At 43.2% G+C, this 144179-nt stretch overlaps 1 non-coding gene across 1 annotated transcript; it reads right to left on the bottom strand.

The window, feature by feature from the left end:
- Positions 1–32634: 32634 nt before the first annotated feature.
- TRNAA-UGC (transfer RNA alanine (anticodon UGC)) lies at positions 32635–32711 on the bottom strand. The gene has a single exon. It is a non-coding gene; the product is annotated as a tRNA-Ala (tRNA).
- Between the last annotated feature and the right edge of the window lie 111468 nt (positions 32712–144179).

Here is a 144179-nt window from a genome sequence, read left to right as displayed (position 1 = left end):
AAAAGCTTATTTTAAAAATAATTATATAGGCCAAAGATGGACAGACTACAAGCCCTGTTCTTCAACTTTGTGAGCCCAGATGTTCTTGGACTACATGATCCTCAGCCAGCTTAGCCACTGGTCAAGGGATCATGGGACGTCCAACGACATTTAGCGATACAAAGCTGAAGAACATAGGATGTTTTTTACTGGAGCCTCTAGATCTACCAACTGACAACTGGTGTAAAAGACACATTAACAATTAAAGAATTCTGAACCTAGGGATTAGTTTTGAGCACCAGAGTTGAATTGAACTCATTGCCCTTCCATGCAAAAAGCCCCACTCCTGGTTACCTCTCCCCCCAAAAATCTTTTCTTCATTTCAGTAATATAAGTGGGAAATGTTTTGTTGTTGCCATTGTTAAACAATTGGGATTCAGGAATCCTGGTGATCCACTTAAAATCTGTCACCTTACAAAGCTCTGCTGTCGGATGGGCCGTCGGAGGCTCACCCCTCCCTCGCCCCACGCAAGGAGGCATGAGAAGAGAGACTTCCAGAGGGTGAAACTCCGTTGGAGCCGTTGTTTACACACGAAGACCTTCCCTACTTAAGCAGGTGCCTTCCCAGACTCTAGTGCTGAGTCAACTCTCCCCACACGTCGCAGAGACTATTTAAGTAGAATAGTTAGGGAAAGTAGTGAGTCAGGGTAGTCAGGTTTATGAAGTGTACCACTTTGGATGTGATCATCATATTAATAAAACGAGAAACAGAACAAACCTTGCTTCAGTTTGGTTCCTTCATCTCTGGGCAGAACACCACCCCCTGATCTTGCTGGTTTGAACTAACAGCAATCAAGATAAGGATCAATATGTGTGGCTTTCAGTTTCAGAATCACTAAGGGTTCATTTTTTACTTCATATATGTAGCCCAGTTGTCACCAGGAGCATAAACCATGTGGGAAGCCTGTGTGGAGGAGTTCCCCACATGGTTTGGAGAATCTTAATCCATTTAGCAAAGCCTTTCTCACAAAGATAGCTGTTTAAAGGAATGCTTGAAATCTCTCCTTGTACTGATTCTATTCTGGGACTACCAAGAGCTGCTTTTCAACCTATGAACCAGGAGTGTAGAACCTGTGGCCCACAGAATGCACAACTGGCCCTCAACCTAATTTCATGTTGGAGGGACCCAGAGGGAGAGCAGGACTGCGGGGGGGGGGGACCAAGGAAAAATGCAAAACCGGTGGAGCAGTGGAAAGCGGAGGGTGGAATGCCCTTGGTAAATATCAGTTCAAATCATTGACAAGAGAAATCTGCCCCTACCTTGGCAGCCTTCTGGAGGAGTAAGAAGACGGACAGATAATGGAAAGGAGGTGGTAGAGAGGGAGAGAAAAAGGTGGCCTTGTTCACTTTTGGCTCTGTCCCTAACTAACACTGGCTCCAGCTCCAACCCCACCTGCCACCTGACAGATTATCCCCGAGGGAATGTGGCCATGGGCATCCACATGACCTTTTCTGGGGGGAGGGGACAAAGTCAGGCCATATTTGCACCTTATATTAAAAGCAGTATCATACCACTTTAAACAGTCATGGCTTCCCCCACAGGATCCTGGGAACTGTAGTTTGTTAAGGGTGCTCAGAGCTGTTGGGAGACTCCTGCTCTCCTCATATAGTGACAGTTTCCAGACTGGTTTAACAATCATTTCCTCTTCCCAAGAGACCCTGGAAATTGTCTGTGAGGAGAATAGTGGTCTCCTAACAACTCTCAGCACCCAGCCTAGAGCTTCCAGGATTCTTTGGAGGAATCCAAGACTGTTAAAGTGATATAATACTGCTTTAAATCTAAGGTGCAGATGTAGCCTAAAACACTGAAAGGAGGGAGCGGGCTGCTTTCTCAACAAGAGTGAGAAGAATAGTCCCTGTACAATTTGTCTTATATGTCTGTTTCTACAAGTCCTAGAAACTTAGTTTTTAAAAAAATGAAAGCTTTCATCTCCCCCTTAGGCATCCGTGAAAGTACTGCTCAACAGAAAAAAGCTTCCGTACCCCTACTACAAACCAACAAATGTCCCCAAAAGCTACTGCAGACACATCCAGGATTGTGCGACTATGGGAAGTAGACTCACTTTCTGTTAAAAATCCTGCTGCCTCATATTTTCTTAATGTGTTTCATGCGATTCTTTTTCTTCGTGTATAAAGAGATTGGTGCGTGCAGTTGATGATCTAAGGAGTGCAAGAGGGGTGGGTATGATTTGTTTATTGCTCTGTATTTGATGTCATACAATTAATAAAAATTTAAAAATATATTTAAAAATCCTGTTGTTAGCCACAATATGTTGATGGAATGCCACCACAAGCTCTGTTGCAATTATGGTAGGAACCAAAGTGCTCCACTTGTGGATGCATAGAGGGAAGCATTTCTGGGGAGCACCAGGAAAAAGTTGAAAATTAGGGCATGAGTTACACAATGTTACATAGAGTTTGTTTGTTCTATACTTCATCTCCCCATGGCATCATTTTACAAACTTTGTAGCAGCAGAAGCAGCAGTGGCAAACATTACATGGTGTCTGAAGAGAATCTAAAAATAAATCAGGGAAGCAATAAATGAATAATGGACCTGCTAAAGCCTCCAGGAGACTTGGCGTTTGAAGGAAATGATGTGGGGAACTGGGCAAAGTGGAACGAAGGATTTGTGTGTGTTTGTAGTGCTTTCCTAATGGAGCTGACTACAAAGATGAGAGAGGAATTAAGTGATCACATCATGATGGACTCATGTTTTAAACTATTATTGTAATGTGCTTTGCATGAGGCTGCCTTTGTCTGAACACAATTTGGAAACTGCAGCTACTTTAGAACACGGTGGCTGAGGTTACTAACAGGGACTGGATGAAGAAATTAGCGTGCCTGTATGTCTATAGACTTCCAAGTAAGTTTCTGAGCTCAATTCAAAGTGCTGGCATTAACATACATGGGTAGTTTGAAGTGTGATGGGTGGTGACTGGAGAGAGTGTCTTCTCTGTGATGGCTCCTCACCTTTGGAATGCCCTTCCCAAGGAGGCCCACCTGGAGACCGTTGTTTAGGCACTTGAGGAAAATATTTCCAATGCTTCAAAGAGGTCCTAATGCAAGTTTTTTAAAGTTAGAGCAGTTTGATTTAACTGTCTTGGGCTGCTGTTATTGCTTTAGGCTGCAGTCCTAGCCCCACCTATCTGGGAATAAACCCCATTGAATTCAACAGAATTTTCTAGGATTTTCTGGGTAGGCATAGTTAGGATTGCACTGTTAGTATGTTTTAATTTGCTTTATTTATTTGTATATGTTGTTGATGTTAGTCTATTGTACTTTGTTTCTAATATTCTGTTAGCCACCCTGGAAACATAAATGTATGTACAAAGTGTGGGATATAAATTATATAAGCAAATGAATAAAAGTTTCACAAAAATCTGAGGAAAGAAATACTGAACATCATAAACAAGAGCCATCTGTAAATTGAGGTATGCAAATAAAGGACCCTAGAAGCTATTTACTGACCAAGCATGTGCGCTCAAATTGAAGACTTGATGCAGTCATGTCCCAGAGGTCAAAGCGTCAGAAATTAAACCTAGGAAAAAAGAGTTACCATCTGGTCTTTCAATGGAGCATGGAGACCCACAGAACTGGCTAACATACATAACACAAGATCCTATTTGGTTCAGACTGATGACACAGCTGTCTACAGTAGGAACAGAAAGCTCTGCAGAACACTGAAACTCTTGAGTCAGTGTCATATGAAGCAACTGAGAATGCAGATATACCTTCATCAGACACAGACCAGTTATTTTATTTACTATGACATTAGAGTCTCAAGGCAGAACAAATAGAACTTGTTAAAGCATAAAGCATCAGTAGAGTTTTAGAGGAGGTTGTGGAATCTGAGATTCCTGAAGTGACATCAGAGGCAGAGATAAAAGAAATCCTATTAGAAACCAAGAATAAGACTTGATCTATAAAAGAAAAGGACCCATGGGTAAAGCTGTTACCAATGTAAGTGTTCAGTGTGTGCAGTTAGATTTAAATGCATTTATCATGTATGATGACCCATTCATATGTAGCATTTTGCTGGCATGCTAAAATTAGATGTGACTAGGGGCTCATCCAGATGACTGCAAAATGTGTGACACGCCCGCTATGTGTGTTCATTTTTTTTCGGTCGTCCAAATGACGTCTTGCGCTGTTATGCATTTTCGCTCCGTGCAATACCGGCAAAAATGCGATTTGCTGTTTAAAATCGGGAATCATCCGCTGTGCCTTCAGGAGTTAGGACGCAATACCGTGGACTTTGCAGCTGATGGGCGGTTCTTGGGTGTTTCCCCTTGCCCCTTCTCCTCATTCCAGCCAATCACGTATCTGCACTTTTGCGCATGTGCGAGAATAAGCCCGGGAAAATTGAACCAATCATCGCAATGGTGGGGTGTTGAGGGGGGGGGTCCTGCAACTACTGTGCAGATGCATTTTATTTTTTGCCAGCCTGCAAACTGGGCGGCCACTCTGGGTGAGATCTGCAATGCACAGCAAGTGAGAAAGGGGGGATGGTCGGTGTCAGCCTGCCTCTGGAAAGCTTTGTCAATTTCATTCTACTTGCTGGGGTTTTTGCTTCAAATCAGAAAAGCATACATTTGTTTAAGTGTAATATCACAAATACAAACAAGAAAAGGGCTTCTGGTCAGTTTCATGCCTGCTCCAGAAAGCTTTGTCAATTTCATTCTCCCTGGGAAGAAAAGGGAGAAGGAGGGGGGGTGACACCTTTCTTGCTTTTTTGAGAAATAAGTGCAATTGCCAGCATGTGTATCTCCTTAAATATCAATAAAGGCAGAAAAGCATACATTCATTTAAGCATAATATCGCAAATACAAACAAGGCAGGCGTGAAACCGACCAGCACCCTTTCCTTCCCAGGCATGAATTCCTTTACAGCCATATTGTGTTTCGTTGCAAAGGAGGAGAGGAGCATACGTAATTCTTTTGCTGACCAATTGGTTGATAGGGGGAGGTTTTAGAGGCGGAGCTTGGAAAAAGCGAAAAGAATGTAGGGGTCTTACCGCTGCGTGTGCGTGTGCAAAAAAGTGTTTTGTTTAATTGGGAAAGAGCGAACTAAAAGGCAAAGTGAGGACTATCAGATGACAAACCGAATATGGAAACCGTGGATTATCCTGCTCCGTTTGGATAAGCCCTAGGTCAGTGAATAGTACTCATGTGGAATACTTCCAAAGTTAAAAAAAGACTTTACCTGTGGCCTGCATCCTGTATAAACCCTGCTTAATACTTTCTTTTTTAAAAAGGTGGCAGTGGTGATGTAAGACATGTCTGGCAGAGACATGGTTTGTGTGTGTGTGTGTGCAGACATGTCTGACAGAGACCAAATAAGAATAAATTGTCCATAGCATTCCATGAGTGGATGCATAGAAGAAAGCAGTTGTGAGGAAAAGCAGCACAGAATTGAAACCAAGGGTGATTATAGAAAAAACTAGTTTGGGAGAGCTGAATGATGATGAAGACTATTGTTAAGGGAGCAAGGATTTTGCTGTATGGATACTTTATCAAATGAAGCAGAATGATGTTAATAAGGCTGTCTTGTTGAAGCTAAGCAGGTCTGGGTGTGGTCAGTGCCTGGAGGGGAGACCACCTAGAAACCTCATGTATGTGTCCTTGAGTCCTTTGGTGCAGGAAAAATGGGATATAAATGTAATAAATAAATTATATATATATATATATATTATTTCCTAATAAAGCTGGATATACCAGTTTGTTTGTTTGAAACTTTATTGTTTGGACCCATAGGCTACTACAATTCAGTACATGTAAAAGGAGAAAAAATACAAAATACATATGGAAATACAAGTCATGTTTCATGAAACATATTTCATCAACATACAGAAAGGAGCAACAGTCACCAAGTTAGAATGAATTTTCCTCTCCAGGACAAAAGATACACTGACCCTCCCCATAACATGCACCCCACTAGGTTTTTTGATGTCTGACTCTTAATTTTCTAGCAGCTAGGGCAACTTTTGTCACCTGGATGTAAATACGTTATTGCCTGCTAGCAATATCCGCACCAGGAGAGGTCATTTGATAAGGAGCAAAGGATGTAGGAGAGAAATTTATATCATGGGGACTCATATTGGAGGCAGCTTAATATATAATGTATAATGTCCTCAAGTTCACCAGACTCACAGATACAAACTCTTTGACAAGTTGGAAAACCTCCCATCCAAAAAAGCAGAGGGCATAGATTGAAATAATCGAGCTGTGAATGATTTTCTTAGAGGAGTCACTGTCAGAATTGTCAAGTATTGCTCCATGCCAAATGTTGTCATATATAATGGATACCAAATAGAATATGACATTTGTGTAACTGACTAGAGGTCCCACTGTTTAGAATAAAGGTGGATTCTTTCTTTGAAACAACTGTTTAACTCTAATGGAAGAAAAGGTAGGTAAAACTTCCATGTTGATCCCATAGGTGTACAGAATAGATTTAACAGAATTTACTTAGGAGCTTTGGGGCTGCAGCTTGCAATTGTTCTAGAAAGCATTTTTTTTTTTGGCAGGCGCACATTATTCATATAAACCTCCTTCAGCCAGTACAAGGCAAGTGCAGCATGAGTGCAGAATTCTATAGATAACAATCCTGCTTCTGCCCTTAAAGAGCTGCAGGTGTACTTTGAAGGACAGTTAACAGGGATCTCTTGAAATAATTCTGCATTACCTCAAGAGTAGGAGCATTAGTGTACCCCCAAAACTCTGTGCCATACGACATTGACATAGACATTGTGGTCAAAGATAGCATGACAGTCCCATGTTTCATCCTGTTGTTGTGAGACCCAACAAATCTGTCTACAGTTCTTGTCAGATCAAGAGACTTTGACATTTTTTTTCAATACCCATGATGGCCCCCTTAAGGTAATCATTAGTCTGTTGAAGGCAAGAGAATGCTCTTTCAAATGCAGCACACTACATAGGAACACTCACACCAATTGCACATAATTTATGGAGCTCATGGAATTTTTATTTATTTATTTATTAAAAAGCAGCTATAGCACATTCAGCCTTGGATTTCTGTTCATCTTCATAGTGTTTAATTGCTTTTGTTCATCTCCGTCTCCTTCTGTCCACGTCATGTCCATAATGTTCTTCATTATAATTTGAAAAAGTAAAGACAATTCTCACACTTTGGCTTACAGCAATCGACACAAACTAGAATGAAATTATTTTCAAGCTCTCCAGTTATTCTAAAAAGCACTAGCAAAAAAGAGCATGTTTTCTGAAGCCTTCTTTATCTAAAAGGCACTGTATCTTCACTTGATGATGCTCCTTTAGTCAAAATGTAAAGTTTTTAAATGAAATTTTGAGCATACAGTAGAGACCTCTCCATTGCCCTTTATAGGTGAAGGTATACATCTATGTGAAAAACACCATTTTTAATCCCTTTCCAAAATCACTGTGAGTAGCTTGGGAAAATAATTCATTGTGGTTAAAAGCTAGACCTGTCTGTCAAAACAAAAGGTCCCCGCCCCACCTCTCCGCCCATTTCCTTCTAGAGCTCTGGAAGTTTTCCCAGTCAGTTTGGTTTTGTTTTATGGGGGAGGGTGTCCATTTTTGGATAATTGAGACAATAGAGCTACTTGAGGCACCTTTTTAATGGTGCAATACAACTCAGAAACATGAGAACCTTCCCCAAATCACCTCAATTTGCCTCATAATTTGAGGTACACACAGAGCTCATGCACATCTCTAGCATTTTCTTCCTAAGATTAGTGAAAAGGGTTACTCAGATTTCCCCCTGACTGCTGCAGAGGGCTTAAAAACGCTATGCAGTTTCTGAATTGTTTTCTTGATGATTTGCAATCAGACATGCTTTTGGAATGTAAAGAAAACTGTTATATAACATGCTATATCACACTGGGTAAAATTAGACATTATGATTGAAGAGAGCATGACAGCTAATCCATGTATCTTGTACATATCAGTGCGGTTTATTAAAAGGGATTATTAAAAACTGGTCCATGGAATGATGTACAACGTCCGATCTGTTAAATGTGCAGAGATACACATTGTAAGATGGAGCTTGCAAAATCAGGATTTTTAGGGTTCTGGGATGGGGCTTTGGAAGAGAACAGAAACAGTTTCAGGGTCTTGTGAGTTACGTGATGTGGTCAATATGATACTTCAAAGCAAACTATGGTTTTAATTAATAAATCGTATTTGGCCTCAGGTGTCTCCATTCACCCATAGCCAGTGGTTCATCTGCATTTCCCTTTCTTACAATAGCTGGCATGTGTCTTCAACCTGGCAGAACTGGCAGCTTGCACTTAATGTTATGTTTCTCTGCCCTTGCCTGTCAGGTTTTAAAAACAAGCCTTTACTGGATTTGTGCTATGACTGAGGTCTTGTGAGTGTTTGCAAAGTGCCAAAAGAGTTTGCAAATTGAGTAATTTTGTGCTTTCATATAGAATATCACTGCATAGTGCAATCCACCAGTAATCCATCTGCTTATGGGTGAACTTTGTACTAGATTTGTCAGGAAGCAGAATGCATGCATGACCCAAGAAGGCAAAATGCCATACTTTTATTGCTCTTGTGATGCTGGAAATGTTTGTTTTTGCTTTAGTGCCTGTTGAATTTAATTCTTTGAAGGGTGACAGATGTGTCTCCTTATTAATGATAGAATCATAGTGTTGGAAGCTCAGAGGGGCCTACAATGATGAAAGACTACCAGCCACAAAGGCATGCAGTACAACCGTCATGCTGCAGCTAAGGCTACATACACCCTACATTTAAAGCACATGGCTTCCCCCAAAGAATCCTGGGCACTATTGTTTGTTAGGGGTACTGGGAATTGTAGCTCTGAGTGGGATAAACTATAGTCCCTAGGATTCTTTGAAGGGAGTCATGTACTTTTGAATATGCTTTAAATGTATGGTGTGCATGCAGCCTAAGTTGGCCTGAGTGATCAGTGGTAGGATGGGGGGTATCTCTGGGCACCAGATGTCTGCTGCCCAGAGTTCCATTGTGCCAGAAAGTTTGGATATAGGTATTTTCATTATTACTGATTTCTCTCATTACTCCTGTACTACTGTGTCGAGCCCCAGGTGACCCAGAGGGGCCTGGATGAGGAGGTGGGGGAGCCCCAGGGCCCCTTCCCAGCACAGAGTGACTCTGGGGGGGAACTGTTCGAGGTCGCACCCCCAGCTCTGCAGATGGGAGAGATATCAGATGTGGAGGATGCTCCTGAAGATCTGGGGGGAGGAGACATGACCAACCACTCTCTGATTCCCACAGGAACTTTGCCCGCTCATGTGGAGATCCCTCCCTTGCCAAGCGCCCCAGGAGACTCGTTGGAGCAAGAACTCGCATGTGTTCCAACTCCACCCCCCCAGGATTCCTTGTCTGGCCCTTCGAATGCTTCCCCGCCAGAAACGTCTCTGCCCCCTTCAATGGAGCCAGCACCTGAAGAGTCTAGACTGTCCGATGAGCAGATGTGTGCACGCCCTCTGTTGTAAGCCTGAGTAGTTTAGTTAGGGATTACAGTGAGCTAGTTAGCGAAATCTGTGAGACGCCTTGCCTTCGATGTTACTCTAATAAAACAGCAATTAATTCCAGTCCCGCCTCCGTTTCATGATTCTCACTCTGGGCAAGACATACTGTTAATGCTATATGTTGGCATAATTTTGATTAGGTCTGAGTAAGCCACTAGATATGGGCCATCTACTACAAGGCTGGTTCCTCTGACTAGGAGCAGTTCTCCAAGGGGTCAGGCAGGGTCATTCTACTTGAGACTCATTTAAACTGGAGACATTGAGGACTGAACATGGGAACTTCTGCATACAAACTGTATACTCTACCATTAGGTTATAGTCATTCCTCTATAAAGAAAATCCCCTAATCATGGGAGGGGCCTATGGGAGGAGGAGACGCCACAATTACAATACCTTCTTATATGTCTGCAGAACTATAAAAGGGACAAGTAGAATCTCTAGGTTGCAATTATAGTTATTGTAGTTTCAAGATGGACAAATCTCTCAGTTTGGGTTTCTTTCCATTTTTCATTTTTCCCATCTTAAGTTCAATTTGCCGCATTTTAGTGTGCATTTCTCCTCATATACACATTTTTTGCATGCAATGTTGCCTAATACAAACATTGCTGCAAATGATTTTCCCTAATATAAGACATTTTGTATGTTATTTCCCCAAATATATGTATTTTATAACACTTTCTCCTAATATGCACATGTTTGTATACATTGATTGGAGAACTGTGTTACAAAATCGGGAGGAATGTGAATTTCTAAGGATGGTTGCATTTCAGTTCACATTCCATTTTGGGAAGTGTGAATTAGATAGCTTCACATTAAAATGCAAAGTGAACGGAGTTCTTCCTGCATCCCTATTATAATTATTTCATATCCTTCCCTACTCCTTCACCCCAGCAATTTACCTTTTAAGGAAGCATTTGGACTTTTAAAAAAATCCGAGGACTCTATCTTGACTACATGTTCTTGAATACTTGGTTTGGATCCAGACTTAATCACGCTTAGAGCAGATCCATTGAGATCAGTGGAACTTACATCGTTCATGGCTAGCTTACATCCCACAGATTTATATAGTTTTGCTCTAAGCATGACTAAGTCTGCATACAGCCAATTATTAAGGCAGGTCCAGAAGCGGTTTGCCAGATGGAGTGGAGTGACTACGCTAGCTTCCCAGCAGGTAGGTCACCACTGTTGCTACAAGAAGGGGCAAATCAGCAGGGAGGTCGACACAGTGCAGTTCCACCAGTGCATTTGCACCATGCCAGCCTCCCTGCTGCCTCACTCCTCTCCCTCCTGATAAGCAGCAGTGACCCACCTGCTTGGAAGCTAGGATAGTGGCTCCACCCCACCCAGCAAACTGCTTCTGGATGGACCTCACCCTTAAGTCAAACATGCTGGTCCAGATGTCCAGTTATATGATGTAAATTAGTCAAATTTACACTGATTATTCAAGCTACCTCTTCAAATTGTAGTTTTTCCCCAGTGACTAAAAGTGGGAAGGGTCGGGCAGGGCAGTGTCTTAGGAAAACGATACCAACTAACATGGGGTTAAGGTGCTACCATCGCTATTTTTATGCTAAGGTTGCTCAGTCATGCTTACTGATACTGACAATCTCTATGTGTGGACTGAATACGAAAACCACTAGTCCACAGCAGAAACGGCTTGCCAGTTAGGGTAGAGCTGCTATATAGGCTTCCAGGCAGGTGAGCCTCTTTGGCTACTGTGGGGGGGGGCAAGGTGGTGGGAAGACAGTGCAATGCACATGCACCCAGGAGCACTGGATTGGCTCAGCTGGTGCATTTGCAGTGCACCAACCTGCCTGCCGTTACCTCCCCCTCTCCCTTCTGATAAGCAACAGTGATCTTCCTGCTTGGAAGCACACATTCTGAGTAGGACTAACACTGAATATCACCCATTGGGTTTGTTCTAGCACATGAAAAGTAGCACATGAAAAGGAATAAAAATAGCAGTAATGATATTGTGAATAACATTTCAAGAACCTTTTCAAAAAGCAAAACAAAAACAAAATTCTACATGCTTATACATTTTAAATCCATGAAGAGGGGGGCAGGAGGATTCTGTGCTTTTCCTGTCCTTGAGGTTTCTAAAATGAAGCATCCAGTTGCATCAGAGCTCTTGCCTTATGCAACATCATGCAAAGCAACACAGTTCATTCAGGTTGATGTAATAAGAATGAGTACATATAAAGCAATACAGTTCATGTGGGCTGATGCAATAAGAATGAGCACTCCAGAACTGTGGATGAAAGGAAGCATATATTTGTGACAGCATAAAGAAATCATATTCACATTTCACTTCTTTTCCCCCCAGGACTGCTTCTAGAAATAGTAAAACTGTATAGATATGGCAATAGCTGAGTCTTCTGAGCTCAGGCATTTGAAACTGGAGAAGACAAAATGGGCAGTCAAAGAACACCCAGAAGGAAATTCCACTGACAGTGCTGAAAAGTTGCTAATGTGCCTATCAGTTTTATCATGGGACAGGTGATCAGGAGACTATACAACTTAACTTTTTTAAAAAAGCCATAGATGTATGTGAACATTGAGCCCAGGTGACTAGCACTAACTGTTTCAGTCTCACATATCCACCAGTGTTGTGTGTACATACTCAACAATGTACCCTTACTATACTATTTTGTTCATGTTTGCTAAAGATGTTTACCATTTCTAGATTGTGTAGAATGCAGGAGTGGCTTGACCAGTGGGGTAGAGCCTCAGTAATAGCCTCCCAGCAGTGGAGTTGCTTATGCTTCCTGGAAGAGGGGAAGCATGAAGTTGGGGTTACATGTTCACACTTGTGGGAGTGCTGGATCGGCTCCATCAGTGCATCTACATAGCCCCAACCTCACCACCACCTCCTCCTTCCTCCTCCTGGTAAGCAGCAGCAACTCGACTGCCGGGAAGGTATTGCTAAGGCTCTGGCCCACTGGGCAACCTGCTCCTCCCAACCCATCAGGAGACTGGGATTGCATGGAGTTACTGACTACACAGGTTCTAGTTTTGCATTTTTTGCGCTGCTGCACAAATCATGGTATCTGTTTGCTCATCTCTCTCCTGTGGGAGCAGGTTCATACAGTTGGCACTTTCACATGATCCATGTTATAGCTTTGCCGGTATACAGCTATGCACTCCCAGGCCATTGTAGAGGTTATTATTTTTTCCTCATACCTTGTGTGAAAATCCATTAAAGGGTCACAAGATTTTGGAGTGCTAATGAACTGGGAGATACCGTATGCAATGTATACTTGCAGAAAAACTCAAATGGGTGATTATGGAAGTGGCAAGCTCACTGAGTGACTGTCATTGGTGAAAGGGATGAGGTACAGTCAGGGCAGGAGCATAAAGCTTACCCGTGTTATGGGAACATTGTGATAAGCTATAAACATGAAAGTTTCACATTTGTTTTGCCTTTGTTGCTGTGATTGTGACTAAGAACATAAGAATAGCGTGCTGGATCAGGCCAATGGCCCATCTAGTCCAGCATCCTGTTCTCACAGTGGCCAACCAGATGCCTATGGGTTGTTGCTATGACTGTTGTTGCTTTCTTTTGTTGTTGTTAAATATGTATCTCAGATTTCCACCAAATGATGCTCAAGTCAACTAACAGCAATATAATACAAGGTCAAATACAAAATGTCAGTCAAAAACATAATACCAAGCCATGTAAAAATCCTCATCAATAAAAGCAATCAGAAGCAATGAGCAAGCTATTGGCAAATTTGGCCACAACCATTCAACATATAGGTCAAAGAGTTGTTAGGAGATACCCTGTTTCCCTCACAGAGCTTCAGTCAGAGTGGCTGACTGTTAAACCACTCTGGCCACTGGAGCTCTGTCAGGGGAAGAGGAGTCTCCTCTCAGCACCCTTCACAAACTACACTTCCCAGGATTCTTTGTGTGAAAGCCATGACTGTGTAAAGTGAAATAAAGGTCTGGTGCGGGTCCCTGATAAACCAAGCCAATAGGCTGTGAGTCTGGCTTTTAGAACACTGACAGTTGGTTCTTGCTGAGCATGCCTGAGCTTATCAGTGACTCCAATGTTAAATTTCTTAAATTAATTAAAAACCAGCCAGGCATTTTTTAAACTTTTAAACTGAAGGTCAGAGTATAGAGCAAGGTCAGTAATAGGATTACAGGGAAGGGGCAAGAGGGAGGCAAGAGGAAGGGAGGAGGAGGAGGGAGGAGGGGGAGGGGAGGGCAGGTTTGATCATTTGCATGCTTTTTGAGTTCAGTGGGATTTACTGTGCAATCATGCTTAGGATAGGTGAAACTGACCTGAGGGAGGGGTGGGGGGAGGAGAGGAGGTTGGGTGAGTGGACACTGGGCCGAGAGGAAGCCCCTTTCCTTTCCAAAAGGAAAACATTGTGAACAGTATCATTCTTTTTCAGGGTTTCCCCCACCTTTTTATTCTACACCCAAATTTAAACCAAAGCTGTCCCTGGCCTTTATTTCATGTAAGGAAGTCATGGCTTCTCCGAAAGAATCCTGGGAAGTGTAGTTAGTGAAGCAGGGGCATAACTACCGCGGTGCAGCAGGTGTGGGCCGCACCAGGTGTCACCACGAGACGGGGGTGACACCACGAGCCGCCTCCCCGCCCTAGGCACCGCGGACGGGAAGTGGCAGGCGCGGCCAAGGAAGAGAGAGAGAGAGAGAGGAGCGAGCGCGGCAACTGCCCTCTTCACTCAGCACCCACCCTGCCGCCTCACAGGCTGGCAGAATGGTGCGATCTCTCTCCCTCTCCGCAGTTCCAGCAGCCTGAGGCTGGGCATGCCGCAAAGCAACCCAGAAAATCCCTCCTGGCTTTAGGCTGTGTGCGGCGGCTGCTGCTGCTGCTGAGGGCTGGTTGGCTGGATGCCGGCCTCTTGGCGGGCCAGCCAGCATTCAGCCGCCCACGTGGGGCCCAGCTGTGGAGAGGCGGGAGTGATGCAGTTCTCTCCTTCCCCGGCGCAATCGTCGGCCGGGTGGCCCCACCTGCCCTGCTGGAAGGAAGGAGGGGGGGTGATGGGAAGTGTGAGAAGGATGCGCTGGCCTTGGGCACTACCGGTTAGGGACAGCCCCAAGCAAGCAGCCGGCCAGCTCGGGTAAGTCATGATTCTCCAAGGCTGCTGCTTGCCTAGTCTCACTTTCCCTGGTGGGGAGCCCCATTGAGCTCCGCGGGGGCTTACACTTAGTGGAGGGGTTCGTAGCAGCTCTACTCAGAGTAGAGGCATTGAAATAAATGGTTTGAAAAGAGCCCAGGGCGGCAAGCGTGTCAGCAATAAAGCACTGGGTTGTGTTTTATTTAGCCAATTCACTTCTACTCAAAGTAGGGCCATTGAACTGAATGGATCAAGTCATGCCCCATATTTTCAATGGGTCTACTGCTCAGGCTGCAAACCTAGGTACACTTACATGGGAGCAGTGCTGGAAATTTTGGAGGGGGAGTGCCATAATGGAATCTCAAAGCCCTCCCCCCCATTTTAGCCAAATCCTTCTTCCAAACAAGATTCTAAACATGCTTTTAGTTGTTTCAATTGTTTTAAATGTTTTATTTTGTTTTTAATTGTATTGGGTGGTATTCAGTGCTAGTCTTTACTCAGTGCAGACCCATTGAACTTAATGGACATGACTAAGGCTGCAATCCAGTACACACTTGTTGTTGTTGTTGTTATGTGCCTCCAAGTCGACTGCGACTTATGGTGACCCTATGAATCAGTGACCTCCAAGAGCATCTGTCATGAGCCACCCTGTTCAGATCTTGTAAGTTCAGGTCTGTGGCTTCCTTTATGGAATCAATCCATCTCTTGTTTGGCCTTCCTCTTTTTCTACTCCCTGCTGTTTTTCCCAGCATTATTATCTTCTCTAATAAATCATGTCTTCTCATGATGTGTTCAAAGTATGATAACCTCAGTTTCATCATTTTAGCTTCTAGTGACAGTTCTGGTTTAATTTGTTCTAACACCCAATTATTTGTCTTTTTTGCAGTCCATGGTATGCGCAAAGCTCTCCTCCAGCACCACATTTCAAATGAGTTGATTTTTCTCTTATCCACACTTACATAGGAGTAAGTCCCATTGAACCTAATGGAGCTTACTTCTGAGTAGACATATATTGGATTGCACTGTAACTTAGGTCCATTAATTTCAGTGGGCCTCCTCTGAGTAGGACTGAGTTGAATACCACCCATAGAAGGCTGCCTTATGTCATCTGGTCCATCTAGCTCAGGATTGTCTACACTGACTGGCAGCGGCTCTCCATGGTTTCAGACCGGAGTCCTTCCCAGCCCTACCGGTTACATGAGGTTCAGGTTGCGTTATCAGTGTCCAGGAAAGCTCTAAACCTTTCTAAAGTCTTCCTAGGAAGGGAGCAATTAAGGGATAAAATAAGCCTGGCTCTTTCACCTCTATAAAAATTACACAACAGTAAAAGTTCCTAAATCTGCACTACTGCAGGGTGTGTGTGTGGAACCATGATTCTCATATGGAATGCAATTAACTCCCAAAATAACTGAGGGGACGACACTGAAGTTCCACTGGAGGCTGATTCATTAATTAGGGCAAGTAGGGCACCACCCCACCAAGCTAAGTCTGCCCTCAGCCAACCCCCATCTGCCAGTCTGGCCTGCCTACCTCCTTACTTACAACCAGTCTAGGGGCGGCCCTGCTTGCCATATTCCTTCTGCTCCCTAATCTCAGTGGTGAATTTTCACTTTAACCACATGAAACTATGTATAAATGTAAATACATTTAGGCTGTGCGTATGATATTGTAATTTAAAGGTGTAATTTTAATTTTGCTAGTTGTTTATGTCACTACTATTGCTATTACATTCAGTGATATACGGGAATTACGATTTAGGAGTAACATTAGTACAAAAAACATTACTAAGATTTCTGTATGGTCTGGTATGAGAGGTGGTCCATGGGAGTGACACTATGAGTTACCGCACCGGGTGACACCAACCCTAGTGATGGCACTGTAGTGAAGGGTGCTGAGAGTTGCTAGGAGATGCCCTGTTCCCTTCACAGAGCTTCAATCAGAGTGGCTGACTCTTAAACCACTCTAGTCACTGGTGCTCTGTCAGGGGAATAGGAGTCTCCTCTCAGCACCCTTCACAAACTACACTTCCCAGGATTCTTTGGGGGAAGCCATGACTGTCTCAAGTGAGATCAAAGTCTGGTGTGGGTGTGGCCCCCTGATTAGGCAAGTCCAGCAGCTGTGAGTCTGGCTTTTAGAACACTGACACTTGGTTCTTACTGAGCATTCCAGACATTATCATTGAGTTCAAGGCAAAATTTCTTAAATTAATTAAAACTCAGCCAGGCATTTTCTAAACCTTTAAACTGCAGAAGATGAAGGTCAGGGTATGGGGCAAGGTCAGTAATAGGATTACAGGTACTCTGTGAACATGACTGGTTTTTAATTAATTTCAACAGATTATGAGAACTCTGACAAAAAAGTGCAAAAAGGGTCTGGTTTCTCTCTCTCTTTTTACACTTTGAACTCTCGATTCTCTCTGACTGTTTTGTGTATCGCCATGAAAATTTACAGGGTTTTTAAGCAAGCATTTCTGAGTTCAGGACTATGAGTTTTGTAAGGTTTTGTTTTTAAATGAGCTTATGGGAAGCATCAGAATGGCATGGGAGGTATTTTCAATTTAACATTGTGGAATGCAAAAAATCCATGCTGGCTATAGTGTACAGCCACTCTTGTGGCTGTATAATTATTCTGACATTCATTTCTCATTTCTATAATGATGGTGCAAGGGCAAAGTAGGAAGGATACATGCATGGCCAAAGGTGTGTGTGTGTGTGCGGATACAAGATGAAGATCCCTCCACTTACTTTTATTATACTATGTGGCTTTGTGCCAGATTCTCTCAATGCCAATATTAACTTACAGCCCCAAGACTCTTTCTATGGAGATCTTAAAATATTGTGGTTAGTATTGCCAATAATGAATCTCACAACCATTTCAGGAGGCTAGCCAAAGTTCAAACTCTATATTTAGCCTCCTATCTATGGGAAATACCACTTTTTCCAGGACTGCATAAAATATAAAATCAGCAGATTACTCTCCCTGCATAATAGCGTATTGATTATGGCTGCCAAAAGACACATGCTGACTCAGGAATCCTTTCAGAAATAAAATCTACAGCATGAGGGTTTTTTTAAAGAAAAATCAGGCAACATTACACACCACTCCAGATTCAAGAAAATTGTAATTATTGGGCTGTATGATCTGCAACATCTGCTCACTTGGAGGAAACTCTTATGGGTTGGAGACTGGGGGGACATCTAACAAGCTATTGTGGATACAGAAAAATACCAGGGCTGTGCACTGGATCTGGCTGAATCCAGGATCCTGAATCAAATTGGACTGATTTGGGTGGACTGGGATTTAGCCAGATCAGGTCTACTTGTTCCAGTACAGGTCTGTCAAAAAGGGTAGTGGTCTGGAAGGGGAGGAGAGAAGGAGCCATGCAGGCAGCCTGTGTGTGTCCCCATCTCTTCCCTCCCCCATGTTTAATTAGCATTTTAAACTCTGTTAAACACTGTGCAAGGGCCCAAATCAGTTCAAGACCCAGATCCAGGTCGGTTCAGCTCTGGATTGTCTTGGGACAGGTTGAGGCTGCTCTGAAGCACCGGATTGGGCTCCAAATTGGATTCCCCCCCCATGCACAGCTCTACAAAATACCCATTCTACAGAAGAAAAACAGGCAAAACACCTATGCATACCCTAGAACAAATAAAAAAACAGACAAAAAAAAATCCCAGAAAAAAATGGTCAACCCTCCCCCAACCATTTTTTTAAAATGAGGTGCTGGAAATCTTGGCAACAACGTGTGTGTGTGTGATCTAATGGTGTCAAGTTGGGAATCTCAAGGTTAAGCAGAGAGGCAACAGGCATATAGAATACAGAAGAATCAGAAGTAACACCTTATAATTAATCCATCTTACCTCCCCCCCTCTTTCTCTCTCTCTGTCATCACTCTTCATGGCACTTTACATAGTATAAGAAGTCAGTCCCTGCCCCAAGGAGCTTACAATCTAAAATTAGACAGGGGAAACAACAGAGGAAGAGGAGAGGAGAGGCAAGGATAAATAGGGCAGCAATATGCAATGGTTTCAGTTACAGAGAAGCTTCTTGGAAAAGCCAGAGGCAGTGGTCCTACAACTAGTGACCCTAACCTTGAGATGCATTTCAAGAAAACAGAGCAGAAAACCCTAAGAGATTGCTGAGCATAGTATTCTTCTGGAATCAGTTCTCGAGACTTGTACCTCCTTACCCCAGTAGCAGTTGGCTGGTGGGGCAACATTGCTCATCTGGCAGTAATGGGGGGGAGAGGGCAGAGAGGTCAGCATAGCGTGAGCCAATCTAATGTGCCCACACAACACCAATCTTCCTGCCCTCTCACTCCTCCCCTTCTTAGTTATTGGCAGTAGGGTTGCCAGGTGTCCAGTTTTTGCCTGGAGACTCCAGAGTTTTGGGGTCCTCTCCGGGTCTCCAGATAAGTTACCTTAATCTCCAGACTCTCAGTTTTCATTTTTTTAAAAAAAGTTTCTAGGTGGTCCAGTTCTCGAGATGTATACCAAAACGTCCGCTGTCTGCTCACAACTTCTGTTAAACGAGCTCGTAGCTGGCTGCTCTAACCCAGTCCGTTTAGGTTTGTAGCCGATAAGTGTTGACCTCCAGGCAGTACCAAGACCACAACTGCAAGGCCTGAAAACTGTTGTTTTGTAAATTGAGTAAATATATAACTTTCAGTCTTTTTCTCTCATGTGTGCAGAAGTTGAACAAGTTTATATTTTCCTGGGCTGTTGAAGAGGACAGGGTTTTGGAAACCTTCCCAACATGAAACTTAATCCAGTGCTCACTTTTCTGGGAGTAAAGCTGCAGTGATAATCCCACATACCTGGAGTAAACCCCAGTGAATTGAATAGGACTTACTTTTGAGTAGACATGGCTAGGATTCTGCTGCATATTAATGGGACTTTTGAGTGAACATAGCAAAGAATTGTCTTTGTGTTGTAAATCTGTCTCTCCCCCTCCAATCCTATTTTTAAAGCAGTTAGCAGGGCTTACATAGGAATTGCTGCTTTTACTATGTAGGAAAGTAATGCTGATTTTTTTTTTAATTTCTGCAATGACCAACTGGTTTTGACAATAAAATATTACATGGGGTGTATGTATTTTTACATCTCCAGTGTGTGTGTGTGTATGGCATCTTCCCAACAACCATGTGAGGAAGAGTTGGTGATTAGAAACCAAGGCATCTCACAACAAGAAATAAATCAGTTTAAAATCCAATAACCATAAAAACAAGTTTAAATAATTGCAAAACAGCTTAAGGTGGCATGATTCTGAATTTTGGGATGGGTGAGTCTTGAGACTGCAGTTCTGTGCATGCTTCACTGTTTGAGTAAGCCCCATTGAATACGTTGGGACATGGTTCTGAGTAAACAAACATAGGATAGCACTGCAAATATCTTTACAGGTTGTGTAAATAATAAACATCTTTGACAGTCATGCTTATATAAATATTTCTTCATTTAAAGCACATGATTTCCCCTAAAGAATCCTGGGAAGTGTAGTTTCCTCTTCACCGTTATGGTTCCCACCACCCTTAACAAACTACAGTTCCCATGATTCTGTGGTGTGATTCATGTGCTTCAAATGTGTGGTGAATGTGCTTTAAATGAGTGGTGTGGATCTGCCCTAGGTATGATGTTCATTCATTAATGAATTGAAAAGAATTATTTTAAAAGATACTTTTTTAAAATAGGGGAAGGGCTGTAGCTCAATGATAGGGCATATGCTTTGCATACAAAGGTCCAAAATTCAATTTCTGGAAAAGACAATTGCCTGGAATCAGGGAGAGCCAATACTAGTTCATGTCATCATTACTGAACTAGATGGTGACAAATGGCCTGAGTCAGTATAATTCAGATTCCTTTGTTTCTAAAAGTGGAAAGAGACTTAAGGGCCACAGTGACTCCAAAATTTATTTATGTATTTTATTTACAACATTTATGTACCAATTTACTGTAAAAAATCTCAAAGCAGTTTATAGAAGGAATTACAATAAATTACTTATTTATTTATTATTTGATTTATATCCCACTGTTCCTCCCAGCAGGAACCCAGGGAGGCAAACAGAAGCTCTAAAAACACATCAAAACATCATAAAAACAGATCCTAAAATAGAAAATTAATGACAAAAACAGTTAAAAACAAGTATTTAAAAGCATTCAATATAATAAAATCAGCAATGAGTTAAAAACTGGTAAAACACACAATATCTTCAACATGTCTGAGTAGACTTGCCTAAACAAAAATGTTTTTTCCAGGTGCTGAAAAGAGCACAATGAAGGCATCTGCCTAATGTCATTAGGCAGGGAGTTCCAAAGCATAGGTGCTGCCACACTAAAGGACTGATTTCTTACAAGAGCAGAACAAGTACTATGTGGAACCTGTAACATGGAAAGCACACCTTGAACTTGGCCTGGCAGCAAATCAGCAACCAGTGCTGATTTCAGAGCAGAGGTATTATGTGTTGACAGGGTCTCAGTCATGTCAGCAATCGTGCCACAGCTTTCTGCACTAACTGCAGCCCCCGGATTAGGTTGTGCTGCATGGGGATTTCTGTGACCTTGGTTGACTGGCAGCCAGGATTTTTTTAGTTTTGGTTTTTGGTTAGGAATCCTGACTGCTTGTAGGATGCTGAGTTTCTGTAGAAGCAACAACAGTGGTTCCATGCGCTCACCTCAACTCCCTTAAGCCCACTGATAATGCACCTTGTTGGTTGCATGACAGTTTGTTTCTTGCCCAACAGTGGTAAAAGAGAATTCATGTACTGGGAAGTGTGGCTGCAACTGTTGCTGTTCCCAAGCTGCTGCCTGTGAAGGTAGACCAAACCATGTATGGTTTCTCTCTGTCAATTATTACTCACTGGAATTGAGTTGGCTGTCAAAGTGTGTTTATAACAGCCCGCAGGGTAGACAGAAAATAGTAGAGAATATTCTTACTCTTACTCATTTCTCAAACTGTTTCTGAAGTGAAGGGTCAAGTCTGTAAAGATGTTTGGAACAGCCATGTTAAAAGCTAAGGGCAGGGCATTCCAGGCAGGAGATTGCCAACCCTGCGTGGATATTTATTTGTTTATTTATTAATTATTTAATTTGTATCCCACCCTTCCTCCCAGCAGGAGCCCAGGGCGGCAAACAAACAAAGCCTGCCTAATATTCAAAGGGAGGGAATTCCACAGGGTAGGTGCTGCTACACGAAAGGTCCATTTCCTATATTGTGCAGAAGGAACCTCCTGATAAGATGATATCTGCAGGAGGCCCTCATCTGCAGAGTGCAGTGATCGAAAGATGGTCTTTCAGGTATCCTGGTCCTGAGCTGTACACTAAAACTAGAACCTTGAACTTGGCCCGGTAGCAAATGGGCAGCCAGTGCAATTCTTTCAGCAGTAGGGTGACATGTTGGCGATACCCTACCCTAGTGTGAAGTCTCGCCACTGCATTCTGCACCAGCTGCAGCTTCCAACCAACCAACCTCAAGGGCAGCCCCACATAGAGTGCACTACAGTAATCAACCTGGAGGTTACCAGTGCGTGGACAACAGTGGTCAGGCTATCCCGGTCTCACCAGCTGAAGTTGGTAAAAGGCACTCCTAGCCATGGAGGTCACCTGGGCCTCTAGTGACAAAGATGGATCCAGGAGCACCCCCAGGCTATGGGGGGGCCCTTCTTCGCTGCCCTCACTGCCACACAGTAGGCACGTGCCCGATCAGCCTCACAGCATGTCTTTCGCCACTTGTGCTTTAGCCGTCATCCAGCCTGTTTCATTGCCCTTAGCTCACTGGTGTACCAAGATGCAAGCCGGGCTCCACAGTGCCGGAGGGGGCACTCGGGGGCAACCGTGTCGAAAGCCCGACGCTCCTCGCTGTTCCACAGCATGACAAGGGCTTCAACAGGGTCACATGTTCTATCTACTGGGAACTCCCCCAGGGCATTCAGGAATCCAGTGGATTCCATTAGGCTCCTGGGGCAGACCATCTTAATCTGTCCACCACCCCTGCAGGGAAGGATTGGAGCCATAAGTCTAAAAGTATGGATATCTTTGGAGAGGATCCCTGGTTAAGCTTTACCAACATCACAATCCAAACCATACCTACTCAGAAGTAAGTCCTATTGAGTTCTATGGGGTTTCATAAGTGTGTTTAGAATTGCAGCCTTCGGGGTATCCATCTTTACTCTTTGAGTGCTCCCATCTAACACCTCCATGACACTAGGCTCCTTTCTTCCTACAGTGGCCTTCTGGTGACTGGCCTGGCCCGAGGGCAATTAAACCCTTCTTGCCAGAAGCAAGTAGGCTAGATTAAATGTTCCCTACACAGGCTCGATCTTTTAGCTAAGATTTCTTAATTTCCAATGAGATAAATGATTTTGTTTTAATTGTATGCTCCAAGCAATTGTGATCGATGCTTAACGTATCATGTTTAATGACATCACTTGGGCCCACTCCTGTGACATCACTCAGGCCTGCCCCTGAAATCTCAGAGTTTGGAATATTTCTGACCTGGCAACCCTAATTGGCAGCAATCTCTGCATTGTGAAGTGTCTTGGAGTAGAGACACACTCACTGTCCAACATATTCCAATGCATCTCTACCACTCTTTTCTGAAAATGGGGGCACACGATGCTAGTCAAATCCTGCCCCTTTTTTCTATAAAACCTGAGATCAGCTTGAGTGCATTTTAAAAAAAAAGGCTTCAAAGAGATTTCGCAACTGATTGGCAAAACAACCTGTTTCCCCCTCTAGGTGAGGGCAGTGGAAATGTTGCTGTAGGCAACTAGTGTGCCCAAAGCCCTATTCTCACCAGGTTTCTCAGGAGACAGGAGACTTCCCAGTACTAATACACTTGAGGGCAACACCAAGGCCATTCCAAAGTCAGAGTCCCAACAGAGCCCACAACAACAAAGGGGTCAGGCCGTAAGAAAAGTCAGAGCAGTCGAAGGTCAGAAGCCAAGCAGTGTGTCGGCAATGTAGGTCAAGGTGAAGGCAAGAGGCAGGTCCAGAATAGTCAGAGGTCAGGTTTGGGCTGTGAACACACTAGTTGCCTACAGCAAATCATTAAATGAATACTTGGAAGTTTACACTATATTATGCCAAAGAAGTCACAACTGATTAGCTTGTCCAGAGTGAACTATAGTTTGATTTGGATGAAGTCAAATTTTAAAATGAGAAATTCATTTGGATGCAAGCTTTTCTTGCAGGATGATGTATGATACAGTATCAGTTGCAAAGTCTGGAACAGATCACCTCATGATCAGTCATGTGCTCTATGTCAAGAGGAACAGCAATACATTTGCCCTTGTGTGCTGCTGTTCAAAGATCATATACCTTTTTCAGTGCTGCAAAAAAGAGTAAAGTCCAGCACATGACTTAATACTGAGTAATGTCAATCTCTTCTATTTGCCACACAATGAAAAGGAAGATCCAGTTTCCTTAACAAGTGGGCAAATGCTAGTTTGGAATGACACCTGGCTGCAAACACTTGCATCTCTCCACCCACCCCACCCCCACACCTTTTAGCCATCTCCGGTTGGCTTGACATGGGAAAAAATATCACCATATATTTAATTCTCTTCGCATTTGGGGGGGGGGAATCTTTTTACATTTTGTGTTTATGTTGGAGTGGGACAGCCAACCCAGCATGAAATGTTTGCATGCCTGAGGCAGGAAAACCCAGTAAAATCTGCCACCTAGAATTTGCCACCTGAGGCAGTTGTTTCTTTTTGTCTAGGGCAAGTTTGCTCTTTTTTAAAAAAAATGGAGGGGGGGGACAAATTATTGGACTTGAGCAGCATTCATACATAAAAAGGGAATGATGGATTGCTACATAATGGCGATGCTAAAATTACAAGGGGCAGGCGGCAGCCCATACCCTTTTGAGTCACCCTGCCTTAGATGTCGGAGGCAACATGGCTCTGAAGACCAGATGGTGGGGAGAGCGTGGTTGCATTCAGGTTCTGCTTGCCGGCTTCCCATAGGCATCTGGTTGGCCATTGTGAGAACAGCGGACTAGAGGGGTCTTTGGCCTGATCCAGCAGGGTTCTTCTTCTGTTCTTATGGGAGAAGTGAGAGCGTGGCGCTTGTGGGTTTCATACAGGGCTCTCCTACCTCCTTCTCCTATCATTTGAGTACTGCATGCTAGAATATTTCCATGGGATAAGGGTCAGCATTCACTCTTTTACAATAAGTAGCAAGGAAATGTCCACTCGCAGAACAAAGGGAAACCATTTAAAACAGAAAAAGAGAAGTTGGTATTCAATGCTAGTCCTACTCAGAGTAGACCTATTGAAGTTAGTGGACACAACTAATTCTGGTTCATTAATTTGTTAATTTCTTAGTAGGACTTAGCTGAATGCAACCCAGAGCAGTCAGAGTTGGGAGGATGTGTGTGTATAGATGAAACATCTCACATATTAAGGTAGTGTGAGGGGATTGTGGGGTCACGTGGGCGAGTCCTGCCTTCTCCATACCCAGTGGCCACACACCAGCCATGAGTTCAGTGAGAATGGGAAGCAGCCACATGGTCCCCTCTTGTGTACTTTTAACATGTGAGAAATGTTTTAACTATAGGGATGGATGAATAATTTTTCCAGTCTTAAGTTCAATTTGCCTCATTTCCACATCACTTTGTGATTTTTTTTAAAAAGTCCTCATAAAAATTCTTAAGCATTTTAGTGAACATTTCTCCTAATATACACATTTGTGTGTGCAGTTTAACCTGATATACAGGTTTTGCAGGCAGTTTTCCCTAACAATGCATTTTTGCATGTTATTTTCACAAATACATGTATTTTTATGCACAGTTTCCCCAAAGTACACATTTTTGTACACATTTTTCGGGGTGGAGAACGGCATCACAAAATTTGAGGAACTGCACATTTTGAAGGATAGCTGCATATCTGTTCCTACATTGCTTGGGAAGTGTAGATTAGGTAGGTTCTCATTAAAATGCAAACCAAACCAAATTTCTCCTCCATGCCTACTTCCCTATACTTAATGGTGTCACGTGCACAACCAATTGCTGACAGTTGTCTCAGCCATAGGCATCTGGTTGGCCATTGTGAGAACAGTGGATTAGTAGGGCCTTTGGCCTAATTCTTCTTCTGTCCTTCTGGTCATGCCATTTCAGAAGTGACAGAGGAGCCAGAAGATTGGGGTCAAGCAAACGACTGCTAATGGTGGTTTGACTGCAAGGCTCCTCCACAGTGGAGGCACCATACTGAAAGAGATGACCCATTGCTTTATTTTAAAAATATCATTTATACAAACACTGAAGCAGCTTATGAAGCCTCCCTCCTCTGTTAGTCACTTAGAGATTCTGCACAAAAATTAATAAAACCCCAACAGGTATGCAAAAGTCTTAGATGCTAACCCAGCCAAATTTGACTCATCTGTTACTTAACTGGGACAGAAATGGCAACTCCAGTGTTGCTGTACTAGAGAAAGCCAACAAATGTAATGACTATTTTTGGAAAGTTTTGTGAAGAAATCACATACCTTGATAACTAGTCCAAATTTTAGCTCAAAGGAGACAGAAGCAAGGGGGGGGTGAGGAGAGAGAATCAACACCCTCTGCAGTATATTTAGCAATGATGTGGGGTTGTCGCTTCAAGCTGTTGCCACAACAAAGTGCTGTTGATCAACAGCAGATCTCAGCCTGAAACCGCGCCAAGGCAGCACTCTGGTGCTTGCCTGGATTTGGAATTGCTTCATTACTCAGATACAATTCTTAAATGGAGTGCAAAGTAAAATATTTTCAAAGCACGTAACAAGGGCTGCCTCAGAGGGTTCTCATTGATTTTAAGTAGTTATTTGTCACAGCTGGCTGATGGGTGTCCTCACGCAACCCTCCTATGTTGTCAGGATAATTCATCTCCAGGCCCTACAGTCTGATTTCTTTCAGATGTTGTGCCAGAGGTTCATGTACATCTCCATATTGCAAATAGCAATAGGCTTCAAACATTTGAGACAGATTGGAAATGCATGTGCACCCATTCGCCACCAAGAAAGCAAACAGATGTCTTTTGGTCGCAAGGGGACTGCAACATGTGCGTGCACACACAGTCACACAATAATGCCAGCATTGATTTGGTTGTGTTTTCAGTATGTGGAAGCGACAGCAGTTAATGGCTTTCAAACATATGTATTTTGGCAAACTAGAAATGGAAATGGACTGCCTTCAAGTTGATCCCGACTTATGGTGACCCTATGAATAGGTTTTTCATTGTAAGCAGTATTCAGAGGTGGTTTACCATTGCCTTCCTCTGAGGCTGAGAGGTGGTGACTGGCCCAAAGTCACCCAGTGAGCTTCATGGCTATGTGGGGATTTGAACCCTGGTCTCCCAGGTCATAGTCCAACACTCTAACCCAGCCTTTCCCAACCAGTGTGCCTCCAGTTGTTGTTGTACCACAACTCCCATCTTTCCTGACCATTGGCAATGCTGGCTGAGGCTGATGGGAGTTGTGGTCCAACAACATCTGAAGGCACACTGGTTGGGAAAGGCTGCTCTAACCACTACACCACACTGGCAAACTAGAGAATCCTGGAATTTTGTCACACAGTTTATGTAAATGAGCAGCCATGCTAGGATTATACCCTAATACATTGATTAGAATATAATTATCCTTTTGATTTCATACTTCTCTGATGCAGTTCTTGGCTCAAAAAATGTACCAAAATGTGTTTTAAGATAAAATACATTTAGAAATGTGCACATTGAGATAAAATACATGCTTAAATAAGATGTTTTGTATAGGTTTTTTAACAAATCACATAATGTGGAATGGGAGAGAACCGCCTTATAACTGAACACATGCAAAATAGACACATACCAGAAACAGGCTCATCTGTTCATCCCTAACTGCTGCACATTAGTACTAATACAGCTCCCATGTCCAAATGAAAGTTTCAGTCCTTCTGGGAAGCTATATTAACCACTCGACGTTTCTATTCAGGATAGGAAGTAGAAGCTTTTGGAACATTTTGACTAATGGAATCCACTGGATTTCTGAATGCCCTGGGGGATTCCCAGTAGGTAGAGAAGGTGACCCTGTTGCCCTTATCACACTGGAACACTGAGGCATGTCAGGCTTTTGACATGGTTGCCCCTAAGTGCCCTCTCCTATCTCCAAGGTCATTTTCAGAGAATAGCATTGGTGATTGTCTTTTGGCCCTCGGGCAATTGTGCTGTGGGGTGCCACAGGGCACCATCTTGTCCCCCGTGCTGTTTAACATCTATTTGAAGCCCCTGGGAGCTGTCATCAGATTTGGGGTGAGGTGTCAGCAGTATGCTGCTGATGATTCCCAGCTCTATTTCTCTGTAACATCTGAATCGAGAGAGGCCGTGCAAACCCTGGACCGCTGCTTGGACTCAGTGGTGGGCTGGATGAGGACCAATAAACTGAGTCTGAATCCTAGCAAGACGGAGGATCTGTGGGTTGGTGGCTCCTGAGTTCAGATAATTGGTCAGTTGCCTGCTTTGGATGGGGTCGTACTCTCTTTGAAAGAGCAGGTCCGTAGTGTGGGGGTGCTCCTGGATCTATCTTTGTTGCTAGAGGCCCAGGTGACCTCCGTGGCTAGGAGTGACTTTTACCAGCTTCGGCTGTGGCCGTTTCTGGACTGGGATAGCCTGACCACTGTTGTCCATTCACTGGTAATCTCCAGGCTGGATTACTGTAATGCGTTCTATGTGGGGCTGCCCTTGAGGTTGGTCCAGAAGCTGCAGCTGGTGCAAAATGCGGTGATGAGACTGCTCACTGGGGCAGAGTATCACCAATATGTCACTCTGCTGCTGAAAGAATTGCACTGGCTGCCCATTTGTTGCCAGGCCAAGTTCAAAGTTCTAGTTTTGGTGTACAAAGCCCTACACAGCTTGGGACCAGGATACGTCTTATCTCTTATATACTCAGTTGATCACTGCGCTCTGCAGGTGAGGGCCTCCCTCAGATACCATCTTATCAGGAGGTCCATTCTGTACAACATAGGAAATGGACCTTTAGTGTGGCGGCACCTTCCCTGTAGAATTCCCTCCCCTTAAATATTAGACAGGCACCATCTCTGTTATCTTTTCGGCGCCTACTGAAGACTTTCCTCTTTCAATAAGCCTTTTAAACTGAGACCTTATCCCAGTCTGTTTCTGTGTTGTAACTGCTTTTTAATATGCCTTTAAACCTTATTTTTTTAGATGTCATGAGAGCTTTTTAAAAAATAGTTTTAAAGATGTTTTGTTTTAATGTATTTTAAAGTCTGTTTTTATGATGTTTTAAAGTGTTTTTAGTGATTTTGTTTGCCGCCCTGGGCTCCTGCTGGGAGAAAGGGCAGGATATAAATCAAATAATAAATAAATGAATAATAAATAAACATTTTGCCAGTACCCATCAAGAAATTTCAGACCGTAACAGGAAGGCTCGCCAGGTCAGGATAAGTCAGACAGTTTGGACTTGCTTGTTCATTTGTAATCCAGATCTCAACTCTTTTTGTGGTGGCCTCCTGTGTCTCCAGCCATCCACAAAATGTTTCTCATAGGTCAGACCTTACTGAGCTCTATTTATTTAATTTTAAAAATCAGTTCAAATGAATTGAATGAAGCTAGCAATTCCCTTTCTTAAGCTTTCAATAAACTGATGCCAGAAGTCAACACGTCGCACTGGCTTTGCTTGGAGCCCCTGATACATTTGTGCATCTTTTTGAAGAGACGGATTCTTGGTTCAGTTAAGCCAAAGCTCCCCCCTCCCCCGAAATCTGTCTGTGATGCTTTAAATTAATGACATGGTTAAAAAAAAGTAATGAATTTCAGCAATAGGATTTCAGTGTGTGTGTTCTTACCATAGTTTGTGTTGGGAACTGAGTGCATTTGGGGCCCAGTCTTCTAAGAATCTTGTCAACACAGTTTCTAGCTGATTCTTGCTTTCAGCAGCTCTATAACAGGGGTGGGGAGCCTGTGTCCCTGCAGATGTTTTTCAACGATGACTCTCATCCCCCTGACCATTGGCCATGTCAGCTGGGGTTGATGGGATTTGGAGTCTAGCAACACCTGGAGGGCAACACGTCCCCCCCCGACTCTACACCCTAATGCTTAAACTGAATAAATTCTTTGAATTTCCTGTTGTTACCGTATCTAACGAGTTAAATAAATTAGAAGTAGAAGTTGATTTTTGGATGATTTTTGGCAGCAGTTTCTGGAAATTCAGGAGGGAACAGAAGGCGTGTTTGTAACTTCATAGTTGCCTCCTTGCAAATTTCAGAATAATTACCATGTTAGAACACTCAGTGGTAAACCTAATTGTGTCAATGCAGTCACAGGGTCTGTATTCACTTGGCTGTTATTCAAATCCACAGGTAACTTGTACGCAGCTCCTGCTTGCCACTTAAATTCTCAGAAAAAGACTGTTTTTCTAACGTGCTCCTGGGATGAACAACGTATGAAATGAAGAGCCCACAAGCTTTTCCATGTGCTGAGATCTGCCTTCCGCATGGTATAGCAGGTGCTCCAGATTTCCAGGTCAAATGAGATAAGATTAGAAGGGAAGGTGCACAGCAAACACACAGCTTGCAACATGCATCCACCTTCCCTCGGCTTCCTTATTATTACAGATTACCTCTCTGAAGGTGCAGTGCACTTCCCGTGGAATCCACAGACTAAGTTGTCATTGATTGTCATGAAACTGATCGCTGCAATATCATTGCAAACCTTTATTGGAAACAACAAAGGCAGAAAAGCCCAGCGTGAAGTATCTTGATGAGGCTCAAATGTGTGACTGTTTAAGAGGCAAAAGAGACATTTGGAGCAGCAAGTGAGGGAAAAAAACTGATTTCTCTAAAAGCTATTTGGAGAGTGCGTGTTATTTGAAATGGCACAATACAATCTGGAGATTTAGGATGTGATCAGCTCATCTCATTGTTGCTAGCTGAGTCAACTGGGTGGAGATTCTGAGTTTTGAGGGTATAAATTCATTCTGATAGGTATCTCCCCTATTTTTAATTTTTAGTTTTGTTTTAGTAAAGGCCTACTACAAAATTCTGCCTTATGTATACTTTTATGTAGAATTTTAAATGCATTTTATTTTGTTCTCCTACTGGGAGGAATGGCAGAACATAAATCAATCAAACAAACAAACAAGCAAACAAAGAAACAAATAAATAAGGTCTAACTCAATAAATTCTGTTCTCATTCTTGCTGAGGACTAGGACCACAGTAAATTCTCCTGTTCAGAACTGGGCCCTGCATAGTGGACTTTGCTTTTTCCCCCTGCCACTGCTCTCCCCAGCATTGCAGGGCAGAAGATTTGTCCTAGCAGTTTGGAGATGCTAGTTTTCCTAAATCCAGAGATAACCCTTCTCTCTCTTTTATGTGCAATCCTTTCTCTCCCACTGCATGCAGAGAAGATACTACCCTGGAGGTCAGGACAAGGGTCTGGAAGTCCCTTGGGGAAGATGCCTTCAGTGAGCTCACCTCTGATTCACCACTGTTGCTGTGGCTCATTCACGTACTCTCTTCAGGTGTTTGGTTTTAAACACCTGAAAAAGCTAGCAGGAACGTGTGGGGGTAGACCTGCTCCTCAATGCCACCACATGTGCAAGCCATAGCTTCTCAGGTGATACATGAACAGAAACATGGGAAGCTGATTTATACCTAGTCAAGCATTGGTCCATCTAGCTCAATATCGCCCATAGTGACTAGCAGCAGCTCTCCAGGGTTTCAGCAAGAAGCCTTTCTCAGTCCTACCTGAATGTTGGAAGATTTAGGACAGACAAGAGAAAGTACTTCTTCAGACAGTATGATGTGAAATGATGGAATTCGCTTCCACAAGAGGTAGCAATGTCCACCAATTTGGATGGCTTTAAAAGAGGATTAGACACATGCATGGAGGATAAGGCTATCAGTGGCTACTAAGCCTGACAGCCATCTTCTACCTCTACTGTTGAAGTCAGCATGCTTCTGAATTCCATTTGTTGGAAAATGCAGGAGGGGAGAGCGTTGCCGTGTTCAGGTCCTGCTTGCATTCTTCCCGTAGGCATATGGTTGGCCATTGTGAAAGCAGGGTGCTGGACTAGATGGGCCACTGGCCTAATCAGCAGGCTCTTTTTATATTCTTACCTGGAGATGCTAAGGATTGAATCTGGGATCTTCTGCATGCAAAGCAGATGGTCTACCACTGAGCCAAGGTCCTTTGTTAGGCTGAAAAGGGGCACTTCTGGGTGCTTAGGACTTCATGGGACAGAACCCTTAACTGACCACTTTGCAACATAATCAGAGCAAAAACATTCTAGCATTGGGGCTGCTCAAATGCCTAGGGGGTGGGGGACAACTTTGCCTGGAGTCGAAACGATGGTCACGGTTGTGCCAGGCAGGCGTTCCTTGGGAGAGCATTCCATAGATGGGAAGCTTCTACAGAAAAAGGCCTGTTCTCTCATCACCACCCTCCAGACCTCCCAGAATGGCCTCAGTGGTAATCTCAGGGTCTGGGTGGGTTCACATGAGGAAAGGTCACACTTTGGGGTATGGCCAGCAGGTGTCAAGGAGGTGAAGCTAGAGCCATGCATTCTCGCTGGCCTCTTCACACATTCAGTACTCATGGGTACCAAATGCCTGAGTAGGTTTTTTCTCTGGACCCAGTCTGCATGGTCACTCAAGGTAGACAGCAAGGTTAGTCTTGGCTGCTGCTCATCTCCTTGCTCTGGCCACTATTTGTATACTCATAAAGGGCAGGCAAAGAAGCAGCAACAGCCAAGGAGGTGGAACCACAGGCCTAGGGGGCCCCATGGGTTGAAAGTGGGCCTTCAGCAGGCATGGCTGTCAGCAGGTGCCTGATGATGCTTCCTCCGGATGCTGGTCTTGCTGGAGATATGTACATGATAGCTGTTCTGCGTAGGAGACTATCTACAAACATAGGAACGTATACCTTATACCAAGTCAGACCAAGAGTCTAAGTAGCTCAGTATGGTCCACACTGACTGGCAGCTGCTCTCCAGGCTTTCAGGCAGGATTTTCTCCCAGTCCTACCTGGAGATGCCAGGGATTGAACCTGGGGCCTTCTGCATGCAAGGCAGATGCTCTGCCACTGAGCTATGCCTCATCCCCAAAGAGAATAGGGAGTATATGTAGGAACAGGTTTATTTATCATTTATTAATTAGATGTATATCCTGCCTGTTCTCCCAGTAGGAGCCCAGGGTTTGAAGCCATGCCTGCAAAGGGAGAAAGGAAAGAATTGGGAGTGTGCTTAGAGTGTGTGCTCCCAATGGGCAGCCCATCCACATTTTAAAATTGCCCACGTGGAGCTGGGGAGGTCAGGATCTAGCCCACTTGTTGGATCCTGTTCCCTACCCTTGCTGTAATCAGTTGCACCCACCCTCTTCATTGTGCAGAGTGCTTCTGGGTCTAGAATCCCGGTTCTCTGAGAGGTGAAAATGGTGAGCCTGACTGTCTTGAGTGTTTTTGCTCCCCCCAGCACTGAATCCATTTTCTCTAAAGCAAGGGTAGGAAACTGGATCCAGCTAGTGGGCTTGATCCTTATCTCATCTACCTCCAGCAGGCCAAGTTTGACCTGTCAGTCACATGTTTTTACCTGCATAGGCAATCAGCTGATTGCTGAGGCTTGCAAAGCACTGCAGACGGAGCTAAGTAAGTTCTGATAGCTGTTTGTGGGTGCTTGTAAGACCCCTTTGGCTCAGCCACATCTTTACCTACCCCATATAAGATGTCATGTATATGACAGGTGGGTGTGGCTTAGCTAAAATGGCCTTGCAGGCCAAATGGGGAAGCTGGTGGGCCTTATTAGGCCTGCAGGCTGAAGGTTCCCCACACCTGGTATAAAGTAAAAAGACAGAAGAAAAGAAAGATGATATGATACTGTCATTTGAGTGTGTGTGTAAAGGGCCCCATGGTCCACCACTGGTGGCACAACTGGGTTAGCAAAATGAGCTTGGCTTTTCCACATTCATGAATAAGGGCTCGTGACAATTGTGAAGTTTCATAGGCATCTTTGGAAAGAGAAGTGCAACTTAATTAGTAATGAAGCATAATGAAATAAGCAAGATGATCTAGTTTTACCATGCAGAAAGGGCTTTCTTAAAAAGTCTCTAACACTGCTTGTAGTTGTCCAAGTTGTGAACCAGAATTTAAAGTATTTTGTTCAAAAGACTGCCAGTGATGATTGCCAGAACTCATTCATTCATTCATTCATTCATTGGCGTGCACTCGTGGCCAAGTAAGATTGTCTTCCAAGATAAGGTCTTTAACAGTGGGTCCATAAGTGACTGTGGAGGCCAAGTCTGGATCCACAAGCCTCCCACAGTGAGGACATAGGTTTACAGATGGAAGATAGTCGCTATGAGAATTTGTTTGACATGCCTTCTGCTTAGCTTGTTTGTCCCGTTCACCCTGTATTTGTGCTTCTTCAAAGTCCACAGCACCTTTGATAAATAGCCAACCTCCATTTGGGACGTTCATGGGCCAAGACTTCCCAGTTGTCGATGTTCATGTTACATTTTTTTAGATTCACTTTAAGAACATCTTTAAACCTTTTTTGCTGTCCACCGATGTTCCATTTTCCATCCTTAAGTTGGGAGTAAAGTAGCTGCTTTGGTAGACAGTAATCAGGCATTCGAACAACATGGCCAGTCCAGTGAAGTTGATGTTGAAGGATCATTGTTTCAACACTGGTAGTCTTTGCTTCTTCCAAAACGCTAACATTAGTCCATCTGTCTTCCCAAGTAATTTGCAGAATTTTCCAGAGGCAGCGTTAGTGGAATCTTTCAAGAAGTTGGGAGTGGCATTTATAAATGGTCCATTTTTCACAGGCATACAGTAAGGTCGGTAGTACAATGGCTTTGTAAATAAGCAGTTTGGTCTCCCTGCGAATATCCCTATCCTCGAACACTCTATGCTTCATTCAGGAGAATGCAGCACTCTCAGAGCTCAGACGATGTTGAATTTCAGCATCAATGTCAGCTTTTACAGAGAGATGGCTGCCAAGATAGGGGAAGTGATCAACATTCTCCAACGTCACACCATTAAGCTGGATTGATGGAGCTACAGAGGGACTAGTTTGCACCTGTTGATGAAGCACTTTTTTTTTTAATATTAAGTGAGAGCCCAAGCTTTCCATATGCTTCTGCAAAGACATTTAGGATAGTTTGAAGATCTTTCTCTGAATGTGCAGAGACAACATTATCATCGGCATATTAAGGTTCTACAACAGAGGTTGACATTACCTTTCTTTCTGCTTTCAGCCTACTGAGATTAAAAGCTTTCCATCTGTTCACTATATGATTTCCACACCAGTAGGAAGTTTCCCCTCAATAAGGTATAGAATCATAGCAGTGAAGATAGCAAATAAGGTAGGAGCAATGACACATCCCTGTTTTACACCTGATCCGACTCTGAATGGATTGCTCTGAAAGCCATTGTTATCCAAAATTGTTGTTGTCATGTTGTCATGAAGGAGTTGCAAAATATTCACAAATTTATCAGGGCATCCAGTTTTCAGAAGGATGGCCCAGAGAGCGGTTTGATTCACAATGTCAAAGGCTTTCGTCAGATCAATAAATGCCATATATAAAGGTTGATTCTGCCCCCTGCATTTTTCTTGAAGCTGTTGTGCAGTGAAGATCATGTCCACTGTCCCCCTGGAAGGGGGAACCCATTTTGAGATTCGGGGAGGACATCCTCTGAGATCTGCAGGAGGCGATTTGCGAGGATCCTTGCCATAACTACATGAAGACCATTAGAACTGGAGTGTTCTGAAAGTAAAGCTATTTGTTTAATAATGTATACTTTGCTGTTTTTGTGATTTTATTGTATTTTATCCATGTTGTGCACCGCCCTGAGAGCCCTTGGGCTGTGGGCGGTATAGAAATCGAATGAAATAAATCGAATAAATAAATAAATAAATAAATAAATAAATAAAGCATGCTCATTATATCCTATAAAGCTGTTAAGCCCCTAAGTGAGGATTGTTCATTATGTTCTCTTGGGTTGCCAAGTTCAGAACAACATATTAAAACAATGTCCCTTAAATGGTCTGGTGACTCTACTGCTACAAAGTATGAAAATATTCAGTGGGGTGACTTTATTTTGATCTTCCATGTATTAAAAATCACTAAATGTCTACAAATCAAATGTATTAAACTTTAATGTCTTAGAATTCTTCAGTTGTCTATGCTTTGGTAACCTCTAGGTTGGATTCCTGCAATGTGTTATATGTGGGGTTGCCTTTGAAGATGGTTCAGAAACTGCAGCTGGTGCAGAATTCAGCAGCCAGATTGTTGACTGGGGCAGGATGGTCAAAACATATTACACCAGTACTGGCATGACTGCACCAGGTACCAGTTAGTTTCCCGGCTCAGTGCAAAGTCCTGTGTGTGTGTGTGTTATGTGCTTTCAAGTCGATTACAACTTATGGCGACCCTATGAATTAGCGACCTCCAGTAGTATCTGTTGTAAACCACTCTGTTCAGATCTTGTAAGTTCAGATCTGTGGCTTCCTTTATGGAATTAATCCATCTCTTGTTTGGTCTTCCTCTTTTTCTACTCCTGTTTTTCCCAGCATTATTGTCTTTTCTAGGGAATCAGGTCTTCTCATGATGTGTCCAAAGTATGATAACCTCAGTTTCATCATTTTAGCTTCTAGTGATAGTTCTGGTTTAATTTGTTCCAACACCCAATTATTTGTCTTTTTTGCGGTCCATGGTATCCGCAAAACTCTCATCTAACATCACATTTCAGATGAGCTGATTTTTCTCTTATCCCCTTTTTTCACTGTCCAAACTTTCACATCCATACATAGAGATCGGGAATACCATGGTCTGAATGATCCTGACTTTGGTGTTCAGTGATACATCTTTGCATTTGAGGATCTTTTCTAGTTCTCTCATAGCTGCCCTTGACAGTCCTAGCCTTCTGATTTCTTGACTATTGTCTCCATTTTGGTTAATGACTGCACCAAAGTATTGATAATCCTTGACAAGTTCAATATCCTCATTATCAACTTTGAAGTTACATATAACTTCTGTTGTCATTACCTTAGTCTTATTGACATTCAGCTATAGTCCTGCTTTTGTGCTTTCCTTTTTAAATTTTATCAGCATTTGTTTCAGGTCATTACTGGTTTCTGCTAGTAGTATGGTATTGTCTGCATATTTTAAATTATTGATATTTCTCCCTCCAGTTTTCATACCTCCTTCATCTTGGCCCAATCCCACTTTCCCTATGATATGTTCTGCATATAGATTATACAACTAGGGCAGCCTTTCCCAACCGATGTGCCTCCAGATGTTGTTGGACCACAACTCCCATCAGCCTCAGCCATTGGCAATGCTGGATGAGGCTGATGGGAGTTGTGATCCAACAACATCTGAAGGCACACTGGTTGGGAAAGGCTGAACTAGGGCGATAAAATACACCCCTCTCTCACACCCTTTCCGATGGGGAACCAGTCAGTTTCTCCATATACTGTCCTTACAGTAGCCTCTTGTTCAGAGTATAGGCTGCACATTAGAACAATCAGATGGTGTGGTACCCCCTTTTCCTTTAAAGCATTCCATAGTTTTTCATGATCTACGCAATCAACGGCTTTGCTGTAATCTATAAAACACAGGGTGACTTTCTTCTGAAATTCCTTGATCTGTTCCATTATTCAATGTATGTTTGCAATATGATCTCTGGTGCCTCTTCCCTTTCAAAATCCAGCTTGGACATCTGGCAATTCTCGGTCCATATATGGTAAGAACCTTTATTGTAGAATCTTGAGCATTACTTCACTTGCTTGGGATTTTAAGGCAATAGTTCGATAATTACTGCATTCCTTGGGATCCCCTTTCTTTGGAATTGGGATGCATATTGAATGCTTCTAGTCATTGTTTAGTTTTCCATATTTCTTGACAAATTTTTGTCAAAATTTGGACAGATTCAGTCTCAGTATCTTGTAGCAACTCAACTGCTACATCTATTCCTGGTGATTTGTTTCTTCCAAGTATTTTAAGTGCGGCTTTCACCGCACATTCTAAAATTTCTGGTTCTTCTTCATATGGTTCCTCCAGCAATGAATCTGTCATCCTTGCAACTCTTTTATATAATTCTTCAGTGTATTGCTTCCATCTTCCTTTTATTTTATCTTGGTCAGTCAGTGTGTTTCCCTGTTGATTATGCAACATCCCTACTCTTAGTTTGAATTTCCCTTTGATTTCTCTAATCTTTTGGAATAGTGCTCTTGTTCTACCTTTTTTATTATCCTCTTCTATTTCTGTGAGAGCCAGTGTGGCATAGTGGTTAGAGTGTTGGACTACAACCTGGGAGACCAGGGTTGGAATTCCCACACAGCCATGAAGCTCACTGGGTGACCTTGGGCCAGTCACTGCCTCTCAGCCTCAGAGGAAGGCAATGGTAAACCACCTCTGAATACTGCTTACCATGAAAACCCTATTCATAGTGTCATCATAAATCAGAATCGACTTGAAGGCAGTCCGTTTCCATTTTTTCTATTTCTGTACATTAATTATTGTAGTAGTTCTCTTGGTTCCTATGTACTAGTTGCTGTATTATTGCATTTAGGGTTTAACTATGTTTCTCTCTCCTTTTAGTTTTGCTTTCCTTCTATTTTTAACCATTTTAAGAGTTTCATCAGTCATCCATTGAGGTCTTTTTTAACTAGTGGTATTGTCGTTTTGCATTCTTTCCTGATGATGTCTCCAAGGAATGACATTATGGAGATAATGTTACTCCATAGTTCTTCTGGTTCTCTATCAGGTTTAAAGCCTCAAATTGCTTTGTTATTTGATCTTTATATTCTTCTGGGATGTTATTTAAATGGTAATTTTGCATTATGATTGCTTTTCTGTTCTTCTTTAGCTTTACTCTGATTTTCGATATGACCAGTTCATGATCTGTACTGCGGTCTGCTTCTGGTCTTCTTTTCGCAGAAAGTATGGAACTTCTCCATGTTCTGCTGCCAGTTATTTAATTCATTTGATTCCTGTATTGACCATTTGGTGATGTCCATGTATACAGTTGTCTTTTCGGTTGCTTGAAAAATGTGTTTGGAAGAAATAAATTATTGGCTTCACAGAATTCAATAAGTCTGTCTCCTGCTTCATTTCTATTTCCTAAGCCCCATTTCCCCACAATTTCTAGTTCTTCTCTGTTCCCTGTTTTTGCATTCCAGTCCCCCATGATTATCAGAGCATCCTGTTTTGGTGTGTGATCAATTTCTTCCTGTACTTCTGCATAAAATCTCTCCATTTCCTCTTCTGTGTTGCCGTTGGAGCATAGACTTGGATGATGGTTATGTTGATAGGTTTCCCATTAGTCTCATTGATATTACTCGCTCAGTCCTTGCATTATAGCTCCTAATTGCTTTTGCTACATCACTTCTCACTATTAGAGCAACCCTATTTCTTCTTAATTTCTCATTTACTGCATAAAATATTTTGTAGTTGCCTGATTGAAAGTCCCATTCCCATCCATTTTAATTCACTCATGCCAAGTATTGTAATATTGATATGTTCCATTTCTTTCTTGACAATTTCTAGCTTTCCCTGGTTTATGCCTCTCACATTCCATGTTCCTATTTTATACATTGTACAACTCCGGACTTTCCTTTTGTATCTGTGTGCTTCAGCCTCTGGGCTTCCTTTCGGCTTTGACCCAGTGGTGTCATTAGTCACAGCGCTGTTATAAACAATACGCCCTGGCCCCTTTTAGGGGTCCTAGTGGCTGGATTCGCTCCCAGATACTCACCCAATAGAGCTCAAGAACGAACGAAACAAGATGGAGGATGGAGTATATTTATTACTAGCACGTGCACATGGAGAAGTAGCAAGCTAGTTCTGACTCAACTAGGCACAGTCAGAGCTTGGAAAAGTTACTTTTTTGAACTACAACTCCCATCAGCCCCAGCCAGCATGGCGCTGGCTGGGGCTGATGGGAGTTGTAGTTCAAAAAAGTAACTTTTCCAAGCTCTGGGCACAGTCAAGTCTTTTATCAATTTTGTTTTACTAATTATTCATGCATCATTATGATCATAATTACATCACTTTAATCCCTGCCCATCTCCTTCTGGTAACATCCCCTTTTCCTAAGTCCATATTTGGAACTTGTTTTTCACAACTTGTTATGTCCAGTTTAACCTTGTATCTGCAACAAAGTTTGATACTTTTCTACAGCACAGCTGAACATTGAAACAAAAAGCCTGAGACCTTAGTTTTGCAAATGCAGCTTTAAACAAACAATGATAATGCAAGTCAGCAAATTAGCCTTTCTCTTAACACTCACACAAGTAAATTAACTGTCAGCAAATTAACACACAAGCAAGTTATACTGTCAGTTTGCCTATGCTATAATTTTAAACAGGCCTAGCACTTTTTACTTTAAAGCAACATGAGGGAAACTATATTTTTCATTTAAACACATGAAGTTCAGTGTCACAATTCCCCCCTTAGAAGCTTTTTGATATTTATATCATATAGCTTCTTCATTTTGAATTATTTGTTGATACATAATTTTACCATACATCTGCATACTATTCTTAGCTGCATTATCTGCTATACTACGAATACCATTCATAATTATGGGCATCAAACAAGGCAAAATCATACATCCCATTAGAATCAGAGCAACCAATACAATCATTGTCTTCATTCCTCCAAACCAATTGAACCAACTTCCCCAGTTTCCAAGATTTATTCCTTTCCAGGTTTGCACTGGAGTATAAGCAAGCTTTTTGATTTTGTTAGCTATGTCTTTTATTATTTTGCCATTGTCATCAATTCTCAAACAACACTCTGTCAAATTTAGGAGTCCACAGACCCCTCCTTCTTTGGCTAACAAATAATCCAAGGCCAGTCTGTTTTGGAGTATAGCCTCTCTCATTTGTGTTGATTGATCAGCAAGCAATGTTAGGGCTTTAGCTGTTTGATTGGTTATTATCTCTAATACTGCCTGGAGTCTAATGAGGCGATTCAAAATATATATTGGACCACGGTATCCCGCTGTGCCATCATGTGCCCATGAGGAAGGATCGTAAGTTGCAATAATACGTTCTGGAGGCCAAGTATCTTCCCAATCATTCCCTTGGCCCTTTGTCAAAGAAAGATCAAGTGCCCTTTTCTTTCTTTCAGACTGTTCTTCATCAAACACTGGGATTAAGGGATTCAAACCTCCACTTTTTATTGCATATTGGGGTTGTATAATCCCAATATAACATATGCCTGTCCAGTTAATTGGTAAAATTGAGTAGGCTACAGATCCACAAATCCAATAATGACCTTTTAATGCCGGAAGTGCTTCTTTGTTAAACATGGGTTTATTAATTTGATATGGGATGTAGTATGATTCATTTCCAAGAGGGCTTAAACTAGCCTGGGTTACTGTACATCTCCATAACCTTGTTTCATTTTTCCATTTGCAGACACACCCTGGTTTTGTATGGTTAGAGACTGCCCAATAGTTTTGGAATCCACTCACTACTGTCCCATTTAAATGGTGCCAAATCCATTCTTTTCTATTGAGGGACTGATTCTTGTTACTTTTGAACCAGGCACATAACTGTCCCTCTTGAGTTAAATTATTCCAATGGGTACGACATGAATATGAATCATTTGTCCCATCCTTTTTCATCTGAATACATGGTGCCCAAGTACCATTCTTTAATGCCACATGTGTTCCATTACTCCACAAGGCACAAGGAGTGGTGGTCTCTCCAGGTCCTGGATAATATCGAGTAGCATATTGGAGAGTCCAATTACACTTACTATTTCCGAGCCAATGTATTGCCTTAGTAGAGTTCTGTGAAATACAATACTGGCCGGTAGGAATCCAATTTAAATACCACCAGTGACTCGTTTTCCAAACTCCCATTCCATTGTGTACCTCACTAAGGTTACTTAATAACCACTTGGGGTTGAGAGGTATTGCCATCCATGGCCACTGGGGAAACCCTCTTGGATTGCCACAGACCCAACAATTGCTAAGGTTAAATCCTTTGGCTACCTCTTGAGCGAGTTCAACAAACACATTTTCCCTTTTTTCCTTCTGGAATGAGCGCCTTTGACCTCTGCGTATTCTCGTTTCTTGCGTGGAAAAAGAAGTTGGGAAGCAGATATATACCACAGATAAAGAAATGAGACACAAAATAGTACCAAACATAAGCTTAAAGCCCAGAGAGTTGATACCTGCAGAGTTTCTTCCCATCTTGACATAAGGTATAACTTAGATCTTTACCTAATATTACTATTCGGAATTCTGTGATTTACCCAAGTCCTCCGAACTACTGTATGCCACTGATATGGTCTATCAAGGCATGAACCAGTTAAAGGTGGCCATTGCTGGATCACTACTACAGGAACCCGAAGGTACGTTCCTCGGTTTCTTTCATCTCTTTCAGCTATAATTGCAATTAATGGGAGAGGTGGAACACTTCCTCCCATTGGCTTAAGGGCCTTGATCAAGGATGTATCGATCCGCCCATCTACGCCACACACGTCGTCGATGGGTGAGATTTGTTTGTAAAATAAGGTTATAATCTTGAAAAGGACTTTTATGTGTATCCACAATTCTAGGGACACGAGGCAAAATAACAGTTACTGTAACACGACCCCAGGTGTCTCCCCTCCAATCACTGGGAAACACTGCTGGCGGTGGTGTCGGGGGACACCCTCCCATACAATCTCAATCTCTCTGTCTCTTCAACTTGAGCTTCAGGTTGAAACCCGGCACGGTTTCCGACAACCACTTTTCTTCAGGCGCTTGATCCTTTACCCCTCCAGGTGGGGAGTCCTTGGCTACTCCCTTCTCTGGTTCCTCAGTAATGACAGGCTCTGCTCTCTTTATCCGGCTAGCGTGGACCCATCGCTTATGACCTACGAGTTTTACTGCCGATTCGGTAATCAGGATAATCTGCTCAGGCGGTCCCCACGTGGGCTGCAAGGGCTCTTGCTTCCACTTCCGGACTCGTACCCAATCACCGGGTTGATATTGATAGATCGCCACATCCAAGGGTAACCTCTGAAACTCACGATTGTGCCTGTGAATAGAGGACAAAACACCCTGCAAGGCAGTAACATACTCTAATAACTGTCTGTTCCCCAATTCCCCACTAATCTCTGTCTGGGGCCCAGGCTCAATGGGATGTCTGCCAAACAGTGACTCAAAAGGAGTCAATTTCGTTTTTCCCCTTGGAGTATTTCTCATAATGGTCAAAGCCAATGGCAATGCTGTTACCCAATTCAATTTGGTTTCTTGACATAACTTAGTCAACAAAGTCTTAACCGTCCGGTTAGCGCGTTCAACTTGACCGGATGATTGTGGTCTCCATGGAGTATGAAGGTTCCACTTGAACCCCAAGGCCCCACTTACAGCACAAATTATCTTGCTTACAAAATGCGGTCCTTGATCTGACTCAAATGTCTCTGGCATGTTTTTGTGTGTGTGTGTGTGTGTGTGTAGAAGATGGCGGCAGAGACAGACGCTCGGCAGGGAGCTCCGCGTTTCAGCTCTTAAAAAACCTTCAGATGCCATTATTCCACCTACTACATTGCCATCTATCTGCCTGTTTACCTGTCTGCATGTCATCACGGACTGGCTATTGTTGTCTACCTCCATGGCTGGGGACCTTGGCTCTGCCGCTGCTCGCTGTTGTCGCTGATGTCGTTGCGGGGCGTGCTGCCTGGGCCGGCCTCGTTTTTGCTGTTGGTGCCGCCTGTGTGCGTTGTTGCTGCTGTTGGGCTGTGCTGTGCTGTGCTGCTGCCGGCCCGTTGTCGCCGTCGCTACCGTGGCTTTGCTGCCTGGTTGCGGTTGTGCCGCCCTTGGGACGCCATTGCTGCAGCCGGATCCGCCGCGTCATCGCCGTCGCTGCCCGCCCGTGTGTCGCCGCTTCTGTCGCTGCGGACTGTGCTGCTGCCCGTCGCTGGCTCGCCCGGTTGTGCTGCCACCCAGAACATCGTTGTCCGTGCTGTTGCTGCCGCCGTTCCCGCTACCGCTTTTTCGTTGCGGCCTATCACGCCGGGGCCTCTGGTGCTGTTGTTGCCGTTGCAACCTCTCTCGCCAGGCTTGGTGCTGCCATCTGCTGGTCGTTCTTGGTGTGGCGGGACGCGGCTTCTGTGACTGTTGCTGCTGCTCTGCCATTGTTGGATCGCTTCGGGTCTGTTCTGTCGCTGCTGGGCTACCATCGCAGTGGCTCTTGCTGCTGCTGCCCGCTATTACTGTGGAGCGGGGCTTGGACACTGGTGTGGAAGGATATTGTGCTGGGTTGACTGGAGTGTGTATGGATACATGGATGTGTGGATGTGCGACTGAGATGTAATTTTTAATTATATTGATTTTAACTGTATTTTATTTTGTTTTATTTTTGTTATTTATCACTTGGGGGTGGGTTTATGGTCTATTATTGTTTTAGACTGGGTGGCCTGTTGATTGGCGGGCAGGGATAGAGTATGTGCAAGTCAGGAGGGGATGTGACAGGGGAGGTGAGGGGCCAAGTCATTGAAAGACTGGGCGGCAGGCACTGGAAAGGTGCTGTAGGCAGACCACGCCAGCATAGGGGAACAGGGGGTAGATGCATTATACCCATCCCCTGTTCCGGGTCTGCCCAAAACCAGACGATAACTGGGGGACGCAAGGTTCCTACCGACCTTCGTCTGCTGTTGTGCAATGCCAGGTCTGTGGTACAAAAAACTTCACTCATCCATGACATGATCTTGGATGAGTGTGCAGACCTGTCATGTATTACGGAGACTTGGCTGAATGAGGCCTCTGCACCCATTCTCGAGGCCATGTGTCCGCCAGGTTTCCGCTGTGCACAGCAGCCGAGGGTGGGCAGGCGGGGAGGGGGTGTGGCAGTCATTTACCGGGAGTCCTTGGTTTTTGCCAGATCTCCTCTCTATAGGACCAAGTTTGTTGACTGCATGTACTGGAGGTTGGGCCCGAAGGGCAGTTTGGGGATCCTGCTGGTGTACCGCCCACCCCGCTGCACAGCAGACTCCCTGGCCGAGGTGCTGGAGGTGGTCTCGGCTGTACGGGCGTTGTCCCCAGAATTGTTAGTGCTGGGTGACTTCAACGTGCATGCTGGGACCACTCTCACTGGAGCCCCTTGGGATTTCCTGGAAACCATGGCTTCCTGGGAACTGCACCTCAGTAATACTGGGCCCACCCATGTAGCTGGTCATGCTCTCGACCTTGTATTTGTCCTGGGAGAGGAGAAAAGTGCTCTGAAGTTGGGAGTGGTTCTTTCCACTCCTGTGTCATGGTCAGATCACCATCTGGTAAACATGGACTTCACGCTGCCACACCCTCTCCGCAGGGGTGATGGACCTATTAGAATGGTCCGCCCCAGGCGCCTGATGGATCCTGATGGATTCCTGACTGCGCTAGGGGAACTGGAACCTGCTGAAGGTTGCCCGGTTGACAACCTGGTGATGGAGTGGAATGGAAAGATCACCGGGGCGTTAGACCGGGTGGCTCCAAAATGTCCTCTCCCCCTGAATAGAACTCAGTTAGCACCGTGGTATACACCACGGCTGTGTATTCTGAGACAGGAGGTGAGACGACTAGAACGCCGGTGGCGGAAATCCCGCTCCGAAGGTGTCCGGACACAAGTTAGAGCAGCAGTAACTGCCTACCAAGTGGCAATAAGGACAGAAAAGAAGGCTTTCTTTACTGCCTCTATTGCGTCTGCAGAGTGCTGTCCCAGGAGGTTGTTCCAAGTGGTCCGAAGCCTGGTCGGTCCAGTTGCTCAGGAACCCTTGGAACAGTCAAAAGCCTCCTGTGACACTTTGGCTAAGCACTTTGCTGATAAAATCGAACACATACAGAGCTCGATCCCGTGCGCCGTGGATACAGTGAATGAATCGGAGTTGACCGGTTGCATGCCGGTATGCTGGGATCATTTTCAGCCTCTCTCTTCTGAGGATGTGGACAAGGTGCTCTCGACTGTAAGGCCTACCACCTGTCTAACTGACCCTTGCCCATCATGGCTCATCATGAGATGCAGAGAGAAGTTGGGTGAGGGGATCAAGGCGGTGGTAAATGCATCTTTGAAAGAGGGTGTGATGCCATCAGCCCTCAAGGAGGCAATTGTAAAGCCCATCTTAAAGAAGCCCTCCTTGGATCCCCAAGTTTTTAATAACTTTTGCCCAATTTCGAATTTACCATCCTTGGGCAAGGTCATTGAGCGAGTGGTGGCCAATCAGTTGTCGACACACTTGGATGAAACGGATTACTTAGATCCATACCAATCGGGCTTCAGGACTGGTCATGGAACTGAAACAGCCTTGGTCGCTCTGGTAGATGATATGAGGAGGGCATTAGATAGGGGAGAATTTACCTTCCTTGTCCTCTCTCAGCGGCTTTTGATACTGTCAACCACAGTATCCTTTTATATCGCCTAGAGGGATTGGGAATAGGAGGCACTGTATTACGGTGGTTCCGCTCCTTTCTCTCTGATAGGTACCAACAGGTGGCATTGGGGGAGGAGGTTTCAGACCCTTGGCCTCTCAATTGTGGTGTGCCACAGGGTTCTATCCTCTCTCCCATGCTATTTAACATTTATATGAAGCCGCTGGGGGCAATCATCAGGAGATTTGGGCTGCAGTGTCACCAATATGCGGATGACACTCAGCTCTATCTCTCATTTAAATCTTCACCAGAGTTGGCTGTGGAGACCGTGTCCAAGTGCCTGGAGTCCGTGAGCGGATGGATGGGAAGGAATAGGCTGAAACTGAACCCCGACAAGACCGAGGTACTGCTCGTGGGGGACAAGAGAAGGTTGGGAACCGTTGACCTGAAGTTCAATGAGGTGAGTTTACCCCTAAAGGACCAGGTCCGCAGCCTCGGGGTTGTACTTGATTCCAAGCTGTCCATGGAGGCTCAGATTTTGGCTGTGAGCCGGGCAGCTTGGTACTAACTACACCTTATACGTAGGCTGCAACCCTACCTTCCTGTTCATCAGCTCCCACTGGTAGTACATGCCCTGGTCACCTCTCGATTAGATTACTGTAATGCGCTCTACGTGGGGTTACCCTTGAAAACGGTCCGGAAACTACGACTTATTCAAAATGCGGCGGCTCGATTGCTCACAAACAGTCGTCGCCGGGACCACATCACACCAGTGTTGTTCGATCTATACTGGCTTCCAGTCGTTTTCCGGGCCCAATTCAAGGTGTTGGTTTTAACCTTTAAATCCCTACACGGTCTCGGCCCAGTTTATCTAAAGGAGCGCCTACAACGCCACCAATCATGCTGCCTGACAAGATCGGCCACACAAGGCCTTCTCTCAGTCCCGCCAACTAAAGCAGCTAGGTTGGCGGGCACTAGAGAGAAGGCCTTTTCAGTGGCGGCCCCCACCCTCTGGAACTCCCTCCCACAAGATCTTCGGCACATTTCTTCCCTGAATATGTTCCACAAGGCCTTAAAGACCTGGCTTTTTCAGCAGGTTTTCGGGACTTCTGGGGAGGCTTAATATTCTTCTGTTTTAAATGCCTCCTATTATGTATTGTTTGCTCTTATAATTTATATATTTCACTGTATTTTTATATTGTATTGTGCCATATTTATTGTATGTACGTCACCTAGAGTGGCCATTGGCCAGATAGGCGACACATAAATTAAATTTATTATTATTATTATTATTAGTATCTTGGAAAAATTTCCTTTAACAAAGGCTTTGCAACCACCGTAGCTGTTGCGTTTCGAGTTGGAAATGCCTCCACCCATCCAGTCAACTGATCAATAATTACTAACAAGTATTTGTATCCTTGACACCTAGCTAACTCTGCAAAGTCAATTTGTAGTCTCTGGAAAGGATAGTAGGCCCATGTTCTTCCTCCCATAGCTGGTGGTGGCTTTGGAGCAGGATTAGTCGCTGCACAAATAGTACATCCATATACTGCTCGCTTTGTCTCTTCATATAGTCCTGGTGCAACTACTTGTCTGATTAGAAGGTCCCCTAAAGCGTTGCCTCCAAGGTGAGTCTGTCTATGTATCTCCGTTACAAGGGCTCGAAGCACTGTTCTTGGGACGAAAATTAATCCTGTGGATAACTGCCACCAACCATTAGGTAACTTCTGAGCCCCATACTGTACTGCAGCATCTTCCTCCTTCTTAGAATATTGAGGAATCAATTCTCTCCATGGGATCATGATGTTCATTAAATTCTTCTCCAACGGCTGTCCACTCAGCGCTGCTTCCTTTGCTGCCTCATCCGCTTGGTGATTTCCTTTCCACCTAGCTGGATCTGTTTCTTTCCCATGGGCCTTCATATGGATAATAGCTACTTTCTTTGGTAGTTGAACACAGTCCAAAAATTCCTTTATCATCTGTTGATGCTCAATTCTGTGCCCATCACTTTTAATAAAACCTCTTTCTTTCCATAACATAGCAAAGGCATGTGCCGTTTGGAATACATACTTGGAATCAGTATATATATTCCCTTCCTGCTGGTCCAATTCCCTTAAAGCATCTATGGCTGCAGCCAATTCGGCCATTTGTGCTGAATAGATGGCTGGTAACTTGACACTCTTTATGGCCTTCAGATCTTCACACACAGCGTAGCCGGCATACCGTTGTCCATCTATCACCTTCGAACTTCCATCTATATATATGTGTCGCCCAGTTATTGGCTGATCCGTCAAATCTACTCGAGGTTTCAATTAGCATTCCAGTGCCTGGATGCAATCATGCACCAATTCTCCTGGTTGAGGCAGTAGTGTCGCTGGATTCAGAGTATTACAAGCTTTCAAACGTAAGCCTTGTCGTCCCAGCAACTGTTGTTCATACTGGGTAAGCCTACTTGGACTGAGAACCTTAGCTGCTTTCTCTCCCAGGATTCTTCTCAAATCATGTGGTCCCAGCATTTCCACAGGGGCTCCCATCATGATCTTCTCAGCTTTCTTCAAAAGGATTCCTGTGGCTGCCACAATACGTAGGCATGCTGGCCATCCTTTTGCTACAGGATCCAGTTGAGATGAGTAGTAGCCCACAGGTAGATGGTCAGGGCCCCACTGCTGTGTCAAAACTCCACTCGCAGTTCCCTTGTTTTCTGAAACATAAAGTCTGTATGGTTTGAGCCCATCTGGTAAGGCTAAGGCTGGTGATTTCTGCAAAGCTCGTTTGATGTTTTCAAAAGCTTGGTTACATTCTTTAGTCCATTTCCAATCTATTTCCTTCTTCAGTAACTCATACAAGGGAGTGGCATAACTGCTGTAATTTGGTATCCATTGTCGGCAAAAGCCAGCCAAACCCAAAAATGATCGTAGTTCTCTGACATTCGTCGGTGCTGGTAAACCACAGATCGCCGTCCGCCTTTCAGTTGACAACATTCGTCCCTCCTGTGATAGCTGGTATCCTAGGTACGTCACTTGCTTCTGGTTCCATTGTACCTTATCCTTGGACACTTGATATCCACAGGCATGTAAATGATTCAATAGGCTCACAGCATCCTGCTCATTGCTCCTCTTATCTGGGCTACAGATCAAAAGATCATCCACGTAGACCAGCAATGCTGACTTTGGTTGTTGTTTATACCATGGTCCTAAATCTTTCTGCAAAGCCTTTGTAAATTCAGATGGGGAACTGATAAATCCTTGAGGCAATACAGACCATGTTAGCTGACACTGCCAATGGTCAACTGGATCTTCCCATTGAAACGCAAAAAGGTCTTGGCTGTCCTCATGAAGGGGTATTGAAAAGAATGCATCTTTCAAGTCGATGACAGTAAATCGGGTGGTATTGCCAGGTACATGAGCCAACAAAGTATGTGGATTTGGTACTACTGGGACGTCTTCTAGGACTTTTTCGTTGATAATTCGCAAATCTTGCACCATCCTATACTGTCCTGGGCGGCCTTCTTTGGAAACTCCAAATATGGGGGTATTGTGTGGACTAGTAGTTTGATGTAACCATTGGTATCGGATGAAGTCTGTCACTAATTCCTTCAGGCTCAAGCGTACTTCTAGTTTCAAAGGAAATGGATGTACTGGAGTTGGGCCTACCCCAGGCTTCAACCTGACCTTCACTGGTTCAGCGTTAACCGCACGAGCAGGATTATTCTTCCTGGCCCAAACATCAGGGTGGATTCCTTCTGGGGCCTCCCACTGTTGTTTCTCTTTGGCCTCTGGCTCCCCCCTTAAGATCATTTGAAAAGCGCATTCTTGCTGCTTTGGTATCACTACTTCCAAGGTGTTTCCTCTAAAAGTGATCTGGGCCTGAAGTTTTGCTAGAAGATCTCTTCCAAATATTGCAATGGGACAACCATCCAAAACCAAAAACTGATGTGTAAAATACTGTTGTTTATCTTCTATCCCTGGAAGGTGTACCTGTATGGGTTGGGACAAAGGGACTTGACGACGCTGTCCTTCTATTCCCATTACATCTTTAGTTTCTTTAGTGAGGGTCAAGGGTAGACGGGACATTGCTCGTGGAATCATAGAGAAGGCCGCTCCTGTATCCACTAATCCTTGGACCACCGAATTATTCAGGGTAAGGAACACATATGGTTCTTCCCACGAGCCGCCCTCATATCCTGTCCACCTTCACTCTGATTCCTCCTGTTGCCCTCTGGCAGCCGCCATCCGGATGTAAGGTGGATTTGGATCAGAACTTGAGACTGTCCTGGGTTCCCTGTAGTCGTCCCTAGAGCCAGGGACCTCTCTATAGCCGTACGGGCCTCTTCTCTCATCCTGGCGGGCCCTAGGAACCCTCTCATTTCTGCAGTCTTTCGCCCAATGACCTTTTTTCAAGCACTTGGCACACTGGTCCTTCTCTAGTCTCATCCTTGGCCCTCTTTCCTTGCCTCTTTGGTTTACACCAACCACTGCCACAATCAAGTCACATTGCTTCTCAAGCATGCTGCATTGCTTTTTCATCAACTTTCCTTCTTCCTTCTTACTTGTTTCATCCCTATTTACATAGACCTTAAACGCAATGTCTATTATTTGCCCAAGTCCCATCCCCATAACTCCTTCCACCTTCTGTAGTTTCTTTCGAATGTCTGAAGAACTTTGGCCAATAAACAAGGAAATTAGAAGCCATTGATTTTCAGCTGCCTCGGGATTAAGGGTAGTAAATCTCCGCATAGCTGTAGTAAGGCGGTTAAGGAAGGAAGAGGGAGTTTCCTCTTTCTCCTGATGAATTTCATATAATTTTGCCACATTCATTGGCTTGGGGATGGCATGCTTAAGTCCATATAAAATCAGTCTTTTATACCTAGTAATCTCAGGGGCTCCTACTCCTGGAGTTTGAATCCACCTACGAGGGTCCACAGTTGGTAAAACATGTACTGGGGCTAGACCAGGTGCGTTGCCACCTTGTCTTTGCTCTTCCAATGCAAGAGCCGTGGCTTGGGAGAGTACTAATGACTTTTCCTCTGAACTAAGAAGGGTATTCATCAATGTCTGTATATCCGCCCAAGTAGGGTGGTGGCTAGCAAAAATAGTCTCCCACAATTGGCAATGTTTATCTTGGTCTTCTCTCAGGCCTGGCATCTGATTTTTCCAATTATATAAATCAGAAGTAGTAAAGGGCACATGTACATAGGCAATTTGTCCCTGGCCATCTAGCATCTCTCGCATTGGTGCCATAAAGTGAGAGGCATCAGCCAAAATATCCTGTGGTACAGGGTTATTTCTGTCTGCGTCTCTACTTATGGGAGTGGAACTATATGTCCGCCCACTCCGCAAGATGTGTCCATCCACTTCTTGATTCTCCCTCCTAACTTCCTCAATCATCTGGAGACGTGGGTTAATCATTTGGGGCGAAGCTCCTAAACCCTGGCTTTGTAGCACAGAATAGGCATAACGATCCAAAATATCATATTCTTGTCTTATCCGTCCTAAAGATTGACTTAAATCCTGGAACGTTACTGCAGTTCCAGACGAAGTTCCAGCAATGGGTGATTGGCTTAAGTCTTGTAACGTTGCTGTATTTCCAGAAAGGGTTCCAAAACTAGTGGACTGGGTCTGCGAAAAATAGACTGTTGATACGTTGGGGGCTGTACTTGAGCTGATGGCACAGCCTGAACTGATGGTCCAGCCTGAGCTTGGATGAGTGGCACAACTTGGGCTGATGGCGGTTGGACCACCTGTGGTGGCTGAACTGCCTGCAGTGGCACTGGTGGTACTGGTGGTGCTGGCAAAGGAATGGCCGGAGGTGGGGCCGTAGGCGAAACCAGCCATTCCTCTTCTTCTGCCTGGAGGACTGGGGGCTTTATTTCCAATTTCTTTCCTTTATTAATTTGGCATTGAGCCAAGGCCATCTCCAGCGCACACTCTTGTGGGGGGTCTAGGCAGATGATTCTCCACCCCCTAGCATACCACCATGAGGTTGTCTCGTCTGGCAGCATATCATAGAGGGTGGCTTCCAACTGCCGAGCCCTTGTAATGTTAAACGTCCCTCCCAGTGGCCAATCAATACCCAACTGCACCCACTCTTCATTACAAAATGTTAACAATTGCTCTTCATTCGGGACCAGCCCTCCAGAAGAAACAACACTTTTCTTGAACCTAGAGAAATTTTGCAAAATACATTCAAGGGGGGTCATTTTCCAATCGCCCTTTTTCTTCTGACTCTTTCTGGACCCTTTCTTGACTGTCCCCTCTGTCCCCTCCTGTTTCGAAGCACCATTCCCCATCTCTCCCGTGCCCAGTCCCCACTGCCCTTTGCAGATGACTTGTGACACTCGGGTAGCCCTTCCTATCTACCAGGGGAAGTGTCTAAGACGAAACAACAGACAGATGACTTACAACACCCGCTTCCCTCTGTTCGTGGCCCAGCCTCTCGCGAGGATGTGGGAAACGCACTACTGGAGGTCCACTCTCCCTTCAGGGTAAACCGCTGCGGATAAGCCCTGTCTCATACACACACTCTCACACACCACTCTCTTCACATTTAAGCCCACTGGGCTCCTTACCACTGCCAACCAGGAACGTTGGAATGTTCAATCCCCTGCTCCGCTCCAACCTTGTTTCGATTTAAAAGGGAGTCATCTCAGCAATACCTCGTCGCCCCGATCCACTCCCACAGGCTTGGGCAGGCTGAAGATAGCCTGGAGCGCTCTTCCCAACCCCCTGCAGAGACCACGTCCGAGACAAAGAGGAATGCCAGCAAGATGATGTCCCGGCGGAATGTCGCCAAATTGTTATAAACAATACGCCCTGGCCCCTTTTAGGGGTCCTAGTGGCTGGATTCGCTCCCAGATACTCACCCAATAGAGCTCAAGAACGAACGAAACAAGATGGAGGATGGAGTATATTTATTACTAGCACGTGCACATGGAGAAGTAGCAAGCTAGTTCTGACTCAACTAGGCACAGTCAAGTCTTCTATCAACTTTGTTTTACTAATTATTCATGCATCATTATGATCATAATTACATCACTTTAATCCCTGCCCATCTCCTTCTGGTAACATCCCCTTTTCCTAAGTCCGTATTTGGAACTTGTTTTTCACAACTTGTTATGTTCAGTTTAGCCTTGTATCTGCAACAAAGTTTGATACTTTTCTACAGCACAGCTGAACATTGAAACAAAAAGCCTGAGACCTTAGTTTTGCAAATGCAGCTTTAAACAAACAATGATAATGCAAGTCAGCAAATTAGCCTTTCTCTTAACACTCACACAAGTAAATTAACTGTCAGCAATTTAACACACAAGCAGGTTATACTGTCAGTTTGCCTATGCTATAATTTCAAACAGGCCTAGCACTTTTTACTTTAAAGCAACATGAGGGAAACTATATTTTTCATTTAAACACATGAAGTTCAGTGTCACAGCGCTACTTGTACTTGTCAGTTGTCTTTCCCTAGTAACTTGATGAGTGCCATCTGATCTGGGGTTCTCATCTTCCAGCACTATCTCATGTTGCATTTTGGAAAGTCTATTCATAGGGTTTTCCTGGTAAAAGGTATTCAGAGGTAGTTTACCGTTACCTTCCTCTGAGTCTGGATGCATCTTGGTCTGGTGTCTCAGCTTTGATAATTCCGCCTTGGGTGCCCCTACTAGGAGTCTAGCCTCTTGGTCTAGACTCCTGACGGCATTACTCTCAGCTTCTTTGATACTCTCAAGCACTCTCACCATGTTAAGGTGTGTATCCTAGAGGGGGCAAAGTGCTGGTTTTCACATAAAAAGCCTTATACAACTCAGGATCCCAATAAAGCAAAGACTGCATCTCCCCACATGAACCAACCTGGACCCTATGTTCTTCATCTAAAGCCCTTCTCGGTGTGTCCCCTCTGAGGGAGGTCCAGAGGGTGGTGACATGAGAACAGGCCTTTTCAGTGGCTCCCCACTTGTGCAATGCTCTCCCCCCCAGGGAGGTACACCTGGCACCATCATTATCTATATTTAGGCATCAGGCAAAAGCCTTCATTTTCACCTGGGCTTTTGGCCCTTAATTTGAAGAGCTTCAGGTATTAGTGGCCTCTTTTAATAAGTCAGGTCTTCCCAGACCTGTCTTTATCTGTACTGTGTTTTCAGGTTTTTGTGCTTGTTGTTTTTAACAGGTTTGTTTGTTATAATTGGTTTTAATGTTTAATTGTTGTAAGTCACTTTAGGTTGCTTTGTGAGGAAATGTACTTATAAATAATAATAATAATAATAATAATAATAATAATAATAATAATAATAATAATATGTGGAGGCTCAAAATATATACAGGGCACAACAACCATATGGCTTGGTGGGCTTTGAGTCAGTTGACAATCCATCTGAAATGAAATCTCGTCTCCATTTGAACACTGAATAAACATAGGTGTTTGAATTTTAAAACCATTAATCCAAAATTGCATCAATTGCTGTGCCCAACATTTAGTTTGTACATTGCAATTTGAATCCTGTCACTCATATCTTGTAAGATTTGTCCTATAACTGAGGCTCAACTTTTGCTCCTCAGTTTTTAGCCTGGATTCTCCATTTAAGAACTGAACATTCAAGATGAGCCACCTAGAAACATAAACATTCCAGCTGAATGGTTCAATGTAATTGTGATTCACATTGGCCATCAAGAGCACATGCCACATTTCACTTCTGCAGGAAATATGACCTAACAAGGACCCCAGATTCTTGGATGTCACCTTGTTCTGTCATATGCAAGAACAGCCCAGAGCACTCTGATATATTAAAGTGCTGGAAAAAAATCTTCACTGATTGAAGTGAAGTAAATGAGGACATGATCTGGTTGTACATGTTCAGATTATTCAATGAAAGAAAGTGCTTTTTAGTATTACTTGGAATGACAGCAAGGAGATGGATTTTGATGGGTTACTCCTCTTGTCTCTCAGGCATGCTGAGGAGTGTTCCTTGAGCATTTAAGCACTGGTCTCTAAATTTGCATGTACGTTCTTTGAATGTGTTTGCTGCAGAGTCTTGTTATGTTAAAGGTCAAGAGCTAAAAGGTTTTGGCTAAAGCCCACAAAAGCAGTTGCTTTGCAAGTTAAGGTGACAGAATGAAGCTTCCCTGGAGGTTTCCTTTGCAGGAGCTCCCATTCTGAGAGAGGCAAAACCTGCAGCTCACCTCTTCAGCAGTGGAATCTGATGGTGTATACACAGTGCCCCTACCCATGCAGAACATAACGTCTTTGAATACTGCCTTTGAAACAGCCATCCTGATTCAGCAAGGGCAGAAAAGAGGTTTTAGTCCAATTGGATAGAATAGACCTTGCATGATGGAAAGGGAACTATACGAGTGGCATGTGTAGACCATCTGTTCAATGGGTGTATGTGATCAGATACTGGCTGTGTGTGTGCACGTGTCTAAAGAATGAATGAATAAATACAGAAGGTTCACACAACTCCCCCCCTTACACATTAAAAGCATGTGTCATGGAATCACACTACCTAGCCCTGCCCTGATGATGATGCACACACTGGTGGTGCCTCCCACCAGCCATATGTTTGGTTGTCATGTGAAAAGGCCCTATGTGCATACTGACCCATGTGTTTAGGACTAATCAGGATTCCCCCTCACATAGAGTCCTATGTGCATAGTTTGCTATGCTTGTGGGACCCTTCATGTGGTGACTGAACACATGACTTCAGAGGTGCTGTGACTTACTTTCAGCGCATGAGGTGGGTTATCCCCGGGAATCTTAAATATCAAGCTATAAAAGTAATATAGCAGTTTCAGCACAATAAAGGTATTAAACTGAGTTGAATTGCTTTGCTATGTATGTTAATTAATATATGTATGTAATCACTGCTCCAACAAGTATGCCTCAACAATGTGCCTAAATAGGAAAGAAGAGTAAGCTAAGTCACAGCCATGATGTTAACTTCAGATGATCATGACAGCATATACCTAACAGTTCAGTCTGTAGAGCATAGCAACAACTGGGACATAAACCTTAAGCATACAAAGAGAAAAGATATGCTGAAGATGTTTGTATGATTTTGTAAGTGGATAGGAAGGCTACTTGTTCCTTTACTTCTTGGAAATTGTAAGTGTTTTCATTGTTTTCTGTTTACAGCACAGTGTGTGAATAATCTTAGGACCATAGAACAGGAATAAATTTACTAGACCCAGCTTGCACACCACTGGATTCTAGGGTTGCCAGGTCTCTGGTTTGCACCTGGAGATTCTAGATTTTTGGGGTCCTCTCTAGATCTCCTGGTGACTCACCTTAATTCCTGGACTCTCAGCTTTCATTTTTTTAAAAATTAAGTTTCTAGGTGGTTTGGTTCACGATATATACACCAAAACTTCAGCAGCCCCCCCACCCGCAACTTCAGTTAAATGAGCTTGTAGCTGGCTGCTCTAACCCACCCTTTCAGGTTTGTAGCCAATAAGTGAAGTCAAGATTTTTATTAACAAGGCAGTAAATAGACTCCATTGCAAGTTGAGAAAACTGTTGTTTTTTCCTGCTTATCTGAAAATCTCATAAATTGAGTAAGGATATAGCTTTCAGTCTTTTTCTCTCTTGGGTGCAGGAATCAAACAAGTTTAAATTTTCCTGTGTTCAAGAGGACAGTGTTTTGAAAAGCTTCCCAATATGAAGCTTTAATCCTATACTCACTTTTCTGGGATTAAAGCTGCAATGCTAGTCCCACATACATGGAGTAAACCCCATTGAATTCAATAGGACTTACTTTTCAGTAGACATAGTTAGGATTGTACTGTAAATTAGTGCGACTTTTGAGTGAACACACCAAAGAATTGTCTTTGTCTTGTAAAGCTTTCTCTCTCTGTTCTATCCTATTTTTTTAAAGCAATTAGGCAGGGATTACTTAGGTATCACTATTCTGAAGGAGACTAATACTGATTTTATTTTTTTAAAAAACATGTTCTGCAATGACCAACTGGTTTTGACAATAAACAATTATATGGGGTGTATGTATTTTTACATATCCAGTGTGTGTGTGTGTGTGTGTGTGTGTGTGTGTGTGTGTGTGTGTGTGTATGGAATATTTCCAACAACCCTGTGAGGTAGGGTTGCTGACTGGAAACTAAGGCAGCTCACAATAAGAAATAAATCCCTTTAAAATCCAATAACCATAAAAAACAAGTATAAACAATTGCAAAACAGCTTAAAGTGGCATGATTCTGAATTTTGGGTTGGGTGAGTGAAGTTCCTTATCATTTGAGGTTACAGTTCTGTGCATGCTTCCTGTTTGAGTAAACCCCATTGAATACATTGAGACTTGCTTCTAAGTAAACAAACATAGGATTGCACTATAAATATCTTTACCAGTTGTGTAAATAATAAACATCTTTGACACTCATGCCTATATAAATATTTCTTCATACTATGTCCCGATAAGTATATGATTTCACACTATGGTTGTACATCATTATTTCCTCTACATGTTAAGTGTGCCCTTCTTCCTTGGGGTGGTCATGGTTCCCCTCTGTTGTTTTCATCCAGAGGGGCAGATTAGGCTGAGAGATGGTGTGTAGCCCATGGTTACCCAGTAAACTTTATAGCTCATTTCCATTTAAAAAAATTAATTAAAATGATTTACATGCAGGCAAAGTTTAAGTAGATCCACATAATATGTTTAAAGCACATCCAACTCACATTTAAAGCACATGACTTCCCCTAAAGAATCCTGGGAAGTGTAGTTTACCCCTCACAATTATAGTTCCCACCACCCTTAACAAATGACAGTTCCCATGATTCTGTGGTGTGATTCATGTACTTCTAATATGTGGTGAATGTGCTTTAAATAAATGGTGTAGATCTGCCCTAGGTATGATGTGCATTCATTCGTGAACTGAAAAGAACAATTTTAAAATATACTCTTTTAAACAGGGGAAGGGGTGTAGCTCAGTGGCAGGGCATATGTTTTGCATGCAAAGGTCCAAAATTCAATTTCTGGAAAAGGCTATTGCCTGGAATCCTGGAGAGCCAATGCTAGTCCATGTCATCAGAACTGAGCTAGACGGTACCAAATGGCTTGAGTTGGCATTAGCCAGATTCATTTGTTCCTAAAAATGGAAAGAGACCCAAAGGCCACAGTGACTCTAAAATTTATTTATGTATTTTATGTCCAACAGTTATATACTGCTTTATTGTAAAAAATCTCAAAGCTGTTTACAGAAGGAGTTGAAACAATAAAATTATTGGCTAAAACACCTCAACTCTCTTAAATGCACTGTTGATGCACTTTGTTGGTTGCATGATGGTTTGTTTCTTGCCCAATAGTGATAAAAAGAGAATTCACATATTGGAAGTGTGGCTGCAATTGTTGTTCCCAATCTACTGCCTGTGTAGTTAGACCAAACCATGTGTGTTTTCTCTCTGTCAATTATTATTCACTGGAATTTGGTTGGCTGTCAGTGTGAGTTTATAGCAGCTCACAGGGTAGACAGAAAAGGGTAGAGAATATTTTACTCATTTCTCAGACCTCTTTCTGAAGTGAAGGGTTAAATTTAAAGAAATTTGGAGCATTCCAGGCAGGGGTTGCCAACCCTTTTTGTCAGGTACTCCCTGAGCCACCATGTCCAGAGTGCCTCAGTATGATGAAGAACCCCCTTAGTTCTTCTTCAGAATGAGGCAGGAAGGAGGAGATGGAGGGGGTGGTGGAGGCCCTCACCTTTCCAGAAAGGCAGCCAGGTGGCTGGTGGTGCTGGCAGCAGCAGCAGGTCTAGCAGCCAATGATGAGGTGAATGGTGTATACAGGAGCATGTCAGCTCACTGCTCCCCTGAACTCTTCAGCTGAGACAATTGTCTCATTCCACCTCATGATTGGCCCTGTACCACTAACATCCATATTCATAGCTTCCATGTATGTGCATCCACTGATCACCTGGCTAGTGCAGTGACACACGGAAGTATCTTTTCCCACTGCCTCCCATTTCCCACCTGATGGGTGTGCAGACATAAGACAACTTAGATTACTCCACTGGAAAACTCCTCTGCCTTCTAAGAGAGAATCCCGCCGGAAATCCTGGAGAGCTGCTGCTAGACAAGGTAGAAAATAGTGGGCTAGATGCAGGGCCAGCACTAGAAGGCAGTCAGGTTGGGCCCTGGCTGAGGCCCACTGCGGCCCAGAGGGCCCCCTGAAGAGCCACTCATTAGGGTGGGAGGGTGGCACTCCTGTTTCACAATCTGCAGCAGTGTCGGGTCCTGCTACCCGACCCTGCTGCAGATCGCAGAAAGGGACTCCCAGGCACCCCCCCCAATACAGACACTGAAGACTTTAATAAGCCCACCTGCACGTCCCACTTACCTCTTGTGTCAGGTGAATTCTGTGCATGCCTACCATCACCTATGATGGTGGCAGGGGCTTCCCTAAGGGGCTGAAGGCTCCACTGCCATCTTGGTTAATGGCAGGCATGAGCACTATGCATGCATGTCATTCACACAACACAAGAGGTAGGTGGGCTGTGCAGGCAAGCTTTTTAAACCCCACACTGTCTGTTTTGGGGGGGCCTGGGAGCTCCCTCTCTGCAATCTGTGGGAGGGTTAGCCATGCACCACCTTGGTGTGTGTGTGTTGAGCTATGGAGCCAGGGGCCCGGGGCAGTCTGGTGCTGGCCCTGGGTAGATGGACCAATGGTCTGACTCAATGGTCTGACTATAAGACAGCATCCTATGTTCCTAGACCTTGTGTAGGGGACTGCAAATTTTTATTTATTTATTTATTTATTACATTTATATCCCACCCGTCCTCCCAGAGGGAGCCCAGATCCCTCAGCTCCTCTTGTTTTCGCTTGTTTAGATTTTGTTTATACATATATACTGCAAAACTCTGGCCAAGATTCTGGCTTCACAGTTTGCAAACTGCGACTCCCTGCTTGCAGCACTTGGCATAAGCAATTTGTTTTTGCTGATGTATACCTAGCCTTACATTATTTTTACCCCAGGTTGGCTTCCACCTCCACTTCCACTTCATCCTGCTTTAGGTTAGATAAAACTGTTAGATAAGCCACTGGTAGATTCTTGCCAGCTCAAGTGATTTATACCTACTCTGAAATAAATGCTACATTTATTTCTTGATGGGGTGTGTGTGCATGTGTATGTGTGCACACACAGAGTTTTAAAAATACCCTGTTCTTGACAAGTTTGGATCTGGAGGACCAGGTCTAAATCTCCCCGATGGAGGAAACTTAGCTTAGCAGCAGAGCTCACTTAGTACAGAGAAGGTCTCAGGTGTAATACCTAGCATCTATTTGTTTGTGTGTGTGTTTTTAAAAGGACCAGGTATCAGGCGACAAAAAGCAAACCTTTTGTCTGTGATCCAGTGAACTGCTGCCAGCAGAATAAACAGTACTGGGCTAGATAGACAAATAGCACATGAAGCAACTTGCGAGGTTCTGCCATCCACCCATGAAGCTCATTGGATGTCTTTAGGCAAGACTTACCTGTCTGTCTCAGAGCAGTTATGAGGCTAAAATGTGAAGTATGTGGCCATTCTGTACAGATTCTGAGTTCACTTGGGCTCTACCTGGAAATTCATTGTTCTGAGGATTTAAAGTAATTTGTCATTGCAATGTTCCATGCTGGTTTCCAAAATGTGGGGTTCACATTTTCCACGACCCTCTGCCATGGGTGTGTGAGGGAAATTCTTTTGAATCACAACAAAGTCAGTGTTTTGTCCTTCTGTGTTGGGGGGGGACACAACTTGTGGCCGTCCATTTCCAACCCCACTACAATTCTCTGACTATTGGCCATGCTGGCAGCGGCTGATCAGAGTTGGAGTCCAACAACATGTGGAGTCCCTTAGGTTCCCATCTCTGTTCTACAGGGAGGATTTCCTCAAAGCCCCTTTCTTGGGACTGTTTCTCCAAATGAACAGAATATCTGGAGGGACAAGTTCCTCTGACCAAACCTGGCAATGATTTAACAGTTTCAAAAATTTAACTGATTGTAATGATACTGTAGACTTCAAAGCTCATACATGCTCAAAACAAATGGAAGTTCATACTCCTCCTGCCCCCAATGCTAATAAGAAATATACAAAATCTACTATTGATGTAAAATTACTAGGCTTTCTTGGTGGAGCTAATTGGACTACTTCACATGATTAAAGCACAACCCTAAACATGTTTACTGAGAAGTAAGTCCCACTGAGTTCAACAAGACTTGCTCCCAGATTATGTGTGCTCAGGATTACAGCCTGTCGTAATGTGCATGTAGTTCAGATGGGGGGAACCTTTGGCCCTCCAAATGTTCCTGAGCTACAATTCCCATCATCCCCAACAAGCATGGCCAATAGCCAGGGATGATGTGAGCTGTGGTGTAGAAACATATGGAAGACCACAAGTTCCCCACACCTGATGATCCTGTGACTGCAATGCACAAGTAGCCCTTGGACCACAGATTGCCAACCCATACAACAGTTACTTCAGGATAAGCAGGCAAATGAACATGATAACAGTGGGGAGGCTAACTTTGACACTCCTTTTAGTGGAAACTCTATGCAAGGACACAGTGTTTGCAAAATATATTGGGGGCTTCCATGGCAATTCCATTTTTGAAAGCTTTTATTTCATTTAGGGTTGCTAACTTTTTAGCTGGCAGCTGCAACTGTGCCTTTAATGGTAACGTCACATGCAGACATTAGCAGATGATGGTGCTTATTTGAGAGTCAATGTGGTATAGTGCTTAGAGCAACCTTTCTCAACCAGTGTGCCTCCAGATGTTGTTGGACCACAATTCTCATCTTTCCTGACCATTGGAAATGCTGGCTGAGACTGATGGGAGTTGTGGTCCAACAACATCTGGAGGCACACTGGTTGGGAAAGGTTGGCTTAGAGTATCAGACTGGAATTTGGTGTTTGTTAGTTTAGAAAAAGGCAACTAGAAAAACCTTAGAGGCAAATCCCTACTCAAACATGAAACTCACTGGGCGATCTAGGGCCAGTCACTATCTTCCAGCCTGTTCTACTTCACAGGGTTGTTGTGAGTATAAAATTGGTAGGCAGGGAAGAACCATGTATACCACCTTAAGCTGATTGGAGAAAAGGTGGGATAAACATTTAATCAACCTCTCATGCTGTGAAAAGCTTCATCAGATGATTTCTGCATCCCAAGCTGTCATTCAAGGACCATGAGCAGTCCAAACCATTTTTTCTGGTCAGTTAGCAACCTTAATCTCACTTTACCTCATTATATAATGTTAGCTTCAACCTTGCTTGGGACTCTAATAACCTTTTCTAAACAGTGAGTTTCTTCAGTGAAAGGTGTGCCTAGTGAGAACTTTGGGCACCAAAGCTTCTCACTCACTGTGTCTCTATGTGATGTCTTTGTTCCAAACATACTGTCTGGAGCTGATGTGTACTGCTTCAAAGGAGTACTTCACAGAAAAAGGAGAGGGGGAAAAACCTTTTCAGCAAAGTTCTGGTGGGTGGAACAGCCAAGACCCCACCTTACTCTTGGCTTGCTGCCATTCCAGTGTTTTTATTATGACACACTGTGCAGGATTTGTTTGTTGCCTGGGGCACATGTACATGTCACAGTGCTGAAACTCAAAATTTAACGTTCTGTCAGCTCTTGAGTAATTACAACTCCTTGGCTTCCATGTACTTCTTTCACCTGCAATAAGAAATGCTTTGAAGTCACCCCTGCATGGTTTTTTACCTATTACTGGCCACTTAGACGCATGGTCACCATTCGGAAATTACCAGTACGTCAGTAATTTGCTCATTTCATTAGTTATTGTGCGTGACTGAACTCTCCCAATCTGTACCTACCAGATTTCTCTCAAAACAATGTAACCTTGCCTGAACAATGTTCCTCAAACAAGTGTACATATTATGACAGTCCCATCGATTGCACCTGTTTATACTGGCTATTAACAGCAGACTGATAGGCTGAAATGTAGCAGGTGAAACTTTGAAACATTCCCCATAATTATCTCCATGCTAGGCAAAGTTTCACCTGTGTCAGGTATTGGAGAGAAATATGGTTCGGTTAGGGTTGCCAGGTTCCTGGCCTGAGACTGATCCTGTATCTTTAGGAGAAGAGAAAGTCAGCCAAGTGCAGGTGTTCTTGCAACACTGTAATGAGAAAAACCACAAGGTGGAATTCTCCCTTCCCCCTGCACAACTTTTAAAGATAAAAAAGACCTCTTGGAGGCTGGGCCTGGCAACCAAGAGGTCTTCTGTATCTGGTTTTTGGGTGGTTCTTCTGACTGGACGGTGGATGTTCAACCTGTCCTGGATGGGGTTGCACTCCCCCTGAAGGAGCAGGTTTGTAGTTTGGGCATTCTCCTAGAACCATCTCTGTCACTTGAAGCTCAGGTAGCCTCGGTGGCACGGAATTCCTTCTACCAACTTCGGTAGGTGGCCCAGCTATGCCCCTATCTGGACAGGGATAACCTGGCTTCAGTTGTCCATGCTCTGGTAACCTCCAAATAGATTACTGCAATGGGCTATACATGGGGTCTACCTTTGAAGACGGTTTGGAAACTGTAGCTTGTGCAAAATGCAGTGGCCAGATTGGTAACAGGGACCAGATGGTCCGAACATATAAAACCAATTCTGGCCTGCTTGCATTGGCTGCCTGTATGTTTCCGAGCTCGATTCAAGGTGCTGGTTTTAACCTATAAAGCCTTACATGGCTTGGGACCACAATACCTGATGGAACGCCTCTCCTGACACAAACCCACACGTACACTACAATCAACATCCAAGGCCCTCTTCCGGGTGCCTACTTGGAGGAAAGCTGGGAGTCTGGCAACAAGGGAGAGGGCCTTCTCAGTGGTGGCCCCCAAATTATGGAATGATCTCCCTGATGAGGTGCGCCTGGCACCAACACTGTTATCTTTTCGTAACCATGTCAAGACTTTTCTTTTCTTCCAGGCATTTTAGCATGTGTTTTTAAATTGTTTTTTTTTTAAAGTGTTTTTAAATTTGTATATTTGTTTTTAATGTTTTTAATTGTTATAAACCGCCCAGAGACCTTCAGCTATGGGGCAGTATATAAATGTAATAAATAAATAAATAAGACTAGGTAAAATAAGAAAAGCTACTTTATTTATAGAAATGCATAGTAGATAGGAAAGGCATGCCTAGTTCTAACTAACTCAGTTGGAGGCGCAATGCTCAGACTCGGGTATTGCACTCATGGCTCAGGAGAGAAAGCAAAGACAGAGATGTCTCTTCTCTCCTCAGACAGTCAAAGAAGAGAACAAAGGAAGGAGGGGCAGATAAGCTTCCCTGAGCGTATCAGTTTACAAAGGAAGGAAGTTAGGTAGAGAACAGCACAGGTAAAGGCAGGCAAGCCTAGCCAGCTGGAGGACCCTAACTCTATCTTCCTTCTGGAATACAAACAAAAGAACCCAAACAGGAGTTGCTCTTGCCCCACTTCCAACACAGTTGAATCTTACTTCCATACAGGCAATGGGATAGTGTCCTCCTGAGTGTAGCCAGCTAATTCTGAGAGCACACAGCACAAGCTGCGTGACACACATACCTCTGTCCTCCAAAAGAAGGGTATGGCTGGAGGAGGATGTTCCTCCCCCAGCATCTGCCATCTGAAGCGGTCGTGTTATTCTGTCTAATGGTAGGGCTGCCACTTGCTGCAGTTGTACTGACTGAAGGAAGCTATATATTGTATCTTACTGGGTTGCTATAATGTACATGGGAAGCATCTGCAAGGGACATTCTTTAGGTGGGGTGTTAGAAGCCTCAGATCTGTTTCTAACACATTGGCCTGCACAGCTGTACAGGAAGATGCTTAAAGTGAAGATGATGGCTCTGATTCACCTTCAGTGAGTGGGGTGGGGGCTGACAAGAAAAGGTGAGGACACCTGAATCTGTCTTGGCATGAGTGTTTTAGTGAAATCATCACAGCTATGAATTGTCTCATTACCTAATGTCTTTGTACAGTTGAGAGCACAGTTAAAACATTACTCATCTCTTCTACAGGACATGGTACGCACATCAGCTTTCTTGGAGGAGACACATGTTGTAAATGACACACAAGTGTACAGTCCTGTACCATGTACTGCATAAGCCCACATTCATTCATCAGACTATATGATCCAAAAAAAGTTTTCAAGATTCATTACAGAACCATAAGATTCAGAAACTGTTTTGGTTCCTTCCCTTCTAACTCTCAAGGGGAAGGTTTTGTAACTGCACTTTCCCTTTCAAGCTGGCTTTTAAAGGCATGTTCAAACTGACCTTGGGAATGGGCTTATCAAGAATGTGGGTGTCCTCAGCTCCCTTCAGCACTCAGTATTGGATTTGCTGGGCACAGTGGTTATGCACAGGTTTTCTAGGATTTTCTGCTGCAGCTGGCAGCAGCCTCCAGGAGCTCATGCCTCTGGAGAAGCCTCTTTCCAATCACCTGCTGCCTGATCTTGGAGATGCAAGCAAACAAGAAAATTGAACCTGGGACTTTTTGCCTGCAAAGCAAGCGCTCTGCCACTGTGACCTCTGATCCTTCCTCAAAGAGGATGAAGAACACACTTGTGTCACTAGACCCGGACATTCTTGTGATTTTAAATATGCTACTGCATTCTGCACTAGATGTATATCCTGGACTGCACAGCAGCCCTCTTAAGGAGTAGCACTCATGCCTGGTATCAGTGAGTGAGTGGGGAGCAGGGCTGCACTGGCTAATTCTGCTCCGACATCACGTGCTTTGGCTTACCCCGCCATCTGCAACTGCAGCATGAACAACTGCAGCAGGGAAGCCTTCATGCATACATCTGTACCAATGAAGACATTCATACAATCTGGAACCCAAATTGTACAGGGTTCTAGACTGACAGAAGCCTTAGCATGAAAAGCTGAACAGATGAATGCTTCCCTTCTGCAGTCATTCATAAAATATATACAGATGCTAGGGGGTGGGGCAACCAGATGGTGCAATGTCAGTGGCAGGACTAGTCAGTGCAGCCTTGCTCTCAACTCGCACATTGATAAAATATATATAATATGAATGAATAGCACACTAACACTTGTGTGACAGCATTTTTAAAGTAGACTTAATGAACATGGTTTTAGTGGGTGCTCTGCTGGTACCTTATGAAAAATTTCACAGTTACTTTAATGGTTCCTCCCACAGACTTTCCAGGGCAAGTTGCTGTGATAACATAAGTCACAGACATGATCCAACATGTATACACAATATTTCTAACAGCTTGCTTCCTTTATTTATTTATTTATTAAACTTGTATACCGCCCCATAGCCGAAGCTCTCCATGATCTTGTATCAGCCACATTTTCATAGTCAAGTTACATCACTAACTCTGGCATAGTGATTGCTATGTACATGCACCAGTAATACTATGAACCAAGTTGGTCATGTGGCTATTGATGGCACATGCAGAATGATGTGTGGGGGACCCACATGCATGCACAAATGCTGCTGTAATTGGAGTCCAATATCATGGCACTGCATCCTGTGCATAGTAGTTACTAAAACCTGGGATCACAGATATGCTGGGGTGTAGTTGTCTGAGGTTGTGGGGGTTGTAGACCCCTTACTTTTTTGGAAGCAGGGTCCCAGGCAAGTCCCTATGTATGAGCCAATCATCATGAAAGGGGAGTGTGTTAGCCACTGAGAAGGGTCCTTGTCCTTTTGGGCTGAATAGAGCCAAACAGAGTGAAAGGAAGTAAGTCAGCCACTGAGAAGATTCTTCTCAGTAGCTAACACAGTCTCCCCTGTCATGCTGATCGGCTCCTAGGGATGTCTGGTGTAGTGGAGTGTGGACTCAGAGACAACACGAAGAACAAGGGAGATAAGGGAAAGTGGGAAAGGGTGTGTGGCTGTGAGGGGTGTGTGACTGTGAGGGGGGCTGGTGTGACTATCATGAAGGAACCCTTCACTTCTCAATTTGCCACTACACTACTGTTGATATGTAATGTATGAAATGGCCCTAAGTCCAGGATGAGCTTTACAGTGAACTCAACTTTACAGTATAATATAATAAGAGCTCCCTTCAAACTCCATTCATTTTAATTGGATGTGTGTAGCAGAAGCAATAATAATCAATAGATTGCAGACTTAAAACCTGATTCTAAACACAATTCTTTGGGAATAAGAACCTGTTCAAATGTTACTTACTTGAATCAGGAGCACTCATAACAATTGTTTTCTGCCTCATCCTGCTGCCATTGTAGAATGCAAATTACAGAGATTCACTGTAATTTGCAATTACAACAACTCGATTCTGAGGTCCTTGTATGCACCTGTTTGGGCTAATGCCCTGCATGATAGCCATTCTTCTTTGATTCATAGAGTAGGTCTACTGGGAATGACAATAAACTGTGGCCCTTATGTGAATAAATCAGAACATGCAACAACTGACAGCTCATTGACTTATGTCTTTCCTCTCAATATATCCTTAAATGCCCCTGCCACAAGTTGTGTGTGTCTCCTGTGGTGATCTGACAGCAGAAAATCATCTAATAAATCCCCCCCCGCAAAGGAATATAAACCTCCTCAAAGTAGCCAAGTGTCTCTTACTGCTGGCCTCTTAGAGGCTGTGTTGTTTCATGTCCATATTGCTTTTTTATCCTTTTTATTTTACAGCACTAAGAAGTGAGGGGGTGTTTTGTCTCTCCTCTGCTGTCTGGGAGATCAGGGAGGGTTCCTGTGGGTTAATCGCATTGTGCAATTTTTTTAAGATTCCTGCCTCAAACAAAAGCTGAGATTGGCACAATGTTCCACTTCCAAGACAGTGACCCAGCAATTTTGAAAACGCTTGGGGGCTGTTGTAAGACAGCAAAGGCTGAGGCAGCTTTTCTCTTGCCCAGTTACTGAGTAATTTCTCCAGTAAAAGGCAGAGCATGTGAGTTGCTAGGGTTTTGATTTGTTTTCCCTTTTCACACGAGTCATTTAAAAAGAGAGAGAGTGAGAGAGAGAAGAAACCATTTTCTTAGAGAAGATTGTTCTTGCACTTTAGAATATAAAGAAGAAATGTCAAAGCCACTAGTCCATATTTTGCCCTGATTTTCTTCTGTATCTGTTTACAAAGTGTGTTCATTGTGACTTCCTTTGAATATTTTTTCCTCCAGCAAAGGCACAAGATAACCTTTCTCACCAGTATAAAATATTGTTTTTAAAAAATCAATAAAATATTGCTGTGGATGCACAATGAAGACTCTAAAAAACAAAACCCTCACACAATTCAACCATCAATTCACCTGAATCAATACTTGATCTTGTGTTTTATTCAGAACAGGAAGAAGGTGATCTGAGGGTGGAGGGGTTCTTAGTGACTCCATTGTCATGGACAGATCACCACCTGACAAGGTTTAGACTTTGTGCCCCCAGTTACCTTCACAGGGGTGAAGGGCCAATTAAGATGGTCCGCCCCTGGAGACTCATGGATCCAGATCGTTTCCTGAACGCTCTAGGGGATATTCCCAGCATGGCTGGCGATACTGCCGAAACCCTGGTGAATCTTTGGAATACGGAGGTGACCTGGGCGGTGGACACTATTGCTCCAAAGCGCCCTCTCCCATCAGGGAAGGCCCATAATACATGTTGGTTTACTCAAACCTTGGGCCTCGTGAAATGGTAGGGATGACGGCTAGAGCAACAATGGAGAAAAACTCAGTCCGGTGGCCCTACATTAGACTCTGAGCCCTCAGTTGCTCATTGTGACATGTTTGCGAGACACTTTGCAGACAAAATTGCTCGTATTCAGACTGACTTGGACTCCTCACTAACTACAGTTGTGCCAGATGTCCCTGAGGCTTCCTCTGGTCATTTTTCTATGGATACTTTTCAGCTTGTAAAGCCTGAGGATGTGGACAGGATTCTGGGAGAATCGAGGGACACTACTTGTTCTATTGACCCTTGCCCATCCTGGTAAATCAATTCTGCCAGAGTGGGAGTGGTTGGCTGGTTGGCATATTTAATTAACACCTCCCTAAGGGAAGGTTCTATGCCAACATTGTTGAAGGAGGCTGTGATAAGACCTTTGTTAAAAAAGCCTTCCTTAAACCCTGCGGATCTTAACAACTTCCGCCCAGTCTCTAACCTCCCCTTTTTGGGCAAGGTGATTGAGAGGGTAGTCGCTGCTCAGCTCCAAGTTTTCCTGGATGAATTGGACTATTCTAGAGCCTTTTCAATCGGGCTTCAGGCCCGGTCATGGGACAGAGACTGCCTTGGTTGCCCTGCTTGATGACCTACGCCGGGCATCAGACAGGGGGAGTGCATCCCTGTTGGTGTTGCTGGACCTCTCGGTGGTCTTCGATATCATCGACCATGGTATCCTTCTGGGCCGTCTACCTGGAATGGGATTGGGAGGCACTGTTTTATGCTGGCTCCAGTCTTACCTGATGGAAAGGTCCCAGAAAGTTGTGCTGGGAGACTATTGCTCGTCCCCCTGGCCACTGGCCTATGGGGTACCGCAAGGTGCTTTAATACTTATATGAAACTGCTGGGAGAGGCCATCCGGAGATTTGGAGTACAATGTCATCAATATGCTGATGACACTCAACTCTATCTCTCCCTACCACCTGATTGCAGGGTGGGAGTGCTCATCCTAAGCAGGTGCCTGGAGGCTGTGAAGGGCTGGATGTGGGCTAACAAACTGAAACTTAATCCAGACAAGATGCAAATGTTGCTGGTCAAGGGGAAAACTGCGCCAGGGCTAGGGTTGCAACCTATTCTGGATGGGGTTGCACTCCCCTTGAAGGCGCAGGTCTGCAGTTTGGGAGTCCTCCTGGATTCTGCCCTGCTGCTTGAATATCATGTGGCTGCGGTAGCCAGGAGTGCTTTTGGCCACCTCAAACTGGTCTACCAGCATCCGTCCATTCCTGGAAGCAGTTGACTTGGCCACAGTGACACATGCGTTGGTGACATCGAGGCTTGATTACTGTAACACACTCTATGTGGGGCTGCCTTTGAAAACAGTTCGGAAAATACAGTTGGTTCAAAATGCAGCAGCCAGAATGTTAACTGGAGCATAGCACAGGGAGCATATCACCCTTGTGCTTTATTGACTTCACTGGCTCCCAATTTGTTTCTGAGCCCAATTCAAAGTGCTGGTTTTGACCTTTAAAGCCCTAAACGGCCTTGGACCAATGTACCTCAGGGACCACTTACCCCCATATGTACCTGCCTGGGATTTAAGATCATCTGCCTTGGGTCTCCTCTGCCTGCCTGAAGTGAAAGATGTTAGACTGACAGGCATGCGGGAGAGAGCCTTTTCAGCTGTGGCCCCAAGCTTTGGAATACACTACCCCAAGAAGCCCACTCTGCTCCCGCCCTGATGGTTTTCCGGAGACTTCTGAAAACGATCTTGTTCCGGAAAGCCTTTGGGAGGGACTGAAGGTAGAGCCTGACACTGATTTTATGCCTTCTGTGTTAATTTTTACCTCAGTAGTCCCTTCAGTACCACTCCCTATATCTGCATGTAAGTGTGCATGTGTGTGTATATGTATATATATTATTTTATGTATTTTAATTGCATTCCCAACTTCTTGGGAACGTTTTTTGATTGATTGGTTTCAGTTGATGTGGCCTGATGATGTAGACAAGGTGCTTGCGATGATGTGGCCAGCAATGTGTCCTCTTGACCCTTGCCCTTCTTGGCTTATTAAAGCCTGCCGAGGGAGTTTGCCTGAGTGGATCGAGGGTGTGGTCAATGCATCATTGCGGGAGGGAGTGGTTCCAGCTGCCTCGAAAGACATGGTGATCCGACCACTCTTGAAAAAGCCCACCCTGCACCCATTGGTTTATGACAACTACTGACCGATTGCAAATACCCCCCTTTTAGGGAAGGTGATAGAGAGGGTTGTGGCGCAGCAGTTGCAGGTTCTCTTGGATGAAACAGATTATCTTGACCAATCCCAGTCTGGGTTCAGGCCTGGTTATGGGACTTAATCAGCCTTGGTCGCCCTGATGGATTACCTTTATTGGGAGAAGGACAGGGGGAGTGCGACCCTGTTATTCTTACTTGATCTCTCAGTGGCTTTTGCTACCATTGACCATGGTATCCTTCTGGGCCAACTTGGTGAGATGGGTATTGGAGGCACTGTTTTACAGTGGCTCTGATCCTATCTCCAAGGTCACTTTCAGAGAATAGCATTGGGTGACTGTCTCTCGACCCCCTGGCAGTTGTGCTGTGGGGTGCCGGAGGGTACCATCTTGTCCCCCTTGCTGTTTAACATCTATATGAAGCCCTTGGGAGCAGTCATCAGGAGATTTGGGGTGAGGTGTCAGCAGTATGCTGACGATACCCAGCTCTATTTCTCTGTAACATCTGAATCAGGAGAGACCTTGCAAGCCCTTGACCGCTGCCTGGACTCGATGGTGGGCTGGATGAGGGCCAGTAAACTGAGTTTGAATCCTAGCAAGATGGAGGCACTGTGGGTTGGTGGTTCCCGAGTTCAGATAATTGGTCAGTTGCCTGCTTTGGATGGGGTCGTACTCTCTCTGAAAGAGCAGGTCCATAGTCTGGGAGTGCTCCTGGATCCATCTTTGTCGCTAGAGACCCAGGTGACCTCCATGGCTAGGAGTGCCTTTTACCAGCTTTGGCAGGTAACACAGCTGCAGCCATTTCTGGACCAGGCTAGCCTGACCACTGTTGTCCAAGCACTGGTAACCTCCAGCAGGATTACTATAATGCGCTTTATGTGGGGCTGCCCTTGAGATTGGTCCAGAAGCTGCAGCTGGTGCAAAATGCGGTGGCAAGACTGCTCACTGGGGCAGGGTATTGCCAATATGTCACCCTGCTACTGAAAGAATTGCACTGGCTGCCCATTTGCTACCGGGCCAAGTTCAAGGTGCTGGTTTTGGTGTACAAAGCCCTATACAGCTTGGAGCCAGGATACCTGAAAGAACATCTTACCCCTTATATACCCAGTCAATCACTGCGCTCTGCAGATGAGGGCCTCCTGCAGATACCATCTTATCAGGAAGTCTGTTTCACACAACATAGGAAACAGACCTTTAGTGTGGCAGCACCTACCCTGTGGAATTCCCTCCCCTTAAATATTAGGCAGGCGTCATCTCTGTTATATTTTTGGTGCCTTTTGGAGACTTTCCTCTTTCAACAAGCCTTTTAAGTTGAGACCTATCCCAGTCTGCGTCTGTGTTGGAATTGCTTTTTAATATGTTTTTTTAAAACAATATGTTTTTAAACCCTTTTTTAAAAAAGATATTTTAAAAGCTTTTCTAAAAAAAAGTTTTTAAAGTTGTTTTGGTGAGTTTTAGGGTCTGTTTTTATTATGTTTTGATGTGTTTTTAGCGCTTCTGTTTGTTGCCCTGGGCTCCTGCTGGAAGGAAGGACGGGATATAAATCAAATAATAAATAAATAAAATTTTATGTATTTTAATTTATTTTAATGTTTTTGTGATTTTTATTGTGTACAATTTTATTATGTACGTGTATGATTTTATTGTAAGCTGCCCTGAGTGCCTTATTATGGGGTAGAAGGGTGGGATAGAAATATTTTAAATAAATAAATAGTCAGTGGCCTGAAAAGCCACTGAGAGATCAAGGAGAATCAGCTCTCAAATTCCATGATAGAAGTCATCCATCAGGGTGGTAAAAGCTATTTTGGTGCCAAAACTAGGCCTGAAGCCAGACTGAATTCAATCTAGACAACTGCCATTATCTAAGGACACCTGAAGTTGCCTGAGCATAACCCTTTCAAACACATTGCCCAAGAAGGTTATATTCAAAACTGGGTGATAGTTGACACATGTTTCTGGGTCCAGGGAGGGCCTCTTGAGGAGAGGGTGTACTGCTCCCTCCTTTAAAGCCATAGGCACCACCCTCTTCTTTAAAGAGGCATCTTCAGTATAGAAACAACAACAACAACACCTCTTGGAATAGGACTGTTCTCTAGTGTTGTGAAGGCAGCTATACTCATCAGAGCTACAGATGGCTAATATAGACAGTCATTTCACATTTGCCACTTCCCACAAGGGAAGCAGGTTACTACCCATCTGGTATAGGTGAGGCGTAACCTTAGCCTTGCCAAGGGAACATCATGACTGGCTATTTGGTCTCCCTAACAGTAGAGTAGTGGCAAATTCAGAAGTGCAGGGTCCTTTCATGTTAATCACTGCCACACTACCTTCTAAAATTATATAGCCTTCTAAGATTATAGAATAATCTGGCCAGACTTAAATACAGCTTTCTGCTTCCCTGTCAGCGTCACCATTTGACACCTCATTTCACTGATTGGCTCCAATCAGCAGGAAAGGACAAGGAAGCAAGTTAGAAGATTCTTCTTAGTGACCAACACACTCCCTTTTCATGCAGATTGTCTCATAGGATGCTGAACACTTAGAGACCCTTCTGGGACCTGGTTCCCAAAAATGTAAGGGGTCTAAGACCTCCCAAGACCCTGGATAACTACATCCCTGCTCCCTAAGTACCTTGTAGGAAGATATTAGAAATATACCCTGCATGCTGGTCTGAACTGATGAATGTATGTCATGTTCCCTTAATAAATGTGAAGTGGAAATGGACTGTCTTCAAGTCGATTCTGACTTATGGTGATCCTATGAATAGGGTTTTCATGGTAAGCAGTATTCAGAGGTGGTTTACCATTGCCTTCCTCTGAGTCTGAGGGGCAGTGAGCTTCATGGCTGTGTGGGGATTCAAACCCTGGTCTCCCAGGTTGTAGTCCAGCACCTTAACCACTGCTCCACACTGACTACAGCTAAGATGGTCAATGGCAGCTTGTGATTTAGGAAAAAATAGCCAATGGGCAGAGCCAAGGATGAGTTGTGATTATGACTGTTTAGGACAGCCTTTCCCAACCTAGTGCATGTGATGCCCTTCCCTGGCTCTCCCTGTCAGGTTCCTACCTGCTCGTGGTTACTGCCTGTCACTAGGCACCACCAGGGACTCCACCAGTCCGGACTGTCCTTTTGTATGGTTTCTCTCCCCGCTCTAGCACAGATCTCAACAGATCCCCCTGCTAGGCAGCACCACCAGTCACGTCCTATAACCAGTATTCCCAGAGACTCTGCCTGAGTCTCTCTATCAGGTTACCTCTGTGACTGAGTGCTTAAGCTGTCCCCAATCCCTTTGTATCAATGCAGATAATTCTGGTTTGCTCTGAATACTTGTGGTGTTATATTATCCCCTTCACTGCTGCCACCATTTGTTACAGTTTCCCTTCAGCCTTGGTATTTACCTTACCCTCCCTTCTGGTCTGTGAAACCCCAGCCAAGGATCAGGCCTTTGGTAAACCAAATATATTTATTAAATAACAAAGATAACAAGATTTCTTTATAAAGGCACTTAGGCATATGGTTTCATCTATCCCTGAGGTACTGGTCTTAGTATTAATCCGAACTCCACACTCTCCTCACATCCACCAACTCTCCACACAATCTCCTCTCAAAAACCCACCAAAACAACCCACTAACATCCACCCAGATTTAACTGTCATCCTTCCATTTATACTCTCCAGCCATCCAAACACTCAGCCAATCATCCAGCATTCTACTGCCCATTTACTCCCCCCTCCTCTTTCATTCCACTTACCATGTATCTTCTATTCAAACAGCACTTACCATATATACACTAATACAGGAACATCACAGTGCACTCCAGATATTGTAGACTACAGCTCCCATAATCTGTGACCACTGATTATGCTAGCTGGGAATGAGGGAGTTATCTAAAACATTTGGAAGGCACCATGTTGGAAAGGCTACCCAATAGCTTCATGGCTTATGTGGGGATTTGAACCCAGGTCTCCCTGGTTGTAGTCCAACTAACTCCCATTTCCTGGTGTCTATTATTTTCTTCATGGCAAGCAACCTGGCCCAATGCCTTCAGAACAACAATGGTCTGAAGGAGCAAGCAAGCAGTGAGAGCAATATGGAACAGCGGCCTTCACTGCTCTTGAGAGGACAGGTGAGCAAGCAGCCACTACTAGTGCTCTTAACCATCCTCACTGTCCAAGGTAAACATTCAAACAGTTGAGCAGTAATGCTGGAAAGAGCACCCCTCCTTACCAGTGCCTTTCCTCTTCAGGTGTGTGGTGGTTGGAAAGGAAGAAGATTGATTGCTGTAAACCGCCCAGAGAGCTTCGGCTATGAGGCGGTATACAAGTGCAATAAATAAATAATAAATAAATAAGAGCCACTGGCACCACAGGTGGAACTCTCTGTGGTTGTCCCCACTAGAGGAGAGAGAGGAGAGCTGGCAGTGGCTGAAGGTCCTACCCCACAAGGTCAGCAGAGGCCCCTACTAGGACACTAGCATCTCGGCAAATGCTTGATGATGCTGACCCCTGCCTTTGGCTCTGATTATCATTTAGTCTATGAAATCCACATTGAGAATGTGTGAGAACATACCTCAAAAGCATGAATGATATTCAGATTGGCACTAATAATTGTTAGAATTCAAGGAGCATTTAGCCTGGATTAACTAGACCAGTGTTTTACAAACATTATTGCCATAGTAGTGTGGAGACACTGATTTCTAAGAGTTTAGACCAGGAAGCAAACGTCTTATCCAACTGCATTACTAAGGAACTTACAGAGAATTACTGTGCAATAAATGTCATTGGATCCACACTAACAGTTCAATCCAAACCCAAGATCTGCCAGCATGAGTGAGTTTGGAGTTAGGTGGATATTGGGCTGCCCTGGCAGAGCTCAGCTGGGGCTACAATGGTGTAACTCCCCGATCTAGGTCATGTGGGAATACACCAGTGCAACTCCATCAACATGGCTGAATCAGGACTATGTTGGCTCAGCCAGTGGAACTTAAATCAATGGAACTTAAATTAGCTAAGTCCATCCCCAAGGGGCATTCTGGGAGCATGGTAGGATGGGCAATGAGAGACTTACACCTCTTCCAGATCTCTTCCAGCTCTTTCACATGACCTGGCAACTGGGCAGAACTTATGCTAGCAAAAAGGTTGGTGTAAGTCAAACTCTGTTTCAAAGGCTTGTTTTCCCTCTGCTAGGCTCGGGTTGGCTCAGCTGGCAGTAGTCCAGCTCCTGATCAGAGTTTGGAATGGGGTAATTTACACTGGCTTAATACAAGTTCTGCTAGCTTGCTGTACTTAGGATTGCTCTGTAAATAGTTATTTGAAATCAATCTGGAAAAGTTAATCATGACTTAAGTCATGTTGGTTTCAGTGGGAAGGAAGCACCACTAACTTGATCTGGATCCAACTCACTGAATTTAATAAGACTTATTTTCTGGTAAATAAGTTTGTGATGAGTATGGTGTTATGAATCAGTCAGGACTTTGATAGGCATTTCAAAATGGGCATTTCCCATTTTTTGGTTTAAGGTAGGGAGGGTGGTGGAGGGCAAATTATATAAGCATTAGTTGGGGGGAAATGATTTTGGCTTAGCTGAAATTGTAAGAAAGCTTGTCATAAAATGACAGAAAGAGATGCCTAGAATAATTTGAAAGAAGAGAAACATTCTGAGAGGGTAGCTTCTTAACTAGGGTCCTAGAAATAGATATCTCCTACAGGGTTTTGTCCTATTTTAGAGTGGCCCTTTTTTTAAAGTACAAAGGCAACAATACCAAAGAGGAAGTGGAAAGCAAATGGGGCAATATACTCTCTGCTTCTTTTTCTTCTGTTAAATGTTTCATTGTAGCAAATATTTAGGAGATCCACATCAGTTGGATGATACCAGGAGAAATACAAATCCCAGGTTCAGGATTTGTTAAATTATTTGTAAAATAAGGCAAACCAAATGCCTTTTTACTATTTCCCTGTTATATGGGTAGCAATGAATAAAACAACCTGTATGGTTTCAGAACACTCCCCCCCCAAAGCCTTTTGTTAGGGCTGAGCCAATAAATTCATATTTTCAAACATTTAGCTTGAAATTCATGGGAGATGAAAAGGGGCACAGAAATTGGAGGGCAATTTGATTCAGTGGTTGTTGGTGAGCAGTTAGCATCAGCACTGGTGCATGGAGGGGACCGCTGCTACCTCTTTTTCAGTTCTGGTATGACCTGGAACAACACGACATCCAGCTAGCAACCACTGAGAAGACCTTTGCTGCCAGCAGGGATATATTCGCTCCACTCCAAAATTCACCCCTATCCTGGAAAAAGAACAAAAATCCCTCCTGATTTTTGTTGCCTGAAAATAGAGGGCTGAAACAGGGATGGCATTTGTCTCACCTTTGTTTCATCTTCTTCTTTTGCCTGAATTGTTTTAATAGTTAATGCAGGGGGTGGGGGAAGAACAACTGGATAAAAATGCTAAATATTTTAAAAGCTTCTGCTTCAACAACACCTCAAACTTGCAATAATTTCTTTAGATGGGACTGGGAGTTATGCAGCTCTCCAGGCATTGTTGGACTACAGCTTTTATCATGCCTGACTATTGGCCACACCCTTTTATCTTTGCAACAACCCTGGGAGGTAGTTTAGGCTGAGACAATATATATAAGCAGCAGTTGATAGTTGTAGTTGGCACAGCATTAATAAAGTGCAGCCCCTGAAATGTATTTTGGTGGAGTCCAGTCTTATACTGGTCTACTCAGAAATAACCTCATGACTGAAACGGGTAAGTGTACTGGATTGCAAATTAAGTTCTACCTCTGAAAGGAATGTGCTGTCACACTTGGAATTTAAGAGACCTACTTTTCTGGACGTGTTTGAAACAATATAGTGTCAACATCAGGGCCGGCCCAGGCATGCTGGGGCTTTTGGGTACCAGCCTGCCCTGGGCCCCTCCGTGATCTGTGGAACTTAAGCATCTGCAGACCACAAGACAGGAGCTTCCGTGCCGCCCGCCATCCCCCCGCTATCATGCTTCACCTACCTTTCTGTTGTTTTTTGCAGCATGCGCAGGTTTGCCATCCATCAAGATGGTGGCTGAGGTTTCCCTAAGGGGCTGAAGCCTCTGCCGCCATCTTTGTTGATGGCAGCAAGGCGCGCATGTAGCACACATGCGTGTAGCACTGATGCTTCTGCGAATCGCAGAAAGAGAGTGGAGGGCCTTCTGTAGCTCCAGGGGCCTTCAGGCCAGTGCCCCACTTGGCCGCCCTTTAGAACCGGCCCTGGTTAACATGGTGCCCTCCAGATGTTGTTGGGCTACAACTCCCATCAGTCTCAGACAGCAGAACCAATTATCAGAGGTGCAAGTGTATGAACTGTCAATGAGCATCCAGAAAAAGGGCTTCTTGGCTCAAGCAATGGTAGAGTAGCCAAAGGTAGCTAGCCCTTGAGATAAGTCTGCTCATCACCCTGGGTTTCTTAGAATCCTCCTAATAAAGTTTCAAAAAGAGAAAAAGCTTCCTTTGGGGATGACACGGAGATGTGCTTCCCACAAGAGTCCTGAATAACCCAGAGAAAACAGCACACACAGCTGAGAAGCAGAGGCACAGAAAGAGGGGGCAAGGATGAGAGGTCCAGTCATGTTGAAGAAGAAGTCTAGATCAGAGTAGGCTTGAAGAAAAGTGATGTGGAGCAGTCCAGTGAGCACAGTACCCATAGAACTGAACTGGAGCAAAGTGCTGAGGATGGCAGAGTCTAGGCTGGAAAGACTGCACGCAGCAATGGCTGAGGGGTGCCCAGTTAGAGGAAAGGAGCTTCCTTGTGGGTGTTAGCTCTACTACAAAGGGTGCGCTCATTGAGGACAGGACTGAATGGAAGAGATATTAAATGGCTAAGTACATAGGTAGTGAGCTATAGGCATTACAATACCATTTACCCATTGCAGACTGGGAGGGATCTCTGATCTCACAGCCTGGTGAATGAGGCAAATGAGGAACAATGGAGACATTTCTCAGGAAAGGGAAATTCAGACCTAATCCAATTACTGGAGAAAGTTGCTTGCTGGAGGGTGCCTTTTTAAAAACTGATGTCTTGATAAGGGCTTCTGCTCTTGTTGTACCCTTGATAAACTTGTAAAGATATGTAAAGGTTCCTGGGCTTCATCAGGAATGCATTGAGGTTATGGTCTGTTCCATATATGGCTGCTATGGTGGCAGAAACCACTATGGCTTCCCTTAGCAATGGCATCACGTTCTTTACTCAGAGCAAAGCAAAAACAGACACATAATCGCAGGGCATGTGCAGAGTTCCAATTTATTGGTAGCAATATTATTTTTAAAAAATACATCATTTTGAAAAAATATATTCCTTCCATTATATATGCGTTCAGATTATTCTGTTTTAGTGGTTATCAGCAACCTACTAGTTTCTAAATTGACCTTGTGCAGTGATCAGAGTTTCTGTTTCCCCAACACGGTCACTGCAAAACTGTCCTTCTGGCCTACATGCAGACCATGATTAATTCAACAAGATCTTTCAGTGCTTGTTAGTGGGCTGGCAGTGGGAAGGCTGATGAGCGGCCTATCTGTCATTTTGGTATTAAACCCTTCAGGAGGAATACAAGTAGGCAGTGGTTATGTCTTGGGAACAGAAGGAGGTGAGGTGGGTGATTGTGAGGGTCAATGGTCTCATGAGGAGAAAGACAACTGAACTGACATTATGAGTAAACCATATTCTCTGAACACCCAGGTGCTTACTCATGATTTGAATGAGAGAGCTGGCAAAGGAGACTGCAAACCTCACTTGGTTGCTTAGAGATAGCGTCCTATAAAAAACATACAGCAACATTGTTACACTTTTCTTTTGCTCAACAGAGATATCACTCATCATCGTACGCTGCATAAACTGTGGCAACTTATGTGCATTTCTGTCTGGAACTTCTAGCTTTACAGCATTTTACTGAAAATACCAGATTGCATATCAAAATAAAATTTATTGGTAAAATAGAGTTTTGCTAATATTACAGCAACCTTTCTGAGTAAACATGCATAGGCCTCACCAAAAAGCTGTATTTTGTACACAAGATATGGAAAGGAGCAGAGCACAGGCAGTAGCTAACGAAGCAAACTGCAGAGATTCAGATAAATTATCCCACGTGCCTTCCATGAAGGGTGCATTTTTGTTGGAGAGATATCACATTTTCTGAACGTTCGAACAGCCACATCGAGTAAATAGGAAAACATTCTTCCCCCATTTAGTGCTATTATTATTGCTGTGTAGAATGTGGTTTCTCAAGTGTCACTGGCACCTAGTGGCTTCTTTGATGATGTAGTTAATGATGAGGGACACACCTCTTCCCATATGCTTATACAATGTTGTGACCTTTCTAGTTTTATTTTTTAAATGGTTGTATTTTTAACTTGTTGGAAGCAGCTTGTTTATTCTAGTTCATGCATGGAAAAACCAATAGTGAATGTATAGATAACTCTTAAGAAATCTGAGTCCTCCTTACTGCTCAGCAAAGTACGGGGCTGAAGTTCCTCTACCGTCAGCCTGCACACACTTGAGCTTTTATCCTCACCCCATGAGGACTTGTAACTTGGTGGTGAAATGAAAGCTGCAGAGTGATAGTGATCATGTACGCATGTAGATAATATGGATGTAACTGCAACATTAGTTATATAATTATATATACCTGAATATAAGTGCAACCCTTTCAGCAACAAGTGCCAGGTAGGAACATTCCTACTGGTACATTTTGGTGAGCCCTGAGATCCATCTCATATACATGACAAATGAAGGGTCTATTCAAATAGTGCCCTTACTTGGGATGGGAGTGTCTTATACCAGCCATATTGCACCATTTGTGACAAAAGATTCACCAGAATTGTTTGACATGGGCACAGATTACAAGACAGGGTTGTACTCAGTCCTAAGAAACAGGTATGTAGCTTGTAGGGTGTTCCTGGAACCATCTTTGTCAATAGAGGCCCATTGTCATTAGTGACCCCTGTGACTTGGAGTGCCTGCTACTAACTTCGTTGGTATGACAACTTTCTTAGATTAGGGATAGCTTGACTACTGTAGTCCATGCATTGGTAACTTCACTATTAGACTACTTTAATAGGGCTACTCCTGAAACTGCAGCTGGTATAGCATTCAGTAGCTAGCATGTTGAGTTAAGTACCTACCTATATTCATTTCACTTATGTTAAAAGAACTGCACTGGCTGCCTGTTAGCTACCAAACCATGTTCAAGGTTGGTGCCCGGATACTTGACAAACTGCTTCCTCCTGTACAGATCCACCAGCGGTCAATCCCTACAAGCTTCAGAGGAAGCCTTACTGGCCATACCATGATTGGCATATTGTCATCTTGTGGCATCATGAAAGTGGGCCATAGTGTCAATGACCCGCTGGACTACCTTTTCTCTTGAAATTTGGGAGACACCCACTGTGGCAGGCTTCAAATGTCTACTGAAAACTTACATGTTTCATCAGGCTTTTCCTAACTGTTAATTTTCTGATCACATATTCAGTATTTCTGTTTTAATGCTCTGTTTAACATTTTACTAGATTTTATTTAATAAATAAACTCTGAAATGTTATGGCAGACCTTTTAAATGTAGGTTGAGCGGTAGCATGTAAAATAGAAAGATGTGCTTTGAACAAATGATTAAAATTGCTCCATCCTTACAAATATGGTATTGTTTTCTTCTCATAACATTTTTATTCTGTCCTTTTTCAAGACTGCTCAAGGTAGTATATGCAGTTTCCTGCTATTTATCTTTACAACAAAACTTGGGGGAGGTTAGACTAAGTTTAGGATTATTTAGTTAGCACCATAGCTGTTTGGGATTTGAACCCAGGTCTCCCTAGTCCCAGATCAACACTCTATCCAGTTTACTACACTTTACTACCAACCTAGGTGGAATCAAGGTGGTGGTTTGTGGACATCTGAATGGCCCTTTTTCAAATTGTGAAATATTGTGCATCTTGAAAACAAGGAAGAAGGTGGTCAACTATAGCTGAGAATCATTTTGACTTCTGATGCAATGTTTTAAAAATGGTTCTGTCTTTCTGAGTGATTGGTTTACATGGTCTTCTGCAATCCTTTTGAAAAGAAAGCTGAGATGCTCCTGTGGGGTGTCAGGGAGCAGATTTAATTTTTTAAAAAAACAATCTTTAATTATTATTATTTTATCTTGCAAATGGCTCTGTACTCTTGTGCTGCTGGGAATAAAATCATTTGAAACTTAGGCAGTCCTCTGAATTCCTCTAAGAACAATCAATAAACTGGGATGGATTCTAGCAACTGTCCAGCAGATCATACACTGTCAATCTTAGCAATGGCTGTATCAGTCATACACAGCAAGAAACTGCTCTGGCTTGGCCTGGCTGCAATTTCCTGTACTTGTTGCCTGAGACTCTTAAATGATGCAATTATAAACATCTTTTGAGAATCACAAGGTTCTCTTTTATGAGGCTGGATTCAACTTATGATTACTGAAAGGCAGTCAAAGGAAGAAAGGAACAATTCCAAGAAGGATTTAATTTTTCTCTCTGAGATGTTTACCACTTTAAAAAAAATCTGATGGGAAAGAGCCACAGTCAGCATAGCACAATCTTTTAAAACTGACGTCTCCATGCAATTAGTGGTAACCTTTAGGGAGAACTCTTCCACCTGGAAAGCTTGGAGCCCAATTGATCATCCTCACTAAACGGCACTGGAGGCTAGACAAACACCATTTAAGTGGTTTTGGGGAAGGAGAAAACATGCAGTACAAAAAAAAACACTCCAGGGTCACTCTGGTGATGCACTTCCCAGGCTCTCCTCCATTCCAGAGGGGAAAGAAATCGACCTATGTGGCTAACTTAGTAATGCAGATTGTGCTGTCCATTTTGGAAGGGAACCGAACTCTGCCAGCTCCCACACAGTAAAGGGATTAATTCATGAAAAGTCTGTGTTTGTCTGCACTGTGCCTTGCCACATGGCTCAGAGCCAGATTGATTAAAAGAAATGAGAGCCCCATGCTGAAACCTCGAGGACATAATATTGGTTCAGGAGAGTGGGGTGACTTCCAGGCAAACGTGGGAATTGCCTTGGATGATCAGACCAAAGGTCTAGCTGATCAAACCTTTTATGTCCTGGAAGATTCAGGGCCCATCCATACCTAACTGCAAAATCCACATTTTCCCTATTCGGTTGGTGGCCTCAACATCCATACATGTCCTGTTTGTGGTTGGATTACTGTGAAAACCCAATTATCAAGCATCCATAGATGTGGACTTCCCTCCCCCAAATTACTTATCCTTGGCCACTCCCCTAAGTCCACCCCTTTTCAGTGATTGATCCCTAATGGTTGTTTGGTTTTGCATGCTTTTTCGGAAGAGCACAAAACTCTTTTCATTCCCACACATGCACAGGTTTGTGGATGTGCAAAAGGGCAAAATAAATGCCCCCCCAAGTACAAGCAAAATAAACATCTGGGCTGTTACATATAACATAGTGCATATTAAATATGGGAGCCGCTGGTTACTCCCAATTCCACTGAAACTGGGAGGCAAATCCCTTTCTGTGTTCAATTGTTTCCTACTTTCTCCTGCTTTTACCATTTTGACAGGGCTTTCCTTCTGCCTAGTGCACCCACCAAATCTACTCCTCTTGCCTCCTCTTCCCACATTGAATTAGATCCTCTTCCGCCCACCATGGAAGAAAGCAAGAGATCCTCTGTCTTTCAGTTTCAAGTTCGCAAAGGGAGGACCCAGATTAGTCAGTTTCAGGCTCTGGAGGAAAAAACCACAATTTACAGTGCATGCTCTCTCTCTCTCTCTCTCTCTCTCTCTCTCTCTCTCTCTCACACACACACACACACACACACACACACACACACACAAGAGAGAGAGAGAGATCTGGTTGCCTGGAGGGAGAGAAGCTGATCTCTCTTTCCTCTGGTTTCCCAATTTCTGGCTTTTTGGTCTGTTTGGCTCCCCCTCCCATCCCCATCAGCTGTTGGGCAGGAAAAAAGAGGCTTTGCCTGCTGCTGGATCAGCTGCAAGATCAATGCCATGTTAAAATACTAGAGCTTGCTCCTCCCCCCCCTCACTTTCTGCCTATCAGCCCAAGGGTAGATGATTTGAGGAGGGCATTAGATAGGGGAGAATTCTCCTTTCTTGTCCTCCTCGATCTCTCAGCGGCTTTTGATACTGTCGACCACAGTATCCTTTTACATCGCCTGGAGGGATTGGGAATTGGAGGTACTGTATTGCAGTGGTTCCATTCCTTCCTCTCCGATAGGTTTCAACAAGTAGCATTGGGGGAGGAGGTTTCAGACTATTGGCCTCTCAATTGTGGTGTGCCACAGGGTTCTATCCTCTCTCCCATGCTATTTAACATTTATATGAAGCCGCTAGGGACAATCATTAGGAGATTTGGGCTGCAGTGTCACCAATATGCAGATGACACTCAGCTCTATCTCTTGTTTAAATCTTCACCAGAGTCGGCTGTGGAGACCTTGTCCAAGTGCCTGGAATCCGTGAGTGGATGGATGGGAAGGAACAAGCTGAAGCTGAACCCCGATAAGACCGAGGTGCTGCTTGTGGGAGACAAAGGAAGGTTGGGAGATGTTGACTTGAAGTTCAATGGGGTGAGTTTACCCCTGAAGGACCAGGTCCGCAGCCTTGGGGTTGTACTTGATTCCAGGCTGTCCATGGAGGCTCAGATTTCGGCAGTGAGCCGGGCAGCCTGGTATCAACTACACCTCATACGAAGGCTGCAACCCTACCTTCCTGTTCATCAGCTCCCACTGGTAGTACACGCCCTGGTCACCTCTCGTTTGGATTACTGTAATGCGCTCTACATGGGGTTACCCTTGAAAACAGTCCGGAAATTACAACTTATACAAAATGCGGCGGCTCGACTACTTATGAATAGTCGCCGCCGGGATCACATCACACCAGTGTTGTTCGATCTACACTGGCTTCCAGTTGTTTTCCGGGCCCAATTCAAGGTGTTGGTATTAACCTTTAAATCCCTATACGGTCTCGGCCCAGTTTACCTTACGGAGCGCCTTCAACGCCACCAATGATGCCGCCCGACAAGATCAGCCACACAGGGCCTTCTCTCAATCCCGCCAACAAAAACAGCCAGATTGGTGGGTACTAGAGAGAGGGCATTCTCAGTGGCGGCCCCCACCCTCTGGAACTCCCTCCCACAAGATCTCCGGCATGCCTCTTCCCTAAATACATTTCGTACAGCCTTAAAGACCTGGCTCTTTCAACAGGCCTTTGGGATTTCCGGGGAGGGTTAATTACTAAGATTGAAATGCCTCCTACCCTGTTTAATATTATTGTCTGCTGCTGTATTGTTCTTATACTGTTTTTATATTGTATCATTGTATTTTATCATATTATGTTTTAACTGTTTTGTACGTCGCCTAGAGTGGCCATTTGCCAGATAGGCGACACAGAAATTAAATTTTTTATTATTATTATTAAGGAAACTCAGTTAATAAACTCCTCCTTTAAACTCTGTGCTTTCAATGAATTGTTTGTGTAATATCGCAAAATAGCTTTTAAGTGGAAATGTTATTCATTAAACATTTGATTTTATGTGTGATTGCAAAATAGTAGTTTTTTAAAAAAAAAAACCCCAATGTGATACAGTTATAGAAGCCAGAAGCAGGAAGTACCCCAGTTCAGTACCAGAAGCAGTACTGAACTGTAAGAGAGAGGGTGGATCCAACCTCAGTACTGGAAATGCAACTGGCAGTTGGGGGGAAGGAGATACAGGGGCTTGGCATATGATGAAAGAATGCCCAAGGACCACCTATTGCAAGAAAGTCTGCGGCATTGCGTCTCGGCACACAGACATTAATGTGATTGATTATCTTTTTTTTTTTCAATAATTTTTATTCAAATTTTCATAAAACATACAAAACAAAATCATAAAACATTCAAAGACAAAAAACAAAATCAAAAATAGTTAAACAAAAAGAAAAAAAGAAAAAAAGAAAAAAAAAACAAAAATAAAAAATAAAGAGTAAAATATTGACTTCCCATTTGTCAAAGATCAAATCAGTTATAAGTCTATAATATATAGCAATCCTGTCTCTTAAGTCATATTATAAAATCACTTTCCTCCAGTAGTTATCTTACTTAATCATCAAATCTCATAAACATTACTTTATTCTTTCCACAAAAAGTCAAAGAGAGATTTCAATTCTTTAAGAAATATATCTATCAATTTTTTTTTCCAGATAAGCATATCGATTAATCCATCTCATTACTAATTATGATAATCTTATTGTCATAACCATAGTCAAAATAAACATTTCAATTAATCCATCACATCAGAATCTGTTAGGTTCAGTAATTTCAGTAGCCATTGTTCTATTATCTCTATTAGTTCCATTTTCCATCTTCCATCTTCAGTAGTCTTGTTAAGTCCAGTAATTTCAATATCCAATCTTCCATTATCAGTATTCCATAATAATCTTGCTGTCAAAGCCATAGTCATATAGTAAGAGTCTGATGGGAATTACCTCTATCCCAAATATTTTCTTGCCATCCATTCTGAATAGGTTGCTGAAATACTGCTGTAAAATCATATCTCTGTTCTTTTTTTCAAAATACACTGGGTCATCTCTTAAAAGTTTTTCCATTGTCACATGGCTGCAGTTAATTCCATAGATTTTCTCTATATTGGGCTCCATCACATCATTCCAGTCCAAAAGATAATCCATGCCATTGATAACTTTATCTCTAGAATCTTCATTAATTTCTTCAGAGATAACATTGAGTTCCAAACAATAGATTTTATTTCTAAAGTCCATAGACTCCAAATCTTGTTCCTGTTCCACGTTTGTTCCAATCTCCGGGATCTCCTCTCTCACAGGGACCCCTATTCCAGTCTCCAGGGTCTCCTCTCTCACAGGGACCCCTGTTCCAATCTCCGGGGTCTCCTCTCTCACAGGGACCCCTTCCAGGGTCACCTCTCTCACAGGGACCCTTATATCTTTAATCTCCTGCTTCATTTTACTCAATTCAATTTTCGTTATCTCAATCTCATCCATTATTTTCTGAAACATAGTTATTTCCAGATTCTCAGCCACTTTCTTAATTGCCATTTTAAAAGAAAAATATAGGGAAACCACTTCTTATTTCAGCAACAATTGGGTTAATACTCCAGACTTGGTGACATCACAGTATAAACAGAGCAGACAGCCTTATCTCTCCAATAGTTAAGTAAACAAAATGCAGTTCCCAGGATCGAAGCAATTAATGGCAATCGTCAAGAAACAGATTCGTCAAAATAAAATAGACCAAAAAGAGAGTAGTCTCAAAACAGTATAATATTTTTTAAAATAAAAATCTGGAATAGAAATCCCTCTTCTGTGTGTATCTTTAGAATGCAAATCCAGGACAGCTTTTTGCAACAAAAACAGAGATAAGCTATTAATTAGTGCGTAGCAGAGAGAAGTTACGGCTCCCCAGTGAGATGTCAAAAACCGATCAATCTGGCAAATCTCTTTTAAACAGCAACAATTTAAGTCAAGTAAAAGAAAAATATAGAAAGAAGGGTGCTTGCCTGTTAGTGCGTTCTCTCTTAGAAGATAAGGTGAACGTTCGCTTTATCAGATAGAGCTTGCTGTTGAAAATCCGTCCCACCTTCGTCGGCTGGACCTCGTCCCATAAATTAATGAGATCTGGTCGTCCCAACAAAAATAGGCTTTGAGGTTAATCTCTTCGTTTCTCCCTACCCGGGAGAAGTTTAATCAGTCAAAAAAAAAGAAAAAACTGACTGATATATCTGAATAAGCTTCTTTTGAGGCAGGAGCCCGTCTCAAAAGCAGGCACAGGCTAAGTCACCCTTCCCGGAAGTCATTAATGTGATTGATTATCGATATAGGAAAGCATATTGATCTTTCAGTAGTATCTCTAATGCAGATTTGTGAACATGAAAATGTGTACTAGCTTGCAACATCATATGGACGACGGTGAATTAATGAGGACACAAAGCAGGAACACTGCAGAATATACAGTTGTATGGACAAGCCCTCAGCCACTTGCCCCCCTAAAGTTCTCAACAAATGTCTGCTCAGGAGTGAGTGTTCTGTTGTGGCCAGCCTCTTGTAGAGCATGAGGCTAAACGTTAAGTATTGGGAGGAGGGGAAGGTCAGGAGGGATTAACTTCAGAGTAAATGCCTCAAACTCCTGAAATCATGCAGATCATACTAGCCAAACAGTGGGCTGAATGGCTTCACAAAAATTACAGATGTGTGGAAGCTGTTTGGTTCAATGCTTCACCTGCCACCTGTACTATATAGAGGAGAGGTGGGGAAGCTTCCCCAGGGCCACATTCTATTGTGGGCAGCCTTCCAGAAGTGAGTGTGGTCAAAGGCAAAAGTGAGTAGAGCAACCCTCACTTTTGTACAATGGGCTACATTCCCACTATGCAGAAGTCAGAGGATTCTATAAATGAACACAAATCATTCCATCCTCCGTCCAGGCAAGTAAGAGGCATTTGTTCCAGTCAGGCGAAAGCACTCAAGGAGGGTGCAGAACCGGGTCAGTGAGGTGTGTGGCCTGCAGAGGGGCTGTGGCTTGGGGAGAGTCCTGAGGCTGGAGAGAGAGGCCTGGAGGGCAGTATTTGGCCTGAGGTTCCTCACCCTGATATAATGGCATGGTCAGTGTTGCTGCAATAGCTGTGTACATTTTAGGGTGATGGCTGCATGCCTCTACTGAATAATTCCTATCATGAGTGACACACACACACTCACCTGATGGTTTGGGGCTGTATTTTAAAATTAAATTATTACTGTTTTAATATGTGAAAGGGTGGGTGTATATCCATATATGTACTCAGGACAGTCCTTTTAAAAGGAAGTTTCCTTTTTGGGTGAAATTAGCTTCACCAGAATTTGCTTGAGAATCTGGTGTGGTCAGTTTTAGCAGTCCGTTGCTTTGTATGGGAGTAAGATGACAGCTGCAATTACTAAAATAGTGGAAATGGGGTGTTCTCCCTCTTTCCTCTTCCTCATTTTTCTGTTATGTTTGTACAATTATCAAACTTTTAATACAAGATCAGGGCTGTTGCCATGATAACAGAAAAGAGGAAGTAACTTCCATTTTTCCACTAAAAATATATATTTTTTTAAATGATGCATTGTGTCCCCACTTGTAATGGTCCAGTATAATTAGTCACTTACAAATTTCAGTTTGAATAATACATGTTCTACTGTCAACAGTCTTTCCAAATAGCACTCACCCACTAAATCTCATTGCATTTTACCTCTACAGTGTTTTGGTTTGTAATTTTTGAAAAATGATGACCTTGCCAAGGTTTTTCCTTGACCTACATGTTGACCCAAATGATGACAAACTAAACCAATTAATTTACCCTGACATAATGAACATCAGGGCTAATGAAAAATAGCAATGTAAACAATTGGGATCAACCTTTGGAAGATGACCCCTAGTTTTGTGTGGCTCCATTTTACTGCAAGACATCAAAAATAATTCAAATGATTTGTTCTTGTGAAGTCAGAAGGAAATGCATTTGAACTTTGCATTTCTTTGGGTTTTCAACAGTTCCCTGGGAACAGAGAAACAAGAAGGCAGATAAACCCTTGCTACCATAGAATACATGCTAAACCCTTAGCACTTTAGTCGTTTAAAGAGCTTCACCATGACTCTAGACTGCAAGGCAATATGCCAGCTTGAGACTCATTAGAAGGGTTGTATAAATCAGTCCAGGCTCCCCTAGTTTTACATAGTGTTCATATCAGAAGGAAATGGTGTATGAGAAACATTTAACCAAGGTTCTCCAATCACTGCAAACACTAAACAAATTCCTTTTCCTTCCATCCAAGCTAGGGAGTAAGATGAGTGATCATCATGAAAGTTCATCAGCACTTAATTTCTCCTAATAAACACATTTTCCCAAGCAGTTTCCCCTATTATAATGCAGTTTGCCTGTTATTTTCACTAACATAGTCCCTTTTATGCACACTTTCCCCAATATATGCATTTTTGTAAACATTGTGTGGTTGGAGAAGGGCTTTGCAAAATTTGGGTATGTGCAAATTTTGAAAGATGGCTCTTTTGGTTCTCACCTTGTTTCAGAAAGTGTGGATTTGATAGATTTGCTTTTAAATGTGAACTGAATCAAATTTCTCCCCATCCCTAATCCAAGCCAATGTCACACAGCTGAAATGTTCAATGTAACTATGATCCTACTCCCCAAGAAAAATCATGCAAGTGCAGGTGGCAGGTCTGGTTTGCACTGTTGGAATAGAGAGATGAGATGTCTCTCCACACATTGATTCTGGAACCATACACTAGGGATGTGCAGTGCCCACAACATACATCTTGTATCTGTGTCAGTAGCATTGGGAATCAGTCTGATTTCTTTCAGAGCCATTTTGGGTCGTTCGGATTCTATTTGCTATTTGGCGCCAAATCTGATCTGTTAAATCTAAATCTCTGTTTTGCCTCCATTGACTATAATGGGGGATCTAAATGTAGCTATAACATTTTTCCTTTTCACATAATTGCAAGCAAAAGAGCTTCTCCAGAGTAGACTAAGCCTGTCAAATGTCAGGCAGCTGCATCCAGGGTTTTTTGTGCAGGGAACTTCTAATTTTTTAATTTTTTAAAAAAAGTTCTCCAGCTTCTTAAAAACGATTTTCTGCCAGAATAAGATGCAAATTGCAGGCATGGACTACCCTACCGAGGGGATGAAGACTGCTAAAGTTTGAAAAGATAGGCACAGTGGTTCTCCTGAAAAGGCAGACTTTACCATTTGGGGTGTATGTGTAAAATAACATTCTCTCACATATTTTGGGTGTGGGGTGGGGAGAGCAATCAGTTTGAAAACTGGAGACATATATATATAAAACTATCTCCTTTCCTGGAATCACCCTCTGTGAAGAAAAGAGAGAAAGCTATGATTTTTAATTGTTTATGGCCAACACTCTAATTGCTGCTTCCACACTGCTCTCATCATAGCTCAGAGGAGAATGATGACCCATGTGAAGAATAACTTGTTTTTCCTGCTCCAGATCACTGTGATTGGAATGCACTAGGGAAATAATTCACTGTGATTTAAAGCTAGTCCCTCAAAACAAAAGATTCTCCCCACCTCTCCACACTTCTCCTATTCTTTACAGCCCTCTCTTGAACTGTGGGCACTTCCCCAGCCAGCTTGGTTTCATTTCTCAGAAAAGAAGCTGTGCGTGCCATTGAGAAAAACTACGGCCAGAGTTACTTGGAGGGTTTGGCATTCCCTGATCCGCCTTGACACACCATATTAATGGTGCTATTCAACTCAGGAATGTGAGAACCTGCTACAAAGCACTCCAATTCTCCTCATCATTTGGTGTACACACTGAGCCAATGCACACTTCAACATAAACCGAGGTGTATCTGTCAATTTTGGTTTCTCTCTGTTTCTAATTTCTCCAATCTTAAGTCGTCCTCCACATTTTCCACATCAATGGGTGAATATGCATTTTTAAAGTCCTCATGAAAATTCATCAGAATTTAGTGCAAATTTCTCCTAATATACTCATTTTCCCACAACAATTTCCCCAATATAATTTTGTGTCAGTTTTACTAATATTTGCATTTTACGCAGACTTTACTCCATTACATGCATTTTTGTACATATTGCTTGGCTTCATGGTAAAATTCAGAGAAGTGCAAATTTTTAAGGTTGAAGGTTGGCTGTATTTTGGTTCTCATATAGTTTTAGGTAGGTTCACGTTTACATGCAAACTGAATCAAATTTCTTCCCCATGCACAATGATATTGTCCAGTGTGACAGAAGACCAAACTCTTAAACAATTAACACCAGCAGCTGAAGTTCATGCTTTGAAAAACAAGTGGTCCAGGGTTTTGATTTAATATCCAAGCCATGTCTGGCCTGCTGACACTGTAGGAGGAGCACTCAGCTTATTGTGCAAAAACTCTCCAACACAGTCATACTGCTCTGACCTTCTAGTGAAAATCTATTTGCCACAAAGTTGAATGAAAGTCCCAGGTCTTTTTACTGCATGACATATGTTTTAGTCCCACCTCCTCTAAACTTGTTCTGTGTGTAATGATTTTCCAGGAAATTGTAATGAGTTTCTGTTTTATACTGAGCTCTTCATTTGCTGCTTCAATGAATTTCCTTCTGAAAAAAAAAAGAGGGAACATTTAAAAACATGGGAGAGAAGAGGCGGCTTTTCGGAGCTGGAGGTTAGCAATTCAAGGAAAATACCAATTTAAAAAAGAGCATGTGGACTGATTGACAACAGGTTTATCACTTAGAATGTTATGTTAGTGAGCTGGGCTGTTGAATCAGCATTGTACACACTAATTTATCAGTGGCAAGAGTGATACCACTCTCTTTGAATGCAGTAAGTGAATCCGAGCTATGAGTCATTGGGACAAATGAGGTTGGGACAAGATCACAGGTAAAACTCATGGAATGCATAAGAAACAATACAATCCCCAGAGAACAGGGACTTAAACTTCCACATGGGTTCTGATGACAGCAGCATGCATGCTGTATCAGATCAGAGGCTGAGACCATTTCATTGGTTTGCCTTTAGTTTGGTGTGTAAGACATGAGCAGTAGCCAGTGCTAATGTATGCGTATGTGGCTGGATGTTGCTGAACTATAGCTCCCCTCATCCTTGTCCATTAGCCAGGCTTGATGGGGCTAATGGGAGCTGTAGTTCAGCAACATCTGGAGGGCCAAAGGTTCACCAAACCAGCTTTAGAGGCACAGAGGTAGGGTCTCAAAAACGGGCGAGAGTCATACAATTTGGAGCTGTGTGTATATGCAGATGTACAGTGCTTACATAACTCCCCCACATCACAAGTTATCTTGTGTGCATGCTTCAGTGAGCACAGCACTTCTCCACCCTGTGTACAGGTAGGCTCCCAAATGAGTGCTGTCTGGTAACTGTGGGTACATTAGTGTTTATTGTGTGAGATAACAATGTTCATGTTAAACTACAAAACACCCCAAAAGTAAGATCAAATGAAGATCAAAACAGGACACATGATTCCATTTGGACTGTCCAAGTGCCACTGTGGTAGATTCATTGCATACTGGGACTTGTAGTTAAAGGCATAAAAAGGATCTGGGAGGACTAAGAAAGAAAGGGTGGGGTGAGAGTGTTTCAAGAAGGACTGAGCTTAGCTTTAGTTCTGAGTGAGTTGCTGGAATAACAAAGCTTCAAGCATTTCTCTTTGGCATTTTGGACTTTTTACTATACAACAATTTGGCAGTTTGGCTCTTTTGCCTTTGACTCCACCACCACCACCGCCACCTTTTCCGCAAATCACTTCCTGCCGCAATAAGAGAGGTCCCCATCTGTACTGGCATTCCACTGGCTTTGAAGATACACCTGTTTATCCAGGCATTCCCAGTCGTTTTATCTGAGCCTCCTGCTTCAATCACTGTGTTGTTTTAATGGGAAGGTTTTATTGTGTGTTTTCATTATGGCCTATTTTTAATTATTGTATTTCCATCATGTTGCGTGACTGGTTTTTAATTTTGTAAACCATTTTGAAGTCTATACTGGCCTTTACAGTGGATATGCGTTGTTATTGTATCTGTCCCTGCAGAAAGGGAATCTCAGAACAAAAGGACATTTAAATCGCATGGCTTCCCCCCCAAAATCCTGGGAACTGTAGTTTACCCCTCACAGAGCTACACTCTTAACAAACTACGATTCCCAGGATTATTTGGTGGAAGTCATATATTTTAAATGTATGGTGTGTACGCAGCCTGAGTAGGTGTTAGAGAGAAGCTGTGTAGTCTCCTTGTAAGACGAGTCAGTTTACATGCAGTATCCACTTAACAGCACCCAAACATAAACTATTCAAGAAATCCAGTTCCAGTTCTTGCTTGTCTAGCACCAAAGTAGCATTTGAGATAAAATTCTATGGCAGTTGTTATACCACAGGGAACCCCACCCTGGGCAGAGAGCTTTTTCTTGCACTGCATCTGCAAGTACTTAATGGTGGGACTGTCGCTGCACAGTGCTACTAGTAATGTATCATAGAACAAATTACAAGAAAATTGGGCAGTGTGGCAGCAGCTAGAAAAAAAATCTGAATCTCTTTTGAGTCCTTATATATATATATATATATATATATATATATATATATATATATATATATATATATATATATATATATATATATAAAACTTCTTTATTCTGCTTCCTCTCAGCATATTTCAGAAGGGGGATGAATTTCCAGCATCACAAACGGCTGCATTGCTTCTCTAATACAGCAGAGCTAAGCAAAATGCCAGAAGGCAGCAGGTAATTTAATAAGACCAGGCATGTAAGACATTGACTAGCCCTTCCATGGAGAAATGAATGATGCTATTGTGTTATGCTGCTGCTCTGTAAGCCAGGCACTCTTTCCAAGTAGGAAAAAAATGTACTGCTTTCCTCTGATATAATAGTTTTCAAAGCAAAGATTAATAAGATTGATTTTCAGTGTTTACTATATTTTTCCAGAGGAAATTAGGTAATTTTAGAGGTAACAAAGGAGAAAATCCATCCTTTCTTTCAGGAGCCTCTCCTCTTTCTCTCCTCTAAACTACTTATATTATTATTTTACACTATGGAATGAAGTGTTTATTATTGTGGAAGAAGGGAAAGAGACTAGTGGTTGTTTAAGCTCGATAGCAATTGCCCCAGACTCCATAGTAACATGGTAACTTTGCGGCAGGGCGTTTGGACCCATTCTAGCTGGTGTACCTTTGCTGGAGAAACGAAAGGTTCAGAGTGGATCCTGAAGTGAATAACAGAATTATAATGGTTTTGGAAAGGATGGGTGAGGAACCTGTGGCCAGATGTTATTGGACTCCTACTCCCATTAACCTGAGCATGGCCAGATGGTCAGGAATGAATGATTAGGAGCTTACAGACAAACAACTTCTAGAACACACCACATTTCCCATCCCTGATGTTGAGAATTGTCAAATACAACATGGCATTGACTTCAAATTTGTTGTTAAACAGAAGAAGAGCTTTGCTGGACAGTAGTTTAGTAGCAAATTCAGAAGTGCAGGGTCCCTTCATGTTAATCACAGCCATGCCTCTTTCCCCAGTTTTTTTTTTGCTGTGGGGTTGAGATGAGATTGTTGATAATGCCTAGAAACCAATAAGCATGAAAGAAGGGTTAGGTTTTATTACTCTGGTTCGAGATTTTAAATGTTTTAATGTATTGGATGTTTTATTTTGTACGTTGCCCAGAGTGGCTGGATAACCAGCCAGATGGGCGACTAATAAATTCAATAAATAAATAAATAAATAAGATAGTGTTAGCTGCTGAGAAGATTATTCTCAGTGTTTGACTAACCTCATTTCACTCTGACTGGCTGCAATCTGCAAGAAAGGACAAGGAAGCATATTAGAAGACTCTTCTCAGTGACTCTTCTCATGCTGATTGGCTTGTAGGATGCTGGAGACTTTGGGGCCATGCTCCCAAAAAAGTAAAGGGTCTAAGACCCCCCAAGACCTTGCACGACTATGCCCTTCTGCTGGATCTGGCCAAAAGCCCATCTAGCCCAGCCTCCTATTTTCACAGGATGAGAACAGTCATCTGTTCCATACAACGTTACCCCATTTGTGTGTTTTGTTGTCAATAATGTGCTAGATGCTGTGCAGAACAAAAAAGGAACTATGGCCCATGACCAAGAGCATCCAGAAATTACATCCAGTCCAGAATGTATCTTGTAATAGGAGGAAACCAGTAGGAACCTGTTACAGTTGTTTTGAAGGCATTGAACTGGTTTTAGGCTCAGTCAAAAATGTAGTTTTTGAGATTTATAGGAGAAAAGGGCAAACCCTTAGCAGCTTTGACTGTAGCAGCAGGTTATTCTCCACCCCCTTACTCAGATGTGGCAGCTTTTATGGATGCAGGTAGATAAATCGGGGAGGGGGCTTGCTACCTACTTGCAACCATCAAAAAGGCAGTGGCATTTGCAATAGCTATGTAAGGAAAGGGTGGAGGAGAAATAAGTGGGTGGGTAGGTGAGTTGAGTGGGGATGGATAAGTGGAAGCAGAGCTTGGAAAAGTTACTTTTTTGAACTACAACTCCCACCAGCCCAATCCAGTTGCCATGCTTGCTGGGATTGATGGGAGTTGTAGTTCAAAAAAGTAACTTTTCCAAGCTCTGATGTGGAAGTTAGGTGTTTTCCCTGCTTTGGATCACAATCTGAACCGGAGAAGAAATGTCAGGTAATGTTCAGCTCATATTGGAGCATAGCAATTTGTCCAAGTCTGCATTCCAAACAAGGAAGGTTAAAAACTCCAACCATCTGCAGAAGAGGCCCTGCTTTGGGTAACTCGTAATATTAGAACGTAGGGTAATCCAATGAAAATGCATGTCGGAAGATTCAGAACAGACAAAAGAAAGTACTTCTTCACAATGCACATAGTTACATTATGGAATTCACTCCCATAAGAGGTAGTGAACACCACCAGCTTGAATGGCTTTAAAAGAGGATTAGACAAATTAATGGAGGATAAGGCTATCAATGGCTACCAACCATGATGGCTATGCTCTACCTCCACTGTCAGAGGTAATATGCTTCTGTATACCAGTTGCTGGGAATCACAGATGGGGAGAGTGCTGTTGCACTCAGGTCCTGCTTGTGGCCTTCCTATAGCCATTTTCTTGGCCAATGGGAGAACAAGATGCTGGACTAGATGGGCCTTTGGCCTAAACCAGCAGGGCTCTTCGTATGCTCTTATGTTTTGGGGGCCTTCTTTGTTGTGGCTTCCTGTCTTTGGGATTCCCTCTCTTGGGAGGCTCATCAGGCTTCCACCCACTTGTCATTTAGAAGGCACATCAACATTTTCCTATTTAGGATGGTGTCTGGGATTCTAGAGGGGAGATTAGGTTGATAATAGGCTTTGCTGTTTGTTTGCTTTTGTTTTTATTATAATATTAATGTAGTAATTAAGCCATGTCAATGGTCCAGTGGGCTGGTAAAACTGAGGTCTGGATTTTAAAAAAACCTGAAGAAATGAGAAGGCACAGAGAAATTTATTTACAGAAGCCCAAAATAAAATAACAATTAACTGGTTAGTGCAAACTAAGATAAGAAATAATGAGCTCTAGGAAATCTGACCCACCGTAATGATTTTCACTGGAATTGTGTTTTTTTAAAATAATAACCAAGAAGGAATGAGAGCCTCACACTGAGGTGAAGGCTAGAAAAAGTTTCATTGGTGGTAGAGAACAAGCTGGTTTGCTGAAAGATATGCTTTGTCTACCTGACAACTAATTTTAGCACCGTAACCATAGGAAATTAAACATCTATCTACTGGAAAAATAAATCGTGATCTAATGGAAATTTATCGTGGAACTTTTTGAGCATGAAAACTGCAGTGTGTCTTGCCACACACAGTACATGGTTTGGGCTTGTATGTATGGGAGAGAGGTCCACATAGAGAAGAAAGGAAACTGATACAAAAGACAACTACAGTTGAATTAGATGCAAAAAAGGTTCCAGATTCCTATGAGAGTGCCAAGTTTCCCCATGTTAGGGAAATGATTTATTACACAAGCTCAAAGACAATGCGTGGATTATGTGTTCTAAAATATAAAATATGTGCCTCTGTATCTTGATGAAGTAATTACTCTTATGAGAATTACATTAAAAGCCCCAGATTTTATGATACTCTGTTCTTAGACCTCTCCTTTTAAGCTGTTATTCCCCTGGTTATCATCCTTAATTGCAGGGGAGACAAACCCCCAGTACAGAAGCCTGATCCAGCCCTCCCACCCACAGTTTTTTCTGCCCCCCCCAGACCCCACTGATTTGGGCAGCAGAAGCAAATTTTTTTATCTAAGTAGGTACAGCGCTGGAGTGAGTGGAGCGGTTTAATACTTTCCACTAAGCCCAATGCTCTGATGGGAATGCAGATCATCCCCTCTCTGATCATCAGATGGACCATTTGATAAGCAGGGAAGGAACAATAACCACCTTATCTGCATGGATCAGCTGGGGTGGATGGGTTGTGTGGCCATGTGTGTATGCAAGTGTGAGTTGGCCACACCCACCTTTAGCCACACCTAATGCTGGTATGTGGTCCCACAGACTTGGCCAATGTAAATGCAGCCCTTGCACCAATAATAATCACCCCTAATTTGAAAGTGTAAAGAGTCCCTCTGCATCTCTTTTTGGATGTTGAAAGTACTACAGAGAAGAGCTACAATTCCTGCTCACTGGGTACTAGAACAAAGCATTCTTTATAAAGCACAATATGATTGTCCTGCCTCCACTTAGAACTGTGAGTAAATGTGGCTGCAATCCTATACATGCTTGCCTGCAAGGAACACAATACACATCTGAGTAGATGTGTAAGATTGTGCTGTGTGAAGATTTTGAAGACTTTGTGTTGTGCACTGTCTTGATATTTTATGTGAGTGGGTGGTATATAAATATTTCAATTATTTAAATTAAATACAATAAAGCCAAAGCTTTACAGTCTGATCCTCTGAGCTGCTACAATGAATAAGTCACTCATATGATTGAGGATGTTTTGATGCTGGCACGGGGAGACAACTGGTCTGCTCACATTAGTGTTGAGATCTGATCTAAGTCCAAGAACTGCCACTACTGTAGCAGTTATTGGGACAGCAGGGTCACTGGTCACCTTCATCCTTGCACAGCGCAGCAATAGCTTGTCGCTATTATTATGATTAACATTTATATCTTACCTTTCCTCCAAGGAGCTCAAGGTGGCGTAAATGGATCTCCTCTTTTCATCCTTACAACAACTCAGTGAGGTAGGATAAGTCAAGAGATAGTCATTAGCCCAAGATCACCCATTGAGCTTGATGGCTGAGTGGGGATTTGAACCCTGGTCTCCCCAGTCCGAGGCCAACACTCTGCATCTCTACAGCTAGGAGAGCCAGATGATGATGCTCCCTTGTGCTCAATAACGTGGGATGTTTCTTTTCTACAGAGGTGAGGGGAAAATCTGCAATGGTACACTCCTGTTATCCTTAAATTAAGAAGCATTTATGACAAGGAGGGGGCAGAGGAGCATACTCTGCCTTCCAAATATAGTATGCCACTTTAGCTGCCATAGCCTAAATTAGTGTTTACCCTGCAACAACTAAAGGAAAGGCTTCAGGGCTGGCACCAGGCATGACTGGGCCCTTGGGCACCAGCCTGACCCGGGCCCACAGCATTGTAGTCCAACACCCCCACACATACAACACAGATGGTGCGGTGCTAATAAGCCCGCCTACATGCCCCACCTACTTCTTGCATCATGTGAATGACGTGTGTTGCAACAGCTAAGGTCTTCTTAACAGGAAAAATGGTTCTTGGAAGCTTGATTTCTTTAACTCTGATTATATTTATTAATTGACACACTTGGCTTACAACAACACTAAACTCTGCTTCGACGTGTGCACGAAGCCCACATGCCTGCCATCAACCAAGATGGCAGTGGGGGTGTCAACCCCTTAGGGAAGTCCCCACTGCCATCTTGGGTGATGGGAGAGGTAGGTGGGGTATGCAGAAGGGCTTATTAAAGCCTGTACTATTTATGTACAGGTGCCTCCCAGGAGGTGCCTGGGAACTTCCTCTCCACGATCTGCAGCAGGGTTGGGCTGCAGGACTAGATGGTGCTGTGGATCACAGAACGTGAACGTCACCCTCCCACCCTAAGGAGGGGCGTTTCAGGGACTCTTCTGGGCCACAGGGGCCCTTAGTTAGGGCCCAACCTGGCTGTCATCTGGTGCCGGCCCTGCCTGTACTCTGCACTTAGTGCAGTTAACTTTGCACTTAAAAACACAAGTTTCTTTGCAAACGATTTTGACGATATCAAAAAGACGCCTGTGAGGATTTTCTGTATCTCGGCTTCAGAGAGCTAGTTGTCTCTCCTTGCTGTTTGTTTCTTCTCCCTCTTTTCGAAAGTAAAGATCTATTCCAAGCTGTCAGTTTCTCTCTCTCTCTCTTTTTTTTGCAAAATACTTGCGAATGGGGTTCCATCATGTTATGGACTTGTTTTTAATTATTTGATCTTATGCCATGCAAACTGCTGGCATTGGTCATGGCAACTGCAATGTTAAGAGGCCAGGTACACACTGACCTGGGCTGTCTAACAAGAAGAACTGCCAAGACAAAAACTCTTCTGATATTAGAATGTTTCCTGGAACATAACATTGGGATGGGTCCTTACAAGTTACTGAACAAAGAAAGGTGGTGTCAATACTTCAGCAACATGCTTGACATTATATAGCAATTCCTTTTTGTAAATCTTCCTGGCTTTGTATTAGCAGTAGCAAACAGCCACAGGCAATTGAGAAGTGAGTCTCAGACCATAATCCTGATTGAACTGCAGTGACATGAAGTGATGCATAAGGAAATGTACCTATAAAGCAATGCAGTGAACAGACTGATGACATTCACATTTGGATGCAACTCCAAGAGTCTAAATAGAATCCACTAATGGATATACCTTCTCATGCATATCCCAATGCAATGCTGTCCGTTTGCACTGAATTACCTTTCAGATGGATGTGCATTTGGATACATACTTGAATGTGGCATCTGCTTCCACATTAGTGGAACTAGTCATTAATGATGCATGACTGTTCCTGTACCAAGGTACAGGAACAGGATGACTTCAGTCTTGTCTATTTTTCTTTTCTTGTTTGTATTTGGAGTGACTGCACAGCCCCAGAGCAGCATTCTTTTCAAGAAGGTGCTGTGTGATCCACTGATGGACCATGATTTTTACCTTCTGCCCACCCTGCTTCAGTCAAACCCTTTGAGTCTGCAAAGGAGCTGGTTTTGTAGTTCACATAATTTCACTGAAGGAGATTTTCACTAATGGTTAACATTAAAGAACTTCTGCACATATGCCTACAAAGCGGCTGGCTTTGGGCACCTGGTCTGCTGGAGCTTTTGGAAAAATAGCCAAGCATTACAAGCTGGACAGTTATACACAAACTACATAATTAAGAAGTTGGAGAGAATACCATCAGAGAATACCATCCCCATGCCAGTGTTGGCTCAAGATCAAATACACTTATGGAGTACATGAGTCAGCTATCCATTAATCAATATTACAAACTCAACTGCCATGCAGCTACTAATTACAAAACTGTGGTGCTGCAGCCTTAGAATTTCTGGCTACCCCAAATGGATTCTCCACTCTGATAGGCTAGTTCTATAACCTGCTGATTCACTGTATAGACTCAAAATCTGTAAGTTTCCACCATGATTGCTGCTATGACGTACGCCTGCATGGAGCAATATCCTTAGCATGTTCTCTCAGAAATAAGTCCTACTGACTTCAAGAGGACACTCTGCTTAAAATAAGCATGTTTAGGGTTACAGCCTTAGGCTGCAATCCAGTACACGTCTACTCAGAAGTAAGATCCATTGAGTTCAATGGGCTTATTCCTGGTCAGTGTGAATTGGATTGCAGCCTTAATCTTACTACTGCCTTGGGCTTTGTTCTTGCATCCTCTTTGCCTTCCTCCTCATCTTTTTGTTGTCTTTTCCCCTACAACCCTACTAGGTTCTTCCTCCTTTTATCTGATTCTAGCCCTATTCATGCATGTAAGGCATAAGCGCATAGAGCAAGAAGTAGGGCCACCCTTTTACCCCACCCCAGACATCACATATTTCCCCCCAATAACCATGTTTTGCATGTGGTTGTGTGGGCAAAAAGCACAAAGCATGAGCTCCTGCTCACAAGTAGGGGCTCTGTATGACCAGCATACCTGAACTTTCAAATTATTCTTTACTTCTTTCCGCATCAGGACTGCTGGTCTTTTCATAGTTCAAGGGCAGAAAAGAAGTCAAGTGTAGTTGCTGTGCCTCAGATGAGCTGTTTATCTGTGCGCTTCTTACTTACCAGCATTCCATATTTACTACCAAGCATGATAGGGTTAAGTCATGTATCCAGAAACCTGCTAACTGAAGTTGGAATTAATCCAGAACAACCTGGATAACACCCATATTTATTTTGAAAATACACAAGGACACCAATTACCATTTCATCTAAAAGCTTCACCTTTGTATCTCATATGAAAGTCTGCATAGCAAGAAAGTCTTTTGCTGACCTGGTCTAACCCTGTCTGTATTATGCAGCTGAACAAGGTTATAGCTCTAGGTGTTCTCACTGAAACATGTGCACAGTACAATGTCTGCTAAGGGAGAATACCTACATCTAGTGAAATATTCTGCTTTTACGTGCAGGACATGTACATTACCTGTTCTGCAGGGACATGCAAAGGCATTTTAAAAATAGTACACCTAAATCTATATATGTTTACTTGCCTTTCCCATTGAGTACTGTGAAGTTACACATATGTAAGCATGTGTAGGACTGTTGCTAAATATGGATGTTATTTTTATTTATCTGTTAGAGGGGAAGGTGGTCACTGTCAGCTATCTTTCTCATTTTCATCAAATCCAGGTGATGTGAAAGCAGGAGTCTGAAGCTGGTAATGGGCTGGATGAGGATCAATAATCACTGGTAATATTTTTATATTTTAAAGGGACACTATAAGCCACCTTGAGAACGTCATACCGAATAGCAGGGTAGACATGTTTTAATTAATCAAAAAGAGCACCTTTTGTTAAGTCCAACATCTAAGTGAGCTTGCCTGTTGGGAAGGAGATCCCACATTTCCATAGAGTTGTGCTTATTTAAGTGTTGTCTAGTTAAAAGAAATTAGGCCTATGAGAAAACTGGACTTCACAAAACCAATAATGAGAAGTTGGACAATGTTTATGGGAAGGACTGTAGCTCAGTAGTAGAGCATCTGCCTTGCATGGAGAAGGTTCGAAGATCAGTCCCCAGCATCTCCTCTTAGGGCTGGGAGAGACTCCTGTCTGAAACCCCCAAGAGCCACTGCTAGTCAGTGTAGACAATACTGAGCCAGATGGACCAATGGTGTGACTCAATATATGGCAGCTCCCTGTGTTCCTGTGTTTACCGTACATACAAATGTGGATTATTCTTCACAAGGACAGTCAGTGCAAGTATTTTTTTTAGCACTGTATTGTTTAATCACTGATATGTTTGCTGCCCTGGACTCCTTGTAGGAGGAACGGTGGGATATAAATTTAATAAACAAATAATAAAGCAGAATTTAAAGTCTTTCATGGATTGGACACAGAGTCTCATTTTGTATTTATTGGTTCTTCTCCTTGATAATATTCTGTTATGAGGCATAATCTTTATTAGCTCTGAGTGAAGCTCTTATCGACTAAGCTGACCTAGTCCAGGGTTTCAGATGGAAGCTGGGCCAGCCTAAGGCAGTTTGCAGCCTAAGGTGATGGAGAAGGTGTCTCCCCCATTCCATGCACATGAGTTAACCAACTAGCAGTTGCATTTGACGTCAGCTCTGGCAGCAGGCTAGTTTAGCGAGCACAGGACAGGCCACTTAGCACACACAACTCTGTTCTTCAAGATCTTGCCACCATTGTCCCTGGTGCTCTAACTGGTGCCTGCCCAGTACCTGCTCAAACAAATGCTGCAGTGCAGCAGCCATGGTACCAATATGAGTCATGCAAGCAGAGCAATGCTTGTTCATGCACAATACGTGCTAGCGTAAGTGGCCTAGGTGGGCTGCTTCTCTGCTTGCTTGCTCAGTCAGAAGTCTTTCCCAACAGCGTTATCTATGACACGGTAGGAGAAAGTTACTAGACAAACACTGCTGATGCTTGGGTGCCAACCGAGGAGCATGGAACAGCAGGTGAGGGGGGTCTCAATCACAAAGACTTTTGTGGGAGAGGCTACTATTGGCACCCCAGCCTCTACTCTCTGAGGCAGCTAGCTCACTGTGTCTAAAGGCGGGCTGACCAGGGTTGCAGTGTTACCGAGATTCTTCTTAATTTGGAGACACTGGGAATTGAATCACAGACTTTCTAAATACAATGTACACAATGTTCTACCTCTGGGCTATACTTCCCAAATGTCTCAGGGTGAGAACGAATCTATGCCGCTTGCATGTGACCTCTAGCTTTGCTCTGTCATGATCCTCCTGTGCTGCAGTGAGTCATGAATCAATTACTAGCTTTCGCAGGTTAGGCTGAACTAAGTTGGTATATTAATCAGGACTGGGTAAATATATATATTTATAAAAGCACTAGGATATAATACAGCTTTGTTATTTTTAATTGTCAAAATATAATTAAAATAAAGATAAAATTAGACAACCTGTTGTATGCAATTCTGTATTTTTATGACACTCTAAATTGCTTTGGGTTTGGATTATTTAAAATACTTGTTTGAAGTCACTTCGCCATTTCATCCATGCAAATATCTAATTAGGTCTAATTAATCATTACTTGAGTCATAGCTTTTCAAGGATGTCATGATGACATTCAAGTCAGATGGTCAGATCAGAGTAACAAAAGTGAATCTGCTCTTCTCTTTCTTTTGGCATATAAATTCTTACAGACCAGCATTTAAAATGATAGGGTCAAAGAGCTTTTTAATTTTTTTAAAAAAGTTTTACTTGTTGCATTTTTCTGATGACATGATTGCAAAATTTGTGAACTTGTGTTTTCTTGTCAGTAAGATGAAACCTAAAGTAAACTTTTGAAATAGTAACTACAGGCTCAGAAAACGAGAATGTAGTTCCAAGCTATTCTTTTTCTAAAAGGAATAGATAGTTATATCTACTTGGTGCCCCACAGCTGAAGGAATGTTCTTTAATCCCATCAGTGGAACAGGGAAAGAGGTGATTTCCAACTATTTCCCCTCAAACTGCAGCCTCCTGCACCTCTCAGTATCTGCTCTGGAGAATTGGGGAAGCAGAGGTGATGTGCGGACAATAGGGAGAATAGCTGGAAATGACTACTCTCCCCATTCATTGATGGAAGCCTCTGTTGAATCAAAGAACTTTCCATCAGCAGAAGACACCCAGAGGATACAACCCACCCTTATTGAACAACAGTTCCTGTGGTTCTTTGGAGAGGCTGTGACAGTTAAGCCTACTTCTAACAAGCCAATTTGAAATGGGTTTAAATTAGAACATTTGCATTGTATGGTTTCTAGGTTCAAAAGGAGCTTAAATGTAATTATCTCAAGTTATCTCCTAGACAGTAGTGTAGTGGCAAATTCAGAAGTGCACTGTTCCTTCTTGTTAGTCACAGCCATGACTTTTCCCCTTCTCCCCATGCTGGGTTGAGAATAAGATCCTTGTTAATGCCTTCTCCCGCAACTGCAGACATCCCTAGGAGCCAATAAACATGAAAGGGAAGAGTGTTAGTTACTGAGAAGAGTCTTCTCAGTGGCTGACTCACCTCCTTTCATTCTGATTGGCTCCAATCAGCAGGAAAGGACGAGGAAGCATGTTAGAAGACTCTTCTCAATGGCTAACCTTTCATGCTGTTTGGCTCACAGGATGCTGGAGACATTGGGACCCTCTCCCAAAAAAGTAAAGGATCTAAGACCCCCCTGAGACCCAGGATGACTACACCCCTGGTCCCAGACAAATAATTGGATTTAGGCATGTCTTTTGTGACTGAGACTGCAACCTTATTCAAAGTTGCTTCAAAGTAAATCCCACTGAACTCTTTGTTGTCCCACTTGTACAAGGACTTCTGCTCGTGCAATTGAACGTCTTTTTCCTCTCCTCTCCCTGTGTGCGCCCCCCAAATCTGTACTTCTAAAACAGATTTGGGTGATATGAGGGGGGAGGGAGGAGAAGTTCTGTTGCATGAATGGGGTGGCTTCATTGGATACAACCTTATGGAGTTTACTTCTGAGTAAACAAGCATATGATTGTGTTGTGAAGCACTGAAGGTCAACAGTTTTACTTCTCAAAGCTGTGAGACCAAGGAAACAGGTTGCAAATAAATTATGCTAAGAAAGACAAAATGGAAACCACACTATGATAAGCCTAAAGCTTAAATAAGCCACATAGCTAATGCAGTTACTGAGAGAATACCTGTTAGAATTAGTGGGCAGGCCCATGATGGCTGTTTGGTCAGTGGGAAAGAGAAATAGCTTTTTGTGCAGCTTCACATAAAGAAACCTGAGAAATACAAGGTGAAACCCAGATAATACAATTTTAGTGCAACAAAGGTACAACTGTTGCTCATATGTGATGCAGATTAGATACATTTATTCAAAGAAGTCTTGTGGATATCATATTTTCTCAGCACTCAATTCATAGTGTCAAATACTGGGAAAATGCAATAACTTTCCAGCCTGTGAGGACCATTGTGATCTGCAATGTGATTAGATGAATGTCATAGACACCTATTGGATAGCGCTCAGGACATCACTGACGTGAGTCACAGCTGCCTTCAAGTTGAGGCACTGCCAGCAGAGTGGATTTTCAAAGGAGTGAAAGTGATCAGTCTCCTAGGAAATAATGATGTTTCTTTCTTTTTCAGTCCACAGCCCCAACAGCTTGTTTTTGCGCTTTGCGGAAAGTTTAGCCACTTCCAACATGCAAAATTATCACTCACTTTCTTACCACTTGATTATTCACAGCTGAAAAAGCAAACTGGTTTAGAAGCATTGTGCCAGGGGTGATGTGATTAGTTTTATTTTACAGAAAGCAAGAACAAAATGCATAGCAGGCAGTGACCTGGGATTTGTTGGAAGTGGGGCAACAGCAACTCCTGTTTGAGTTCTTTTGTTTGTATTCCAGAAGGAAGATAGAGTTAGGGTCCTCCAGCTGGCTAGACTTGCCTACCTTTACCTGTGCTCTTCTCTACCTAACTTTCTTCCGTTGTAAACTAATATGTCCAGGGAAGCTGACCTGCTGCTCCTTCCTTTGTTTTTTTCTTCCACTCTCCAAGGAGAGAGGAGACATCTTTGTCTTTGCTCTCTCTCCTGAGCCATGAGGGCAATACCCAAGTCTGGCCATTGTGCCTCCAACTGAGTTAGTTAGAACTAGGTAGGCCTTTCATATCTACTATGTATTTCTATAAATAAAGTAGCTTTTCTTATTTTACTAAGTCTTAAGTCTCAGTGATCTAAATGCAGGATAAAAGTCTGCTTCTTAGGTAAATACACACACTGGCACATGCAGCTCAGACCGCTGAGTTACTCTGCTCATATTCCATAACAGGATTAAATGTGTGTGGTAGTGAAGGGGATTAATGTGTAATACTATTAATTATTTGAGGTTGCTTCTAAATTAGCATCAGCACTACATAATCTAAGCTAATTGGTTTATAAACAGGAAGCTACCACCTAATAAATGATCTAAGTTTTCTGTCCCACCTTCTACATACTTTTGAGGCAGATAACAGAATTACAGTTCAAGGGACAATGACACAGCCCAACTTTGGGATGACAGTCAAAAAGCTATTAGATTCCATACATGCCAGTCCAAAGTGCTTTTGAGCTTCTCTGAATTATACTTTTTGCTGAAGAAGATTGATTCATCTGAAGTCTGCTTGAATCATGCTAGAATCCAGAGCAGTGCAGGACTTCTTTATTCTTTATGGTTTTGGCAAGTGGGTTTCCTCCACATATCATGTTGGGCTGCAGCCTAGAACATATAATGCCTGCCTGCATAGGCTGTTCAGATTCTGTGAGATATGCTTGGTACGTATACAATCTTGATTTCAGAGATACTATATTTTATCAATAAGTTTGTTTGGCTGAAAATTTAAATTTATTCCAGTGAAGAGTCACTTTGGCAGCTTTCCTTCTAGAGGAAAACAAGTCTCTCTCTCTCCCTTCCCCATATCTTCCCATCCTAAAATCCACCAGGAAAATAGCAATCTTTTTAAAAGCCCCTATTAAATGCATGTGCACGCTCCAAAGGATGTATAACCATCAATGTTGATGGACTCACACGTAAGCTGGGGCTTCCACTTATTTTAATATAATTTTAGAACTGACTTTTCTACTGCAAATCCTTCATAGCTGTGAGCAGATGCTGTGCAGTTTTTTTTCTTCTTCTATGGGAGCATTACTATGGTTAATTGATTTCAGAAGTCCCATGGCAGTATTTCTATCAAAAGACAGAATAGCGCCTCATCAGTGCAAATGAAGGAATATTATCTGCTTGTTTGTTGCAAATAATCTTATGCTATTAAGGTTTGAAAAATGAGTGCTTCTTAAGAAATAATGAGGAAAAATGAGAGACAAGTATTTCAACAGAATTTGTCTGAATCCTGAAAAGACAGAGGGTTTTATATGTTCTGAGTTTTTGAGTCCAGGAGGTGGGAAGATGGTTGTTTTTCTCTACAGCTGGGTGTTTTGCAGTTTTGGAAGTTGGCTGGGGGAAAAAAACCCAATGTTTTAGATTTGTTTGTTATAAATAGCCTACATTGATTTGTATGGCAGACATAGTGGGCCAGGCAAGTTTAGCTACCCCTTCCCTCCTGCTGATTCTCCCCAATGAATGTGCCTCCTGCCGTAGCTGGCAGGGTACCATGGGTAAGGCAGCACTGCACGCTTGCCTTCCCAACACCAAGGACTCCTGCCTCTTACAGACAGGGAGGGACAAGGAGCTGGGCGCTCAATGCAGTGTGGGTGCAGTTGCAGGAACATCGGATTGGTTCTGCCGCTGCACCCGCATTGCGCTGAGCTCCCTGTGCCTTGCCCATCCCCCTCTCAGTAAGCAGCAGTGATGCTTGGTGTTATGAAGCCAGGTGTGCAGTGCTGCCCTGCCTACACCACACCGCCAACTGCTGCTGTGTGCCCCCATCCTGTTTTAGTGTTACAATGCAAAATACAGGTTGCCCCCCAGGTCATCTTCTCCATGTATAGTTCTGCACAAGGCATATGAACTAAGTTTATATTGTGCACAGATGCTAAAAGCTGAGAAAAGACACTACATTAAGACTATGGATTGTATTAGTTAGTCATGCCTGTTATTTTCAGTGGGTCTACTTTGAGTAGGATACAATGTATTTGTGATGCCACAAAAGGCACACTTGTAGAACTTTGCACAAAAAAGTGAGTAACTGTTCATTGTCCAATTGGCTGTTACACATACTGATTCCCACACGTGACTCATGTGCTGAAAACCAAACATTGTTCAGTTTGGAACAATTTGTTAAATAGCTTACAAAGGAATTTCCATTTAAAGTCCTTGACACGCACACACACCTCTGTAGCAGACCTCTAATGGGTTTCGGCCTCTGTAAATACCACCTCTCTGTTATCACATCATTTTTGGTACACTGACACAGATACACTCTGGAAAAACCTTGAGCAACCTGCAACAGATTGAACCATTTAATCTGCACAAGGCATAATCCAAGTGGCACTGTTTGTGGGCCTGACTATTTCAAGTAATATTCACTAATAGGCAAAAAACCTTGCGGTTTAATAACATGCCTACAGCCCATAGATATTTCTATCAAACTTTAAAAAGCAGGGAAATTGGGCAGCTATAGTGAATGCACCAGGGGAGCAGGACACCTGACCACCTCTCTGAGATGCCAACACCATTTGGGTTGGTCTTTCACAGTCCAATCCACTTCCTGTGTAGCTTGGAAGAATTCGGTAACGTGCCTCTGAGCATATGGTGAGTGGTGGCAACACCTACCATCTCCAAAGATGGAGAATTATATTTTTGTATGTTTGTTGGTGTTCTTTTTACTTTGCTTCTTTCCTGTGTTACTAATGTTTCTACAGAGAATCTAATTTAGAAAATTTTATTTCCCTCATTATTCATCCTAGAAATCTGTGCCAAATTTATTTTTATTAATCTCAAAGTCTTTTTATTGGTCAATGTCATATGATGGTGAAGACAGCCTTTTGTGTTTCAAATTGGAGGTTATAGTCTATTTTTATGTTGGGTGAATTAACAGTTGAATCTGAAACTGCAGTTTAATGTACAATCAGACTGACTCTAGCTTCTGGGAGAAAAGAGGATGCATGCTTTCAGCCTGCTATGTTTAAACCACTTCACTTAAGGCAAGGTGGGCAGGGTCAATTAAAAACATAGAGCACACCTAGAATTTTGCTAGAATATATTTCACCTTCCACTGTTTTATCTTGTGCAAACTGAGACACTCCTCACAGCCACTGGAAACTATTTTGCAGAACAGTCAGTGCCATTATTCCACAATTGCTTTTGGAGCTTTTTTTTTTTACTGTTGCAAAGTGTTGCTGTACTTCACATATTCACAGAAACAGAAGCAAAAGAGAATGATTTACTATAAGAAACTTCACTAAAATTGCAAAGTAAATCAGACATATTTAAAGTGACCATCTGAACTATTTCAACTGTCTTAATAATGTTGCTTCCTCCCTGCTGAAACAAGATCAGCACAGCACATATCTTGTTTCTATTATTTGGGCTGATTGCAAGTGTTGCCACCACTCACCATATGCTCAGAAGCAGATGTTACCAAATTTTTCCAAGCTACACAGCAAGTGGATTGGACTGTGAAAGACCAACCCAAACGGTGTTTGCATTTTGACAAATTTGTAGGGCAGTACAATATCTGAGAGGGGAGGTCAGGTCTCCTGCTCCCCTGGTGCATTCACTATAGCTGCCCAATTTCCCTGCTTTTTAAAGTTTGGTAGAAATATCTGTTGGCTATAGATACATTCTTAAACCACAAGGTTTTTTGCCTATTAGTGAATTTCTCTGCTTTTTAATCTGGGAGGTAAGAAATGGGATCCTGTGCAAGTTTGCTGAGAATGGATTGATCATTTGCATGCTTATTGAGTTCAGTGGGATTTACTCCCCTGCAATCATGCTTGAAAGGAAATGGACTGCCTTCAAGTCAATCCCTATTTATGGCGACCCTACAAATAGGGTTTTCATGGTAAACAGCATTCAGAGGTGGTTTTACCATTGCCTTCCTCTGAGGTTGAGAGGCAGTGACTGGCCCAAAGTCACCCAGTGAGCTTTGTGTCTGTGTGGAGATTTGAACCCTCGTCTCCCAGGTCGTACTCCAGGACCTTAACCACTACACCACACTGGCTCTCTGCAATCATGCTTAGGATAGGTGAAACTGACCACAGGGGATGGGGAGCACAGGAGGAGGAGGAGGAGGAGGAGGAGGGAGGGGAGGAAGAGCAGAGGGGAGAAAGGGGAGGGGAGCAGGAAGGAGGGGGAGGGGAGAAGGACAGGTTTGATCATTTGCATGTTTATTGAGTTCAGTGGGATTTACTCCTGTGCAATCATGCTTAGGTTAAACTGACATGGGGGGAAGGAGGGAGGGCTAGAGTGGGCAGGGGAGGAGGAAGAGGGGAGTGGAGAAGGGAAGGAGACGAAAGGCAGGCCTGATCATTTGCATGCTTATTGAGTTCAATGGGATTTACTCCTATGCAATCATGGTTAGGATAGGTAAAATTGACCATGGGGGAGGAGCAGGGGGAAGGGGAAGGAGTGGATTGGAGGGGGCAAAGAAAGGGGAGGGGAGGGCAGGTTTGATCATTTGCATGCATATACAGTTCAATGGTATTTACTCCCATGCAATCATGCTTAAGATAGGTAAAACTGACTATGGGGAGAAGGGGAGGGAGGGGAGGGGGGAGGGGATTGGAAGGGAATGGGGAGGGAGGGGCAAAGGAAGGATGAGGGAAGGGGCAAGAGGGAGACGATAAGAGGGAGGAGAAAGGAGGGTGGGTTTGATCATTTACATACTTTTTGAGTTCAATGGGATTTATTTCTGTGCAACCATGTTTGAAAATGGAAATGGACTGCCTTCAAGTTGATCCCAACTTATGGCGACCCTATGAATAGAGTTTTCATAGTAAATGGTATTCTGAGGGGGTTCACCATTGCCTTCCTCTGAGGCTGAGAGGCAGTGACTGGCCCAAGACCACCCACTGAGCTTCATGGCTGTGTGGGGATGTGAACCCTGATCTCCCAGGTCATAGTCCAACACTGACCTCGGGGAGGGAAGGGGAGAGTAGGAGATTGGGTGGGTGGGCACGGGGCAGAGGGGAACCCCCTTTCCTTTCCAAAAGGAAAACTTTGTGAACAGTATCATTCTTTTGCAGGCTTTCCCCCACCTTTTTATTCTACAGCAGGCACATGTAGCCTCCCACCCAAATTTAAACCAAAGCCGTCCCTGTCCACATCCATACCAGGCCTTTATTTCTCTTTAGACAGTCACAGCTTCTCTCAAAGAATCCTGGGAAGTGTAGTTAGTGAAAGGTGCTGAGAGTTGCTAGGAGACACCCTGTTCCCCTCACAGACCTTCAGTTAGAGTGGCTGACTGTTAAACCAGTCTGGCCACTGGAGCTCTATCAGTGGAATAGGAGTCTCCTCTCAGCACCCTTGACAAATTACACTTCCCAGGATTCTTTGGGGGAAGCAATTACTATCTCAAGTAAAATCAAAGTCGGGTGTGGGTGTGGCCCCCTGATCAGGCAAGCCAAGCAGCTGTGAGTCTGGCTTTTAGAACACTGCCGGTTGGTTCTTACTGAGCTTGCCTGACATTATCATTGAGTTCCAGCCAAAATTTCTTAAATTAATTCAAAATAAGCCAGGCATTTTTTTAACCTTTAAACTGCAGAAGATGAAGGTCAGAGTATGGGGCAAGGTCAGTAATAGGATTACAGGTACTTTGTGAACATGGCTGATTTTTAATTAATTTCAACAGATTATGAGAACCCTGACAGAAAAAAGTCCAAAACAGCTCTGGGTCCCCCCCCCTCTTTTTAGACTTTGAACTCTCTATTCTCTCTGACTGTTTTGTGTATCACCATGAAAATTTAGAGGGCTGTTAAGCAAGCATTTCTGAGTTCAGGACTGTAAGCTTTGTAAGGCTTTGTTTTGAAATGAGTTTATGGGAAGCATCAGAATGGCATGGGGGTATTTTCAATTTAACATTGCGGAATGCGAAAAATCCACGCTGGCTATAGTATACAGCCACTCTTGTGGCTGTGTAATTTTATAGTATTGTTTTATACTGAGCAAATAAACTTCGGACAAGCTTAACAAGCTTTGTGTAGTGAAATCGTATGCATAATTACTCAGAAATAAGCCCTGTTGAGGTTGACTTACTGTCAGATAATTGAGTATAGAATTTCAGCTGGAGGCTCTTCCTACTACCTGCATGTAAATGCCATTATATGCAGTGGGATTTACTTCTGAGTAGATATGTATAGGCTTGCACTGTTAACCATTTAAAGTACTGCTGTGCTGAAACCTGTCCACATCTCAAAAGGTCTTCCATTTTTCTGTCTCATTTGGAAGGTGCTTTTGGATTTTGGTGGTTGTTTAGCTGATTGTACTTTGTTGTTATGGGGTGGCTGAGGGCTGTGTGTGTGTGTGTGTGTGTGCGCGCGCACGCATGTTTCTTTCCATGAAACATTTCTCCAGCACTCTGGTTGCCCATGCTTCCTAATCTGAAAAACTTCATCAGAGGAGTTACTTCATGATGTCTTTCCTCTGACTTTATTTGAAGCAAGGTGTGGGGGTGAAAAGGCTGCTACAAAGCACTTGAGATTGATATGCTCGCTCATGTTGTTTTTAAGGAATGTTCTTCCATTTACCTTTTAAAAAACCCCACACCTTTTTATGCCCTGATTTCTTTAAAAGAAAAAATGCTTCATTTAGAAAAAATAACACAGCTGACATGTACACAGTAGGCAGTCTCCCTGCCTCCCCATGCATACAGGAGAGCCCAGCCAAGTATGTAAGGGGATTTTCAGGAAGTAGGGGCACCCAGGAAGGCTGCAGAATGCAGACCACTGGACAGATGATTTGTAGAATGAAACAAAAAACTCACAAAACCTCCCAGTCACCTTGAAAAAGGGATGGAGGAGGAATCAGCAGATTCGGTTAAGATCTCCACTTAAAAGGCTTGTTGAAAGAGAAAGGTCTTCAGTTGGCACCGAAAAGATAACAGAGATAGTGCCTGTCTAATATTTAAGGGGAGGGAATTCCAAAGGGTAGGTGCCACCACTAAAGGTCCACTTCCTATGTGGTGTGGAACAAACCTCCTGATAAGATGGTATCGCAGGAGGCCTTCACCTGCAGAGCGTAGTGATCGACTGGGTATATAAGGGGTAAGACGGTCTTTCAGGTATTCTGGTCCCAAGCTATATAGAGCTTTGTACACCAAAACTAGAACCTTGAACTTTACTCCGTAGATAATAGGTAGCTGTCCCCATTGCTTTCCCCATGTAAAAGTGGGGGCAGCTATGGTTTTTCCCATGTAATTCCTTCTGAGAGTGATGGAACATAATCAAGTCTCATTGCTCCCAGGGGGATCTGTTCTATTCTATTCAAAGTGTGCAGTGGCAAGAAGAAGCTCCCCACGCCCCACCCCCATGCATTAGCTGCTCCAGGCTGTGAGTGGCTAGATGACTCGTGGAGCTTTTAAGTATTTTTTAAAAAGAAAGACATATGGAGGCAGCGCTACAGTCCTCAGACCACCTTGGAAGTACTTTTTAAAATTTGTATTTCTGTGTGGATTTTAAAGGGTTTCCCCATTCAAAAGCCACACAAGGGTTGGGGCAGACGTAGCCCTATCCCCCCATGTAGCATCAGAATGGAACAGACTTTAATGGGCCCATCCATCTCTACCTCCAAACTAAGGCAAGCACAACAAATACACCCCCACCCATGACAATTTCACTGAAATTCTTCCTCCCCTGCTATAATGCTCAAGTGTAATTTCTTTTCACATTACTTGATGAAGAATAGTCAGAAAAAAAATGTGGAAGAAATTTCCAGCACAGCATGAATTTCAACCCAATGGCTAGGCTCCATTCAGCAAAGAACTACAGGACTGGCCAGAACTTTGCTTTCTTTCTTGGCTACAACAGCTCCCCACAACTACAGATTCAAGCCACTTTTTCAATTTCACAGTGCCTGGTAGAGATGGGGGAGAAATTTGATTCAGTTTCCATTTAAAGGTGAACCTTTCCAAAACAATATGAGAATGAAAACACAGCCCTCCTTTAGAATTCATGTCTCCTGATTTTGCAGTGCAGTTCCCTAGCCAAGCAACGTGTACAAAACTACATATATTAGTGGAAAGTATGCATAAAATTCATATATTTGTTTAAATAACATACAAAAATCCATTATATTAGGGGAAATGCTTTGCAGAAATGTATATATTAGGCAAAATTGCATACAAATATGTGCATCTAACTCTATAATAGTTTGGTAAGCTGTCACACTGTCATGCATGGGGGAGGGGCGCACTGGCAGGACGACAGGCAAGCAAGGTAATGGAAGTAAGGATGGCAGGCAGGTGAGCATGGAGGTGAGAGTACAGGGGCAGGTGAGTAAGCATGAGGGGGAAGCATGAGGGCAAGCAGCAGCGACAATGCAGGAGGCCGCTAAGGGGTTGAGGTGTGGTTTTGGGAGTTGCCTAGGGGTGTATTTGGGGAGTTGCCTGGGGGGTGGCTTTAGGAGCTGCCTCGCTTTGTGTGTGTATGTGTTTGGGAGTGCCTATGGTATGTGTGTGGGGTTCCTGGGAATCTCTGTGTGTGTGTGTGTGTGTGTGTGTGTTTGGCAATCCGGGGGGTGGAAATCCAGGAGGGTGGGGTTGGGAGTCTGTGTGTGTGCTTGGGAGTCCCTGACTGGGGATTGGCACACAAAGTGCGCAGGGGCAAATCCCCTAGGCTACTTTCACACATGGACAGATTGCATTAGTTTACAGATTAAAAAGGTAGCGCTTCTGTCCCAGTTTCTAAAATCCCTTTCACACTGTAGTACCTGTTGCCATTTCGCAGAACTGTCTTTCACACAGCTTGTTCTCGTCCCTCACCCATGCTCATTGTTCCCCACTGTGTAGGAGGTCTAAGATCTTGTCCCGTCACTATCCCTTTAGGATCTGACTTTTTAAATTGTTTTCGTTTTATTAACACAGGGGTGTGTGGGGGAATGCTGCTCCTATCTGCACCAATGCTGGAATACCGGTACAATGTTAGTCAGGCAAAAAACAAAACAAAAACCCACACGACTAAAGGGCGGGAACACACTGTCTGCTGGGATGACTGTCACATGAGCGGCTGCAGCTAGCGAAAAACTCCTGCGATCTTCCGGGTTCCCAGCCTTGCTAATGGATTATTTCTGGTATCATTTATCACGGAAATTTGAGCTAAACTTCCACTACATTCCACTAGAATTCTGGAGCTAGTTTGTGTGTCGTGTGAAAGATCAACTATAATGTGCAAATTATTAGGTAAGAGATCATCAGAATAACGGAATAAAGTGCAGTGTGAAAGCAGCCCTAGTATTAATAAATTTGCATTAAAATATAGATACATTTTCATGAGGACTTTAAAAAAAATAGTAATCACAAATTAATGTGAAAAGGTGGAGAACTGAATTTAAGATTGGAAAAATGAGAAACTGAGAGACACTGAAATTGACATATTCATCCATCCATAGTATCTGGTCATCTTGGGTAGGAGCTGCTCCTGCATCAGAGAAAGGACAATACCTGCTGTGCTTGCAGTTCTCTCTAATTTATCTCAAGTGCAAGGTGTCATGTGTTTTGCATAGTTTGCAAATGGCACAATTTCCAAATAAAAGAGAAGCATGGTAATTTTTATATAAATTGAATGATAGTTGCAACAAATTCTCTGTTTCAAAGTCAATATGCATTAGGCAAGACTGTCTTTACTGTAATACTCCTTGGTGCATGAACCATAGGATGTAGATAAGACGCCAAAGATTTCTCCATCATGAAATGACTTTTTTGTAAGTCTAGAACACTAGAGGAAGGGGAGGTATGGATCACAAACAAAACAAATAAATAAACAAACAAATAATGGACTACTGGATCTCACTGTTTTGTCATCCTCAAAGTGATTCATCTTATGATTCATCCTCAAAAGTACTGTATTACTGCAAAACATTAATTTAGACTGATTAATGTCATCCAGACACCTACTTTATGTGTACATTTTGTAAATCTTAAAGAGCCAAAATTTTAGGATTTAGCTGTAATCCTCAGCATATTTACTTGGGAGAAAGCCCTACTGGGATTGACTTCTATGTGAGCATGCATAGAATTGGTCCTAAACAGTGCCAATGGCAAGACTCGACATTGCCTGAGGTGGGGAGCTCTGCTGTCACCCCTCCTTTTCCTCACTTTTAAAGAGTTGTGCTACTGCTAATGCAGCAGTAGCAGTGGCATCCTCCATTTCCCCTCGTCTCTGCCTCCCTTGTCCTTCTTCAGAGCAAAGCATTCTGGGTGAGGTGGCCTCGGAGATTGTGTGAACCACTGTCACTTTCCCAGTGCAGCCAGAAATTATTAAAAATTTAGTTCAAACATTACTCTGGAGAACCTTGTAAGAGGTGGGTGGATGGGTGGGTGGCAGTGGTGGATGGGTGGGTGGACTGGTTGAGCATGCAAATGGGTGGGGCACAAATATGTTCTTCCTTGCTACCTGACTCAATTTGCCTAATAGAAGGGCTGGCCCTGGCCCTAACGTTGCCAAAAGTTCCATTCTATGAACTCTCACCTTTGAAAGGGGGAGCAGGTAAAACAAGTGAGAAAGAAGGGGGGCTTAAAATTCTGTCAAAAGCTCAGATGCTATCTTACTTGGCAGTGGCAGTAGTTCCTTGTATTTTTTTAAAAAAAATTGTTCTTGACACTGCCACAAGAGACCATCCCAGTGTTATCCAGAGTGTTCCTCCTTCCCCCCAGAGTGCTCCTGCAATGACACTACATCAGGATGATGTGGCATCATTCCAAGCTGGCTTCTGGGGCAAGGGGCTGGTGACAGCCACCCAACTGGAGGCCACCATCCTCCTCCAGAAGCCAACCTAAAAAATGGCACATTGGTGTTTGTGTGTGTGGGGGGGGAGAGAAAATTGTCTCCAGGGGCCTCTGACTTCCAGGATGGGCTCTGCTGCTAGTGGCAGGGGTGAGTTTTTTTAAAATGAAAAAACAAAAAAACACTGATACTGCCACTATCATGGGAAGAGAGTGTCCAGAAACTAGGGCTGAGACACACTTGCAGTTTTGCTGGCTTCAGTGCATCTCCACCTCCAACTTCCGAATGCAGGGACACACAACACTAGTAAAACTCTGCCTCCTTTTACTCCAAAACCTCAGAAGTCAGCTTCACACAGACTTCAAAACTGATTGGCCATCAACCATGTTGCCATTCCAGGTGGGTCCAATGAAAATGCTTTGCTGTAGGCTCAGGCAGACACAATGATTGGCCCAATGCTTTGGTGTGAGCAGTCCTAATCAGCAGTGGGAAAGGAAGATGTGTCCAGGTGTGGGCAGAGTTGCTTCAGAATGCTAAAATGGTCTGGCTGCTTGTGAAACAGCTAATGTGTCTGCAGCCCTAGAATGGGGGGGGGGATTTGTGCAGACTTTCTGAGACCACTGAGTCACCTATTCTCACCATGTGAAAATGAGATGGCAAAAATGGGGCAACATTTTGGCTCAGTGGTAATAGACTGCATTAAGAATGTACCATCCTTAAAAACCGCAAAGAGAAACTAGGGATGAGATGGTTCTGTGTACCTGGAGGCTGCCTTCCTTTTCCAGCCTGTACGTCATGCCTGTGTGATTTTCTTTTTATCTTTTTTTTGGGGGGGGGATATCAGTACATTTAAAAAATATTATGGATACCGTTTATATACTTGGCAACACCTCTGAAGCTAAGAGACTATGACACAGCTACAATTCTTTAATAACTTCAGCAATAAAACCTAATGTGAAATATTTGGGAGTACTCGAAATCTTGGCTTGCCTATTAAGAGGACCTCATTTCCTGTAGCACAGCACAACAATGACATGCCTAGTGGCTTTGAACCTGTTGCAGTCAAACAGGTGCAGAGCCAGGTGAAGGAACTCTTTGGAGTCAAGCAGAAAGGAGCAACGTCCCAATTTCAAATGTTTGAGCACAGGTCCTAGGGGAGTATTAGAGTACACAACATGTCCTCTGTTTCTTTACCATTGTTGTGCAATATGACCTTTAATAAACTTGTCCACCTCAGTCAGAGGCTCTGCCAAAGCTAATAGCTGTATAATATTTGCTTCCTTTACCATCTTAGCATCACTTTCCCTGAGGCACAAGTCACTCAAACAGAGCTTATATTTGGAAGGAAGGGGGATTGGAGGCAAAGGAAGGGGTTTCCCATGGAAGGGTAGGCCATGGCAAGTGGTGGTTTTCCATTCCTTTGTTTTCTCATGAGGAAGTACATTATACTCACACATGCTCGTGCACACCCTACTAGGGATGCCTGAGGGATTCTTTGCAAATTCTGATACAAACTGATCTGATTCATACCTCCTAGACTAATGTGCATATTAGAATGCAGTTACCTTTTGGACCTTGCTCTTCTTCTAATTTTGCTCAGTACACAGTTAAAATAATATAAGGGAATAATGCTGGGAAAAACAGAAGGGTGTAGAAAAAGAGGAAGGCCACACAAGAGATGGGTTGATTCCATAAAGGAAGCCGCAGACCTGAACTTACAAGATCTGAACAGGGTGGTTCATGACAGAGCCATTGGAAGTCGCTGATTCATAGGGTCGCTGATTCATAGGGTCGCCATAAGTCGTGATCGACTTGAAGGCACATAACAACAACAACCACCCAGTTAAAACAACAACAACCCAAAATGCGAATTAAAATAAAACATATTTATAAGTGCAAACTTGGAAAGAAAATGTTTTTAGAAATGCATAGTTTGTGAGAAAATACTAATTTAAAGATGTATTTTTGTGCAGATTTTTAAAATGCAGATTAATGCAGAAATGGGCCAGAATGTACTTATGAATTAGCATGTGCAAAACTGACAGAGACTACAAATAGACTGATCTATCCATCCCTAACTCCTACACAAGGAAAACTAGCATAGCAAGGATAAAACATATTTTTTCTGTATGCTGGGAATTTTTTGTGTATAGAGCAGTCCAGTCCAGAAAGAGTTTTACCACCTCACTGGAAATTAGACCATACTCAAATGCTTTGCTTTATTTTGTTTTGTTTCTGAGAAACAGGACCTTGGTGGAGTTCTGAGGTTAGTGTCCCTTACAGCCTAAAAGAGCCCTGTTTTGTAGGAGATAGACGGCAAGGAGATGTCTCGTCTTGGTCATATCCACACCATATATTTAAAGCACATGGCTTCCCCCAAAGAATCCTGGGAACTGTAGTTTACCCCTCATAGAGCTACAGTGTCTTTGGAGGAAGCCATCTGCTTTAAATGTATGGTGTGGATGTCCCTTCAAAGTATATCAGGCATTTTCTTTAAATGGGTTGGCCAAAGATATTTTTGGCACCAAGGTGCCCTCTGAAACTCCTATACTATCTATTACATAGCTTCTATTCCCTCCTCATGCTTTGCACTCTGGCAAGCCTGACCCTAACCAAATTATCACAGTTGCACTGGTTGGTGTGCTCCTGATATACTTGCCTACGAATTTGGTTGCATTCACCATATAGTATCCTCCTCCTCCTCCACAGTTTCACCCTGCTCCTCTCCCAATCTCTCTCACTGTGGCCCTTTTCCTCAGCCCTTCCTTCTTGCCTCTTCCTCCAGTTCTCAGCCTCCTTCATTGTGGGCTCTTCCAGATTATTTGTTTATGTAGCATTCATCCTGATTTTGCTTGCACAAAGTTTAGGTGGTGCTTCTATGGCTGTGTACATTCCAGGGAGGTAATGTGCACATGGGTTGCACAGATCCAATTCTTCCAGATGCACACTTGTCCACACATGAGCTGTTCAACTCTGTCTCAGTGTTTCCCATCCAAACCAGTAGCTGGTGCTTGATGGGATGTATTTGCAATTGCGTGTTGTCTCCTCCCATCAATCAGTACTTCCCTATGATCCCCCCAAGTTCTGGAAACTTGAGGTCCATTGTGGGCATGTGTGCAGGTATTTGTTCACCTGTGCATGTGGCCAATTTTTATTTTATTTTTGCAATGCAAGTTTTCCAATATGCCAGGCTTGCACAAAACTGCACATTATCATTTTTTAAAAAACAAATGTGTTGCACCTGGACCCATCAGCAGTCTACCAAGGAGTGCCTTGCTAATGAAAGTAGAGAGTGATAGAAAGTAGGGTGATAGATGGCACCCAGCAAATCATCACTACATATGTTTTTTTTAAAAAAAAAACCTGCTCACACAATGCGCTTCAGTATATGATCATCCACAGGTGGGTAATGTGATTTTACGTTATTTTTTTTCCTTAGCACATTATCTGCAGATCAGGAAAATCTGAATTAAATGGGAGAAAAGCGTAGGCTGAAACTTGGATGAGGCCAACGTTGTGTGAACAACATGAAAAACATGTACACATGGGATGCATGGAATCCACTTTGAAGTGCTGTGTGTACAGAGCCTATGTTTAATCTTTAGTGAGCATACACTATGATTAGTTTATGGGGTAGTTATGTGGTAATGAGCATTTATCCCGATTTGCTTGTGGGATGTTTACACAGCTTCATTTATTAATCATTTGTTTATCCCACACTTTTTGGTGCATTCCCCAGAGGCCATACCTTAGTGGCAGAGCATCGGCCTTGCATGTAGAAGGCCCCAAATTCAACCCCCATCATCTCCAGGAGAGCCACTGCCAGTCAGTGCAAATAATACTGAGCTAGATAATGGTCTGAGTTGATATAAGGCAGCTTCCTATGTTCATAACTGCAAAACGTCTGATTTTTCTTTTAGTGGATTTGTTGTGCTAGGGTGACAGAGCACTCAAGATCCACTCAAATTGCTTAAACCTAAAGTTCAGACATGTGTTTGAATCCCTCCCACAAAATAATAACAATCTGGAAGCACAGGGAGGCAGACGTCCTGAAGACAGTGCTGGGCGAGGCAGGGCCCCCTTTTCATTTGCAAAGCTGCCCTAGGCAGCTACCTCAAGGCATCTAGATTGTGCCTTTTTGCCTGCTAGCTTCGCATACACAGGGACAGAAAGCCTCGGCTTCAGTTCTCCACCCCCACCCTCCCGCTCCTGAAGACATCTGGTTGATATATCCTTTCCTGAATTGCTGGACGAAACAAATTAGTCAGCACTCTGCCAGGTCAGTTAGCCTTTTCTTGCTGATGGCACTCGGGGTTTATTGTAACATCTAGCCATTTCCTGCCTTATTGCTAGACTACCCATTTTTTGAGCTCTGGAGGTTATTTTCCTTTTTAATTACAGCCTGGCGTGACTCCCTACCACTGGCAGAAAACTGATGATGCATTCCTAGAATGTACCCAGGAGAAAAATTCTGGTTCGTCATCTCGAGACTGATTGCTCAAGGTGCTTCATGGAAAGAAAGAAGGGGGGGGGGAGAGGATTTGCTCTGCACAGAAATCACCAGCCAGATTCCTGGCCACGGGCTGTTATAGAGCAGCAGCCCTTTAGCTCCACCCACCTGTATTTCCCCACCACCAAGAGGCTTTCCAGTAAAGGTAACAGCTCACAGGCAGGCAGAGGAAACCTCACGTCTTCCCCCCACCCATCCCACATGCAGTTTCTCGTAAGCAGGCTGCTTCACCTCTCTCTCTCCTTCCCCCTCCCCCCGCCATTCACGTCAAAGCTCTGGGGACAACCGTGCTTGAAGAATGAACTGCTCCCTGTCACCTCTGGCATTCTCTTTGTGCTGCTCAGGGAAAACAAAACCATTTAAAAAGGCAACAGCCATGCCCGCTTTAAAACCTCACGGAGGAAGAGCTTTGGCAGTGGTGTTTGATTTATATGGGCCAGTATCCTTGTGTTTCCAGACAGGGACATCATGCAACTTATCTTTGGCTAAAGGAGGTGGAATAAAAGCACACCGTAGGGCAAAAGGGCAAATCCATATGCATGGAAAACTAACTTGCTGTGATTATACAGGCACAAGAGTGGCTGTATACTATAGCCAGCATGGATTTTTTGCATTCCACAATGTTGAATTGAAAATACCCCCATGCCATTCTGATGCTTCCCATAAGCTCATTTCAAAACAAAACCTTACAAAATGTATAGTCTTGAACTTAGAGATGCTTGCTTAACAGCCCTCTAAATTTTCATGGCGATACACAAAACAGTCAGAGAGAATAGAGAGTTCAAAGTATAAAAAGAGAGAGAGAAAAACTAGACCCCTGTTGGACTTTTTTCTGTCAGTGTTCTCATAATTTGTTGAAATTAATTAAAAATCAGCCATGTTCACAGAGTACCTGTGATCCTACTACTGACCTTGCCCCATACTCTGACCTCCATCTTCTGCAGTTTAAAAGTTAAAAAAATGCGTAGCTGAGTTTTAATTAATTTAAGAAATTTAACATTAAAGTCAATGATAAGCTCGGGCATGCTCAGTAAGAACCAACTGTCAAATGTTCTAAAAGCCAGACTTACAGCTGCTTGGCTTGGCTAATCAGGGGCCACACCCACAGCAGACTTTGATTTCACTTGAAACAGTCATGGCTTCCCTCAAAGAATCCTGAGAAGTTTGGTTTGTGAAGGGTGCTGAGAGGAGACTCCTATTCTCCTGACAGAGCTCTAGTGGCCAGACTGGTTTAACAGTCAGCTGCTCTGATTGAAGCTCTGTGTGGGGACCAGGGCATCTCCCAGCAACTCTCAGCACCCTTCACTAACTACACTTCCCAGGATACTTTGGGAGAAGCCATGACTGTCTAATGTGAAAAAAAGGTCTGGTGTGGATGTGGCCAGTGATAGCTTTGGTTTAAATTTGTGTGGGAGACACAGCCATGTGCCTGCTGTAGAATCAAAAGGTGGGCAAATCCTGAAAAAGGATGATACTGTTCACAATGTTTTCCTTTTGGAAAGGAAAGGGGCTTCCCCTCTGTCCAGTGCCCACCCACCCAATCTCCCCCTCTCCCCCTGCCTCACCATCCCTCCCCAATATCAGTTTCACCTATCCTAAGCATGATTGCACAATTCAAAAAGCATGCAAATGATCAAACCTGCCCTCCCCTCTTCCTCTCTCCTGTCCCCTCCATCTTGCCCCTTCCCTCTCCCTTCCCTTGTGCCTCCTTCCCCCTCCCCTATCCCCTTCCAATTCACTCTTCCTCCTCCCCCTTCCCTCAGAAGTACATGCTACCAAATTCTATGCTCAGAGGCACTTACCAAATTCTTCCAAGCTACATAGGAAGTGGATTAGACTGTGAAAGACCAACCCCAATTGTGTTTCCATTTTGACAAATTTGTAGGGCAGTACAATATCTCAGAGAGGAGGTCAGAGCTCCTGCTCCCCTGGTGCATTCACTTTAGCTGCCCAATTTCTCTGCTTTTTAAAGTTTGATAGAAATATCTGTGGGCTATAGGTACATTCTTAAACTGCAAGGTTTTTTGCCTATTAGTGAATATATATAATGGTCTTATCTTGATGGGTTTGTGTGTGTGTGCGCGCGCACGTGCCCCAAAGATTTTTATATATACGCCTTCCAAGATGTCTATTAAACTATTATGTGAGTATGCTTTATTAGATAATCAGATAGGAATCCTCCTCTGATGCTGCTTCATGCTTTCCAAAGGAAATGGGTTCATGTTCTTTTACACTAAAACCAAAGGAAATGGGTTTTCTTAGCAGTGACTTTCATTTTCTGCTGCCACCATCCAGCCAGTTTATCTTCCCTGGCCTTTCTTTGATCTCACCTGGGGCTAGGGATTTCCCCATTTCTGCAGCAATTTGCATTTTTTTAAAAAAAAAATCCTCATGAAAGTTCTCCAACATTTTAGTACAAATTTCTCCTACTAAACACATTTTTGTAAGCAAAGTACAATTTTTCCAAGTCATTTCTCATTATCTAATGCATTTTTGCATGTTATTTTCACTCATATATTTATTGTTATGCACACTTTCCCCTCATATATGCATTTTTGTAAATATTATTTAGTTGGCGAACTGCATCACAAAATTCTAATAAATGTGAATTTCTAAGGATGACTGTGTTTCGGTTCTCATACTGATTTGGAAAATGCAAATTCAATAAATTCTGCTTAAAATGTGAGCTGTATCAAAATTTTCCTCCACCCCTGCCTGAGCCCTTTGGGAAGGGACTCAGCAGCTGCTAGGAGAATGGGCATCTGGGTGCATCACACTCTCTCCCCACCCCACCCATGTACTTTTACACCCCACATATTTCCTTTGGGGAAAGGACCAAAGCTCAGTGGTAGAGCATCTGCTCTGCATGCCGAAGAGCCCATGTTCAACTCCTGACATCTCCATGTAGGGGCTGGGAGTAAATCCTGCTTGAAACCCTGGAGAGCCACTGCCAATCAGTGTAGGCAATGGTCAGCTAAATGGACCAATGGGCTAACTTGGTATCAGGCAGCTTCCTGTGTTCCTGTAGGCAGCCCAGTTTTTTTAACTCATTCCCGTTGGTGGGCAGCCATGCAATAAAAGAAATACTTTCTTTTTCCTTTCTGTTGGTTTACAAGAGAACAACTATATGATTGACTGATTGACTAAATAAATAAATCAACAATGCAGAAAAGGCTGACATCCTAACGCATTTTCCAGTGAGTATGTTTCATTGGACTGAAGGGACTTCTGAGACACTTAATCAGCTTTTGTTTCAAGGCTTTGCTCCTAGGAATTTCTACCCACTTTCCCCTTTTCTGTGGAGACAGGCCTTGTGGGATTGCAGTAGGGAACTATATTCAAGGTCAGGTGGAACCACGGTTATGATTGCACTTTCAGCTAATTGTGGGAGAGTAATGCCTTAGAAGTTCTAAAGGGGCATATTATGGAAGTGTCAACTGTGTGGCTACTCTTTTTGATTAAATGTATCAATTAAATTTAAAATGGGGTTAAAAGGATTGGTCAAGGGCAAACACATGCAGTGTTTTTCTCATATTTCAATATAAGCACTGATGCTGTACTTGTGAATAGATAGCCCTTGGCCCCCCAGAGTCAAGGCTGAATGAGATAAAAGAATGATATAAAAATTACCAAGGATAAAGCCATGTAACTTTTTCATATAGATTTCCATTTCATTTGGCAGAATCTAGTGATTTGGCACAGCTGCCAGTAAACTAACTGCTTGAAAAGATAACCCCCATATATTACTCACAAAATAACTTGGGTATACAGATAACATCCTCAGATAGTGTTATGGTTTCGCACCCATTGCTGTGTTTATCTCATCGTCTTTGTATAGGTTAAATTCCCTTTCCTGAACTACTCCCTCTGTCAATATTTAAAGGGCAATTAATTTGAGCATTAAAAACAAAAGCTGGCTTGGCACAACTAACTTGACCCAAAGTTTCACCATGGTTGGCCAGACTTGGGCTACAGTAATAGACATCCTGGAACAGATTTGTGCAAAACAATGTGGATGAGAGCAAGGCACGTCAGCCAGCCCTCTGTTTGTTTGCACTGTGTGTATATCACTGACCTTGAAGCAAGCAGTTCAGAAAATGTTCACTTAACTTTCCTGTCTCATAGTAACTGAAAGGCATTTCTGCATGCAAGGTCAGCCCTATAACTGGGTAAACCTAAGCAACTTACAGGGGGCAGCACATTTCCTCCAATAACAAATGGCATATGCTTTCCTTTTCTAGCACTGCCTTGGTGCACGTGCACTAGATTCTCAGGAGCTCATAGGACAAAGAAATGAAAGACTGACTAATGTGTACCCCTTCTTTAATTGAATACTATACCTGATGTTGGTGGAAGGGGTAGGTGCAGACTCATAAGAGCATAGGCATTATCTGGTTGATGCCAAAGGTCCAGCCAGTTCATTCCTGATGGCCCTGGAAAGCAGATTGTGGTGGAGATTGCTGTCCCTTGCTTTGTGTTCCCACTGTTTGATAATCAAATATTGTGCTTCCATTTTTAGCTGTATTGGCTATCTGTAGTTTAGCAGATGGATTGTAGTGCAGTGCAAAAATACCCTCCCCCATCTTGTGGCCCCATATTTAGACTGTGTGAATTTTGTTTTCAGCATTGTCCTTCCTTTGGGCTGGCGGTCACCATTTTTATCTTCTGCAAAATGCCTCTTGGAACAATGTTGCATCATGAAGTAGTGTCATACTCAGGGGAAGGAGAAAATGGCAGCTGCCAGTCCACAGGATCTGGGAGGAGTGTACGTAATTTCCCCCCTCACACATCCTCAAAATTTAGCCTCCATCCCTGAAAAGAGGTGTTCTGTCTACAAAATACAAAGTCCTTCACTTTGAACTGTCCCTTCTCCCTCTGCCCCCAAAATGCCCAGAAGTTCTCAATTCAGAATTTGGACCATCTTTAAAAGCAGCCTAGTGTGTGCTGGGCTTGGAAGCACTGAGAGGTTCCAAAGAGACGGGGGGGGGGCAATTCCAGGATGTGGAAGCTGGTGGCACAGCTGGCTAATGCAGTTGTGGGGAGTAGTTAGGGTGACTGGGTGCCCTCTGTTAGAAGGTCTGTCCAGGCAAGACCAGTTTAAAGATAAAATGCCATAAGCAGGGAGAGCCCCCATTGACAAAGATGGCTCAAAGAGTATCTCCAGACTATGCACCTGTGCCTTGAGTGGGAGTGCAACCTCACTGAGAACAGGCCACCTTCCCAGTTCTCAGACAAGTGTCCACCCATATAGCCTTGTCAGGAGTCAACTTCAGTTTGTTGGCCTTATTCAGCTCATCACTGCATCCAGGCATTGATCCAGAACCTGCACAGCCTCTCCTGACCCAGAAGTTGCACAGAAATGGAGTCACGTGCCATGAATATACTAACAGTTTAAACCTCCTAATGATCTCTCCCAATGTCTTCATACAGATATTAAATAGTATTGGGGATAGAACCAAACCATGCGACACCCCACAGTCAAGGTGCCAAGGGGCTGACAAATCATCAGCCAATGCCATTCTTTGGACATGACCTTGGAGATGGGATATGGATCCAGTACCGGCTGGCAGGGTGAGGGCTGGCCACCTGGCGTCTCAACAGTGCACATCGCTGCCAGTTACCAAGAGGCGGAGTGGGAGTGGGAGGGGAAAGGCAGCAGAGAGCTCAGCATGGTATCACTGCAGTGGTGGAGCCAATCTAATGTTCCTCCTGCTGCTGTACCTGCACTGCTCCAAGCTCTCCACTGCTTTGCCCCTTCCCGTCTTCTCGGTAATCAGCAATTACTTGCAATGTTGGGAAGCCAGGTGAGCAACAATGGCCTGTTTGTGCTGCCCTGCTGGATGCTATGGCTGAACCACTCTAAAACTGTGATTCATCCCCAAAGCTGCTCCGGGAGAATACATGGTCAACAGTATTGAAAACTGTTGAAAAATTAATGAGAATCAACAGGGTCACTCTCACCCATTTCTCTCACCGTAAAAGTCATCTGTCAGGGCAGCAACGACTGATTCAGTCCCATGACCAGACCTGAACCCAGACTGGAATGGTCCAGATAATCAGTTTCTTCCAGGAACATCTGAAACTGAGAAGCTGCCAGCCTCTTGCTCACCTTCTCAAGGAATGAAACATTTGCATTTGGGTGATAGCTATTAAGATCTTCTGGTTCCAAGGAGGACCTTTGAGGAGTGGGCACACCAGAGCCTCCTTCAATGATGTAATGATGCATTAACTACTCCCTGGACTTACCCAGCGAGTCCAATCCGACTAGCTGTTTTTAGCTATGTTAGACAGGGAATGAGAGGGAATTTAGTTTGTCTCATTGTTCCAAGCATGTTGTCCACATCATCAAAAACTAAAAATGATTCCACAGAATCCAACCTGCCATGTTTCACATGGATTTGCTAAAACAGTGGCATCAAGACTGGCGCAGAGAAAAGCAAGTCCCCATTCCCACCAAGTACTTTGCAAAATTGTCATAGATGATATCCATCAGGCCTCGCATTTATACCATTGACCAGATGGACCTTTGACCACCTAGACCAAAGCAGGTGGATGGCAGCATCGGAGAGGACACTGAGGAATGACTGGGACAATGGCCCTCCTCATCTTTTCATTCCACAACAAGACCAGGACCTTGACAGAGGACCAGCTCTGTCTTCTGGGGAAATAATACCTAAAGCATCCATCAGATTCCATAAGTCTTAATTCTGGCAAAGAGAGATGCTAACCATTAGTCCAGACATCACCAGGAAGTGATCTGGCTATGACAATAGGGTTGCAACCACCCATCTACTTCTAGACCACCCACCTCCTGGTGTGGGACAAAGATAACATCAAGAGCATGTCCTGCATTGAGCTGATGACAAGCTGAGACAGTCCCATGGTTGCCATGAAGTCCTCAGGTGGTTCTGTCAAGGCATGTCTGGAGTGAACATTGAAGTCTTCAAGGGCCACCATCCTTGTGTTCTCCAACTTCACCCCCAAAATAGCCTCTGCCAGCTATGGGAGGGGAAACTGCTGGCTAGCAGGATGCATGGTACACCACCAGAGTCCCCACTCTGTCTCTGTGGGCCACTCCTACCACACCACAAGGGATTCCTGATGAGGGAGATATTAGGGACCAGGAGTCAGAATTCTCTTCAGGTGATAAAGCAGAAGACTCTTGAACAACATGAAAAGAGCATGCAGGACACACCCCAGAAGCATTGCCACCTGAGGAACCGAAGGGGCCCATGCCCTCCAGCCGGAGGGCTTGGCAATGCCATTCTCTGACTTGGAAGACTCCATGGAGGACTCAGTGCAACCGGAGACTTCCCTCCTCCACCACAGGAAGAAGTTAGTGAAGAGGACTGGCTCCCTTTAAGCAAAGCAACATCTTCCAGTACATTGAGCTCGCAATTAGGAAGCAGCTGTACTGCTGCTACATAGGGCTGAAGCTCAGTTGTTTGGTCTGAAGCAACATAGGAGCTTTGTGGTGATAGAGAGCAGACTTAACATCACCCCCGCTCCCTCCTGCAGTCAACATGAATCTGCCTATATCCAGGTCTTCCCTGGGCACCCAGCCTAAATTGTGCCTTGCCCCAGCACAGAACATGATAGGAGATCAAATCCTACTACACCTCCCTGTCCCTCTGGTCTGTTTTGATGCTTCTAAAGGAACCTAGGCAAGCAATGCTGGGATAAGTTTATACCCCCCCACCTAGATCTCAGTAAAGCATGCATACCAGGCTAGCCCTCTCATCCATATCAAATCATGGACAGTAGCTGTTTTATTCTAGACTACCTTACTTGAGTTATGGACATTTAGGTCTTGCTTTGGGCTTATGATAGAGTTGGAGTCTGGAGTGTGTTAGGTTACCCTCTAATGTCCTGGTACCACGTGTAGGTGTATTATTTGGTGATAGGATTTGTAACTACATGGAACAGTGGCACACTGTAGGGAAATGGATCATATACACACTCCTCTACCATTGGGCTCTAAGACCCTCTTTGTTGTTTGGAACTGCACTGGCACATGGGTCCTACCCCTCAACACCTTCAGTACCACCCCTTAACCTCCAGGGCTTCACTCCCTGACTGCTCTGGGCTCCCTCCCTGGGATCCCACTCAGATACCAAAGCTGGCAAATCTGTGTCAGGAGGCACTCTATCCCTTTAACTTTCCTCCCACTGATAACATTTTATTGGTCTTAAATCAATGCACATTTCAAAAGTAACTTATTTTAATAGAACAGGGGTGAGGAAACTTTGGTCCTCCAAATGTTGCTGAACTACAACTCCCATCACCCCAGCAAACATAGCCAATGTCCAGGGATGATGGGCAACATCTGGAGGGCCAAAGGTTCCCCACAGCTGTAATAGAGAAACAGATCACCAGCATGCTTGTGACACCCTTTCCAAGTGAAAGGGGCAAGCTACAGATTACGGACAGGAATAGGAAAGACTCACCCCCTAAAACCTGTGGGATGCAGCCACTGTAGGTTTTGTAAAGGAACAGTTTTTGTGTAGGAAGACGCATGTTTTACTGCACTGTGTGAAGCTGAAATTCACATTTTGGGCAGCCAGTATAAACACCAGGTGCCTAAAGGGTGTGCTTATGTCACCCTAAAATTGCTTTTTCCATAGATTCTTGGGAGAGAGGAACATTATGCTGATTTGAACTATACCCAGCTTAAGTTTGGGAACTTCACCAACACAACAGACAAAATGTTTTTAACATTGATTGTCATGCCATAATGCTACATACCAAGGTTCTGTGTCCCATACATAAAAACCTTACCCATGGGCTGTTCTTTCTCCTCCCCTAATTTTTAGGCAAAGGCAGATGGAGTCGCTTTACAGGATATAACTGTCTCTGCACTTCCTCCAGTCTTGCTATGCCAACAAGTTTGTTCCAAAAATATATTTGTTCAGTCAGCTAGGAAGAATTAAATTTGAACATCTGCTTCAAAAGACATATGAAAAACCAATTCAAAATAATATTACACATTTCCATAGAGTTATATGAATTTTAATAAGCTTTTAAGAGAAACTAGCACCAGTTTTCCAACTGATTACTTAATTGGAGATGCTTAACTACAGCAATTTAAAAGAACTGTGTGTCATGATGGTATTATGAAAATGTTTTTTAATGTGCAGACTATTGGCCTGTAACATGCTACAATGTATACATAGACCTGCAAACCTTCTAACCTCTATTGTTATAATTGGAAGCAAAATGCTTTGGAAATTATGCTGTTTCATAATAACGCAGGGTCTCTTTCCACTTGTGCACTTGATGACACAGTGAGCCTGGCTGCTATGATTCCTGTCCTCTTTGCCCCATCTTAAGTGACTGTGGGAATGTCAGCGGTAATTGGAACAAATCAGTCTGAACTCAGGACCTAAAAAGAGAAAAGTAAAGAATAACCAACACTAACTGTGAAAGTAAAGTTTAGAAAATCTGTCTAACGTACACTAACTGTGAAAGTAAAGTTTAGAAAATCTGTCTAACAGTTAACTGCAGACAGTAGGTTCAGTAGTGGGTGTGCTGTGGAGTGTCTTTATCTCATATCACCTAAAATATTGCTTAATTATGTATTTTAAACTGCTTTAACTCGCCCTGAATCTCAGTGTGTAGGGCGGGTAATAAACAACAACAATGATGTAAATTTAGGGCCCTGTGTTTTTTTAATCACTTTTAGATGATAATGAGAGAAGGCATCTCCACAAGGAATCTGCAAGTCAACCTACTGTTTGAAGTTAGACAGATTTCCTGGTCTTTGCATTTGTAGAGTTAAAGATTATTCCCCCCCCCCCCCCCGGCTCTGTAGATGAACATGAAGTGGTGTTCTTTCAGAATAACACCAGTTACTAGTATCCACCAATAAAGAGTACAAAAATCCATCAAATTATCAGTCTGTGTGCTGCCGTTGCTGCATGAAGATACACAGATCTCCGTCCTAGGCCTTTTGTGGAGGGCAAGCAGTTCCCAGGTAACATTTACTTGAAGCCTGGCCAGCCATGCCATTCCAGAGGCAGAAAAGATCCATAAATAATATCACTGCTATGCCATGCTTCTGAGTCATTCTGCCTACAGGGAATTTGCCCTCAACTAGTGTCTAGATGCATTTGTAATGCCACAAAAAGTAGGCTAAAGGCCAAGCTTGTCGCCAAATGGCCACACTCACCATAACCGTGAAGTTCATGGCCCTACACAGCCTCAAAAGAAGCGTTGCCAGGCCCTACTATATCCTAAATAGCACAATTGGAATGGAAAATGCCATGCTTAAGTAAATTTCCCAAAAGTTGATGTGTAACCTTGATGTGTACATATCAATGGAGCCTGAATCCATATCAATTTTACCAAACAATATAAGATATACAGTGGCAACTGGTGGCTCCATGTCAGTGGGGCAGTGGAATCTGCTCTGGGTTTTAATCTGAACTAAAAGCTGAAGCACCTTGGGCAGCTTCTTGAAAGTTCGGACTAAAACCCGGAGCAGATTCCACTGCCCACTGACATGGAGCCACCAGTTGCCACTAATTAGACATTTTACCAAACATCACCTAATGTATTGCAAAATCTTCTTTTCCATTTGATACATCCAATCAAGCCATTCCCTCAACCTGGGACAGTTTGGTCATCTTGATGATCTTTCTATACCCTGAGGTTAAGACATCCTGATTTTAAAACTTCTTTCTCAATTGATACTAACCAATGGAAATGGTTGCAAATTTTTGGATGATGATGCTTCTTTGTTTTACTGATACATTTGGGTTTTGAATCACATTTGATTTCCAATAAGGCACTTTGAATATATTTTGTTAAAAACATCTAGCCCTATGTTGTAGCTGCTGAAGGGTATTTGCAAGCCGTGTGTGTGTGTGTAAGAAGAGGAGACTGTGCAGATTTGATCTTCTGGTCACAGCCCTTTGTGCTGTATTAGATATTTAGAGAGGGTGGGGATTTGTGTGTGTGTGTGGGAGGACAGAGTCTGTGGTGGGCAGGGTGGCCTCAAAAGATCCAGAACATGCACTGAAGCCAGTTTACCGCCCTATAGATCCTAGGTTCTCTCTGTAGCATGACTGTAAATTTTTATGTGCTTGCTCCTTCAGTAAGGGGCTTTTAAATTCCCAAAAGGCTAAGAACTAAAATATTTATTGATTATTTAATATATTTCTATGCCCCCTTTCGGTTTTAAAATTCCGAATGCACCATACATACAGGCTATAGAAAGATAACAGAATACCTAGCCTCATATTGACTATTCAGAAGTAAGTCCTACTGAATTCAGTTGGGCATACACCAAGGTAAGGGGGGTGCCAGTTAAAGACAGCAGCAAGTGTAGGTTAACAGCTCATAAATTTGCTACAGTTCATACAGCCAGACATTAGGAATTTACAAGCAGTTCATCATCATTATACTCATATCAGTATGTTATTTTCTCCAGAGCAAGGAAGTGGGGTCTACAGATATGAAAAAAGAAGCATGCAAAATATGCCCCAGAATCTTCTTAATAGCACTGTGCCCCACTAAAATGAACTGGGCATGCTAAAGATGACATTGTTGGTCCTCTTGTCCCCCTTCTTCTCAAACTTCTGGAATGTGGGAAGAGAAATGACATCCGCAGTGCAGAATGCAGAAATGTGCTGCTCTGGAGTACAGCTGTGTCACCACAAGGCTGGAATGTACAGTATTGCTCAGCCTGTGAACATAGCTTTGGGCAGAGAGACATGTGTATAAGATCAACAGCACCTGCCTCCCAGTGGAACGGCTCAGCTGTTGTGATAGCTGATGATCTAAATTTAAGGTTCACACATGCTTGATTCTGTTTAATACCCTGCAAATAACATTCGAAAGGGGTGTGTGTGAGGAACATGACCACAGTTCTGAATTGACAAATGTTATCTTGCATTTTCTCCTGATATTTGTGCTTTTATGCACATGTCTAGAATGGCATTGTAAAAAGTAAACCAGGCCTTTTCAGCAAGGCGTCTGTTGTGTGGTGTGTGCATTGCCCACATACTCCAGAATGAAAACTCACACACAACAAAGCTGCAGTGAGTGGTCACAACTTTATGGACAGAATAAAAGGATCTGCAGCAGGGAACGAAACACTTGCAGGCTGAATTTTGGCAGAGAGCAAGGGAGTGCCAAAAGCCTTGCTCTCAGTGTTTGGGCAACACCATCCCAGCTCAAACCTAGACCCCATCTTTAGACAAGGGAGAAGTTTTCATTGCCACCCATCAGAAAAATTAGCTGAGGGGGAGCTTACCCCCCCATCCTGCATTCAACAGGTCCCAAGACTATTAAACCAAGCAAATGCCTTGAGCCAGGCAACAATGTGAGGTGGTTGGCCAGATGGCCTTCCCAAAAGGTGCCTCAGGGTGCTTACTTTAAAACCAAATTCCTTCCCAGCCCACCTAAAATGCCAAGTTGTGGCAAAGTAGCAGCCAATTAAGCTAAATTAACCACACATTCTGGATCATAACAGTACAGTGCAGGTGAAAAAAAGCATCCCAAGGGGCCAATCAGGGATGCCCCCAAATTTCCTACTCAGTCTTTGTTGACTGGCTGCCCAAAGGGTGGGTAGGCAAGTTGCTGACTGATGCTAACTGACAAGGAGAAGGGCAGAGGTCCTTTTCATCGGAGATAAGTTACCTGCCTCCCATTGGCTACCTTGGGTAGCTTGATGAGTAGTCTACCCCCCCCCAACCAGGGGAAGACCCATGAGCATTCTTTCTTCCAGATGGGGATGGAGCAGATTCACTCCACTCATTTGGGGCCTACTGCAAGATGATATAGGGAAATTGTACCTTTCAAGATATCACCATGGAAGCCACACTCATAAATATGAGATGTTCGTATGTCACTTAGAATAACCACTTTCCATTCTTCTCCTCCACCTCCATTTTCATTTGATGTATACTGTAGTTGGCTGTATTGTATTTTCTGTAGAATTCCAAGCCCATGCTACGTGGAGAGGGCATAAAAACATTGCATTTGTTCATTTGGAGATATCCAAGTATGAGAGACATATGCTAAATGTGGTTTACTAATCATGATGGGAATTGAGATACTACGGCATACTTTCAACATGAATACAAGCCAAAAAGCCTTCTTCAGATTCCTTTCCTGCTCTGGCAGGGAACAGCAAATCAGTCATGACAGATATTCAAGTGTGTTAGTATAGCAGTAACAGAGGAGTGAGTTTAAAATGCTTTAAAGGGCTAGGTGACAAAATATTTTAAGAAATTAGCAACATAATCTGATCCAGTTTTACTCAGAAGTAAGTCTCACTGTGTTTAATGGGGTTTACTTCCAGGTAAATGTGTATAGAACAGTACTCCTGTGCATTCCCATGTATCAGTGGAGCTTACTTCTGAGTAAACCTGGATAGGATTGCACTCCTTAAGCTGTACTCCTATGAACTCAAACCTGCCAAGTCAATGCATTGGAAGCAGATTAAATAAATAAATAAATGCTGACACTTACCAATGGCCACTGAAATGTAGTTACATACAAAGGGTCTCTTAATTTTAATTTGAAGCATATTAGTCTAAATTGGCCTTTGTTTACAATGTGTTTTTATTTATTTATTTATTTCATTCCATTTCTATACCGCCCCTAGCCTATGGCTCTCTGGGCGGTTCACAGCAAGGAATAAAATACAATACAGTAAAAAGAAATCAGATAAAATCCCTAAAACAGACAGCTTAAGCATTTAACAACTTGATATAAAATTAACTTAACATTAAGCAATTAAAATGCCTGGGAGAATAAAAAGGTTTTAACCTGGCGCCGAAAAGATAGAAGAGTAGGCGCCAGGCGCACCTCATCGGGGAGACTGTTCCACAATTTGGGGGCCACTACTGAAAAGGCCCTAGATCTAGTAACAGCCCTCCGAGCTTCCCTATGGGACGGGACTCGGAGGAGGGCCTTAGATGTTGAACGTAGTGAGCGGGTAGGTTCATAGCGGGAGAGGCGTTCCGCAAGGTATTGTGGTCCCGCACCGTGTAAGGCTTTATAAGTCAAAACTAGCACTTTGAATCTGGCCCGGAAACAAATAGGTAGCCAGTGCAAACGCGCCAGAACAGGTGTTATATGTGCGGACCGTCTGGTCCTCGTCAGCAGTCTGGCTGCTGCGTTTTGCACTAGCTGTAGTTTCTGAATTGTCTTCAAAGGCAGCCCCACGTAGAGTGCATTGCAGTAGTCCAATCTCGAGGTTACCAGAGCATGGACGACTGAGGCGAGGTCAACATTATCCAGATAGGGGCGCAGCTGGGCTACCAATCGAAGATGGTAGAACGCATTCTGTGCCACTGAGGCCACTTGAGCCTCAAGAGACAGGAATGGATCAAAAAGGACCCCCAAGCTACGAACCTGTTCCTTCAGGGGGAGTGTAACCCCATCCAGAACTTATTCTGGATGTTAAACTTATTCGCTCTGGTACTCTGACTGCCAGTGTGCCAGTCAGACAATATTCTTTTTTTTTCCAGTCTCAGGTTCAGTGACGATCAAGCTGATATATTTTATTTATTTAAATATATTCTGTATCCTGGGGCTAAGCGTCCTGGGTCCCTTCCAAATGTTGGGTTACAATTCTCATCATTCCTTACTATTGGCCAAGTTGGCTGGGGCTACTGGGAGTTGTAGCCCAACAACATCTGGAAGGCCCCAGGTTGACTATCCTGAAGAGTGGGCAGGGAGCACCCTTTAAAACTCATTGACAAGACATTCTTATGCAACTGAGCCTCTTCCCATGTCCCAGATCAACTTCCCTGCAAGGGTTATGCTTTCATAGGGACAGTAGCGGCTCTCACCTTCACCATGTGGAGGGGCATCTCTCCCCAAAATTGTCTGGTTTCTTTTGCAGCCATTAATTCTGTTTTAACTCATCTCTTCCCCACCATCCTGTAATCTACCGGTGGAGGACCCTCCACTCACAATTGTCTCAGCTCCCTACATTGTCTGGGCAGCTTTACTTATGCCATCACAATCCCTTCTTTTTGGTTTTTAAATTGTGATGACACTGTTAAAACTCCTGGACCATGTAGGATTATTTCATATGAACTGGTTGCCATGTGGAGCACATTTCGTAGCAAGTAACATAACAGTCTAGCTTGCAGGCTGGCATGTTTGAATTGGACCATCCCCAACTCCACAGATACAATACTCATTGGTGAAGCATGCCATACTCCCTAGCATTCAAAGCATTGTTCTCTGAAACTGCCTTCTCCTTTTTTGGCGATATGTGTATTTGTGTGCTAACAGTTTCATTGCTAAATCTTAAAAAGATGTAAACTAAGGCCTCTGTTAATTTATGCTCATATCTAAAACATCCTAAGAACTCTTGGCTGGTTTCACCCTGCTGGATTGTATAGAAATAGCATTGCAGAAATGTGGCAGTCTTTGCCAGTTGTACCCACAGGTGAGTATAAATGTATAGCATTTCTTATTTATGTATAAAAGAACTATGCAATTAGCTGAGATATTTTAGTCTCTGACCTTTCAATGGCCATTCCATCTCTTCCCCTCCTTTATACACACACACATGGATTATGCAAGTTGGGTATTTTAGTATTTCTTACTCATTAAAGAATATGTATATAACATATGTTAAAAAGTCCGCCTACAGTTGGAGTTCACTTCCTATGTTGTTAGGATATCAAAATTGTTAGGATACTTCAAATAGGAGGCTGGCATTTCTTACATATATGTACCAAGGAACACTCTGAAAATTAAATATAATTTTTTGCCTGTTATCAGAAATCTACAGAATGAAGGCTTGCTAACTGTCGTAGCCAACAACCCAGCCAGCAGCAATTCAAAGTCAAACCCTGTCTGTGCTGGTTCAGGACTTCATCCTTCACAAACTAACAATTCATGGTTTGTACTTACAACCAGGGACATGCCATACATGTGACAGAATGGATGTGTGTGGTAGTTTCCTTGTTAGTATATGATGTAAGTGGTTACAGTGTCAAACTAGGACCTGGAAGACCAGGGTTCAAATGTCAGGATAATATGGAGAGGGGGAGAGCCAGGTACACCACCTTGAGCTCGTTGGAGGAAAGATGGAATATAAATTCAATGGTAAGTAAATAAGTATGTATGTGTGCACCTGCAGGGCACATAGGGCCAATTTCCACATGTAAATAAGCCACATGTGTGACAACACTGCAAACAGGTACATGACAGATCATCAAGACAAGGAAGGATGTCCAAAAGTGAAATGTATATTTTGCCCTTTTACAGCACATGTGGGACTTTAGTAAATTAAGATATTCGGTTCAACTCTAACAACTTGTGAAGAAATCTTAATATGCTGTTTTAACAGAAAGTAGTAGATTGAAAGTAGTTAATGTGCTCAGTATCAAGAGAAATTAGCTGTTATGGATCTAGGTGGCTAGCCAACCAAACACAGAAACATGGAATAGTTCTGGCATAGTTCTTCAGATAATTACTCTTGTGTGGCTGTCAAATTCTGAAGAGAGAAAAAATAATCTGAGGAGTAAAATTTACCTGTTTTGCAACAGGCTGAATCTTGTAACTTCTCAGCACTTCAATACTTAAAATAAATACTTTAAGGAATGGTGCCAGCTTGCTTAGCTGAGCCACCAGAAAAGGTATCAATTGTGTATCAACAACATTGTAATGCCAGAGCCAGATTACACTATATCTACTGCATTGGCTAAAAAGCTTAGGATGCTGAACAAACTATTTTGAAAGCCCAACCTTTCTCTGTCTACATTAGCAATTCCTGAAGATCAAATTCCAATTTGCAACTCTGTTGAGCTTGCATCCAACATGTGTGTCTGGAGTCTGGACAGAAAATATATAGGATTTGTTTTAGGTGTTGATACATCATGATATTGCCACACCAACCTGATATCTTGACACACCCAAGGAATTACACACACACACAAGTCTACCAAGTCCACAATGGTCACACCAGTCCCTTCCTTTTCAGTGCCAATTTATATATGTATACATTTCTATGCCAGGGCAGAATATTTACATGTATGATTTTATTGCATTTTACATAGTCATCCTTCAGCTTTAATATAAACTCACACACACATACCCAATATGAACTTTTCCTTACCCTTCTGTGGCCCAGGCTTTAAAGAGTGCAAGGCCTTATTTCCTGAGAGGGAAGGCTGACTCATCTCCTGCTGTTGTATGAAACAGAGACTCAGCAGAAAGTCTATCCTTTACTTTCCCCATTTATTGAACTTGCTCTGCTTTTCCATATGGGGCAAGTGCATCTATTTCAATGTAGGGTTCTGTGCACATGGATTGTGAGCAGAAATACCATGGATTGGACATTGTGGATCTTGCTTTTTGACACAGTCTGTTGTGTCCTTGTATCCTCCCTTACTTATGTGGTTTGGTGCTTGTTTGTTCTCATACCACCCTCTTTTAATCTGCTAAGCGCATAGTTGAACTATGGAATTTGCTTGCACAAGATGTTGTGATGGCAACTTGAATGGCTTTAAAAGGGGTTTAGGCAAATTCATGAAGGATAAGGCTATCAGTGGCTACTAGCCATGGTGGCTATGTACTACCTCAAATGTCAAAACATCTGCTGAAGGGAATCACAAGTGAGTAAAGTGTTATTGTGCTCATGTTCTTTTTGCAGGCTTCCTACAGGCACCTGCTTGATCACTGAGAATGGGATGCTGGACTAGATGGACCTTTGGTCTGAAGTAGCATGGCTCTTACTATGCTATTTTGAGGGATTAAAATAAACCCATCTTCAAAGGTGATGATAGACAGGCAAACCACGTGTACCTCATGGGACAACTCACATAACCAAATATATGCAGACATCATTCAGTGCTTCTAATGGGCACTAGAAATAAGAGCAGGGAAGAGAACAGATGATCAGATCAAAACATGGTAGAAGCAATGAGAACCGCTGGATGTAGGAGGACTGGGATGAGACTAGACAATGACCACTAACATGATGTGTAGGAACATATCCGACTAGGCTTGTAGAAGAAAGATGAAAGGTAGAAAAGACAAGTGCATCACATTGCAACCAATCCATTTTCCTGTGGGTATTTAAGGTTCAGGGTTGTCAGTTTCCAAGAGCTATTTTAGTAATAGTTTGTTTAAAAACATGAAACCAGATTTAAGGCTACTGTTTTCTCCATCAAAATTTAAGATGAGCTTGTAGTAAAAGCAGTGGGCAGTAATCTGAGCAGAGTGCTCATGAGACTTTTTCAGTGTAAGGTTATGAAAGTATTCCAGGCAGTAATAAAGGGCTGCTGTTGTGATGTATAATGAGCTATCTATATTTAAACCTCAAGCATATTCAGACAGGCTAAATTATACTGCAAAAGAAGGCTGAATGCAATGCCATAGGATTAACTTTCCACTCAGGACACAGATGCAACAATACTGAGAAAGTTGAGAAATTATTTTCTTGTGACAGCAGAGCTATGAAAGACTTTAAACATGTTCTTTTAGAGTGAAATTGATAACACATATTTATTAGTTTGTTAGCTCAGAGGCCATGACTGACAATGGACTAAAAAAAGACTACCTATTGTGGGAAGTCTTGTGGAATTTGCTCACAGGAGGGGCTTCACCCCACCTGTGTTACATGCTGGACCTTACTCCTCTGGACCATTCTCAGTGTTTGATTAGTTGTCTTCTACAGCAAGTGCATATTTCTCCAAGGGAGATGGTTGCAGGGATTGCTGAGAAGACCTTCAGTCTGTTGAGCTGTGGGATATTTCCAGTTTCCCAAAGAATGAACTCCCAAATAAGGCTAATTTTAACCTAAAAAGTACAATTTTATATGAGTATCTTTTAATAATTTTTAAATCTGTAAAATGAACAAAGAGTGAAAGAATAAAAAATAAAGGAAAGAAAAAGAAATAATATTGTTACGCGCCTTCCCCAATCTCCGAGCAGTGAGATTTTGGGGGTCCCTGCACTCATCCAGGGTTTGGTTTCCTTTGGGGAAGAAGGTCAGCGGAGACTGCAGTGTCTTTATGAAATATGGTTTATTTATTTACACACATTCCAACCTGAGCTCAGGGATGAAGGGGTTCAATGCATCAGCAGTCCAATACCCAGCTCTTCCATCTGGGTTGCAGGAGGCACCCCAAAGGCCATGGCGCAGAGAGCTAATCTCTGCCTTCCAGTTCCCAGCAATTATCTAGACACACTAAAACTACAAGCACACAACTTCTGCTAGCTGCCAGGAGTGGGGGGGCTCTCCTGTAGAGTTTCAATGACAAAAGGGTCTTCCTGGCCCATTCTCCGTTGCTAGGCAACTGATCGGCCCATTATGTTACCTGGCCAATCTATTTGGTTAACAAAAGACTCATTTGACCAGCAGAGAGTTCCTCATTCCAAGACACAGGATTCCAAATCAGAGGCTGGAAAGGTGACCAACAGGAACCATCCACTCCAACCCCCATGCTCATAACAATATATACATAATGAGAGACTTACACTTCCAGCCTAGAAGAATAAACACCCACTGTCTATTACACAATGGTCTAATGATCAGATAAAAACGTGGTAGAAGCAATGAGAACCGCTGGATGTATGAGGACTGGGATGAGACTCGGCCCTGTAGATGATGACCACTAACATGATATGTAGGAACATATCTGACTAGGTTTGGGGAAGAAAGATGAAAGGTAGCAAAGACATATGCATCACATTGTAACCATGTGAATTTAGTCATCTGAAGGTCATATATATAGTCATCTGAAGGACAGACAAATGGAAATGGACTGCCTTCAAGTTGATTCTGACTTATGGCAACCCTGTGAATAGGGTTTTCATGGTAAGTGGTATTCAGAGGTGTTTACCTTTGCCTTTCTCTGAGGCTGAGAGGCAGTGACTGGCCCAAGACCACCCACTGAGCTTCATGGCTGTGTGGGGATTCTAACCCTGGTCTCCGAGGTCGTAGTCCAACACTCTAACCACTACACCACACTGGCTTTCTGGATAACTACCACAACAAACTAAAACAATGGACAGGAGTTCCTTGGTTATGACAGAGACAATAGCTTATCTAGGCAAAAATCATTTTCAAAAGGTTTTGGAATGTTGGCCCATTAGCATCTGAGAGGTCTCCCTGATGAACACTGATTCAAGATCAGCCAATGTTAATAATGGTCAGATGAGTAGTAAAAGGAATTTTCTCAGAAAATAGAAGTAACTTAATATGCTGAAACAGCAAAATGTCTCATGGCACTTAGGACTAACACATTTATTATGGCATAAACTTTTGTGAACTACAATTCACTTCATCAGATCGACTCTGGCGACTCTGGAAATTGTTAATATGCTGAGGATAGGATTTCTTCCTGGGTCACCTTACACAAGGTTAAAAGTCTAGCTGGTAGAGTTGGTAAACACTTCAAAGAAACAGACAGGTTAGTAAGGTAAGTGGAGAGTAATTGTGTTGCTGGAGAAGTTCATTTACATTTGTCAAACACTTCTTGAACTTCCCCAGCCAGTAATATGCAATACCGCCAGGCAAAAAGGAAGGTTGGTAATTATATTAATAATTTTTATTCCCCTCTTCTGCCCTGCATGCCCTGACAGAAACATTGGAAACAGTTTGGAAGTACAGATGGCCAGCTTATCAAAATTATATGTACAAAGGACATTTACAACACAAGAGGATGCCAAGGAACAAATACACACTTGATTAGTGATGAGGCAGATTCCTAAATGGGGGGATTCAGACACCAGATTGATATCCACACCAATAGCCACCTTGAATTTGACCCAGGCTATGGGCACAGTAGATGCTTCAAAAGCAGCCAGAATGGGTTTTTTGGCTGCATTTTGAAGTGAAACTGCCCTCTGCTGGCACACCTCCCTTCCCCACTGCTGCCTTCAGACCTTTCAGGACCACCCACAGCAAAACATTGGGCTAATCACTGTCTTTGCCTGAGCTTGCAGCAAAGTGTTTCCATTGGGCACACCTGGAAGACAAAGGGGTTGATCTACCAATCAGTTGTGAAACTACACAGGAGCTGATCTGGCTAGGTTTTAAGAGCAAAAAGGGGTGGAGTTTGACTAGCGTTGTGTGCCCCCATTTTAAGAAAAGAGAGGTAGAGACGCACTGGAACTGGCACAATAGTAAGTGTGTCTCTACCCCCAGACGCTTTTGGAGTCTGGGCCCAATCCTAAATGGATTTATTTTAAATCTACTCGTATGCAAAACCAAGCATGACCCCTTTCCCCTTACTGAGACACTTATCACTTGATGTTGCAGTTCTGTGCACACTTCCCTGTTTGAGTAAATCCCACTGAATACATTGGGACTTGCTTCTAAACATGCATAGGATTGCACTATAAATGTCTTCACAGGTTGTGTAAATAATAAATATCTTTGATAGTCATGCTTATATAAATATTTCTTCATACTATGTCCCGATAAGTATATGATTTCACACTATGGTTGTACATCATTTCCTCTACATGTTAAGTGTGCCCTTCTTCCTTGGGGTGGTCATGGTTCCCCTCTGTTGTTTTCATCCTGAGGGGCACATCAGGCTGAGAGATGGTGAGTAGCCCATGGTTATCCAGTAAACTTTATAGCTCATTTCCATTTAAAAAAATTAAATAAAACGATTTACATGCAGGCAAAGTTTATTAAGTACATCCACATAATATGTTTAAAGCACATGCATCTCGCATTTAAAGTGCACAATTTCCCCTAAAGAATCCTGGGAAGTGTAGTTTCCCCCTCTCACTTATAGTTCCCACCACCCTTAACAAATGACACTTCCCATGATTCTGTGGTGTGATTCATGTGCTTCAAATGCGTGTTGAATGTGTTTTAAATGAATGGTGTGGATCTGCCCTAGGTATGATGTGTGTTCATTAGTGAATTGAAAAGAACAATTTTCAAAGATACTTTTTTAAACAGGCGGAGGGTTATAGCTCAGTTGTAAGGCATATGCTTCACATGCAAAGGTCCAAAATTTAATTTCTGGAAAATATTATTGTCTGGAATCCTGGAAAGCCAATGCTAGTCCATGTCATCAGACAGGTGGTGCCAAATGGCCTGAGTTGGTATAAGGCAGATTCCTTTTTTCCTAAAAATGGAAAGAGACCCAAGGGCCACAGTGACTCTAAAATTTGTTTTATTTCCAACATTTATATACCTCTTTATTATAAAAAATCTCAAAGAGGTTTAAAGAAGGAATTAAAACAATAAAATTCTTGGCAAAACCAGACAGGTATTTAAAAGCATTCAAAATAATAAAACCAACAATGAGTTAAAAACAGATAAAAAAACACAATATCTTCTATATGCCTGGGTAGGCTTGCCTAAACAAAAATGTTTTTAGCAGGTGCTGAAAAGAACATAA

This window comes from Rhineura floridana, chromosome 1, assembly GCF_030035675.1.
Source record: "Rhineura floridana isolate rRhiFlo1 chromosome 1, rRhiFlo1.hap2, whole genome shotgun sequence".
NCBI classification, from domain to species: domain Eukaryota; kingdom Metazoa; phylum Chordata; class Lepidosauria; order Squamata; family Rhineuridae; genus Rhineura; species Rhineura floridana.
Note: the sequence above shows the minus strand (reverse complement) of the source record. Positions and strands in the feature narration are given on the sequence as shown.